Genomic DNA, 144,179 nt, shown 5'->3' on the forward strand with positions numbered 1-144,179 from the left:
TCAGAACCCAAATTTTGAAGCTAGACTGCCTCAATTCAAACCCTGCCTTAGCCCTTTACTAGCTATGTGAGCTTGGTCAAGTTACTTAACCTGTGTATGCCTTAAAATTATAACTACTTTTTATTCTTATGTCTATAAAATAATAACTATTGCACACAATTGTTTAGGGGATTAGATTAGTATTAACTATGTATGTAGAGCATTTAGAACTATATAAGAGTTATATAAGGTGCTATGTGAGTTAGCACATGTGCTGTATTCACCAGACCTACAGCCAGGCAGATGCAGACATAACTAATCCATGACAGAATTCTTTTTCACTGAATCTGGTTGGGGTCTTTATATCTTTCTCAATAAAGCACTCCATGTAGTTGCTTATTGGATAGCTCATCAAATGAAAACTGTTTCCACACCAAATGCAGATTTAGATAGCCACTATGGAAAAAAATATGAAGTATTCTTAAAAAATTTAAAATGCCCTGGTAGATTGGCTCAGTGGTAGAGCATCAGCCTGGCATGTGAATGTTCTAGGCTTGATTCCCAGTCAGGGCCCATAGAAGAAGCAACCATCAGCTTTTCCACCCCGCCTCTCTCTCTTTTCCTCTTTTCTCTCTCTCTTTCTTCTCCTCCCACAGCTATGGCTCTATTGGTTGGAGTGCAACGGCCCTAGGCACTGAGGATGGATGGCTCTGTGAAGACCTCCACCTCAGGCACTAAAATTAGCTCAGTTGCAAGCATAGTCCCAGATGGGCAGAGCATTTGCCCAGGACAATGTTGCCAGGTGGATCTCAGTTGGGGCACATGCAGGAGTCTGTCTCCCTATCTCCCCTCCTTTCACATGGAAAAGAAGAAAAAATAATAATAAATTAAAAATGGAATTGCCTTATGACTCAACGATTCCACTCCTGGAACAAAATCTGAAGAAACCCAAAACACTTATTCAAAAGAATATATGCCCCCCTATGTTCATTGCAGCATTATTTACAATAGCCAAGATATGGAAGCAGCCCAAGTGCCCAACAATAAACAAATGGATTAAAAAAACCTTCCACTTAGGTCTCATTTGCTGGAATTAACCTCTTAGCAGTAAGGGAGGCTGAGAAAGAAGTGTCAGATGGAACTGCACACTATGACATTTTTGAGGGGCTTAGCCAGTGCCAACAACCATCTTCCTTTGGATTTCTTACTTTTTCAAAGAAATAAACTATCTAAATACTACTACAAAAAAAAAGTGGTGATACATATATATACTGCTCACAAAAATTAGGGGATCAGGGAACGTGTAGATACTCCAGTATTTTCAGACTTTTGTACAGTGCATTTTCACCAATGAAATAAGTTGCTTTTGCATCTCATTTGCATAATTGAACAATTATCTTTGACTTGTCGTTTGCTTTTCTGTTCTTGTTTAATAAAAAAATCAAATGCTTCTTTATTGCTTCATATGCATTTTGAAATACCCACTAATTTTTGTGAGTTTATAATATTAGCCATAAAAAAGAATGAAATCTATCTTACCAGGTGGTAGCACAGTGGATAGAGCATTGCCCTAGAATGCTGAAGACCTAGGTTCAAAACCCTGAGGTCACTGGTGGGCATGAGCTCACCAGCTTGAGCGCAGGGTCGTCAGCTTGAGCATGGGATCAGAGACATGACCCCATGGTCACTGGCTTGAGCCCAAAGGTTCCTGGCTTGAAGCCCAAGGTTGCTGGCTTGAGCAAGGGGTCACTGGCTCAGCTGGATCCACTCACTCAGTCAAGGCACATATGAGAAAGCAATCGATGAACAACTAAGGAGCTGCAACAAAGAATTGACGCTTCTCATCTCTCTCCCTCTTGTCTATCTGTCCCTTCCGGTCCCTCTCTGCCCACCTCCCCATCTTTCTCTCACTAAAAAAAAAAAAAAAGAAAAAAAAATCTTACCATTTGTGACAGCATGGATGAACCTAGAGGGTATCATGCTAAGTGAAATAAACCAGCAGAGAAAGGCAAGTGCCATATGATTTCAGTTGTATGTGGCATCTAATAAATGAAATGAACAAACAAAATTAAAACAGACTCGTAGATATCGAAGTCAGATGGATGGCTTCCAGAGGGGAGGGAATTTGGGGAACTGAGTGAAAAAGGTGAAAGGATTTAAGAGTACAAATTGGTGGTTACAAAATAGTCACAGGGATGTAAAGTACAGCAGAGGGAATATAGTCAATAATATTGTAATACATATGTATGGTGCCTGGTGGGTACTGGAAATATTGGGGGGGGGGACACGATGTAAGGTATATGATTCTATAACCACTATGTGAACACCTGAAACCAATACAAAATAATATTGAATGTAAAATGTAATTAAAATTTTTTTGTGTTTTTTTCCTGAAGTGAGAAGGGGGGTGCAGACAGACAGACTCCTGCATGTGCCTGACCAGGATCCACCCAGCATGCCCACCAGGGCGCAATGCTCTGCCCATCTGGCCCGTTGCTCCACTACAACTGAAGCCATTTTAGCGCATGAGGCAGTGGCCACAGAGCCATCTTCAGAACCTGGGCCAACTTTGCTCCCATGGAGCCTTGGCTGTGGGAGGGGAAGAGAAAGAGAGAAAGGAAATGGGGAAGGGTGGAGAAGCAGATGGGCATTTATCCTATGTGTTCTGGATGAGAGTTGAACCCAGGAATTCAACACACTGGGCCAACGCTTTACCACTGAGCCAACCAGCCAGGGCTATAATTGAAAAAAATTTTAAATTATCTCCATACCATATTACTGTATGTAAATTGAAATATGTGGATGTAAGCAGTAGAGAAAGTCAGTTCACTCACCCTAATGTTCTATACTAAACACTCCGCAAGAGTAAAGTGCATCCTGATTAAAGGCAAATGTTGCCATAAAAGGGACATTTGGCACCTGGGCCAAGCAGCTGTTGTGTGGACACAAATGTTTTCAGTTTTCCTAGAATACATACTCACACTCTGAGACAAACAGTCATGAAAATGCCCTTCTGCTTGTCCTCATTCTTCATTTGTTAGAGAACAAGAGTGGGTGCTGAGCCACAGACCACAGAGAAAGGTCAATCTCATAAAATACATCGCGGTCCTGCTGATGTGCTTGAAAGAGCACGCACACTTCAAAGCCAACCATGGGTGGAGACACATAGGTGAGCCACTTGAGAACATATATTTTGAGCTAAGAGCATTTTCTTTGAGGACCCTAGCCCTTGTGAGGTTAAGCCCACATAAAACAACAACAACAACAACAAAACTGCATTGAACCAACAAAACTGGAATCCACAGTGCAGGAGGCATATGGGTAACAGCTTGTTAATTTCCAACCAGCAACAACAACTGTTGAAGCGAAGGAACGAAAGGTGATGGTTTCACCCACACTCTCACTGACCTGAAATTCTCGACTTGCCCTGTCTCTCTCTAACACTCCTCTCTACATTTCTGACCCCGGCCCCTCTGCAAACATATTTTTTCTCACAAGGCTCAAATGAACAAGACTGTTCTTGGAAGATATGGGGAAGTTCCCATGGTGTATAAGGGAGTGGGCAGATCGTGACCCTGTGAAATCAGCAGATAATTCTGAAGCCTCACATTGACTTTTACTTCAACTGCCATTCTCTCCAACATTTAGAGGATTTGGTAATGAGTAGAAAAGTGGTTGATTTCACTCACCATTTCCTGTAGTTTCTTGTATTTTTGAAATGAAATGGCTTAGAGATCATCTGAAGTCCAGGAAACACAATAAAGGGTACGTTCCTAGACCAACAATGTAGTTGGTGACACTGCAGTTTCAAGCCCTAGGATTCCGAGGTCAAACTAGAGCTTGCCTCTCAGAGGCAAGGTTTTCTCACCTTTAAATGCAGATAAGTCAGACCCACCTCCCAGTGTTATTGTGAGGCTTAAATAAAGTAATATGTGTAAAATGTCTGATATAGATCCAGGTACAGAGTAGGCATTCAATAAATGGTAGCTTTTGTCATCATTGTATCATCATTATCATCATCACTGACAATTATTCAAACAAGGCAACCTGCCAATTATCACTGTCATTTATATGACCAAAACATTTAGAAAGATCCCAGAGAAAATAAATGTCTAAATGAACGAGTGCATGGAGTCAAATATATGGTGTCATCTTACAAGGCATGAATAATTGGAAATGAGTTTGTTAAAATTATTAGAATACTTATTAACTGTAAGGAGAAATGAGGGAAACTTTAGGGATCATAGCAATGCTCTAAAATTGCATCATAGTTGCAAAACTTTATATATTTAATAAAATTGCTGATTCATGCATTGATGAGTGGATTTTATGGCATGTTAATTATACATTAATAAAGATGCTCCATGAACAGGATCTGAAAGGGAATTATTTTGTACACAGCATAAAAAGACAAAAGAACTATGAAACTATTGAACAGTAGATTCACAGACGTGGAAGATAGCCTGACCAGGCGGTGGTGCAGTGGACACAGCGTCAGACTGGGATGTGGAGGACCCAGGTTTGAAACCCTAAGGTCGCTGGCTTCAGTGCAGCTCATCTGGTTTGAGCAAGGTTCACCAGCTAGAGCTCAAGGTCACTGGCTTGAGCAAGGGGTCACTTGGTCTGTTGTAGCCCGCCCCTCCCCCCCGTCAAGGCACATATGAGAAAGCAATCAATGAACAATTAAGGTGCCACAAGAAAGAGTTGATGCTTCTCATCTCTCTCCCTTCCTGTCTCTCTGTCCCTATCTGTCCCTCTCTCTGTCTCTGTCACACACACACACACACACACACACACACACACACACACACAGGAAGATAGAGTAAGAGGCTCTAAGATGCATTCAACTGGAGTCCTAGAAAAAGAAGAGAAACAGGATAGGCCGAGGCAACTTAAAAAGGTCTGAGAATTTTGCAGTATTGATAAAAAAAAACACCAAGCCATAAATTCAAGAAAGTCTAAAGAATCACAAATAAAGATAAATAGAAATTCAAGCTTAAACATAGCATAGTGAAACTACAAAGATCAAAGAAAATGTTAGAAGCAATAAAGAAAAAAGAATAGATAACTATTTTCAAAAGAACAGACTGAGCTCACTTCTCAGCAACACCAGTGGGAACCAGAAGAGTGGAAAGAGCCGTGCTGAAAAACCTAATTGCCGTCCTTGAGTTCCATATACAGTGAAAATACTTCTCAATGAGAGTACATACATTTATTATTTATTTTTATTGGAGAAAGAGAGACAGAGAGAAAGAAGCATTCATTTGTTGTTCCGCTTAATTGTACATTCTTCGGTTACTTCCCATCTGTGCCCTGACTGGGGATCGAACCTGCAACCTTGGTGTTAGAAGATAACACTCTAACCAATTAGGCTAATTTGCCAGGGCTACTGGTGAAATAATTTAGGCAACAAACCTAAGATTTGCCACCTGATTTTATTCAGTAGAATAAAATTCTTTTTCCATTCTTAACAATCACTGAAACTTTACATTTCTTCTCTGTGTTAGACTTTGAATATTCAGGGATTAATTAGGTGCAGTCCCTAACTTCAAGAGGCCCAAAATTAAGACAAGGGTTATTACATTTAGCAAGGATACCCAGTTCAGGTTCAATTTCAGACAATAAATGTTTAGAAGCTGTACGGCCCAAATATTGCGTGGGACATTTACTGGGTGTCTTATTTTATCTGGCAACCCATGTCTATACAAGGGGAGAAATATCAGAGACATAGTTGGAAATTGTCAGTGGGTAGGTGACAGCCACATCCCAGGGATGAGATGAGACAGACAAGAGCTTAATGAAAGATAACAATAGGCCCTGGCCGGTTGGCTCAGTGGTAGAGCGTCGGCCTGGCGTGTGGAAGTCCTGGGTTCGATTCCCGGCCAGGGCACACAAGAGAAGCGCCCATCTGCTTCTCCACCCCTCTCCCTCTCCTTCCTCTCTGTCTCTCTCTTCCCCTCCCGCAGCCAAGGCTCCATTGGAGCAAAGATGGCCCGGGCGCTGGGGATGGCTCCTTGGCCTCTGCCCCAGGCGCTAGAATGGCTCTGGTTGCAACAGAGTGACGCCCCAGATGGGCAGAGCATCGCCCCCTGGTGGGCATGCCGGGTGGATCCTGGTCCAGCGCATGTGGGAGTCTGTCTGACTGCCTCCCCGTTTCCAGCTTCAGAAAAATACAAAAAAAAAAGAAAGAAGACAATAAAGGACCAGGACCAGACCGGAAGTTTGTCTTTTAAAAGGGTGATGGAGGAAAACTGAGAGATGAGGAAGGGCAGGCACAGAGGCGAGTTCCAAGAAGGAGGGAGGAGGGTCCCCATCGCACAAAGAAGTTTCATTTGTTCAGTGAGTATTGAGTGTCTGCTACTGTTTCAGGTAATAATTGAAAAGAGTGCTCAGAAATGGACACTTTGGAGGTAATTTATTGCAGTGTTTTAAAGTTTTTAGAGACCCAATCTCAGGACTCCAGTGAAGACCAGGTCACCTGCTACAACACAGAGGGTCTTGAGATTTTTCTATAATGGGTTAAATTGTATACTAGCAAATTTATATGTTGAAGCCATAACTGTAACCCTACTACTTCAGAAAGTGAGCTTATTTGAAAATAAGGTCATTGTAGATATCATAAGTCAAAATGAGGTCATACTGAAATAAGGTAGGCTTCTGATCCAGTATGACGAGGTTCTTGCATAAATACACACGTTAGACACAGATACGTGCGCTGAGGAAGTACACCATGTGAAGAAGGCAAAAACCTATAAGCCAAAGAATGCCCTAGATTACAGAAAACCATTTAGAAAATAGGAGATGCAAAAGAGACTCTCTCACAACCCTCAGAAGGCACCAGCTCTGCCAACGCCCTGATCTCGGACTTCTGGCCTCCAGAACTGTGAGACGATAAATCTGTTTCTAAGCTACCCAGTTTGTGGTCTTCACTATGGCTGCCGCCAACTGCCACACTTTCCTTCACAAAAATTAACTCAGAGGAAGGCTGCCCAGCTGGTGCTTCCTGAGAGCCCAGCTGGCCCCAAGACCTCTCCTGGGGGGCATCTGGAGACACTGGCCCCGATGGCCCTCTCCCGGGGTCAAGGGGACGGCTCAGTCTTCTTGAAGTTTCTGGGCCTCTAGCCCAGGGACCTTTGACACCTGCCCCACCTGAATAAGGAAGAGAATTTCTGCCACTTTCCCCTTCTCTCCGCCCTTGCCCATGCACCCAAGTCCGCCTTTACTTCTCCTTCTTCCCACAGAGCACCTGCGCGGGCCTCGATAAGGCTGCCCAGAGAACCTTCCTACTTCCCCTTTCCCTTCTCCCCAAAGCCTCACCCTAAAAACGAAGCTGCCTTCCTAGTCCCACTATGGGGGGAAAGCTGTGTTTTCCTCTATTTCCTGTCTTTTTCTGGACCCATTTCCTCCCAGATGGTTTTCCCGTCCTCCATGCTGATGGAATGTTTAATTATTCACTAGAAGTGTATTAATTAACTAGGATGAGGCACTGAGCTAGTGGCCTCAGGAGTGTCTGTGGTGGAGAACACCTGTGCCTCAAGAAACTTGAAACTTGGTAATCATTTGAAGGTGACAGGTAAGTCTGTCTTTAGACTAGCTCCAGTTGATTTATCTGGATTTCATGAAGGTTTTGATTTCTAAGGCACCTGGGTTCCCTGGGACAGAGTGCTATGAGAGAGGAGGGAGGCCCGCCAGGACGAGGGGGTGGAGATGCCAGTGGGGGAAGGAAGACCAGGCATTCGCCATCCTGAAGACTCAGGCCTGGATTCGGATTCTGCCTCCATGGATTACTAAGTGACCTTGAGCAAGTCGTAATCTCTAATAACAGCAGGGCAATTTAACCTCTGGGTTTCTGGATAATTAAATATTTTAACAAGTAAATGAGACCAATGATTCTAGAACATATAGGTATTTTATGTTGATTGATGTTTAAGTCTGGATGTAATGGGGTGAGGAGGAGATAAGACCAGAACCCAAATAATGACAGCACGAGGCAGAATAGATGGTCAGAGCAGTTAATATATGGAGTACCATGGGAACTCAGAGACAACTTCCGAGTGGTCTACAAAGGGGGGGGGGGGGCTGTTGGGAGAGAACAGACACTAGGAAGTCTAAGGACAGAATCAGAAGAGTGGGACATATTCACGGGAGATCCAGTGGTAATGGTTGGGAGAGAACAGACACTAGGAAGTCTAAGGACAGAATCAGAAGAGTGGGACATATTCACGGGAGATCCAGTGGTAATGGGAAAAAAGCCCAGAAGGAAGGCTGGGACTAGAGCCTTAAATCTCTAGGATTTTAATAAAATACAGAAATCTCTATAATGGAGTCAAGTTTCATAGCAAACTAGTACAATGATACGGCATTTAAGAGAAAAAAAAAAAGCAAAATTTTGACTGTGTAATTCTTTGCAGGGTAACAACTGAGTTATGCTGGCATCTTCCTCCTTCCCAATAAGACTAATTAGCCATGACAAAGTTACCATTTTTAGCCTGACCAGGTGGTGGTGCAGTGGAGAGAGCATCGGCCTGGGACGCAGAGGACCCAGGTTCAAAACCCTGAGTTCGCCAGCTTGAGCAAGGGGTCACTTGCTCTGCTGTAGCTTCCCCACCTTCAAGGCACATATGAGAAAACAATCAATGAACAACTAACTAAGGGTCCGCAACAAAGAATTGATGCTTCTCATCCCTTCCTGTCTGTCCCAACCTGTCCCTCTCTCACGCAAAAATATAAAAATAAAATAAAATAAATTTACCGTTTTAGAGCACTATTAATGTATTAGGCATACAAAGAGGGGTGGTCTTGACAGATTTATATCAGTATATCAAAGTAGACAAAGATACTACTCTCATGGGAACTGAGATTGGAAAAGCTCATTTCCTCAGCGTCACACAGCAGCAAGTGGCAGACACAGTGCTGGCAAAAAAAACATGGAACCCAGTTTGAGCCTGGACACCAAGCACTCGATACTACACTTGGCTATTAGAGGTCGAGCCAGTAAACTGTAGACTAGTAACACCGAGGCCTTTGACTGCTTCTTACTCAAGATTTCACACACGGAAAAGTCCAAATGGCATTGAAAACATTCAGAAATGACTTGCTTCGCAGACCATTAGCATTCATTCCTGTCTGAAATAATGAAAATCTCCTGACTGAAATGTGGGTTCATTTTTCACTGATGATTGATGTGTTCCTGGCCACACAATTCCCTGATTTTAAAACGATTCCTTGGCATGACAGGTCACCTTTGACCCACCCCTTTCCTTTCGGGAGATACTGCGGCAGGTGTGGATACCACATCAATAAAGGAAATCAAGACTGATGGTGCACTGTGCGCCTAACACATCCTTAATAAGATCACCTGGCTCAGGATGGTCCTGTTCCAGGCTGGAAGAATCGGAGGGCTTTGTGTAAGACCCGCTGGTCCGGACAGCACCTCCCGATCACAAAGGATGCTCCAGCTATAAGACAGCACCAAACTAAAAAGCTCAAGTCACCTCCCTCCAAGCAAGTGACAGAACTTCACTCAGTTCTAGAAGCAAGTAAATGTAAGGATTGAAAAAGCAGAGCATGAACATCTCCAGATGAACTAACTTCTCTTCAAAACCTGAGCCAACAAGAATACAAACCACTTAGGAAATTCCTCCCGTCAACCCTGAGAATTACTTGACTGTACACGTTTTTAGACAATCTCTTGTACTGTATTAGATGGAACCACATAAAACTGCTGCTATTTGACCATTGTTTTGCCCACAAAAAGTCATTCCACAGGAGTCAACCTAATAATAATCATTGTAATGTGTAGAATTCTCAGAATATTTTCTGTATTTATTTTTCAATTTAAATGGAGACAATGAATTGTTAGGATAAGAAAATACAGCTCTGGCCGATGGTGCAGTTGATAAGAGTGTCGTCCTGGAGTGTCAAGGTCACCAGATTGATACTGAGGGCATCAGCTTGACCCTGAGGTCTCTGATTTGAGCCCTGGTCAGGACATGCAGCATGAGAAGCAATCAATGGGTGAACAACTAAGTGGAATGAGCTGATGCTTCTTTCTCTTTCTCTCCTCCACCCTCTCTCCCTTTCTCTCTCTCTCTCGCAAAAAAAAAGAAAGAAAAAAAAGGAATACAGGTACAGCATATATTAAATTCTTAATAAATGTTTGTTGTATTTTTTAAAGTATTTTATTTATCTATTTTAGAGAGAAAGGGAGGGAGAAAAAAAAGAACATCAATCTGTTTCCACATGTGCCCTTACTGGGTTTGATCCCCAGTAACTTCTATTCTTTGGGATGATGTTCTATTGAGCTATATGACCAGGGCTGAATTTTCAATTATGTAAATCCTAGTGATATGAGTTTTGAAGAGATTTTATGAACACTAGGTACAGAATCTCCTGATGTCAAGGTGAATGCTCCTTACCACTTTAATGTTTAGTTTTACAAAGCTTGAAATAACAAAAACAATCCATTTGATTTATATATTTACATTTTTATTAGAATTCTTCAGAACTGTCAACAATTGGACAACATAGGAAAAAAACACATGGAACATCAACATCCTTTAAACTTGCACTGCTTACATATGTACACATAAAGTTACTGTATATATAAAAAATATTTTGAAGGGCTCATGGGCTCAGGGATATTCAAAAGACATTATTGCTACATTTCAATATTTACAAAAAAAAAGCCACAAAATAATTTCAAACATTAAAGCCACTGCAAAGAAACATTTGATGTAAAAAAAAAATTATAAAAATATAAACTTTCAAGAATATCCATGACAAAACTCTCAGTGAAGTGCCCCAGAAGTACCTAGACATCTACAGTTAACAACCACTTCTCTTACCCTAATCAGAGTCAAACGAAACTCAAAGGAAATTGTCAAAGTATGGCAAACAGCAACAACCTCTTATGTTGACAACAAAACCCCTCAAAACCTGTTACCTTTGGAAAGGTGCGAGAGCAAAGAACTCCAGTGCAAACGATTACTTCCAGATAAATGGCCACAGTTCTCTACGTGTCATCTAAGGGACCGAGGAGGGGAAAACTGTGGAGGCAGCATACCTGAATCTTGCAAGACCACACGCAAACCTTGCCATGTACCACATGGACCTCTTAAAGTCAGGCAGTGATGAAAAAGTAAGTAAACTCTTAATAATATTCAGGCTACAACCTAAAGGGTAAAAACATAAATACGTCTCAGTGGGAGAGTAGCATTTATAAGGTGTAAAGGAACGAGTACAGTATGCTGAGTATAAATAACAGAGTACCTTAAGTGCAGATGAATTGCAAATAAATAGGTACTTAGGCACTCTGCTTCCTATATGCCGCTACACAAGCTCTTGGTAAGCTTCTCAGGACGGCGGGGTGAAGGAAGTGACGAGCAGTATGGACAAGGAAAGCCAAGCTACTTCTTGGGTACTGAAGGACCATCTTGGGCTCAGAGCAAGAATACCCCTCAAAAGATATGTCTACAAGCATCCACGCGCACGCACGCACGCACACACACTTAGATAGATACTGGCCCGGCATCCAGGACATGCCTGCAAAAGGAGGCTGAATCTAAATTTTATTTCCTGCTACAGAAGCATCCAAACGAAGACAGCACTGTTTCCTCACTCCTGCCGGAGTCATGCAGTAAATCGTTCTCAAAGGGCATCAACTCTGTCGAGCACAATGCCATTCTGAAGCTAGTAGGCTTGTTCTGGAGAATCTACAGAGCAAGGGCATCGGCTACAAGAGATTTTTGTTAAGATTGTGCTTAACAATTAAGTTTATTTCTTTCTTTTTAAAAAAAAAAGCACTAATTGTGTCCTTCCAACTCACCTGGCTCTTTCTATTCCTACAAACAGCAGACTTGAGCCAGAGGTACATCCAGAAACGACCCCTCGTGGGTGTCCCCCTCCGATAGAGGAACGCGGACACTTGCAGGACGGGTATATACAGACGCAGGCCGCGAGGCCCTCCCTCCGGCTCAGCTCGCGGACAGCAGACTCTGCTCAGGAAGCAGGTCAGTAGCACAAAGGCTCACACTCAGCAGCAAGTCTTTATTCATGCTCAGGGGGCATTTTTTGCATGGTCTACGTCTCATTCCCAGCATGAAATGGAAGATTTTTTTTAAGCCCAGATATTCATAGACTTCTGACCTTTGTCCTAATAATGCTGTTTTCCACATCGAGGGCTTAAGGTTTCAGCTTCTAATTGTGCTGCACCATCATATCATTATGGATGGGTTACGAGGGCCGAAGGTGGCTACTGCTAGTTGTTCAAACAAACTATCAACCGTATTTTTCAAACAGAAATTAGAGAAGGCTCAGAGAAGGCTCAGAAAAGGACTCAAGGTGTCGAAAGCCCATCCCACCCTCTCTTTCTCCAACTTAGAATTCTTTTGGTTAATGGGAGCTGCTCTGCTACTGGGAATATATGCAGTTTGAACCCTGGCAAGGGGATGGGGGGGCTGATGACAAAAATCATCGGCCACTAAAGTGTGCTCATAAAGACAGGATTACGGTGGGGTGTCCATTCTCCTGAGTAGGATGCAAGTCGAACAGAAGAGTTGTAGAAAGCAGAAGAATGGGGACCACGGTGCCGGGGAGACCCCGCCACGCGTTCCGCCTCAGACGTCTTCGTGAACAAGCAGAGGCTGGGTGGACGAGGCGCTGCTGCCCACAGAATTGATCCGCACAGAGTGGTCCACCACGATGTTCTCCTGGTTGGGGCTCCAGTTTGCTAAGTTGGAATAAATCTGAGGAAGACAAGTCCGCAGTCAATATGCAAGTCCCCACAAGGAACACAGTGATGAAGGGGCAAGTTTGCAGCTTCAGAATTGCAACTAATGTGAGGTTCTTACACGGAGAGAGTTTACAGACGTTCACAGCCCCAAAGCAGATCATTAGTAACAAAGAAAATGCAAGTTTTGTTCTACTCCTTCATTTTCCCCAAGGCCTGATTATGCAGGAAGTGATGGCAAAAAAAATGAGCTTTTCTGCTGGGACAGGCATTATCTAACCTACCTAAAAGGTTTATAGATGAAGGCAGCTAACTACAACCCAGCAGGTGATGTAATCTGTGGAGAAATTGGTGCCCCTTCTAGGGTCTTCCACTGAGACTCAAGCACTTGGGTAGAAAACGCTTGTTTACCGTATTTCCCCATGTATAAGATGCACCTTAATTTTAGGGCCTGAAATTTGACACACACAAAAAATTACATAAAGTTATTGAACTCAAGTTTTATTCATCTACAATGATGAGTGCTAAAACAAATGCAAAAAAGCAGGAAATACAGTAAAAAAATCTATAACCACTGTATAAGATGCACCCAGTTTTTAGACACCAAATTTTTCGAAACAGTGTGTCTTATACATGGGGGAATACAGTACACTGAAATATCCTTTGACACCCCAAAGAACAAGCTTCAACCCAGAAGCACCAGGGAGGCACTCAGGAAAGGACAGACAGTGCCAAGCACTCAGTCCAGAACAAAATCAGCTTACAACAACCCGAGTCAAAGGAAGGGTCATTATCTTCCTTAAAAGCAGAAGAAATAATTGATTTGGGTTTTGAAATCCTCCCTCCCCAAATGACTAGGAGGGATCTCCCAACTTCAAACAACTCTTCATTCTGCATGGCTTCTGGGCAGGACAGCTCTCTGCCATTTTCTGGCTATGCTTGTTTGAGCAGAAGGCTTATTTCCCGGCAGTAACAAGCTATCTTTTCTCTGCTTCTATTCTAGTTCATATGACCCCAACCCTCCAAAGGCTGACCGGCCCTGACATGTGATAGAGAGAGCCACGCAGACCCCATGACCCGCATTTGGGGTGGGGGAGGAAACAGGGCAAATCCTTAGGAAAACCTCTACTGCCACACTTCCGAGTGGAAAGCCCTCCCCTCTCATTCCCTCCTCATCTCACAGCCTTCTTTGGCTCCGAAGAGGGGAGAGCAGGAAGAATTTGTCTCCTTTGCTTTACTTTCCTACCCCAAGTCCAATTTACAGCCTAAGCCAAGGTGAGAAGGGATTTGGAGAGGAGTCCTCACCCCCCCAGAGCCTGAGAAAGAGGACAAACCAGGGCCCAGGGTTTCAGTCCTGGGCCCAGCCAGAGCGTACTCACATGGTTGCTGCTCTCTGAAATCTGCTTCTCAATCAGCTGAACGATCTGCTTGAATGTTGGCCTTTTTAGGGGATCGGCATCCCAGCAAGTCTTCATGATGTCATACCTGCAAAACGAGGGCCACTGACCATCACTCCTCAACGCCCTTCCCCTGTGTCCAGGTGCATGCCATGCAATTTCAAAACGAATTCCACGGCTGGACACACTGAATGGCACTCTACGTATGAAATGCTGCCCAAACTGCCTGTATTTCAGGACCAGAGACTATAAAAATAAGCTCCAGAAATGACATCTGATCAAGGGGTCCCAAACAGGAACTAAGTGACATTTCAAACTGGCCTACTTGAAAACCCTCAACATCTGGGTTTCTGTCTTTAAAAATAAAAATAAAAGGGGAAACGTTCATCTGAAGGAAAGCATCTTGGCCCTTACATTTCAGCAGGTGCGTGCTCAGGGCTCAGCATTCGGAAACCTTCCTTGATCATCTTGTAGAACTTCGAATCGACTGGCATTCCCGGGTAGGGGCTGCTTCCTGAGGCACAAAGAGTGTGCAAATCAGAGGGAAGCAGGACATTGAGGAAAACCTTAAGAAGATGCTCTGAGCCTATGAAGGTGCCTTTGGCAAGGATCGTCTTACCTAAAGAGAACAGCTCCCACAGGAAAATCCCATAGGACCAGACATCACTTTCAAATGTGTACACACAGTTGAAAATGCTTTCGGGGGCCATCCACTTCACCGGGAGCCGAGCCTGTAAGGGAAGCACAGCAGACTCAGCAATGGTAATTAAGAAGTTCCAAAAATTGAATAGGGAATATTCATATAGATGCTGCCCCTGCTGGAGGGCGGGGGGGATGAGAACTGACCACCCTCTCACGAAAGCCTTTTATCTGTATGACTTCAGATGAGCCCCAACCACCTCCGAAATAGGAGGCTCCCAGGTATACCGTCCCTATTTTCAAGATGGGAACACTGAGTCACTTCGGCCCAGCACAGTGGTTAAGGCCACAGGCATCACTGACTATGCCACTGGCTCTGAGAGACAGACTCGTTACTTACCACTGAACCTGTTTCCCCCTTTTGTCTAAATTCTACAAACACGGCTCCCCACAATAAGGACTGCATGTCCCAGCTCCTCTGCATCGAGGTATAGTCATGTGACTCCGTTTTGGCCAGTAAGTTACGAGTGTTGTCTGGAAGCTTTAGGAAAACCTCTTTAAAGAGGGTTGGCCTGTGCCCTTTGCCCTGTTTTGGTCCTTTCCTCCATCCTGCTTTCTGGATTGGTGTGTAGCTAATAGTGGCCATCTTGGACCATGAAGATTAGGGCTGCACCCAGGGACAGCAAAAAATCCAGGGAGAGCAGAAAGGTTTGGTCCCCGAGTGCTTCGTGGAGCCTCTGTAACAGGCCTGGCCTGCTACTCCTATACTTCTTTTTTTTTTCTTCTGGGTTTTCTATCATATGTAACCCAAATGATCCCTAATTAATACATTGGGAAAGTCACTTACAAATCTGTAATTAAGCCTCTGTATCTTCTGTGAAACAAAAACAATACTTTCAATCTCCTAAGTTGCTTTGTGGGTTAAAGGAGATAATGGGACTCCACATGCTTAGCACAGTCCTGCCCGACTCGTTCATACCTGAAAAACGGTCTCGCTTGAGCAAGCAGTCAACAGACAGTGGTTTCCGATGGTTATGACTACTCCAAGGAGGTGACTGGCAGATCGAAGGCTTAAATTCTACAGCTGAATTTCAAACCCTGAACCCTTTTCTGCTAAAACTTGAGTCAAACTTTCCATAACTATTCCTCTTAATCTACCATAGAAAACTAAACCCATCCTTCTCTTAATCCATTTAGGACTGAAAACTAAGATGACAATTTTTTTTCCAGTCTTAAGAGTTATTTTAAGTCCATAAGGGGGAAAAAAAAATCCTCTCAATATTCCCTCTGCCCCCAAAATGTTGTGGTGAAGTTCCTATAGGGGCTCTTAACCTGAAATCTATAGGTGTCTTGAATTCAAGTGCCTGTGAATTTAGAAGGGAAGAAATTGTATTTTTGTTTACACTAACTTCTAAATGAAGTTCAGTTATTTCCTTAAATTATGAATGGAGGCAATAAGGCACAGCAGTCCGAGCAGTGCGTGTGGCTGTCACCAACAGTAATCCCAGAACTCTTCATCAGGGTACAGTGTTCACATGCATCACCACTTTGAAATGACGGTAGTTTTTACACTCACAGCTATCATATGTTATTCTGTGTAACAAAGTACATGTATTGTCATATCACAAATTTACGTTTTAACATTTTGATAACTGTATTTCAATTTAACTGCTTTTATTTTGTTATTGTACTTATTTGGTGCATTTGAAACAGTGTTAGGACAAAAGATCCATCAGGTTTGCCAGACGAAGAAAGGGACTATGGCATAAAAATGACTAAAAACCCAGGAAAAATGGAGAGACTGACCCAGGGAAACGGATACAACAAGGAAATCACAGATGACAGGGATGTAAATTTTGGGGAATTAACATGCTATATGAGTTTCCTTTCTCTTAACTTGTCCATAGATTTTTCTTACTCAGTAGCCTGGTGAAAGTGGCATCTGTGATTGGTTGGTTCAACTTAACTTGAGCTGGAGTCCACAATATGGAAGGAAGCCTGGGAGGAACTAACCTATTCTTGTTAATTCCAACTAAGGTCACTAAATAATAACAAGCTATTAAGAAACTGCAGCATGACCACTGTCATGATTATTTATGAATATTTCAAATAAGACAGCTATAAGAAGTCAGAATAATAAGTGCCATATAAGTACTAGCCACAATGTGCCTGGCTCTATGCTAAGCACTTTATATACACATAGCTGGTTTAATCCTCGTAACAACTTTGAGACAGCTGACAGCATTATTCCCAAGAGAAGAAAAAGCAACACCCAGAAGTGTTGGATAAGTCTTGCCAAATACTACACAGCCACTAAATGATGAAGCCAGACTGGAACCTGGTGAATGACTACTTCTTCCTCTGGTCACTATTCAGAGGCCTAGACAGAGAACCACCTTACATCCTTCCTTCCAACATCGCACCAGGATGGCGAGAACATGCTTTTACTAATGCTCCTAATGATGAAATCTAGCCTCAGAGGAGGTTTATTAGAAATACACCCTTTGATTAGGAGGTAAACTTGGCAATGCTTCTACAAACCTAAGTCAAATACAACCAACCCACAGAGATGCCACAGTGATGAAGGACAAAATATTACCTTATCAGAGGGGACATACATAGCTACTTCCATGAATAAATCTGGACTATAGAAACAGGCCTGGGAAAATAGATGTAGCCGAATATATCTACAGGATCACCTGCCTTCTTCCCGTACCAATGAGATCTGCTCTGGAAATCGTGGACTATGGTTTCAGTCTCACCAACTCATATTATCTCAGACAAACATCACTAGAATACACTGCGACTCTTAAAATAACAAAACACTGCATTCTAATGCCAAGGGTTTATGATACAATGAAATAAAGCTCTTTGAAATAAAATCACTATATTCTATAAACCAATTATAACTCAGCAGCCTATTTAAGAAGCTCTCGATTAGTTGTAAGATCCAACATTCTCTATACCTAATTCTGGACATTACCTTAGATTTTAATCTTTTTCACATGGCATGTCAATTTCAAAATAAAATTCTCCTGCTGTGACCTTCAGGTCCATGTTTGTTTCATGGGAGCAGAATCAAGTTCATTGCTATTCTCAGGCTATAATGAAAATTAAGGCTATTTCTGTTTCCTTCACATGCCCCATAATTACACAATTAGAATTAGGAATTCTATTATTGGAATATTAGTTGTAGTGATGTTCAGCATACCATGTAAATTTTGCTGAAGTACACTTCATTTGACTGCCAAAATGCATGATATCTCAAAGGTAGGATTGCATTCTAAAAATCATAACAACAACAACAACAAAAAAACTCCAATTCTTATAAAAACTTGAAACTAAAATCCGTCATTTGACTGTCAAGCAGAGAGCAGGTACTCACGTTTCCTTTGACCACATAATTAGAATCATTCTTGATGTCTCTGGCTAGACCAAAATCACATATCTTTGTGATTCGACCATGAGTAAGGAGGATATTTCTGGCTGCCAAGTCTCTGTGAATACACTAACAGGAGAGAGGGAGGAGAAAGCCATTTAAATTTTTAAAAAACTTCTAGAGAGTGAACACTATGTTTAATAATATAGTGTTGCTTATGTTACACAAATCTAATACTTTTGCTTTACATTTAAACTATTCAGTGCACCAAAAATCAGTATCTAAATTATGCCTTGAATGATGCTCAAAATTTGTGTTTCACGTCATTAGAACCTTAATTACTATAATCACTTTCCAAAACCAACTTGAATAAATGCTTTCTTGGGACTAATTTAATTCACAGGAAAATACGTTAAATAGTTGTGCCGTTTTTTACACTGAAAACTCATTCTGCATGGTTCTCTGTGAATGTCCTTTTATAGAGTTCCTAAAATGTCTTTGCAACTCCAATTGACATCTCTCTAGGACACAGGAAAGAGGCTCTTTATTTCAGCCATCCTATATCCTCTCTTAGTTTGGTAATTGTTTGGAAATGTCACTAATGACACATAAGAGTTGATTCTGTGACCTTATCCTTTTCTGACCATCCCACTTCTCAAGGAATTCCGCTCACCCTTCCAAAGACCATGTTCCTGGTTTTGGTTCCATCATTCTCTCCTGATCCCCATCCTTCTCCCAAATGCTTATTATTCTCTCTCATCCCTGTTCCTGCAACACTTTATAAACCACACATGCAATATTAGCAGTCTAACTTCAACAAAACTCAGGCTATGCCTCAGCAAGCACTGCGGCTACAGGACAGACCTCTTCCTCTTGCTGATAAAATAATTACCTCTTTTCTAAGGACAGCTTCCAAATCTTAAAAGCCAAAAGGTTTAAATGAATTCACTGCATATAAAAACATTCATCGAAAGCTCATTTAGACAGGATTGCACTTTAAAGCTTATAAATGAGAACAGGGATTCCAAAAAGACAGCAGTTGGAACATAAAGAAACTAAGTTTCCTCTGTTTTTGGTTACCCGCACTTCAAAATGACACTCTGCATTCTAACTATGGCTCTAAAGTGCTTCATTCTAGATAAAAGGACCCTCCTGAAAAAGAATCACTGCCACTTACATTCTTTGAGGCCAGGAAAGCCATGCCCTTTGCCACCTGGTAAGAGAAGCTCAACAAGTCTTCCAGGTCCAGGGCCAACTCGTCATCTTCCATGATGGCAGGAGTCACATCTCTTTCTATGTACGAGCCTGCCGAGAGAAGGATTTTCTCAGCAATTAAAACCTTAACAGCGAGGAAGACAAAAGACAGTGACCACACCGCCATCAGAGGCTGGTAACGAATGACTGATGTGAACGTGCAGGCCCAAGACCTCTCCAGGGTTGAGGACAAGTAGATGTTGAATCACAAAGGAATATTCACAATCCTGGGCTAGGTTTAGTTACAAAATCTTTAGGGGAGAAGGATGGTGGATTAATACAAAAATCTCAGATTTTTTTGATATACAAAATATATATTTGATATATTTTGCTGTCAAATATATACTTGATATGCATATATTTTCATAGATGCAATAAGATGCTCAGATACAGTAACCCTAAACACCCTCTTCACTGCCACTGGCCGCTACTTGGCACTGCGATGGACCCTACCGGAAACGAGACCCGGTCACTAGGAGGAGCGGTGTTCTACTCCATAGTGGTCTGATAAGTCCCCCGTAAATGAAGTTGATTTCACTCCTTGACAGATACCCACCTATTCTTGCTGATCTCCTTTTGTCTGCCTTGGTTGGTACAACATAAGAAACTCCAGGTTTCATGTCCATGTACTCATTCGTACTATCACTACTGGGAGAGGAAAAACATCCATCAAATCATGATTGAATAAAATGGGAAATGAGGGGAGCACCCAGGGTCTACCGCCCCACCCCTTTTTACATAATAGGTTGATTTTATTAAAAAAAAATACATTACCAAGTTTGATAAAGAAAATTTTGTTCAATAAGAGATATATATTTTTTTAACACTCAACATTAGGGTCCAATCCCCAGGAACTAGATGGCTTGTTTTTGTGTTCAATCATAGATGGGACTTAGGTTAGAAATTTCCCATCTCTTGACATGAGAGATTTAATGGGAAACAGAGCCAACAAGCATGATCCCACATTATTTCAAACTCTAAATTAGTCCCAAGAGACAAGAAAAAAGAGACAAAAAACCAGAGTTTCTGAGATGTGTTATGGGGGAGAAGACAGAGATCATTAACATATAGCGACTGATGGAAGAAGGTTTAAAAAAAAAACAAGTTTGGTTCAGATAAACACCAATAATTTGGATGATTTTCTGAACCATCTGGACCTCTTGAATCTGCAACATTTGGCTGGAGAGCCTTCAAGATTTCTAGTACTTCCTGCCTGTGATTAGCATAGAAACACCATGACAACTCTCTCTTTCAGAGTGTGCGGATGGTTCCAATCCCATATGGGATCCCAAAGCACAAAGAACACCACCACACAGGACCGAACGATTTAGGCCATTATTTCAGAAACTTAAAAATATATACGTGAGACCCAGGCTTTAGAAAGAAGGCAGAGTGGCTCATTTATTCACATATGAGCATATGCTCTGGAGAAACTAACAAAAGGTGGTCGGTATTATGTTTTGCTACTGCTTGACAGGACTCCAGTTTATAGGATAAAGACAAATTAACTAAAAAGCTTCACTTGGGGTTTAAAACTTTAGTCAGAGATATAGAAAAAAGGGGGGGGCTTTAAAGGGGTCACTGCCCATCAGTAACATTTACTGAGGTCTCCGTAAGGGCCTGGAGTTAAGAGATTAGAAGACAAAGTCTTGCCATCTCAAAATGTTGGGGATACGGTGAATAAGAAGGAGAGGAGAAATCCACCACACAACTGCAGGAACATAAAAGGCTGGGCATGAGAAGGATGTTTTCTGTTGGGCTGAGTGAACCTAGGAAATCTTTAATGGTGGATCTGAACAACACATGGACAAAGGAGGCAAGGCCGGGCAAAGAGGGGTGCCATTCTGGTTGTGAGCCATACTAACTCTCCTCAAGGAGAACTTGCAACTCCTTATACATCATTTAAATTCAGAAGGTTATCACAATGATGAAAGAGATGAAAATAAGGCACAGAATTTCTTTAAATGTGCTACAGTAGTTGTGCCTTTTTATAGCATAATGAGTCATTTTAAAAAAGGGATGGTACATAGAAATAACTTAGAGGTAGACAGTGAGAAACCTACACGCAGGGTTATGTTCAGAGCTTTCTGCCATTCTATTCAAGGTTTTAAAGGAATGTACTGCGACAACTTGACAAGCTTCTGCGTTTTCCGTATAAACAGTGTCTCACTGTGAAGATGCACCGAGTAGCGAGCTCCACAGTATAAATGGAATGACATGCAAGAATAGGACCATGATAAGAGAAACAGGTATAGAGTTCATTCAGCCGAACAGAACAAAAGCTTAGGAAAAAACTTAGGATGCATTAAAAAAAATACTAGCAAAAATCTAAGTTTAATACTACCTGAGTCTTTAAAAACGTTATTTGAACTTTGTAAACTGTTAATCACATTTAAATGATTTAATAATTCTGATTTTGCACCTCCAAGTAGCTCAGTTCATTTTTTTTAAAGAATCAGCCTTGATTGCAAACCCTTATGACCCCAGAACTGCCTGTCAACAGCTGACTATTTATGTAAATCAATCTTACCATGAAGACTCCTTTGAATGCAGAAGGTTCTTATAAAGTGCCGCTTCTGCGTGATCTTCCTGCTTTGAGCAAATAAATGAATCGCGTTTTCTCCTCAAAAAATTCAAAAGATCACCATAGCAACAGTATTCTGTAATGACCAGGGTGGGCCCTACAAGCATATAAAAAAAAGGTAAGAAAAAGTTGAGATACAGAGACAAACGCTGCCTCCCATAAAAACACCCCAGGGTGATCAGGGCCAGTAACATTCAGTTTCAACAGAGGAACATGCTGAGTGTCAACACAATCCTATCTATTAACACTGCTTATCAAAAAGCAGCATCACATATGTAAAACTAAATGAGCAAAAGTCCATTTTTTACCTAAATTTCTGAGTGGTTAGGGGCGGGGTTGTCTGCTGGCTATACTCTCATCAAAGTTCCTACATGAACCCTTTGATGCCCTTCTGCTGACACAGAGGGCTCGTGCCCCCCTGGGAACATTATTATGGAAATGATGGCACATACTGCAGTGTAATAGGAAAGCCAGACGCACGGAAAAGCCAGCTGAGACCCATGAGAAAATGGGTGCAAACCTGAAATGACAGGTCATCACTTGAGCACTAAGTCGAACATTTCTGTGGTGTTGTGAATGCCTAAAACTGCAGCTCCGAAAGTTAACAGGCAACTAATTAACTCGGGCAGAAATTTCTCATGCACAATTCATGATGTGGGGAAGCAACGTTTACGGGGACTGTTTTAAGAAATTATATAAAGTTGTCAACTTGACCATGGTGCTCTCCAGATCTCAAGGAACAGCTCTTTCCACACAGCTTTGTTCTTTTATACCAAAATGAAATTCCTGATGGGAGGCTCAACTGATGCTTCCGAATTGGAAATTTATTTTTAACAAAAGCGAAGTGTTTGCCTCATTTGGTGTATATTGAGAGAGCTGGTAGGCTTAAAGGCCTATTTTAAATTACGGTATGCAAATGAACATTAACCCTTTTATGACTAAATATGATCCAGAAAAATCTAAAGCCTGAGAAATAAAAAGAAAAGCTTTCTAGATGCAATGAGACGTTCTTGAGTTATTTAAGAGGTCAATGTTGTTGATGAGACACACAGGACGGTAACTAAGGTATGTCCTGGGCTGTCCCACCCCATGATGATAAAATATACATTCTTCAGTACAGTAATTTGTGGTGGTTGGTGGGGGAGGGGGGGAGAGATCCAGCAAGAAGTAACAATAACCTGGGTAAAAATCTTGCAAGGAACTTATAATCAAGCACAATCAAAATCATATCAAAATCACCCCCTTCTGATCATTTGACAGATGATAAACGGTGAGTTGGTCATGGCTTTACCTCCAACGGTGCACGCGCCGAGAAGATTTACAATATTCATGTGATTACCGAGGTAGCTCAAGACTTTGAGTTCAGACATTAGGGCTTCCCGTTCTGTTAAATGGGCACTCGCTAAAATTAAAAACATTGTCTTTTAGCAAAATAATAATAATAATAATAATAATAATAATAATTTCTTTTCTTTTGGGGGCAAACTGATGTTGAACACATGAGGAGCCCGAAGAAACTTACGTTTGAGCATCTTGACAGCAACAGTCATGGCCGCATCCGACTTAATTAAGCCGTAAGCTGTGGCCTCGACAACCTTCCCAAAGGCGCCAGCCCCCAAGGTTTTCCCTGCAGAAAGGAAGACGAGGGAGTGAGTGGTGGTGGTGGTGGGACCCAAGGACCATTGGGTAAGTTTCACATCAACAAAGGAATTAAGGACAAAAGGGTACACTTCCCTATAATGTGCTTTATGCCTAATCTATCAAAGATGGTGACAGAAAACACTTATTGTTACAGGTGGAATAAAACAAAGGAAGCTACTGGGCTTCTCTAAAGTCACTGTTATATGTACACAGAAAGGTTCCTTGGAAAGCCCCCATTTCATACTGACCAAAACTCAGCCTGTTTCTGGGAAACTCCCATTTGTGATCATACGGAAGCTGCGTTGGGTCTATGTACACATAATTGTTTCCATTTATCTCCTCAACAACCTTCCACTGTACTTCATACATGGGTTTCTGGTGGGCGGAGAAAGGAAAAGATATATTATCTTTTAATGATCAATGTTTCGATCATTAGAGCACTCAGGGCAGAGAACAAATAAATGGTTACCTGTAAGTATTTGTAGGTAAGAATCATCACAATAACGCACATCATACCGGCTGCAATCACAAAACCGATCAGCAAAGGCGTGAACAGCGTGTGGGAATGGATTTGTTCTAAAATGAAAGAGGAACGGGAATCACAACCTTCCAGTGGGATTGGGTCTTCCCCCAACGCTCCTACCCCGAACCCCTCACCTCCCCTACAGCCCACGGCCAGATTCAAAGCCATGCACATCTCAGCTGCTTGCCTGGATTACTGCCTCACTCTTGTGATTCCAGGGAATCTTTTAAAATAACTTTGAACTAATTACTGTGGAAGAGAGCTTGAGAAGTCTATGGCACAAAAAATAATTTTATGCCAGTTGTCAACACAAAGGAACATCTGAATGAACTTCGTACTTCAAACGAACTCCTGCCTTTGACAACTTTTAAGAAATTTCCCTTATGGATAGTTTCTATTTTCTTCTTTACGCTTCCTGGTATTTTCCAAATTTTCAACATTGTGCACAAAGCTCTTCTACAACCGAGAAAAACATTTTAAAAGTGTTCTTTTTATTGCCCCCTCAGAAAAAAAAATCTATGATGAAGAACAATGTAAGATTCTTCCCCTCATTACTCAAACACTGAAAATACACCACTTTTGGCACTCATCTTTGCCAACTCAGGAAAACAAAAACTGGTCCTTAAGAATGTAGGTGCTCAGTTTCTTTGTCTTCTAATGTCATGCCAATTCATCAATGTGTCCACAAGGATCATTTAACTTCTGTTAGGAGGGCTAGTCACTCATGAATCAAGTTTTAAAGATGTTGAAGAAATAGCTCACTAACATGACTTCATAAAAGGCAATGTTAACTTTCTGATCTAGTGTGTTATTTTAAAGTAACTTTTTAAATGGAATTAAATTTTTTTTTCAAGATTTTATTTATTTATTTTACAGTGGGGGTAGATCAAGAAGTGTCAACTCATAGTTGCTTCACTCTAGTTGTTCATTGGTTGCTTCTCGTATGTGCCTTGATTAGGCAAGCCTAGGGTCTCAAACTGATGACCTCAGCATTTCAGGTTGATGCTTTATCCACTGAGCCATCACAGGCCAGACTGGAATTTAAATTTTTAAATGACCCTAATTCTGGTTCTGTTTGGAAGTAAGGTAAATATAGCCCCCTATTTTCCTTCTGTATCCCTTTTTAATAAAAACAATCAGAAACACACAATTCATTATATATGCAAAACACGTCCATGCACACACACATACAAACATATATGTAAAGTATATATAGTACATGGTTACATTTTATTAACAGCAGTACAGAATGGAACTTAGTGAGTTGGATGACAGTACAGTGCAATGTAGATATTAGTAGATATTACCAGATATGACATGGCCAGTGATGGAATAGACTTAAAATCATGACTGATATGGTAGCAGAGCCTAAACATGCCCTTAAATTGGATTAAAAAGAAATATACCTTTGCTGTTACCTTTAAGTGCAAAGTTAAAAAAGGCAGAATTCTCGCCCACATCGTTGTAAGCCCTACACTCAACCGTGCCGTTGTGCTTGAGTGCACTGTAAGCGATGGAACTTTGAACCACTAGCTTTCCAAATGGTGACACAGAGGAGTTTTGTATCTGCACATCCACTGGCCCAACGGGAACGGAGCATCTAGGGGGAAGCAAACAATAGCTCAGACTTATTCCAGAAAAATTCATCATTCAGACACCCTGGGTTTGGCACTCTATTCAAACCAAGTGAGAGGACCATAATTGGAAATCTCCTTTTACAGCCGAGAGTGACAACGAATGAGCATTTTACGGTGCAGGAAAAGCACGGTGGAAGAGAAGACGGAGATGAGGCTCTGGAGCAAGGTGCAGGTTTGAATCCTGACTCAAACACCTGTTCTATTGATTTCTGACAAGCTACTTCAAATCCGTAAGACACTTCCTACAGCTATAAAATTGAGATGGTAAGATACACCTTGGAGCAGGGGGTCCCTAAACTTTTTACACAGGGGACCAGTTCACTGTCCCTCAGACCACTGAAGGGCTGGACTATAAAAAATACTATGAACAAATCCCTATGCACACTGCACATATCTTATTTTAAAGTAAAAAAACAAAACGGGAATACAATATTTAAAATAAAGAACAAGTAAATTTAAATCAACAAACTGACCAGTATTTCAATGGGAACTATGCTCCTCTCACTGACCACCAATGAAAGAGGTGCCCCTTCGGGAAGTGCGGCGGGGGCCGGATAAATGGTCTCAGGGGGCCGCATGAGGCCCGCAGGCTGTAGTTTGGGGACCCCTGCCTTGAAGAGTCAAATGGTTAGAAATGACTTAAATATCCTTAAATAAACTAACAGTGAAAAGATCTACAAAGAGTTGAAAAGGAAAAATATGGAGGAAGAAAGCATCGTCTCAACAAGGATGACCACAGCCAATTCCCTAATCCTCAACAGTGAGGACCCCACACCTGGAGTTTCTATGGAGGGAGGGGTACAGGTGGTCCCACCAGGTTGCATGTAGAGCCAGACCCTAATGACTGTATTTCAATTATCCCTCCCTGCCCCATCCCATATGCCTACCAGTTATCTGTTCCTTATTTTGCTTTATTTGCCTCCTTAGCACTAACATCTGCCCACGTCGGTTGTTTATTTCCTCCTTTGTCCATCTCCCCCCCCATCAGAATACGCACTCACAAAGCGGGGACTCAGGTGTGTTTTGTTCACCAGACCAGTATCTGGCCTACAGCTGGCGCTACACAAATATTTGTTGAACGGCTCACTGTAATTACGGGGGTTGCTTCTGCTGTGGGCAGACTTTCCAGGGGTCTTAAACCATCCTTATTATTCCCCAAAGAAAGCGTTCCACTAACACTCGGCTGAAAACAACAATCCTATGTAACCTCTTCCAACTTGTTGGGATAAAAAGGTCTATGCAATGAAAAATAAAATTTCTACTATTATCCTGACTATTCAATTGTGATGTTACACTGGGCTTTTAAAGACTGAGCACAAAATACCATTTGATGGATAAAAAAGGCAATGCTGACCCCATTTTCATCTTCAGGTAATACGAAAGGACAATTTAAGGCTTAAGTGTGGGTTCGCAGGGAGAGGAAGCACAAGGCCAGATGTGCTCCGTCAGGGGCTGGGCACCTAATGGAGGAGAAAACCATTTTCAAACACGTAGCTTACAAACACCATACGCGTGTTGCAACCACACGATCATTATTTTTTGGTAACTTGGCAATTAACTTCAGAGGCAATTTTTTTTCCATGATAACTGCAGCCACATTTCCCTCACGCATTACCTCCTGTGTATAGAATGGAAATCTGATTACTCTGTCCTGGAAAATTGCTTTATCTACCTGCGGGCTAGAAATTGCATGATAAATCCGAAAAGATCACCACCAAAATAGAGAAGTAAGTCATTCAGTAATCATTTCTCAGCAAACAAAATTAATGTCTACCAAGGAAAATAGAGCAATTATGTCCTCTCAAAAGCCACATGGACAGAAAAAAAGATAATCATCAAAACAAAGCTTTTTTTTTGGGGGGGGGGGATCTGAAAACATAGCTGAAATCCAGCTGAACGGCAGACCCTCCCTTGTGCATGGTAAGTGGCAACCAAAATAATCATCTTACCTCTGTTCAGCTCCTGGACAGAAATACCAATCGATGGTGGGCTCTGGGAACCCTGCCGCCACGCACTGGAGCATGCCGTCCGCCAGCCTCTCGCGGGTCAAGATCTCTGGTTTCGCTGTGGGGAGAGAGAAGTTGCCATGCGTCAGGCTGCTGGAGAACCTCGCCGAGACTCTGTCCTCAGAACCTTCTCGAGGCTGAAGAAGACCCCGAGGGAACACGCCATTCAGGGGGAGAATCTGAGCAGAGTGGAAGGTGCAGGGAGCAGGGAGGGAGACGTGAGGGTCAGGCCACACTGCAGTTAAAGCTGCCCGGTCCCACCACGGGCTGCGCGCCCCCTGCAGCGGTGGGGGTCTCCCTGAGCTCCTGTTCTGGGGATGGCTGCAGCAGAGGGCACAGGGCCACAGGGAGTGGGAGTCTGAAAGATGGCTTCTAATAAAGACACTAGCATTCCTCATTATTTTAAAGGTGGAAATTCTGTTAAAAGAATTTCTGACATCAGGATTTTAAGTTTTTGTGGGGACTGGAATGGATGAATACAGGAAAAGAGAAGCCACCTCCTCTCTCAAAAATCCCCCTTTTTGGGAGTGGGATGTGAAGAGGTGGACAGAGAAATAGCTAAATCACCTTATTCACAGAAAACCCAAAACATAAGAGCAAAATATGATATGGGCTTTTAACTCCAAATTTTTATTTCAAATGCAAACTACAGACAGAAAGTTACGGGAGGAAACCAGCACATACATATATATAAACCTGAGTACAATCATCAAAAAAAGTAAATGATATCAGCAGGAATGCTCTAATTTGACATTTCTGGGTAACTATAATAATCAACGGATATTCAATCAAGCACTGCAAATTCTTCAGATTATTTCTAAAGTGGAAGGGAAGAAACTTATGTTCAGTTATTCTACTAGTAATATGTTTGAAAGAGTTTAACCCTTTGAGAACTAAGCTGAACTGTAAACATCTGACGGCAGGGGTCGGTGATGTGCTGCCCCGGTCCCCGGCACAGCACTGAGCGCCCGGCCTGAGTGCAGAACTCAGGAGGCCACGTGTGTGCACAGACCTGCACACCGGCTCTGACACTCACGAGTTCTGGGCACTCCATCAAGTCTCCTTATGGGTAAAACAGGACTAACAAGAGTACCCATTTCACAGGGATGTTGTGACACTTAAATGACATGAAACACAGAAATGATTCACAGAAACGAATGACAATCTAAGCAATTTGCAGAAATGAAATACTTATTAGTAATTTAATTATTCTTTTCTGTTCAGAGTGCCCTCCCTCCTTGGTTAAATGGAGTTTGCTCCCAATTAAGTCCACTCTATTTGCCACTCTAAATAAATATTCTCTTCCATGATCTAAAAATTGTTTTAAGATAATGTCCAAACTGTGTATGTGCTTTAATCTGATCAACTGGGAATCTGACATCAATTACACTACAACAACAGGAACACTGTATGTGGTGAGAAGGAAAGACTGACAGATCAGAAGCTTAGGAAGTTTATTTCCTCGAAAGGAAGGTAACGCTGATAAACGACATCCTTGTAGAACAACCTCTCAGCACCTCAACTCCTTGCAGGCAAAAAGAGCTTGGCAGGGATCAGAGTGTCCACATGCATGGCACACCCACCTGTCACTCAACCTGGCCCTGCTGATGGGCTGGCCATTTGGCGAATACCCACAAGAGAGTGACACTCCAAAGCAATCTCAAGGTAGGGGCATCCTTGAGAGTTTGGACCCAATGCCAGCTTTCACAAATAGAGCAAGAAAATGAGCCATGGTCTTGCGAAAGCATCCATCTGGCAAGCTTCATTTAATTATCGTGGGCAACTGTGTGGTCGGACTGGAAAGTAGGACACAACACACAAAGTGGAACTTTAGGAGAGTGTTATTTGCTAGGGACCGAAGGCGCCATACGGTCGGTCTCTCTGGACTCAATTCTAGCGCTACATCCTTTTCTAAGCCATTCCCAACTCCCCAAAGACAAGGAGGTCGCCCCCTCCATCCCATTCCCGCAGCCCCTCAGATCACCTGACACTCAGACAATATCCTGGGCCTGCCTCCTCCCCCCAGACTGCATGCTCTCAGGGCAGGAACTGCATCGTACTGGTTGTACCTTGACCCCCAGCAGAGTCTGACCCGTGGTGGACACACAGCAAGCGCTGTTGAATGAGTCAGTTTCCCCCCAAAGGAACAAGTCTGTCAGATTCCAAAGGAATTTGATTAGAGTCGCACGAAAGGACCTGTAAGAACAGCCTAGTGGCAACTTTCTTGCGTAGGGGCACTATTTCCACTATTTTTGCAAAGGTAAGAAACCCCCACATATACTTGGACGTGAGAATTTTTTTACTGCTGAGATTAATGTTGAGAGGGGAGGATCCACACCACACAGACAGCAAAGGTAACTAGATGGCTCAAATGGGAATAAGTTCCAAACAGAGATTTCCTCTGGCCAACATTCCTCCTGTCACTCATCGTTCATCAGGCCACATGATGACTTTTAGTGGAATTGACTCAACGGGGGAAAAAGGCGCTGAAAGGATACCTTATGTCAACAACTGGTATCTCCGGGGAATAGGGTTCTGAACAGTTTCTATTTTATTCTTTTGTTTTAAAAAAAATTGTAAAAAAATTTTGTTTACAATAAACATGTAGCTAATAATGAACCTATAAAACATTTTTTAATTAAAAAATTTGGAACGGCTCAAAATTACATAATCACATTTAGCTTTGGTTAAGAGTGCTCCCTGGTCCAAGCCTTCCAGCGTGACACCTGGCGGTAGTTACAAACCGCCAGGGCTGGCCTACTTGCTCCCGTGTATTGGCTCATGAGGCAGATTCTTCAGCTGTTATCCCAGTCCTAACCTGAAGCTAACAGAGCAGCTTTTGTCCTCTTGGGCCTCCGATCAACCAAGCTCAAAGGTCCTCAAACTTCAGTGGGCATTAAAAGCCTTAAGAAGTTAAAATGCAGATTCCTGGGCCCTACCCACATAGATTCAGTACATTGAGGCTCTGACCTAGCAATGTGCTTTTTGAAAGTAGTACCTACAAGGAACCCTTGATCTGGCTGGGACTAGGGTGGGGCAAGAAAAGCACTTAGGATGTGGAGTTAAAGAAGGTACTCACCCTCTTGGGATCCTGCAAGTACAGGGTTGACACCTCGAGAAAGCACCTCTCCTTAAATTTTGTACTCTTAAGTATCCGTCTGGCCTCATCCTAATCCTAGCCCTGTCTCCAATACATTGGTGATGAGAGAACTCATTCTGAAAAGGCTAAGTTCCATGATTACAGTCTGGGCTGTACATGACAAGTTGCACTGTGAAAATGTTTAATGCATAAAGCATAAGCTAGGTATAAATCTGATTCCTAAAAATAAAAATCTGGCCTCATCTGCATTTTGAAAGTGTCTCAAAGCACTGTGTAAGGTATTAAATATACTACATTTCACTTTTAAAGATACATAACCCTCTGCAATTCTCCAGGTTAAATCTGAGCTATGGTTTCTTACATATTCTACAAATCAGCAGGATACCAAAGGAACTTTCCCTAATTCTTCCCACGTTGGAGGTTTAGATAAGCCTAAGAGGTGTATAAGTTATGTGTTTCCTGTGGAGCTAAAAATAGCCCCCCTTCTCCTTTCAAAGCACGGGGGACCTGAGTCATTCTAGTGTCTCCAAAAACACTGAGTAGCTTGTAGGCAGATTTCAGAGTGCTTATAATTTCTACTGAGAATTTATTGCTCACACCACTAAAAATTCTAACCATTCGCTGACTTACGCCACACACTAACTCTCCAAATAATAGAAGATTAAACAAAAAGGAATCATAAAGATGTTATGAATTTCTTTTGTCCAGGCATAACTGACTTATAACATTATATTAGTTTCAGGTATACAACATAACAATCTGGTATCTGTATATGATGCAAAATTACCACCACACTAAATCTAGTTAACATACAGTTATGGGAAAATTTTTTTTTCATGTGATGAGGACTTCTAAGATCTGCTTTGTTAGCAACTTTCGGATATGCAATACAGTATGAACTAGAGTCACCATAATGTACACGACATCCCACGACTTACACATATTTTATTATAACTGGAAGTTTGTACCTCCTAACATCCCCTTCATCCATGCCCACCCTCATTACTCCTCCTCCCCCTGGCAATCACCAGTCTGTTCTCTGCACCTGAGTTCATTTTTTTTTAATTCCACATGTAGGTGAGATCATATGATATTTGTCTTTCTCTGACTTATTTCACTTAGAATAATGTCCATCCACATTGCCGCAAATGGCTGAATAATATTCCACTGTATGTATACACCACAATCTCGTTATCCATTCATCCATCAATGGACACTTTGGTTGTTTCTGGGATGAATTTGTCTTTCTGTGTAGGTCTGCTGGTATTCTTTCTACAGCCATGTTTTGTAGCAATTTGTCACTCTCCTGGTTTGGGTCCGAGTCAAACCTACATCCCTGATGTAACACCATTATAACAGAGAAACTACAATCAGCTAAAACAAGAGCATGGAAACAACTCAGTTTAACTTTCACCTATAAAATGAGTATTATAACAGACAGTTTGAAAATATATTTGTTTTATACATTCTTAAAGATAGCTAGAAATGGGCATATGGACACTTTAACAGAAGTTTAACAAACAAAACAAAACTTCAACTAAGGTCTGTATATCTAGCTATCTTGAACAGTGTCAATCATTTAAAAAAATCATTCACTCCTAAGGAAGCGATGTTTTAGAGTAGTGTTAAACAAACTTTTCATGTAAAGGGTGAGAAAGTAAATATTTTAGGCTCTGTGGGCCATAGGGTCTCTCTTCCAAATAATTCTGCCATTGTACCACAAATGCAGCTGTACACACGTGAACATATATGTACATCACACGTGAACATATATGTACGTCTATGTTGTCTATGTTCCAATAAAATGTTACTTAGGGACACTGAAATTTTAATTTTATTTTCATGTCTAATAGAATTCTTCTGGTTATTTTAGAACCATTCAAAAAAAAAATCCTTAGCTTATGGGACATTCAAAAACAGGCTACAAGCTGAATCTGGCCTAAATTTGATAATTCTGGTTCTAAACAGCCATTAGAAAGGCTTCCCAATTTCAAGATCAAGTTACAGCAAACAAGAAAAGGAATGAAAGTGCCTGGAGAGGGCCTTCCTCAGCCAGAATGGCTGTGCAGGAGCCCCGCAGCCGTGCGTCGCGGACCCGGGGAGAGGGCATGTGTACACGCAGCACAGTGCAACTCTAAAAACAGCGTCTTCATCTCGTCACACATTTCAGAAGTAGAGGAGAAGGGTTATTGACACAGTCGCCATGGAAAAATTATGTACCTATTCTTAGATTTACTTAAATTTCCACTAAATAATAGGTGACCCTGTATACATTTGTAAATGAAGGAGGCTAATTTGATATAAAAACACATGTGGCTCAAATGGGAAAAAAAAAATTCTATAAAGAAGTTCCAAAAGGGACTACTTACGTTTTTCAGAAAAGTACGTTTCAAGTTCAAAGTCAATTCTAGCATAAATTTACATGTTTACATACCTACACCCATTTCTCCTGCTTTTCCACCATATATGTATATAGAAAAAAGGCCAGATCATAACAACAAAGGATCTAATAATTCATACAGGGTACCTTGTTTTCTAACAGGGTCTGAACTCTGTTTTTATTTTCTCTTCCTGAACTTGAAATGAGGTGGTTTTTTTCCTTAAATTGCTTGGGAATTACGAGTGTCATTTTTGATATGACAGTTTAATATCTCCTTCTTATGAAGAGGATCTCTGTGGATGCAAGAATTACTATTGACATTTAAGTTGGGAGAGAAGGGGATATCATGGCAAAAAGCAGAATTTACATAGACCCCACCCCCAAATTAGCAACACACCCTACTAGATCAATTTTCCTAGGACTCATAAAAAGAAAAATAATGACCCTAACACTTGAGGGGTCCGAGACAGAGGGGGGATGAGACTCTTTAGTTCAGAGACACATTTTCTACGTTTTTTAAGAACAGAGGAGAATAAAATTCTGCTTTTTGCCATGATATCCCCTTCCCTCCCAACTTAAATGTCGACGGTAATCCTTGCATCCACAGAGATCCTCTTCAAAAGAAGAAGATATTAAAGTGTCATATCAAAAACAACACTCGTAATTCCCAAACAATTTAAGGAAAAAAACTCATTTCAAGTTCAGGAAGAGAAAATAAAAACACAGTTCAGACACTGACAGTTATCGCCAATGAACACGCAAAAATATTAATGTAGAAAGCCAAGCAGCTATTTTTACCCAGATGAACTACCACACTACAAAGATCTGAAAATGAGTCTTTAATTTAGAGCTGTCCAGAGAGCCAGCATAGTGCACCTTCCACCACGACAAAGGATGAAGACACAGCAGGAGGAGAGGTCATGACGTGATAACCTTATCGACCTCCAGGCACTCAGGCAAGGTCGCTCATTTGAGATTCAACAAGATCATTATAAACTTTAATCATCAGATGGGTTTCTTTTTCAAACTCAGTCACATCATTTCAGAGTCCCACCTCACATTGCACAATGTCTCAAAATTGCATCAGACATGGGTTAAAGAAATCATAAACTACCCATGCAATGAGATACCGATATGATGATGAGTATATCATCACAGAGAAAGCAGCTCAAAACATTTCTTGATCAGCACCAAAACACAAGGTTACAATGAAATAAAACCTCAATTTGTAAAAAAAAAAATTTTCCAATGGTCTAGAAAAATATATAGTAAATAGGGATATTTTTAAACTGACTTGATTATTTTTTCTTATTTTCTAGTTCTCTATCCTTCACATAACAATTTTATAATACATCATAAAATTGCCTTAATTTAAAAACACAAGTACACAAATGTTTGCACAAACCAAGCTACATTCCATTTACTATGGTAGCCTTATAGCAAATTCTCAAAGTCAAGTAAATAAATCAAAGAGGAGTTCTACTTAGCATTCACTTTATTTTTAACGTTTAACAATTCCAGCCTGACGGGGAGGTGGCGCAGTGGATAGAGCATACAACTGGGATGTGGAGGACCCAGGTTCGAGACCCTGAGGTCGCCAGCTTGAGTGCGGGCTCACCTAGTTTGAGCAAAGCTAATCAGCTTGGGCCCAAGGTCGCTGGCTCGAGCAAGGGCGTTACTTGGTCTGCTGCAGCCCCATGGTCAAAGCACATAAGAGAAAGCAATCAATGAACAACTAAGGTGTTGCAGCGAAAAACTGATAATTGATGCTTCTCATCTCTCTCTGTTCCTGTCTGTCCCTATCTAGTCCTCTCTGACTCTCTCTCTGTCACTGTAAAATAAAAAAATAAAAAAAGAATTCCAATAATATAGGAGTTGATCTAATAGAATCCACCTAGTGGGGGTGGGGGACACCAAAGCATCAAAGCCTCTCAAGCAAAACTCAGTAGATAAATTTATTAGCAGTAAGTCTTAAAACTTTTAGCTTCTAATACAAGTATGGTTTGGACATCTCAATGTTTGGAAGGTCCTATAACCTTTAAAAAATGAAAAGAGATAAACTTTTTAATTTGATGTTGTTCCATTTGTTTATCTTTTCTCTCATTTTATTTGCCTGAGGAGATGTATCAAATATATTGCTACAATCCGGGCTCATCCTGCTTAAGCACGAGCTCACCAGCTTGGGGTCTCTGGCTTGAACGTGGGATCATAGACATGACCCCATGGTCACTGGCTTGAGTCCAAAGGTCGCTGGCTTGAAGCCCAAGGACACTGGCTTGAGCAAGGGGTCACTTGCTCTGATGTAGCCCCCCAGTCAAGGGACATATGAGAGAGCAATCAATGAACAGCTAAGGTGCCTCAATGAAGAATTGATGCTTCTCATCTCTCTCCCTTCCTGTCTGTCCCTATCTGTTCCTCTCTCTGTCTCTGTCTCTCTCTCTCTCTCTGTCTCTGTCACACACAAAAAAGGGGAAAAAAACCTTCAAAAAATATTGCTACAAGAAATGTCTAAGATTTTCCTTCTAGGCTTTTGATAGGTTTCATGTCTAATATTTAAGTCTTTAGTCCATTTTGAGTTTATTCTTGTGTATGATATAAGAAGGTGGTCTAGTTTCATTTTTTTCTTTTTTGCACATATCTGTCCAACATTCCCAACACCATTTAAACAGAATGTCCTTACCCCATGCTATGCTCTTGCCTTGTTCGTCAAATATTAATTGACTATATAAGCGAAGGTTGATTTCTGGGTTCTCTATTCTGTTCCATTGATTTATATGTCTGTTTTTATGTCAATACCATGCTGTTTTTGTTACTATGGCCTTGTAGTATAGTTAGATAACAGGCAGCATGATTACTCTTTGTTTTTCTTTCCCAAGATTGCTGTGGCTATTCAGGGTCTCCTGCGGTTCCATATATATTTTTGGAATATTTGTTCTAGTTCTGTGAAATACATCATTGGTATCTTGATAGGAATTACACTGATAGATTGCTTTGGGTAATATGGACATTTTAATGATGTTAATTCTTCCTATCCATGAACACTGTATACACTTCTACTTGTTTGATCTTCAATTTCTTTCTTCAGTGTCTTACAATTTCTGAGTATAGTTCTTTTACATGGCTTGGAGGAGTGGACACACAATACAGTGCACAGAGATATGCTGTAATATTGGGTACCCAAAACATGTATAATTGTTAACTAGTGTCATCCTGATAAATTCAATTAAAAATATAAATAAATAAGTAAATATAAAGGGCTAAGAGGTTAAGAGGTAGGAAACATTTCCACCTGTCAAAAAGGCAAACGTCTAGTAACTTCGCTCCCATTTAATGAGAATCTGGAAAGGCACAGTCCCATAGCCCCATAAGCAAGCAGTCCTTAAAGGCACGCCCACCATTATTTTATGCTGGGAAAAGTGTCACCAGTCTATTATCTAAAAGACCCTAACACTTCTCAATACCTAAACTATGTCACAAGCTATCCATGCTTACAAAAACTGAAAAAGATTTCTGACCACAAAATGTAAAGGGCCAAATGCAAAAACCAAGGTGCTGAGCACCAAGACCAAGGTGCTGAGTGCACAGACCAAGATGGCGACAGGGCAGAGTGTGCAAACAGAACCGTGTGCAAAAGGGATGAGTGCTACGGAAGAATAATTACACATGCCTAAAAGAATTTAATCACTCCATGCCACAGCACATAAAGGAATCCACAGAAGATTCCTTTCCAGTCAAAGAGAAGGTGCCAATAGAGCATGAGCTTACCCTTTTTCATTCCTTGATCAAAAAATAAGTTTCTGCTCTGCTTTACTGAACTCAGTCCTGTTCTATTGCTGTCATTAGCTCTGGGCAGAAGGACCTTGGTTTGGGTTCCTGACCTGGAAGGATCAGTAACAAAAGGTCCCTGAGACCTCCAGCCAGGTGCGTGACCCAGATGGCTGGCTGGCAGGCAGTCCAAAGCCATCCATCTACACGGCCAGTTTGACAGGTCTGCCCTCACCTTTGCCAGATGGCGGGCTGGACGTGTGCTTTATTTGCAGGGTGTTACACTTACAGTGGCTGCTCCCTACAAGGAGGGGAGTTTAGCCACCCATAACTGAAATTAACTCTGACCAAAAATACAAACAAGGCAGCCCAGGTTTTGCAAATGCGGTCAAAGGGAAGCTTTCTCATCAAGAGGCCTCATTCTGGGTGATTTATTACTTTGATTTGGGTATACTGGATGATCTATAAATAATCGCTCACACCAGCCAGGATGTTAATTATATAATGCAGTGATTTAGAAATAATATGTTATTTAGCATTTCCTTAAACTGTTTCAACCCCCTGTTAACACTCTGCCATAAACAAGAGTGAAATCAGTGACTTTTGAGAGTTAATTTGATGCAGTTCAGCAGTCATTTGGATATTCAGTCTAGTTTAACATTTCCTGTGTTCTATGTGAGCCCAACAATGGGAGGAGTGCCCTTAAGTTCTCTATACCTTACTTGTCCTGCCTGTCCCACCGCCTGCGTTAGACAGCCATCTCATTCTACTGGAGGGTTCCTCATTAAAGGACAGAACTTTACGACTGGAGAGAGATCTATTTATACTCTAAATATAGCCTCAATATCATTTGCCAAAAATGTTAAATTCGTAATACATTTCCAGAAATGCTACCAGATCAAAACCTCACTGAGCGCTCACCCCATACCTGTTAAAATGTCTACTATCTAAAAGACAAGAGATAAATAACAAATGCTGGCAAGGATGTGGAGAAAAGGGAACACTTGTACACTAATGATAGGAATGTAAATTGGTACAGCCACTATGGAAAACAGTATGGACACTCCTTAAGAAATTAAAAATAGCACTGCCATATGATCCCACAATGCCTCATGTGGGTATATATCCCAAAGAAACAAAACCATTATCTAAAGAAATATCTCCATTCCTGTGTTCAAGGCAGCATTATTCACAATAGCCAGGGTATGAAAACAACCGGTGTCCATCAATGAATAAATGGATCAATAAAATGTATATATACACAATGGAATATTTTTCAGCCTTAAGAGGAGAAAATCCTGTCTTTTGTGACAACATGAATGAAACTGGAGGATGTTATGCTAATTGAAATAAGCCAGATGGAGAAAAATACATACTGCATGGTAGCTCTTATATGTGGGATCTTAAAAAAGAAAAAAATGTTGAACTCATAGAAACAGAGCAGAAAAGTAGTTGCCATGGAATGGGGGTGGGGGCAATAGGGAGAGGTTGGCAAAAGGGATACGAAAGCTCACTTCCCAGATAGATGCCTGAGGCCTGAGCATCTAATGCATAATTGGTGCCTATAGATGATAACACTGTGATGCATAATTGAGGTTTGCTAAAACAGCAGAACTTAAATGTATTCACCAAAACACAACACAGCAAAATGAGACTAAGTGGGTCAATATGTGAGGGGCTGGCTGCGTTCCTCAGCTTGATGGGGGGATCTTTCCACAACGCAGTATACACAGATCAAATCATTATGCTATATACTTTAAAATTTTGTCAATTATACATCAATGGGGCTGAAAAAAAAAAGCCTACTAGATTTTCTTAAATTATTCCAGAGGTTTAAAAACAATTGTTTTATCATATCAATTATAACTTCTTTCCACAATTGCATAAATTATTTCATGGGATATTTGAACTATAGTACAAAACTCATCCAAGAAATTTTGGGTGGAGAGGGGGAAAAAACCAAGTGGATAAATTAGGGTTAAAATACACATTTGGCTTTTTATTTGTACCTGGATCTGGTAATAAACCTTATTGTATAACATTTAATTTAACCAAAGAAACCATAGATTTCTAAATAAGTATCACAAGCTATCTACAGAATCTTGGTGGTGAGTTGGGGATAGTTTCTAAAGTTTTTAGAACTCTATTTTTCTCCCAATTTTAATCTGTAAGAAAAACAAATGGCCATTTTCATCAAAGGATATCAACCTTTTTTAGAACTAAGAAATTGATTGCTGTATGTATCTTCAATAGCAATGCAAGAGTAATTATAGTAATGTGAGTTCAACGCAAGGAATCATAGATTTGTTTTGTTTTTTAATGAGAACTGTAAGTTTCCACTGGAAGTTCTACTTAAAAAATGACAAATTTGTTATAATTCTTTACCATTATAAACCATCTTTAATGTCACGGAGCCAGCTCAACCCCACGTAAATTACAACTTGGTCAGAGAGGGGAGTGACAATATTAATATTTCAAGCCTTACATGTTACATATTTGTCCCTTAACTCAAGCTGACAATATGATTTTTTTTAAGTTTCATGAAAGTATTAACCAAAAATTCAGTCTCTCTCAATATACTCAAATGTACATGTGAGTTTCAAAACAAATGGATTTTTCAACCATCAAGCATTTAACCATTCAAAATCAAAGATTTTCAGTAGCGTTTCTCAAAGCTGAATTCATTAAGCAATTATGCATCAATATCACTGATAAAAGTAGACTGAATTTCTGCACTAATACTATACATTTATTATTCTGATTTTTATTAACTCTAATTTTTATAGAGTATAATTTCTTTCATTCTTGGGGCTAAGCTTCCGAACAGAATAAACCATAGAGTAGATCCACAGACGCTAAAATGTGTCGAAATGGACACCATGGCTCCAATTTTAGCTTTTGTGTTTAAATTTTAACATTAAAAATAAAAAATAAAAAGCTTGCCTGACCAGGCAGTGGCGTAGTGGATAGTGCATCAGGCTGGGATGCTGTGGACCCAGGTTCAAAACCTAAGGTTGCTGGCTTGAGCACGGGCTCATTCAGTTTGAGTGGGGGCTCACCAGCTTGAGCGTGAGATCATAGACATGACCATATGGTTGCTGGTTTAAACCCAAAGGTCATTGGCTTGAAGCCCAAGGTCGCTGGCTTGAGCCCAAGGTCACTGGCTTCAGCAAGAGGTCACTGGCTCAGCTGGAGCCCCCTGGTCAAGGCACATATGAGAAAGCAATCAATGAACAACTTAGGTGCCACAACGAACAATTGATGCTTCTCATCTCTCCCCCTTCCTGTCTGTCTGTCCCTGTCTATCCCTCTCCACCCCTCTTTCTCTCTCTTGCTAAAAAAGAAATAAACTCATGCCCCATAATAGTATATATAACTAGGTGATTTTTAGCTAACTATAACTGTGAAGTACAACTGGAATATATTTCACAAGGGGCAAATGTTTTAAGTTTCACATAAAAATGCTACCTCTATCATAGCATTTGGAGATCAAGAAATCTGATGTGTTTGGCAAGGAAGTGAACTAAATGCCTTTAGTCAGCTTAGTGTTTGTAATAAACTGACATCAACCTAGACTTCCTGAAGAGCTTAACCTAGGAGGGTAGAGAACCATTACCCTCAATTGTTCACCGAGTGCCATGAATCAGAAGCTCAGTAAAAGCTGGGGGCGTGTCTGCAGTCCAGGCCCCAGAAGACACAGAAGGCCTCCTGCAAGAACGGGAATTCCAAGAAAGAGTCATTTGGAAAGGTTGTTGCCATTTCTTATCGAGTTTCAACAGGCGAGTTCACCAGCAGAAATGATGAATACTGATCCTGCTGGATGGCAAATTAGCCAGGTAAGTAAATGGTACAATTTCATCAACCAGAGAAAAGTCACGGTGCCTCTGTAGGCGGCTTTCTAAGGTCCATGACTCGCAACCAACTGGCAGACCGCCCATTGGGCAAATAGAAATATGAAAAGGGAAAAGAAGCACAGCTTAAGGCCTCCTGGGCCTTGAAGCCAGGGAGAGATCTAAATGGCACTTAATTTTATAAAATTCCCAAGTACTGAGCTTCTCAAAGTGAGGTCTGTGGAGTAGGCCACGTCCGAGATCTGCTGTTCCCAGTCTACAGTAGGTAAGTGCACTGATCTATTATTAGTCTACAGCAGTACAGGCTGAGACTAAGCATTTCTAAGGAGCGATTTGACAGTCATTTTTTTTATCTGTTGAATTTATTAATAAAAAAATGTTGTATTTTGTATATCTCTATTCTTTTTTACTTCACTTTTCTAGTCTAGTAACTGATCCTTATTCTATTTTATAAGAAGTATTGATCCAGAATGAATTGGGAATTTAAAAAAAAAAAAAGAGGCCCTTTATCATGGCTAGTTGAGAAGCATTTCACTAAAGCACCCAAAATAAACTTTTCTGTGGATAGTATGCATATTAGGATTGCAAGGACACTGATTTTCCTGTGATCGGCTCTTCAATTATTTGAATATTACGATTTTTCAGAAGCAGGTAATTGTGCCCATGTGGGCACTACACTGAGGTGCTCTGATTAACATCTGAATTAATTTAGAGATTTGAAATGTGGGCTAATAATCAAAACTGTTCCAAGGAACTGAGGTGTTAATTAACACGATTTCCTTGGAAAAGGAAAGCTCTGGGATAAAATGAGTTTGGGGTACACGCCCCAGCCCTCGGGCCTGCCTGCAAATTTCTAATACACTTCAGCATATTAGGGATTCCAAGAAGGCCTGTAATTAAGAAAAGTATTTAAGTACACAGATGTGATTGTCTTTATCTAAACACATATTTTGTTCAGAAAACACAGTTTTAGAAGTATGGGTATAGCCCAGACTCCAGATCAGCCATCAGAAATATCCCAAGGATTACTTACCAGGTGTCTGTTGTCTTCATTTGTACACGGACCATGCTACCCAGCCCCCACACCCTTGAGTTCCAGAATCAATGAGATAATGACCTCATACAGCTCCCTGAGGGCACGGAACTGGCTCCCATCCGACAGCCCAACACTTAGTGCTCCGCAGTTACTACATTGTTCTCTAGGGAATGTTCCAGGTTGTCTCATCACCCCGCAAACCCGGAAGGCTTGTTTTGGGGGCCAGTCCCTTAGGATGCCACGTCTTCAGAGGCCTCCCATCGCTGGTCCCCTGGGATGGTGTGGCAGGCACTTGGAAATGTAGATAAGCCCCAGAGGGAGCCAGGAGGAAGCCCTGCACTTGGGGAAAAACCCCAACCTTTGCCTCAACCTCTAAGCAGAGACTTTCCCCCTGCTGGGGGTGCAGGCCACAGCATGGCAAGATTCAGTTCCAGTTCCCATGCCCACATCAGGCACCCACTCTAACCCACCTACTCCTCTCTCTCCCTCAGAGGACCCACGTGGTACTCAGTGGGGACCCACTGAGCTGGATCAATCCTGCATCATCTCAGCTGGAGAACAAGCTCAACATAAAAAACGCCACAATCCCCAAATAGAAAGCACCACAACAAAGAAATCACGTCAGCCCAGCTCCTATTCAACCTCTACTTCCCCAATTCGTCAATCAACAGTAATATATTTTTCCTCAAAGAACTGTTATTTTTTATTTCTACGGCTCCTCTGTTTTCTTCAAAGTTAGCACCCAGAATTTGAGCGACATCTACAGGGTCCCGTGGTCAGTGAAATGTAGGACAAGGAATTGGGTTTTGAATACATTCCCCCAACCACCAAACCACAGGGTCTTTGTTAAGGTCAAAATTATCATGAAACATTATTTATAGAGTACACAATGAGCTCAGGTCTGCAGCTGTTACAAACTTGAGCCACAACTTGAAATAACAAAAAGGTGAAAAGATAAAGGGCCATTGGTTTTACTCACTGTTCACGTAAACATTAAATGTCACAGAAGAATCGACATCAGAATTGGACACTAGAAACGTGTATGTGCCTCCTTCAGTCCCTTTCAATCTGGTTAGGTGAAGTTCACTTACGTATCTACAAAGAAAGGACAGTGATCAGTCACCTGGGGACTGCCTATCTTGAGTACATGTCTTTCTCCGTTTCTATCTGGAAATACACGTCTGTTTAGGGAAAACACGGCTCACCTAATTCAGTATTAACAAGATCCACGTTAACAAATGCACACAAATATTTAATTTGGGACACATGCCTACTGTGTGAGAGTAGAGGGGAAAAGGCCGTCTCCACAGAACAGCTACGTCGCAGAGACTGCACCCTCTCTGACCTCCGGAGCCGTCCTCATGGCCACATTCTCACCAGCATCCTGCACGGGCCTGCCCTGCTTTGCTCTAACAGCACTGACCTGGAAAAGCCCCGGCCTGGCAGGCTGTCTCCACGCAGACACTCAGGGCCCTCGCGGCAAGGTCAGCGCTGTTGCCCTCACCTTCCTTCTTACAACACCGCAGTCTCTTGGTGTCCCTCCTACTCCACTACTTCTTCTGAGGGTCCTTTACAGTACTTTCTATTCAAGCTTCCGTTTTAGTGCAGGGCTGCCACATATGGCTGTGCAGACTGAATACGTATGACTGTTGGGGGAGTTACTGACATGGGCTCCAGTGTGGAAGGGGCGCCCTGGACCCACAAGAGCTACACAACCGCCTGGACATACACAGTGGTGTGTTCAGATTCTACTCACGCTGCACATGCTCTCTGGGCAATCCACTCTCGCACTGAACTGCTTGCTGTTTGCTCATTTTCGAACCCTTGCCTTCAGTTGAGGCTTCTGTGGCCCATGCCTCCTTTACAGAGCTGTTTTTCTGCCTGTCCCCCCTGCCTGGGTGCAGCTAAGACCCACACCTGCAACCTTCTCCGAGGACTGTCCTTTGGGTACTTAGAAGCACTTGGAAGTTGACCGTATTTCAGGTCAGCCAATGAGTGACTGACTATGGGGAGGGACGAACGCCCAGCTCCAGAGCACGCTGGGGTCAGACTGTCTCGCCTCCACCTCGCCCACATCCTCTCCTTCCCCCTCCCCACCCTGCTGCCCCACTCCCTGGCAGCTCTCTCTCTCCCTTAATGAAGCCCTTCCCTGAGAACCCTGCCTTAGGCTCTGCTCCTAGGGAAGCAGATCTAGGATACTTCCTACCTGGACATCGCTGACTGCCGTGGTCAACCTCAAATTCAACAAGCCCCAAGTCCTTACCCGCCCTCTTCTCCTTGAATGGGATCGCCTCTCACCATCTGACCTGGCTGGTGAAGCCAAAGTCCTAGGGGGCACCTTCAGCTCCTCCCTCTCTCCTACCCTCTCAATCACTATGTTAAGGAGGTGGCCTGGAAGCTTCCCAAACCCATCCTCTTCCCTCCAACCCATAGGCCTTGGTCCAGGGCGGCCTCACCTCTCACCTACCTGCCCTCACCTCTCACCCACCTTCTGACAACAGCCAATAGCTCCTGACTTATCTCTTATTGACCCTTTGATCTGGGTCCAATCACTTAACTCAGTTTCCTCTTCTACAGAAATGAGGGAAATAAGAGTGCCCTACTTGTAGGGTGTGTGAGGACTAAACTTACTGAGTTAATATATGAAAGGTGTTACTACTGCTTCTATATTTGTTAAAAATATTTTGAGGCTCAAATGAGAGGTCTGATGTAAAAGAATTCAGGTTCATTGCCTGGCCCAAAGCTACTCAATGATTCTTAGTTTCTTAGAGTTTAAAAAAAAAAAATGATTAAAGGCACCAACTTTCCTCTTTCTCCGAAGCGAGTTATCTAATGTGCCCTCAGTACATGAAAGTCACTGCTTTGAAGTATCCTCAGAACTCGAGAAAAGAACTATCCTCTATTTTACAAATGGCAAAACTGAGGCACAGATTTTTTTCTGTGCACTCTAAGCACACAGCAAATGAAATATTGGGATGAAGACCGCAGGAAGCAGTCCCCACTTCCTTTGCCAGGGGTCCTCTCATCCTATCACGGTCACAGAAATAGGGTGGTAAGCGCGGTGGGAGAAGAGGGGGCGCGTGTAATCCCCAGAGCCAGTCTCTTTTCTCACCTGATATTACTTTCATTCTCAGACTTGGGATAATTTTCCCATTTGTCAGTGAAGGTTTTGTTCATATAGATCCACTGCTGCTGTTCAGGTTTCGGGTACGCCTCGTATTCAACAACCAGATCGACGTTTTCGCCATCATTTACAAATACCGTAGTATTCGCCACAGGGAGGATGTTAATGAATCCTTTATCTAATCGTGAACAGAATAAAACAGAAAGAAGCCATTATCCGCACCGACCCAACAAAAAAATACAACTTCATCTTTGGATTACGAAGATAACTGACATTCAGTATGAACTGGCGATAACAAGTAAAAGGATTTAAACTAGCCATTTGACATTTATTTTGCTCTTGTAAAATCACTGTCATAAAGCGATTCTTGAAACACTTGAAATGTTTATTCATCCATCACTATCTCTTCAGCAACTTTCTGACTTAAGGTCTGACTGCCTTTTCTCCTTCCCACAGCCTTGGGACTCAGGGGCTGTTTCTCAGGAGAGGAAGTGCAGAAAGAGGTAAAGTGGGGTACATCTGAAGGGAAGTGGCAGAGCCCCAACTCAAAACCAGGCCAGGCCACCCCAAAGCCCTGTTCTCTCTGCTACTCCATGCTGTACCCGAATCCTACTCTACTCCGAGCCCCTAGAGAAATCCCTCTTCCTTCTATCTCTTCCTGTTCTTGCCCCGTCCCAACCCACTCCTGAAACAATATGAAACCAGATTCAGGTTTCTTAGCCACAAGTCTTTCCAGTTATACAGTTATATTCTTGGAAATTGATGAATGGATTTTAAAAAATCTGATTACATACAACAATATGCTCAAAACATCCTTACTAATTGCTTTCTGGAGCTGAAGCTGATATATCAACATACTCCCTAATCAACTTAGCAAATTAGCACTTACTGAGTTTAATATTTTAAAAGCATAGCCTTCTATTCAAATTAATAAATGGTTCCCAATCACGTTTAGGGACAGAGTAGCACTCTTTCTCTGTGCTGACTCCGTAATTGCAACTAAAGTGTCTTTTTCATGTTCAGTCCGGCAAGATCCTTTCAATTACAACATGGGCAGAAATACCAAAATTATATGAGATTATTGTGGGACAGATCCCAGACCTCTAACATTGCTACATAAATTACTGAAGAAATATGTGGGGAAAGGACAGAAATGAAAACAAATATGGCATCATTTTATTATTGCCCGTGATTAAGAATTTCTCCACCCAACAAGTACTTCATCTAAATCAAGCACTAAGAGTAGGGTTGCATTAAAAAAATAAGAAAACAGATTAAAATCAAACAATACACAAAAGACCAAAAAAATGTGTAAATGAAGTAATTTTAAAATCATTATTATTTTCCATAAATCAAAAACATCAAATGTTTCATTACACTCTGTTCTCTTTAAGTAGATGCTTGGAAAATACATATTTAGTGAGATTTCTAGAGTAGGGAAGAGAAGCTAAACCAATGTGTATACCAGACATGGTGGGGTTAGGGGCACAGGTCACCATGTTCCAATTGATGTTCTGTAGAACCAGTGACCCATGTCCCTGTGACCCACCTTCCTGAAAGTTCATGCTATAGCCTCTAAGGATGGGTGGGCTAGGGTAGGAAGGAGAAGCCCAGTTCACACACACCCCCACCACTACAAATGAGCTCAAGCCATGAGTGGTAAAACAATAAACCAAAAGGCTAAGGAACCCCACCAAAAGACTCAGAAAAATACTTTAAGCTCTAAGCATTTGCAATCATCAATTGAGAAATTCTAAATCCATTTCCAAACTTAAGTCATTTAGCAAGGACTAGAATTTTTGAAAAAGCTCAACTTATGCTTCATTTGTTTGGTGGTAGGGAGGGGAGGGTGAGTAACACAGAGAATAAAAGGTTCTCTATTAAACAGGTAGAATTTGCTTTTGTGTCTAGCTAGAAGAAGCTACAAATGATCATTTTCATTCATTCATTTATTCATTCATTCATTCATTCATTCATTCATTCATTCATCGATGCTAATAAAAATGTCTAAGAATCTGTTTAATGTTTCATTTGCATAAAAAGGAAACTAGTAATTTCTACTTTCACTACTGCCATTTATACATTCCCATAGAGATATTTACCTACTACTTCCAAGGTTGTTGTGACATTTGCTGATCCAAAAGTATTATTGGCATAACACATGAACACTCCAGAATCATTAACTCTCGCTGAGCTGATAGTCAGTCTTTCCTGCCGTACAAAATTGAAGTCACCCTGATGCCAGCTATTACTCTTTACCTGTGCTCTAGTATGCTGGTTTCAGAAGGAGAAAAAAAAAATCAAAGATTACCATAAAATTTATATTCAGGATCTTTCCTAGATAAATTAAAAATAGCAACAATTAGCTTCTCCATATTAGCATTCATTATACACTACTTAGGTAAGAATAATAAAGCATCACGACAAGACTGTCATTGGAACTCTTCATATTACAGAATTATATTGAAAGATAGTCATTATTAATGATTGGGGAAAACATGAAAATTCATTTCTTAATAAGCAGAGCATACATAATTCCAAATCCTCTGCAGTGCTAAATATTTTTAACAGTGCCAAATTTTAAGTTACTAGATAAGAAATATTGCGGAACACTGATGTTTTACAATGAGTCAGCATACTTACATCGATTATTTCCTGTTATATATTTCGGTCTATTCTACAGTCCAGTGATCGAAAGAAACATTGCTAATAATAATCACGATCCATTTTATTAACATGTATATTATTTTCATGAATAAAAAGAGAGTCTTAATGTCTACAACTAACTTGGAAATTCACCCTATAGTTTTTACCAAGCAGAATTTTGGCAACTCTTAAAGGGAATTCCAAGGTATATAACACACATAAAACCAAGCCCCAAATTATTTAAGCATGAGCTGCAGAGAAAAGGTTGTGAATTTACCCTTGTAATATCACCATCCTACTCTACTATTTGTCTGAAGACAAGACATAGAGAGATTTCTTATATGGAAAAGTCAAAAGAAAAAAGTATAATAAAAACCATAGCCATTCTCTAAAAAGATTAAAAGGAATAGCACGTAACTTTCCGTCTTTTTCAAATTTTCTGAAATATGACACATTTCTATTACAATGAAAAAAAAAAACTAAAAAATGAAAGTAAACAAGAGCTGATACTGACATGGAATGAGATCAAGGGTGATTTGCTGGCCAGGCGGTGGTGAACCTATTAGCATTAGACTCTTCTGACAGTCCCGTAAATCAGAGCAACCCTCTGGAAAGCAACTTGGCAGCATGTTCATACCCCTGATCCCCCCAGCAAATTTATCTCAAGGAAATAACTCAACAAAAAAACAAAAGCTCTAAGATGTTTACTGCAGTGAAAACTCAGATGAACTAAATGTATATACCAGATAACAAAAATTATGAATAGGTGAAAACAGGAAAAGGTTTATATTACTTAAAAAAACATAAATTGAGTGTAACTTAAAACTGCAACCATGTGATAATACATATGCTGCACGGGGACAGAAAGAAGAAGACTAGGAAAACAATGCGGGCAATATAGCATCTGTAAGGACTAGCCACATGAGACTCCTGTGCAATGGAAACAACAAAGAGTTCAAACTGAGTGGTGTCTAAAACCTAGAGTATGTTCCAAATATTGAAGACTTAATATGAAAATATAATGTAAACTATCCCATTAATAATTTTATGTTAATTACATGATAAAGTAATATTTTCAATATATTGAGTGAAATAAAATATATTATTAAAATCAATTTTACTTTTTTTTACTCTTTGTATTGTACCTGCTAGGAGACATAAAATTGCTCAGGGGACTCGCGCGGTATATCCATTGCCCAGCACTACTACTATATACAATGTGGGATTATATCTATTTTTCTTTCTTACGTTATTAGAGTTTTGGAAACCTATACATTAAAATAAGCACGCATAAAAGCTGACTGCCAAAGTTGAAAGCTTTGAAATAAAATGAGAAGCCTTCTTTTTGTTAACTAATTGTGAGATTCTGGACAAGTCAAGGGGACCTCTAGTCTTTTGTTTCTAAACGAGAATGAGGGAACAAAGGTCTATAAAGGCCTCTGCAGTTAGATACGCTATGTAGATTTTAAAATACTCCCTTCTAAGAGAGTCTTCTCATAATTAATCGGCAGACATCTGCCATTTCACTGCATAAGATCAAGTGTTAAGAAGATGCAGTTGCGAGGTGAAGTGACATCCTCTCTAGCCTTTCCCAGTTCATTATGTCACAGACTTCTCCTCTGTGAAGGCAGATGACAAAGGGCAGATAACATACCACATTCTAGATTTCGGGTATCCTCCTTTATAGTTCTTGAAAGAGCCCAAGAGTCTACAATGGGGAGCTAAACAGAGACACTGATCATGTCGGTACCAGAAGAAATAGAATGGTCATAAATGATGCAATATCAACACCTAAACCCAAAGACCATAATTTAGGATACTGTCAAAGATTATAATCAAAAGCAGGTCAAAACACAAGGGTTTATAAGATTTACAAAAGCTAAGCAAGATTCACAAGTTGTTATGGGAATGCAGCATAATCAAGTGTCAAAATAACCTGGAGATGTTCTCTCTGAACATATGTATCCTGATTTATCAATGTCACCCCATTAAAATTAATTAAAAAAAAGAAAAACAATACATTTTTTAAAAAATGATTAAAAAAAAGATTCACAAGTGTTGAACAAACTCCAGAGTCGCTAACATTTGAAAACAAAACAATTGTAAAAGCTAAAAGTTTAACCTAAATTTCACTGAGTTAAACTTACTCTCAACAGTCAGAATCAAATACAGTACTATGGATTTTTAAGATAATTTGAGAGTGCTAACAGTGCTAAGTATTCCAAATTAAGTCAAAGGATATCAATAAAAGATTTGTAGATGAACCTTGGCACCGAGCCATGAGCCCCATCTGCAAGTCGCACATTACATATTGCTTGCACGTGATCTGGTTTTCCTTAACCCTTGGAGGGGCACACTGGGATTTCCCCAAAGAGCTCCCAACACTGACAGCTTATCTACCAGTGCCGGTGGATTAATTGGGAATGGCATGCAGGGCTCCTGGGAAAAATAGTTTAGAACAAAACTGCCTGGGGCAATTTAATTTCTCATCTCAAAAAGGCTAATTTTTAAGTTACACTGAAGCTCAAATACACACACAGACTAAACTGTTCTCTCATCTGAAATCAAGAATTATAGAAAGCCAATTAATACAGGACTGTGTTGTGTTAGGTTAGTCAAAAATCCATACATATGCTACCGTTTTTTATTAAATTATACAGTATAGAAACTAACACCCATTTCTCTGAGCCATTGGTTTGAAAGGACAAGTCCACAGGACAATCTATTCTCCTAGTCAATGGCAGGCTTCATTTAGTAAGGTATCATCCATCACAGGTCTACATGAATACCATCATCATGCTTTGTATTATGCTAATCACCATGGTTACTTGTTTAAGCAAAGAATTCTTTTAAAAGGCATGAAATTGCCATTGTTGAATATAGGGCATGAAGAGGAAGAAGAGAAATTGGAAGAGAAAAATATAGCACTTCTCTTTCCCAATCTAATGCATACATGTGTACTAAAGAAAACCACTGTGACAGCTCATTAACTAGACGGTCAAGATTACTCAAGCAAAAACTAGTGAAAACTCAGTGAATGAAAACTGTAAACAAAATATTTTAAAGACCCTGCTATTAATATGAGTATTTAGAGAGAAAAAAACCCTCAAATACAACTGGCTAAAATTTAATTTTAAGATATGCCTAATATAGTAATCTGACATCCAGACGTTCAATATACATTTGTTAAATGAATGAGAACTTAAACATGTACAAATGTTTCAGATCAAAGATAACCGTCTTATTAATCTCAACTAAAACAAATAGAAAACTAAAAAATTAGCAACTTGATCTCAGGTAACCAGCCTCAAAGGAGGAAATCACATCCATACAAAAAAAAAAAAAAAAAAAAAAAAAAAACCCCCATCTCTCAAATGGAGAATCCACTCTGTGGGGGCGGAAATAGCTTCCTGGTTAATCGCTTTTTATTCTTTCTAAATAGGGAAGAAAAAAAATTGGCAACTCTTCCCAATATTTTAAATAATCTAGCCAGAATAGTATCAATAATAGCTTTAAAAATCAAGGTATTTATACAGTTAATCATTAGTTGTTGTTTTTTATTTCCCTATTAACGTCATTCAAAGAAACAGCATGAAGTAATAACATAATTCTGAAGTTCTTTCTTAGATTTTCTAAAACAAATTTACAAAATGGCATTGGCTTGTTACCAATAATGAGTGCACACATCCACATACGGCGTTATGAAAGGGGAAATATGCATCTCCACCTCAGACAGACACACCAGCTGAGCCATCCCCCAGGACAATTAATAGACTTTTTTTTTAAATGTGAAAATCGTCCACATAAAGAGAAGGGCATATTGAGAAAAATGAAGGGAACAACCCGCTCACCTGGCTGTTTTCCTTTATCCACATTGAGTCCACGGAACTGGACACATCATTTATCAAGCATATTGCTGTAAACTCTTCCCCTTCCCTAAGAAGGTAGCTTGCTTTGGACACAGACACAACCGGTACAGCTCTAATGGCTAGAATAAAAAAGAAACACAGGCCTCAAATAATCTGTGCTATCAGAGCATTGCCCTCTTAATTTACCATTTTTCCTCAAATGCACACACAGCTGATTTGGGCATCTTTCAAGTAAAATATAAAGTGTGGTACTAACTGGTATGTATTACTTGCATATCTCAAGATATCAGCAATTAAATCATGCATCCTTCAAGTAAATTCATTAATATTGAGTGAAAAATACAGGAATGTCTACTCTGAGATTATAATGCTCCAGGACAATGTTATTTGGAAAGAGGCAGAAGCCCTGACATAGTGAAGCAGCTTTAATCTTCCTCTCACACAACCTTGATGGTTTTATAAAGACCTGACCTACAACTAATTACAGGGGGGGTCCTTCGGTTACCACACAGTTCCATTCCTATGACTGATGTAACCCAAATTTTGGTGTAGGTCAAAACACACCCTAGCCTAACACAAAGGAAACACCTGCGCTTTTAACAGTCCAAAACGGTGTAGGTAAGCGCACTGGGGGACGCCAACTCCCTCACTCATACACTGCATTACTGTGTAGTCTTCCGCTGCGTGCAAACCAACTAGTTCACCCGGGTAGTCCAGGAGTATGATGCTAACAGCACAAGCCGAAACACTCATGTCTCCATTTCTTTAAGCTTTTCTGGGAATGAGCGTTGTACACTTGAAATGTCCTGTGTTGAGACTACCATAACCCAAGGATCCCCTGTATATTCTTTTAGCCAAACAGGCTTCTTTCCCATGTGTTATAAAAATGTTATCTTGCTTATTTCTAAAAACCCTGTGTCTTAAATCATCAAAATTTCCTTAATTCCAGTGCACATATTTCTTCAAAAGCCTTTTCCAACCGGTGTTGAATAAGATGTTTTGTGAGATGCAAAATCTAGACATATTCCTGCTACCAAAATATTTAACAGAATGCCACAACAGTGGTAAAGTCCACAGTCAGTTGGTACCTTCCTCCTTGGATTATGAATAGTCTGAGAATGCATTAAAATTAAATAACTGAAGAGCTGAAGGGAAAGTAAACTCATATATATCAATAACAAATCAAGGAGTGAATAATTTGTATGCTAATCTTTTCAAACAGTGTAACTAGAGCTTCCCAATGGATTTCTCTTGGAAGGAACGCTTCATGCATTTGTGAAACTCTGTCCTAACGTCAATAGGTTTAATGGCTGTCCCCAGCCCAGTCTAAATTTCAATCTACGGTAGACACATGCAGCGGAAGGTAGTCATGCATTGGTCGTATGGGGTATGGACCAGGAGATACAGAATTCACAAGCAGCTGACATTATTTTGAAGATGAGGACACTGAAGAGCCAGCTGCTTGACTGGCTATGCTAAGATGGACCACTAAGAAGAGAGAAGTCTTCTGGGGGCCAACAGATGCTCCAAGTCCCAGAGGAAAGTCCTCAAGGCACATACCTGCCCGCACTTTCAGGGTGAACTTCTTGGACAGCACCGACGCGCCGTCCTTGTCCGCAGAGCAGTGCAGGCAGAGCTTGTGGTACTCGCGCTTCACGTTCCTGATGGTGATGCCGGCCTTGGGGTCGGCGACGGTCGTCAGGTCCTTGGGAAGGGGTTTCCCCTCGCACCCCGTCAGGGAGTAATTGGCCACTTCCGGGTCAGTCAGAGGACAGCGGACCAGTGTATCATTGCCTTCTTTCCCGTACAAGGGAAGGACCACAAGGAAAAGTTTTGCAGGATCTGTAGCAAATCAAAAATTAGCGGTTTGAATGGCTGGCCACAGACACTGAAGACACTTTTAAAAGAAAATGCTACCTTTCATGACAGCAATTCCCAGTGAATCAAATGGCTGATGACTCTTTTCTTTGCAGGAAAAGTGCAATTTTCCCAAGTAATACTAACAAGTAAGCGTTAATGTTTATTAAACTGTTCCCATGTGTCGGGCACTAAGCTTGGACCATTGCATACTTTATATACTTTATTTAATTCTCAAATACCCCTGGTATGATAAGAACTACTGTTCTTCCCATTCTAGAGAGGAAGAAACTGAAGTCTCAAAAAAGTGAGACTTCCCTAAAATGTCACAGCCTAGAAATGGTTGGGCAGAAATCAAACCCAGCTCTGACTAGCACCAAAATCTGTGCACTCAAAACTGAGACTATTTTATGACAACCACCACTCTTTTTCTGCAACAGGTAAAACTTCAAGGAGCATGGGCCAAGAATAAGCTGTCTGGTGACACCTACTAGGGTCAGGCAAAGGTGCTCTTGCTCTCACCCCTCCGGGCGGGCCCTTGCCGACGGCCCAGGCTCCAGGGTCTTTCAGCTCCTGAAGAGAATCTAGAACACTCTAGCAGGGCACCCAGTACAAAGACACATGTGGGCCTCACTCCATTCAAATTCCTTAAAAGTTATGTTTAACTATAACTTCTGGAAATCAAATAATTTCAGATGCACAAGGGGATTTTGGGAACTTCAGGAATTCCATGGCAAATACGGTACTCTATCATCGAACCAGAACCCTTGTGAGTGACAGGGGGTACGATTCATGGTGACGCCACGAGGGCAGGAGTGGTCTGGGAAAGCCTCAGGCAGACTGGGGCCCCGTATCAGCAGACAAACCTCATTCTGCATGCACAATATGCCGCCACCCTTTACTGTGTTCAGATAATACAGATACGTGGTTGGGCCAACAGATGACATTTAATTTAATTGTTTTATAGCTATCCTTTCCATCTGGAAATTAGAATGTGCCACAAAAATCTATATAATTTAAATATACTCCTTGCCATTTAATTTTGACCCATTTTGTAAGTTTTCCAAAATGAATTATGTCACTCTCAGCCTTACATTTATTCTGCGAATAAACTCCTGCGTGATGGGTGAACATGGCTCCGAGGCCAGAGTGGGTTCTTTTCCCATCTACTCTCTCAGTGGCTGCAGTCTAACCTCTGCAACAATACCTTGAGTTCCTTCGTTGCTGCAAACCTGGATTCTGTATCAGTAATAAGGAAGTATAGTTCTAAGTGATTGAGGATGACTTTCCTTATAAAGAAAACGTGTGAGTTCTGTGAGACTGACTTAACTAATTCAGCAGTTTTCCACACTTCGTCAGTTGTCCAGCCCATCCTACCAATAAGCAGAATGCTACTTATCACCACGTGGAAAAGACAGAGTACCTGTCACAGCACAGCACACGGGCTGTTGGCTCAAAGGTTAAGGAACCACACCCAGAGGCCGAGCTGTGGCCTCCTGCTGTGTCTTTCTCTTCAGCTCCCCAACTAGGGAAAAACAGGACATCAGTGAAGAAGAGGCAGAGTCAATTTCACAGCTGCCCTTCTCGCCAACTCGGGCTTAACCTTCTGAACTCTGCAAAAGCTAGAATGTGCACAATTCTGTTACCCTAATAACAATTAAGCAAAGGAGACAGGGCAGGTGATCTTATCAAATGTTGCAGGGAGGAACTGAGACTCTTGAGGATGCTCAGGTCTACAATTTGGGATAAGTTTATTCATTATTCTTCCACAATACCTTGGACGAGGCCCCCTTCTCAGGCTTGTTTCAATGACAGCCCCAGTCCAGGTACAAGCCGTGGACTAGACGCGGGCCCTGAGCTTCTCTTTCTGACTCGGCTGTGTCTCTTAAGCTTCCAGCTCTTATATTAACAAAAAAGGTACTCCTCTTCCACCCCCACCCCCAACATAATTCCTCTACACAAAGATATTAAAAGCACAAACATAGATGAATCACTGAATCCATCACAGGAAATGAGTTACAGAAATCCAACTATCACATTTTTCTTTTGTGTCTAAGAGGTCACAAACATTTTAAATGAACCAACTGACAACTATTAAGAAGCTAGGAAGGACAAGGGGTGCTTTGCTGACTGAGTTATTTTTCTGAGTTTACTCCCTAAAAGTGGGTCAGTTCTTTTGAAGTGCTGGTCTGCGTAGGCCTTTGGAGGCCTTTAGTTCCCTGAAGCGTTTTTTACTAAGTGGGAGTATCTGAGATGGCAAGGTATTAGAATGCAACCTTCCCAAAGGGCCTAATTTATTCTCAGGGTTTACCCAGAGCCCCAGGACGAATGGGCTAACCATATTGTAATTTCATTAGGGAGAGAGTGTCACAGCCTTGCAGACCTTCAGCTGGAATCATGCCCAAAGCCACTATGTATCAAAAGAGGGAGAAACTAACAAAGAAAAATTTGTTTTAGGCTTTCTAGACCCAGCCAGTACTACTCTGGCCATAGCTTAGTCATCCATAATTAAGAACAGGATATTAAGTTCTCTGAAGCACAGCATCAAAGAAAGCTGGACACTTACCTCTCACAAACACATAAATGGAACTGCTGAGGCCACCCTCATTGGTGCACGTATAATTGCCTGTATTGGTGGCCTCCGCTTTCTCTGTGACCCATTCATTGTGCCTTTTCTCACTCTCTAGACCCAGGGTCTTGAAAGTCCATTTGACAAATCCTGGATCAGAGCATAACAGCCTAATCTCGTCGCCAGCACTGACTATTAACTCTGGTTTTGCTGGATGGATGGATGGTGGAGACAGCTCCCCTGGACTCACAGATGGTTGAGCAGAGCCTGCCAAGAAAAATGAGAATCGTGTTGAGTCTGATCTTTTTCCTTGGCGAAATAAAGCATCTCTTCCAATATTGATTTCCATCTTCTGTGTACTCTACAATAAAAATAGGACAACGCTGCTCTGCTATTTATAGTCAGAAAGAGTTCTGTTTAAAGTCCCTTAAGTTCATCTAGAAAATTAAGTTATTTTCTGCAATTAATCCTGAGGGTCACACTTGGTGTGCAAGCCAAGACTTGCTGGACGTCCGGGCCTTCTCTAGGTTAAACTTACAGCGGGGTCAAAATTCCTTTCCGAACACGCTGACACCCGGAGTAAAAACAACAAAATCTCACACTATAAAAACAAATACTATTGGCCTGTCACTCTTTTGGCAAAATGCATATGATGATGACATAGCTTGGGTTTTTCTTAAAGCTTTTTGAATTCAGTGATTTCTATGAAGTCCTCCTTCTATGGCAATACTCATCAAAAGGAGTATTCTTTATGAGTTTCAGAGAATAAAGCAGAAAATAAAAATCAAGATCAGACCACAAGGTATTTCATGGCAAATGATGGCTTGCAGTCTGATCCACCTAATACCTGGATAGGTTTCCTATGGTAGGAAAATAGTTTAAAGATGGAAACTTCAGGCCCTGGCCGGTTGGCTCAGCAGTAGAGCGTCGGCCTGGCGTGCGGGGGACCCGGGTTCGATTCCCGGCCAGGGCACATAGGAGAAGCGCCCATTTGCTTCTCCACACACACACCCCTCCTTCCTCTCTGTCTCTCTCTTCCCCTCCCGCAGCCGAGGCTCCATTGGAGCAAAGATGGCCCGGGCGCTGGGGATGGCTCCTTGGCCTCTGCCCCAGGCGCTAGAGTGGCTCTGGCAGAGCGATTCCCCAGAGGGGCAGAGCATTGCCCCCTGGTGGGCAGAGCATCGCCCCTACTGGGCGTGCCAGGTGGATCCCGGTCGGGCGCATGCATGCGGGAGTCTGTCTGTCTCTCCCCGTTTCCAGCTTCAGGAAAAAAAAAAAAAAAGATGGAAACTTCAGACTGTGAATATAAAAACTTGAGCTTTGGAAAATTCACAGCAGCCAATGCACTCATTCATTCATGCATCTGGGGCATAAAAGCAAACATCTGTTCATTAATTATGACTGTATGATTTGCAGAAGCGTTGTCCCAGGTACTGGAAGAAAGTCCATGGAACTGTGACATGTAGTCTCTATGTGTAAGCCTCACTCCAAAGCTTCAACACACTGCTCAAGTGTCAGAATAAGTGACACATAGCTACAAGACATAGGTTTGGACTGAAGAAAAAATTAAGAGATGTGCTGCTGGCCTTTGATGATATCAAGAAGAGGCGGATGAGAACACAGCTTGAGAAAAGGGTTGGTTTCCGTAGAGCCATACAAAGACCAGCCTGGATGGAAATGGGGCTCCCCGTGGACATCACGTAAGGTTTAAGACTGAGCAGGCTAAGTGGGAGGGAGCCTGATCATCCAGCCCGGAATACCTCTGGTATAGATCCGTTCACAGAGACCACGTAGAGTCACCACCGGTCTCCCAGTAGACAAATGACATGCAGACTGAGATACCAGAGATCAGCTAGATTCAGGGAGATCAGTAAAAGGCTCTGGTCCTCGGGGAGGCAAAGCAGTAAGTACTTACATATAAGGATTTGGGAGTAAAGAGGAAGATAAAATATACTGTCAGTGGAAAAACAGATGAATAATTATAGGTTATAGTACAGTGAAAAATACAAAAGGTTGAGTCCTGGATGACCAGGATGACGGAGAAAAGAAAAAGTCCCCGGAGTGAGGTGGGCTGGTGCAAGAGGAAAATAAAACTCTAAGGAGATGGGGGGGGGGGGCTTTCAATCCCTTCTGTAGGTTCACAGAGAAAGTGCCTCATGTGCAGAGTGTATGTACCCCCTCCACACACATACAGGGCTGGAGACAAGAACGGACCAGAGTTCTGAGTAAGGAGTAAAAGTCACCCAAGCCAGGTAGAGAGGGGACTGGTGGGAGGCAAAGGCAGCGAGAAGATGCCATACCAAGAAACTCAGCAAGGTCAGGGTGGCTGGGGCAGGGAGATGGAGCCACACAGGGACTGGGGCAGGAGAGGCAAGGGACCTGCTCCCAGGTGCTACCTGGGCGGTAGATGGACTTCTCGCCTTACGTCCTAAACTTCATTCAGATGGTGGAGGTAGAGCAATCGTGTGTGAAGTTAAAAGACTGGGATCAGAAAATCAAGAGAAAGAGTCTGCTGAAAAAAGAGAAGCACACTGAGTATACATCTTGGATGGCTCTTCCAGCTAAGAAGGTAGAGGAAAAAGTCAAGAGAGACAAAAAGAAAAAAAAAAAAAGACCACCAGAATGAAAGGGGAAAAGCTAAAGACACAAAGAAGGCAACAACAGTTCAGAGGTTTCAAAGGGAAGGGGGGTGGGTTCTAGGGCAGATGCTGGACAAGATCAAAGGGAACGAACAGCAACAGCAGTCCCCAAAGCTGGTTAGAAAGAGACACAGGAAATCCAAGGGTACAATTTCAGTTGAGTGGGATTTTCTGTTTGCTCCAAGGTTAAAGGCTGCAAGCACAACCCTCTCCTTGTAGAGCTATAGCAAGAGAAGGCAAAGAAACAGATCTTTTGTCGACGGTTAAACCTGAAAGAAAACCAAAGACCCGCTGACATCTGAAGATAAAAGGGAGAATCCGTGGAGAGAGACGGACTGAATATGCTCTAAGAAGCCAATGTCATCCCCTGCAGGTGTGTACACATGACTCGTCTCAATTCCAGTTTGTCATCCAGATTTCATCCAGGTGCTCTGCAACCTGGCATAATCAATTGCATCTCCATGACGTCATGCAATATACACCCCAGCTCAGAAGACACTCAGCAGCCTTGATTCGTAGAAGATAACAGTAAGGTCAATTATAATCATCAAGTGTTACTAATCACCAATAACATGAGAAGTGCTATAGATGAGATTATCTGTGCCCAGTAGGCTCAGCGTCTAAATGGAACAGCCAGGATATGGAAATGAAGTGGTTGGGGTTATTTTCAGTCATACAGAGTATTAAAATAATGAAAACGAGGACAGCAATAAATAGAGACGCTATTATCTCAATTATGTATCCTCTTTAAAATGGCAGTAGTTCCAAGTAGTGATGTTGACAGGAAATTCAATCCAAAAATTCTTAAAGAATCGGTATCGCAAGCAATGAACGTCAATCAATTCAGTTTTCTCATGACTGGATCTTAAGGACATATGGAGATGTTGCAATCCAGGCAAATAAATATTTCCAACTTCTGGAAACCTACCATGCCAATGTAGGCAAGGCCTGGCTGTGTGACCTAAGGTCACTCAACCTCTTTCTGTCCAAGTTTCCACATCTGAAAAATGATGATAAAAAAACCTTCCATCTCATGGGAGTCCTTATGAGAGTCAAATGCAATAAATACGTGCAGGGAGCCTAACAGAGGACTGAGCGGTTTTTAATAAATGCTGGCTCTTATAGAAAAGCAGGAGGCATACTAGGTAAGAGTATACTTGGCTCTTGAATGAAGACTGTCTAGATCTGCATCCTGCTCTGCCACTTCCTGAGCATGCGATCCTTAGGCAAGCTACTCCTCAATTCTGCCTCAGTTTCCTCATCCGAAAAGTAGGGGCAATCATAGCACCTATTTTCATAAGACTGTTATGTAAAGCACTCAGAACTGTGCTTGGACACATAGAAAACATAATATTTAATACAATTATTCTAAAAACAGAACCTCTTAACACTCCTCCAATCCGTCCTGACTGTGCATGGTTCTGTTCTTTCCCAAATGGATTCCTGCCTGACTCCTCCTTTCCTTGGGAGCAACTCCTTCCTTCAAACTCTCCACCACACATCCTTTCGAATCCTCTCCTAGAAGGTCTCCATGCCTCCAGCCTCTGTCCACCCACCCCAACTTATCCTACTTCATAACCTCACCCCCAGTCTCAAAAACTCTAAGAGAGACAGCAGCTAACACTGACCTCAGGTATAACTTACAAAGCACTTTCAGGGGGTTCATCTCTCTCTGTTCCCCCTGGAGCCAACCTGCCTCTCCGACAAGAGAGGCTGGCTGCCTAAGGATCCCGCAGACAATCTCACTCCCTGACACGCTCATTTTTCTGCCCGTGCCCCAGGCAGCAGCTCCCCTCCCTGTCGTGTGGGAAGCCCTTTCACGGAGGTTGTTCACTCACCACTCCAGGTCATGACTGCCTGTCCTCACTAAGTCCTACCAACATGTCCAGCTATCAACCACATGGTTCACACTGAGACAGTCCCCTCCCTGTCGTGTGGGAAGCCCCGTCATCAGGGAGGTTGTTCACTCACCATTCCAGGTCATGACTGCCTATCCTCACTAAGTCCTACCAACATGTCCAGCCTATCAACCACAGGGTTCACACTGAGCCAGTCGTGGTCTCCACCTACAGCTGACCTTCCTACCTACTCCAAGGTCTTAAAGCCCTCAGAGTAGGACTTATAAATTGTAATCTCCCCCCTGGCATAGTCATAAAAACACTCCCTGCAACCCCTGAACATATTTAAAAGATGAAAGAGAGGCGGGGTTCCTAAACACCCAGCCCCTATAACAGCTGTCAAGGGTCCAATGACCTGTCCCCAAAAGAGGACAGATGTCAATTCTGCTTCCTCATTAAGAAAAGGGACTGGCTGAATTCACCCACTAAACTAAGATGGATACCTACAATAGATGAGCCTTCAAATTTGAGATCGCTAGTTTATGCTTTACTACTAGGATTTTAAAAAATAAATTTTAAAAATCATTACCACTGGGAGCATTCAAGATGGTATTTTCTAAACTATTTATAAGTTCAACTCTCGAACTCACACTATTAAAATAAAACATATTCGAGAGGGACTGTATTATTTATTCTTTTTTCCCATACTACTTTGAATGTCGTTATAATGTTCTCACAATAAAAAAAGATTATGGAGATTCATGTTAAAAGGTGTGTGTACACATATACCTACCTTTCTACCTTTATTATATTTAAAATTCAATATCAATAAGGTATTCCAGCTGAGTTCTGAAATTACACATTTTGAAACATGTCTAGTACACAGTTAAGTTCTCAACAGATGTTTGTTGAATTGGGTTTTACTTCCATCCAGACTCTCTGCATTAGAAAGTGTACTTCCCGCCTGACCAGGCGGTGGCACAGTGGATAGAGTATCGGCCTGGAATGCAGAGGACCCAGGTTCGAATCCCTAAGGTTGCTGGTTTGAGCATGGGATCATAGATATGACCCCAAGGTTGCTGGCTTGAGCAAGGGGTCACTCACTTTGCTGGGAACCCCCAGTCAAGGCACACATGAGAAAGCAATCAATGAATAACTAAGGTGCTGCAACAAATAATTAATGCTTCTCATCTCTCTCCTTGTCTGCCCATCTGTTCCTATCTGTCCCTCTCTCTGTTTCTCTTGCTAAAAAAAAAAAAAATTACTTTCCTAATTATGTTTGCCTAAATCTAATGTTAAAAGTGTTTTAAAGTATTTTCTGTTCCCTAAACACATGTTAATTAATGAGCAAAAATAAAAACAAACAAACCCCACCATTTTGTGGATCCACTACTCTAGTCAACGATGGCTCTGAGTTAGGAACTCCAGGAACTATTCAGCAAACATTTATTCAGAAACTTGCTAACTGCTGAACCTAGCAGACAGACCTTGTAATCAAAGAGCAAAAATAAGGGAGGAAGGGGCACTTGTGAACAGTCAACAATGTAAGATTTTAACAAGGTATCAATACATATGGCAACATACCTCCAGACGCTTTTTTACGAGTATAAAATTCAACCATACCCAAAGAATGGAAAGCAGGAACACACACAAACATTTTTGCACACCCATGTTTATAGCAGCATTATTCACAATAGTCAGAAGGTAGAAACAACCCAAGTGTCCATTGACAGATGAATGGATAAATTAAACAAGGTATATCCACACACCAAAATATTATTCAGCCATAAAAAGGAATTAAATTCTGACATATGCTACACATGGATAAACTTTGAAAACATTATGCTAAGTGAAATAAGCCAGACACACAAGGACAAATATTGTATGATTCCACATATATAAAATACCCAGAATAGGCAAATTCACAGAAACAGACTACTGTCAATTAAATGTGAGTAAAACATTAAGGATTGTGGGAGGGCCTCCAATTTACAAACATGGAATTCTGCATTCCGACTGCTTCACAAGCACTACAGTTATGGAAACTGAAATTAGAAATTGCAGACCGTGCATTCTGGGTGTGGTGCCTGGTGCAGACAGCAGCTCGGAACTCCCCTGAGAAGGCTCATCAGTCAACCCAAACTCCAAGTCAACCCAAACTCAAAGAAAAGGTTTTGCTTCTCCATCAAAAAAAAAAAAAAAAAAATGCAGCCATCTGTCTTTTCTTATGTGGAAATAAAATATTCAAAGTCTACCTGTGTTGTTGTTTTTTTTGTGATCTGTCGATTATAAGACCAATTGAGAGTCCAGACTGGGCTTCTAAATGTAGAAGGTTCTCAGACCTGTGGAAGCGGGTGTGACCTGCTTGAGCACGGGTGGGCCCGGATCACCCTCAGGAGTGGCTGGACCATGTCAACCGTTCCTGCCGGCCAGTCTCAACAACTCCCCTAAGGTCTTCACCCTTTCCACAAATGTCTAAAGCTGCAAAGACTGATTTACAGCTGAGGTTAAAAGTAAGGAAGTCATCGCAAAACCTTTTGTCCTCTGGACACAAATATAAGGAATCAAGTAAAATAATGGTGGGAAGGAAAACCCCTGGAGAGAGGCCTCCTCCAGTTTAGGGGAAGTAAGGCAGGAACTGTGGCCACAGCAGCGCTGAAAACTCCACTGCAGTTCAACTACCCTTTGGTTCGTGTACTGTTTAACCACAATTTGTAATAAAAAAGCTAATGATTTGTATATCCTAGTGTTTCTGACATACTTTTCTATCCCCATAGGAACAAACTCGATAAAAAGCAAGATGGAAGGATCCAAGTAATTGCCCACAACACCCATGAGGCTTTGAAACAAGGAGATGATACTGGAAATAGAATAAAGCTGGGGGAGGGGGATTATGAGCTCAAGTCCTAAAAAAACGCTCTTGTCCAGTGGCAGGGAGACTAAATCCACTCTATCACACACACACACCGAAGGAAGCCATGCAAGAGAGAACCCTGAAATAGTCCCCTTTCCACGGCGCTGAGGCCGTGCACCGTAACCAGTTAAGTCCGCGGTTTCAGCACGATTCTACTGCGGTAGTGCACTAACTAGATGCTGACGGGAAACTCAGCTTTGCGTAGGGGGCAAATCCAATGCAAATGAAATAAAAATATTGAAAGGTGACGAAAATGTCCCCAGGACTCAAAGGACTCAGCCAGTATACTCTGCCTGAAAGGACCATAATGAGACAGGGGGAGCTGCCGTGAAAGCTGAGCCAGGAAGATTTTGTGTGTTTGCATGTGTGCCATTTGCATGTGTAATCAAGGAAGGGAGAGGCACAGGCAAAGTTCTCTGAGTGAGCCGGTGTCCAGGGATTCAGGAAAAGTTCATACTATAAGGGCCTCCCCCGCCCCACCCCTAAACTGTGAGCTCTCAGAATGCAAAGCAAAGTCTCTATCCATCTCAAGCCTCAAAGCCTCGCAGGCACCAGGAATACGGAATGTGCTCAGCAAGAGCACCGGGAAGGAGTGAATGCATATGGGAAATGCGCGGGGGACAGGATAGGCCATCACCCCACGGAGCATGCTTCTCTGATCTCCGGCATTTTTAACTCGCGTGCTTGAAGGTCAATTTCACCAGGTGACAAATAATTTTAAACATTCTTTTATATTATATAGCATAAAATAAAAAGTAAAATCAAATGCATTTTCCAGGGGAAAAAAACCATGAGCTATTAAAGAACTTGAATATATCTTAGAACTACATATGCCCGAATATACCACCCAAATCCCAACTAGCTCCAACCTTGAAAAGCGCCTCCTTGGACAAGTTTGAAAATAGTCCTAAATGAATCACATGAACCTGGATTCATAATTCTGTTATTTCCAGAGAACTCTGGGTAAGGGAGAGTTCAGATGTATCTTTAACCTTGCAATACAGAGATTAAAGTACTTATCTGGAAAGAACTCATTATTAAAATCTACTCAAGATTTAGACATGAAGCAAATAATAAGTAATTGACATTATTTCCCCACTGTATTTTAATTTTGTCTTCCACCGCAACACTCCCATGTTGGGGCCTGAAAAAAACAATCCCTCAGTACAATGCAAACTTGTATTTAGCCTTTAAAAAGGGAAGAAATAGACTATCTGCATGCCAGGTTTTGAAAGTGCATTAGGTGCAAGATATTTAGTGATTATACAGAACTTTCAATATTTGAGACAGTTTCCGGTTTCAAGCAATAGCAATATACCATTGTAAAATGATCCGCCTTTTGAAAGTTGATTTTAAAAAAATCACAGTAACAAAGATTTCACTGCAGAACAATACTTGAAAAATCAGCTCCTTAAGCACATTTCAATGCTGGTCTAAAGTTATGAACTAACTGAAAGAAGGGAAGCAAAAGACAGAAATAAAAGCTGGAGCATTAGTCATTAGCGGCAAAGAGAGACGGCTCAGTAACAAAGCAAGCGCTTTTGAAACATGTCTTCATTGACAGAACGGTAACTGACCTCCTACCATTTGGCCTGGGTGGAGCTGGGGCCCCCAGCCTCATGGGAAAGAAAGTAACATAGATAATTACCACACAACCGAAGCAAGCACAGGCAAAAAGGGAAATGTAGGTGGTAGGCAAGAAGAGGGGTCAGAAAGGATTCCACAGCTCAAATTAGAAAATGTGTATGCAAAGCCTGACCTGTGGTGGCGCATGGACAGAATGTTGACCTGGAATACTGACGTCACCAATTCGGAAACCCTGGGCTTGCCCGGTCAAGGCACACACGGGAGTTGATGCTTCCTGCACTTCCCCCCTTTCACTCTCTCTCTCCCCTCTAAAATAAATGGATGGATGGATGGATGGATGGATGGATGGATGGATGGATGGATGGATGGGAAAAGAAAATGTGTATGACCTGGCCAAGCTTTGGGGCAGAGAGAGAGAAAGGTCGATCAGATGGGAGGACCACCGGAGCAAATACACAGCACTAGGAAGATGCATGCTGAGCAGTCACAGTACCATTCATAACCGTTACAGCACAGAGGAAGGAGGGACAGAGAGCAGGACCACTGTAGCACCTCCTCTGTCACAGTAAGGGGGTGCACCCGTCTGATGGGGATCTACTAATGTATGTTTTGGGGAGCCCTCTGGCTGAAAACTAGAGAAAGGACAGCTAGGTCAACTAGACCCAGACAAGAGCGGATGATAGCATAAGCCAGACGTGGTGGAGACTGAGAGGGGAGATGGTGAATAAGAGATTTCGGAATGGCCTGGGTCTGGGTAGCCAGGGAGCAAGAGGAAGGAGAAGAGACATCCCTGTTTTTGGTTTATGTGATGGGAAGATGGATGCCAACAGATTGGAGGAAGAAAACAAATTTAGAGCCACTTGGACTAGCGGATGGCAACTGGAAGGTCCTGGAAACTGCTGGGTGGGGTGGAGGGGAGGTCACGGCCACAGTCATACCCACAGAGGGCAGGTATGGGGGTGCCCATGGAGTCACAGGAGGTGGGGGGAGTGGAGAGTACTAAGGATGAAGGGGCAGAGAAGGAAAAGACAGGGCCCAAGGCAGTTGGAGTAAAGATGGCAACTACTGAGAGCCATGCAATTCCAGACTAGACAGTGCAGAGGGCCTTCCAGATGGACTGTGGCATCTCTGAGACCTGGCTGCAGGCCGGGGGCAGAAAGTGTTCAGCACACAGGAGGACTGGTCCCTGGCAGTATGAGGATGGAAAGAGTCACTCATTTGCCTCGCTGGCTGCACGCTGGACTCACCAAGCACAGAGGAATCTCTGACGGCACTGCAGCCACGGATGCGGGAGAGGAGGAGACTGACTGCCCATACTGCTGGGGGACATGAAGCTTGGGGCCCGCTGTGGGGGAAGGATGGGGGGCTCTCGGAGTCAGCGAGCAGGGAAGGCGGTGGCTAACGGCAGAGTGGAGGACATGGGTGGTGCTCGGATGAAGAGCTGGGGGTGAACATCCAGAGGCAGAGAGCCAGGGAGAACACTAAAGAAAGGAATGGGAGGTAGGGAGAGAGAGAGAAGTGACTAGCAGGGAAGATTTGCTAGGCAGGCCTGCCGGAGGCTCCCAGGGGCTGATGAATGTGGCCCCGGTGCATCACCCCACTTGGGCTCAAAGGCACCAAAGGCAGGGCAGAATACCATTCCTAAGGCACCCTTTCTCTGGTACCTACTCTTTTCAGAAAGATATCAATGGTACAAAGGAGCCGGTGCAACCACATTTCCCACTGACACCTGAGGAAGAGTGGTTTACCAGGCAGGCTCTCTGGTGCCAGGAAGGGATGCCTCACAGCAAATAGGGTCCCCCTTCTCAGGGGGAGGCAGGGTCAGGCTGCACCGCCCCCACCCCACTTTCTTGCCTGCTCACCTTTCTTTGGGTTTTCAGCCCGGGTGGATTCACCTGTGGTTTGGGCCCTTCCTGCCTCTGCTACCGAGTGGTTTCCTCCTGGGGGCCAGGTCAGCCCCCTCTACTTTCTGCCTTAACCACATGGACAAACCCAATGCTAATAAATCACCTGTGCTGCTCACACCCTTCCTGCAGCGTTTGCATTTTCTGCTTTCTGGCAGTTACTATGATCCCTGGGCGAATCATGGAGACCTTGTGCTTTACTACAGAGCGTTCCCCCACTCAGATTCCTCAACATTGCCCAGCTGGGAGACTGACTTGTCGTTGAACCCTCCCCTTCTTCCTCCCTCTGGTTCCTAATTCACAAGCATGCCATCTGGTGGCAAGAGAAGACGCCCTCAGGCTGCTTCGCCTTTGAAAACGTACACCCAAGATCAAGGGGATGTTAAAACTTCTACCTGCTTGTACGGAAACTTACTAAGAAGGACCAGAGAGCAAAGCTTCAAGCTTCCAATAAATGTCTTTCAAAGATGTGACATCTGTCAAAGCTTTTCTCAGGATGGAGGAGAAAAAAAACTAGTGATCATTTGGTGTCTGCTAAGATATTTAATAGGTGTTCATTTAAGATGAAATGTCTAGGCCTGACCTGTGGTGGCGCAGTGGATAAAGCTTCGGCCTGGAAATGCTGAGGTCGCCGGTTCGAAACTCTGGGCTTGCCTAGTCAAGGCACATATGGGAGTTGATGCTTCCAGCTCCTCCCTTCTCTCTCTCTCTCTCTCTCTCTCTCTCTCTCTCTCTCTCCCTCTCCTCTCTAAAAAAAAAAATGAATAAAAAAAAAGATGAAATGTCTAACTGCATGTTTCTGCTCTCAAGCAGTTAGTAGAGGATGTAAACGAGGAAATGTAATGACAGGAACCCACAGAAGTTTGGATTCTAAATCTCAGGCAAGTCACTTGGGTTCTCTAGGCCTTAGTTTCCCCTTCTGGAAAACTACAGAAAGGCCACTGAAATCCATCAAAAGCTTAGAGATTCTAAGAGCTGTAATTAAACACTTGGGCCATAAAAGGGTCAAGATAAAGCCCCTTAAAAAGATCCAGTGGCTGGACATTAAAGGTACTCAAGTATTTGTGGCACAAATGAACAGCAGTGATTCTTTTCTGATATAAATAACTAATCACCTCTTTGTTTTTAAACTACTGTTTGAACAGCGAATTAAAATGAGGACCTAAACGTGGAAATTTGACCCCTGGCTCTTACACCTTATGAAGTAAACAACTGTGGAGATACATGCATCATTCAACACAGAAAGGACCCCTCTCAGTGTATTAATTTGCAAAATTTCTCCTAGATATGCACACATCATCAGAAATAAAGGTTTTCATGGGGTACTTAATATATTTCCTACTCACTCATCCTAAGAAAAATACAACCTCTTGTTTAAGGAAGCAGGACTTCCCCTTTTGATCTCAGCCAAAGATATGAACAGACAGGAAACCTTTCTCCGCCATTATGAAGTTAGTCTTTGGGGAGTCAGATAAGGTCTGGGACTTGACAAGCACAATATATTAGGATCCATCCCTGCAGCAAAGAGGAACTCTCTCATTTCCAGTGGGTTTTTCCCAATAGCCCAGAGCAGCTCTTGTTGTAAATATGGAGAGTTCCAGGTTCTGAGTTCTGGAAAGCACTGACGGAACCCCTGCACCAGATAAAAAACACTAAGGATTAAATCCAATAAAACACCAGAAGAAGAACTCACCATCTGTGAAGTTTGTTTTGGGTGCAGGTGGGGAAGCTCTCGACTCCTTTCAACACTGACTTCCTCAACTTAGTTACAGAAGGGCCAAAGAACACAGTAAAAAGGCACGATGAGGATGGCCCAGGTCAGCAACGCTAGCCAGAGGCCAGCTTTCCCACGACACCCACCCAGTTCCCAGGGACGGCTGTGCACGTGCATTTCTCACCTCCAAGCAGACCCTCCTGGCTGCATGCTGGAGACGAGGGCTGTAGCCGGATCCTCACACGGTTTTGCCAAAGGACCTGTCAGGTGTAAACTGTCTTCATTCTGGCCTTGTCTCGGACCTGTGCAGCAGAGCAGCAGTCCCATCCCAACCAATCACCCTACCATTTCCTCCTACCAGGAAACTGAGAATTCCTCAAAATGTCAATTCCCAGGCTCAGGAGGAAAACTGAGGTTGTGCTCGCAGGAAATGAGGTTGTGCTCGCGGCAAACGAAAACTTTTAAGGAGTAAAAATATGTGACTCCACAAGCTCTAGTTCTAATTCTACAGCCTCTCATTCTAATGACATCAGATGAAACACCAATAAAGTTAAGGGCTGGCGGTGGGTCAAGATGCACACACACAAGTATAAATATATACCAACTGGGCATTACATTGTTTTCATGTGGTAAAATATACATAACATAAAGTCTACCATTTTAACCTTTTTAATTGTACAGCTGAGTGGCATTAAGTACATTCACAATGTTGTGATGTTGTGCAACCGTCACCTCTACCCACCTCCAGAACTTCATCATCCCACCGTGAAACTGACCACTCACAGCTCCCCGTTACACCACCACCACCCCTGCCCCGGCAACCACCACTGACTTTCTGTCTCTACGATTTTGTCTATTCTAGGGCTCTCGTATAAGTGGAACTACATACAATTGTTGTCCTTCTGTGTCTCGCTTATTTCACTCAGAATACAATCTCCAAGGCTCACCCGTAGCAAGCACCAGAATTTCCTTTTTAAAGCTGAATAATATTCCATTATGTGTATAAACCACATTCTTTGTTTACCCATTCATTCTGCCACCAAAATAGCCTGAAGCAATTTTTCAAACCCTGACTTCAGCTGTGATCAAAGGGCCTCTCTGATTTCTAGCTCAGAAAAATGCGAGGGAGTATACTTGGCTTAAATAGATATTTAAGCTAATTCTCACCATAATGGGTAAATCAATACATTTTCCTTGTAGATCCACTCTAAATCTTGCTTTTAATGGACCTGTCAGATAAGGGAAATTGCACTTTCCCCTCCGTTCCATACAGAGAGCAGACAGAACGTGCGTGCTTTTCTTCCCTTCTGCTTCCACTTTCAAAATGTCATTTTATAGCCACGAGGGTGGGTTACACCAAAGGAAGTAAAATCAAAAGTATTAATAATAATTTTTTTAAAAGAATTTTATCTGAGGCAGTTGCCAGGGAAAAGGTAACTAGCCTTGCTAACTGCCTCGCAGGAAGATTTGAAAGAGCAGTGGCAGAATGGAGTAGCTGCAGTTCTGGGGAACAGGAGGCCGCAAAGCCCCTTCTCCTCCCCTCTTTTCACAGAACCGGGAGAAACACACAGGGAACCCCTCTGCAGCGCCTTTGTGTCACCTTGCCACAGAAGAGGTTCCTTTTTCTAGGTGCTAGAAGACAGCCAATTTCCAGGAAAACAGTGGCTGAGTTTTCGGTCTGAGTTGTATTTAAAGGACTAGGACTAAGATTGAGGGGAAGAGCAGGAAGCTCAGGGTCCTTCCCAGGAGGTAGTCCCACCCAAGAGGCAGGAGAGCCACACCTGGGCGAAGGACAGAAGAAGGAACTCATTCTGGTTGGCCTCCATGTTCTCACAAAATACCCAGCCAAGTCTCCTTGGGACGAGTGTTCAGGGTCATGTTAGCAACTTAACTCTCAAAATGGTTCAGAAAAAAATAATATGTATATACAAAGTAAATGTGGCGAAATGTTAACAACCACTGAGTCTAGGTGAAAGGTATCCTGGAGTTCTCTGTCCTCCTCTTGCAACTTTTGTAACTTTATTTAGCAGTATTTGAACATCCAGAGGCAAGCTCAGAGACTGCAGATGATGGTGCAGCTCAAGTAACAGGAATACAGAAAAAAAAGTAGGGGGTTTGGAGCCAGACAACCATGGGTTCCCATCTAAGCTGTGTGAGGCTTTGGGAACTTACTTACCTCTCCAAGCCTCAGTTTTGACATCTATAAACTGGGGGTAAAATATTTCAGAATTCACACATCACTTTCACTTCTAAATCCTTTATGTAGCTTGCATACAATAAATGGTCATCATGACTACTGCTATAATTACCATCCGTGCTGGAGAGCAACAGAGGTGGGTAAGAGGAAAGTATTAGCCACGCTGGGGCCCAGCATGGGCAGGAAGGCAGGAGGGTGGAAGGGGAATGTGGAATGCAATGAAGTTATAAGGGAAAATGTCATCTATTAAAGATAAATAAAATAAAGAATATAAACACCAAAACATAAAAATTATACCCATTCATGCTATCAACAACTCCCAGCCAGCTTAGTATAACTCCCAGTCAGGTTACAACTATTCTGACATCCAGTGAGAAATTGTGTTTATGACTTTACTTTCAACACTTACTGTGTTTATTACATCCACTTTCTCTAACAGGAGCTTACAATAGGTGTAAAAGACTATGTTGAACCTCAACTGTGAAACAAACAAACAAAACCCTACATCAACCAATTTAACAAATCAGTCAACAGATGATCAGTTCCTCTCTTAAAAGCAAGATTCCCATAAATATATCAGCATCTTTACCTTCCATCTTTAAAAAAAAAAAATTGAGCCCTCCCTCTCAATATATCTATTTTTATAAATTATACATGCGTGTGCTATTGGCAATCTTTCTATTGAATATGAGCAAAGCTTACACTGTCTTCTTTGAGACAAATGCCCCACACCTTGAAGCTGCTGCCTCTGGAAGGCTAACCCTTGCTTTCACCTTCTAGAGTAGGAATGAAAAGCTCTAGCTTTATCCAGGCCGACACAGACTGACTAAAATAAGGCCAAGAAGTGCATCTGTTCTTCCACGAGACTTGGAAGTGGGTGGGAAGAATGTGATGCACCACAGTCACCTCTGTGAGCAAAGCAGGCAACTCTTCTTGGAGGCCCTAAGGTGTAGGGGACAACAATCATTTCCCTGAAAACTTCCCAGGTGACAACTTGACCACACATTACCATGCGCTGTGAACACTGACAGGATCATTTCTCTCCTTTCTCGTATCCTTAGAATAATAATACTCAGGAACTTTTCTGGGGTGTCCCGGAGGCCAGACCCCAAATTGGAACCAAGTTACGAGATTTTGCTGCCACGATGCAAGGGACTGGCCTTTACAGTGGTACTGCTCCCATAAATAAAACTCATTAGGTGACACCTCTATCAAAATTGCATAGATTAACCAGCCCTATAATTTAGGGATAAAGAGGGGGCTGCCCCCACCAACATTCATTCATTCATCTAAAAATATTTTCTGAATGCTTGCTGTGTGTGTGCTGGGCCCTCGGGCTGCAATGCACAAGACCAGGTCTCTCCCCCATGTGGAATTTAGATTTAGCTCCACCTTTGAGAAATAAACTAATAATTATACAATTACATAATTAGAATGTGTGAAGTACAAAGAAGTGCATTGTACAAGGAGAGCTGACCTGACCTACCCTGGGGGGTGGAAAGGAAACATAAGGCAACATAGAAGCTGGGATCAGCCAGAAGTGCACTAGGAGACCAGAGGGGAACATGGTGCCCCCGGCAGTGCTGGCCGGAGCAGGACACCTTTAACGAATAAGAAAGCAGAGAGCAAAAGGTAAGGCGGGAACTGAGTGCAAAACTGGGATCAAAAGGAAACACTGCAGGCCTTGAATTGGCTCTGCATGCACAAATTTTTTTCAGAGCACTGGGTTTTAATCAGAGGGAGTCTCAATCCTATTTGTCCTTTCTAGATACCACCTCGAGAGGGGCCTTCCTGTCCCCTCTCCCATGCACACACACGTTTTCCGCAGGCCTCTTGCAGCCTCTGCCGAGGCTCTGTCCCACGGCACTGCAATGGTCTGTTTTCCTGTCTGGACTAACTGAAACTCTATCTTACCGGCGCAACAGAAAGAGAACTGAGAGCGGCACCCCCGTCTGACATTCAAGAGACCACAGAAGCTTTAACTTTTCAGCTATCACACAAGCCACTGCTGTGACACAGCCCAGTAGTTCATACAGACCAGTGGTTCTCAAACTGTAGCATGGCCCAGAGTCACCTAAGGAGCTTGTGAAAATGAACTGCTGGGTCCTGCTCCACAATTTCCAAGTTCAGTAGCTCCGGGGTGGGGAGGGAGAGTGCATTTCTGACAAGTCCCGGGTGCTGCTGCTGCTGCTGCTGCTGGTAGTCCAAGCCCCCACCCCACCCCCAGCTCCAGGAACTCCCTCCCATCCCCCAGGACAGGCAGCTGCCAGAAGAAACCCATGGAATTAGTGCAGCAAAAAAAAAAATTTTTTTAACCAGTATCTCTGTCTTGGAACTCAAAGCAAACCTGCAAAAACAGACTGTCTTGAGTGAGCAAATCTGCCTGGCTTTTACACCTAGAAATGGGCCTCGCACTGGGTCCCCCTGACAAGCTTTGGCAGCCACTCGGGCACAGATTTCTCAAATCCCCAAGCTTTAGAAGTGGGAAATGTTGCAGAATTCACCAGTCACAGCAACAGGACTCCAGAATAGTGACACTGGGTGGCAAAGACAACTTCTGTAGCACATCAGACCTCAATCTGGTATACCATGTACATCTCTGAGAGCCCAGAGCCCACCTCCACAACCCATGCTAATTGACTGAGGGTCTCTGAGTCGCATCTGCAGTGGGTGAGACCCAGAGAAAATGGCACCGGCTTCTACCTAGACTGGAAGTGCACGCAGTCCTAACAAATACCAGCCATTTCTTGGTGAGTAGTCCCATACCATTCACCAATTTCCTAAACTGCTAATCAGATCACTGCAGCAACAGTTAATTCTGCAGCCATTCTACATTTGAATAAACAAAATAAAAAATAATTAGACCAAAACAATCACATCGGTCTAAAAGCACACTAATGGACAAAATTAGTTTATTCAAATTTGCTGCAACACTCATCAAAACACTTGTTGGTCAATTTGCTTAATGAACGTTCACTTTTCCCTTAATTTTTCTTGGGTGACATTCACTTAGAGCAATACATTAAGCCTTCTACCCTTCTGCAAAGAATTCCTAATGGCCAGCCCCATGTTTGAGATGATGTCTTCTCAATCTCTTTATAGGAAACAAGAGGGAATGTCAGAAAACAACCTTGCTGAAAGTTTTATTTCTTCCTTATATGGCTCTAGAATAATGGCTATTCCTCCAAGAAGGTGGGAAAGAGACCTATTCTAAAATAGTAATCTTTTAGTATGTAATTTAAATCAATGGCCAACTGGAGGAAACTCAAGTTGGAGGAATAAAAATTTAGTATTTTTGGAAATCTAAATTAATATTATGTCAAGCCCTGGCAGCACTTTTTTTCAAATCACTATAATTAGAGATATGCAAATTTTTCACTGGGAAGAAAAACAAGCCGAAAGGAAAAAATGCACGTAATTAAGTAATGATCTTATCTTTATTATATGGTATTAAAAGTATAAACGAGGTTTAAAGCTTTTAAACGATAATAGCATTACTTCCTTCAGAACTCAAGGAATATCATACCAAACAAACCATAGCAAAAATCTATACTTTTTACACACTTTCTTCAGAAACAATTGCTTGGGTATGAGCTTCCTGGTACTCAGATCATCACAACCATTACATTTTGTCATAAATAACCAGCTTAGAAAGCTAATGCTGCTCAGGCCACAGAGTGGTCATTTCTGGTTTTCAGATAGTTACAACCACTAACTTTTCTCTCTACAACACCTTTTTAATAACTTATTTTGAAAGAAAATTATTTTTAAAGGCAGCTACCAGTGATTTACTGTTGCAAGGCTTTGCTACTCTGGTCCCCAGTGGTAGACTCAGAGGTTACCAAGTCTGATGTTAAAAAGTTCATAGAGACTCTGGCAAGATGGTGGTGGCAAGCATAATAACTGAACCTCCGCACCCCTCCCCCACCCCAACCATATGAGACAAATAGAGCAGAAGCCAACAGGACAACATCTGCAACAAAAGTAGGTGATCCGGCATGCCCGTGAAACCTATGAGGAGGTAGGAGCAGGTTACCAACAGTTTCATGAATTGCCATTAAGTACTTGCCGTAGTACTCAGAGGGCAACTCTGAGAACACCCACATAAACTGGCAGAGGGCCTGGCAGGCGCCTATATTACTAGTGAGTGCAGAGGGGATTTTGACCCATGTATGTCTAATATGCTGCAATGCTCTGGGGTAGGGGAGCTTTGATCCCTATGAACTAACAAACTAGGACTGCCCCATACTGAGGAGAGACTGCTGGGAATGAATCTAAGGTGAGCAAAATAGAGGCAAAGGGAAGGGTCAGATCAATTAGGGGAGGGGAGTATGGGGACAAAAAAAAGGAGATCTTAGGACACAGAAAAGTAAAGCCCACATTTCACTGCTTCATGCACACAATGTTGGTGGGTACTGCGGAACTGCAAAGCTAGAAAAGCTATACGTCCTGGCCCTACTACAAATATAGGAAAACTCACAGCAAACAACAGAATAGAAATCACAGTTGAATTACACAGTTTTTTAAAGAAAAAAAAAGTAGAATAACATCCCTAATATAAACAAATAAAATCATGCCAGAAAGACACAAAACAAATAAAAACTCTAACCTAATAACTAAAAGAAATTAAATGAATAAAAGAGGTTACAATGGACAGCATGAGTTGAAATTTTAAAAGCTCAGAAACGAGTTGAATGGAGAAAATAAAGATTTGGAAATGAAGATAAAGAACTAAAAAAAGAATTAGAAAACAAAAATGTCATTTTAGAAATGAAGGGTAAATAAAAACAAAACAAGGGAAAACAAAAGGAATAGTATATTACAAGAACTAGAAAATATAAAGGAGGAAATTTTTTAAAATTCCAACAAATTATTAAAATAAGACATTAAAAGGATTTGAGAGAAAGTGATTGATACAGAAGATAGGCAAAGAAGATCTAACATACACATAATGGGAGTTCCTAAAGCTATTAGTAAAAATAGAATAGCAAAAGCTATACTGCAAGAAAACTTGACTAGAAAAGAACACTTAAAATTGCATATCGAACTGGCATAACATGTCACTGGAAAAAAACCAACCCAGTTCAACCAACACGATAAAAACTACTGGACTTCAAAGAATAAAGGTAAAGCATATTCCTTTGGGCATCTGGGCAAACATACCAAGTTAAATGTGAAGAAAAGAAAGTTAGATTGTCAGCTGACTTTGACAACACTTCATGGCAAAAGCCAACACAGTAAAATATTAAAGATACTTAAGCAAAGAAAAGATGGGCCAAGGATTTGGTTATCAGCCAACCTGACTTTTAAGTGTAAAGGCTATAAACAATTTGTTGTAAACATATAATTCAGAACATAGTTCCCATTAGTATATACTTCCTGAGGCATCTATTTTAAGAAATAACTCAGCCCCCAAAGAGCAACCCCTTAAAAGTATCAGGATAAAGGTAACCATGAGAACAAAAATACAAATCTAAGTACCCAAAGGTATATGAAAAAAAAGAGGGGAGAATAGATTAATAAAACACACCATCTATTCAGTAGTCATGTTTTTAAAAAATCATGAGGAATCTAAAAAATATAAAACAACAAACAAAACAAAACAGAAAAAGACCCATAGAGAATAAACTGATGGTTGCCAAAGGGGAGAGAGGTGGAGAATGAGTAAAAACAAACTAAGAGTTAACTGTATGTTATGTGAATAATGTTTTTTTATCAAACATGAATCGGATCAAAACTCTAAATCACTAATTTATAGGAAATACGAAGAACAGAGAAATGCAAACTGCAGAATTCAGATTAAAAAACTACACAGGACAAAGAGTTTCTTCAACAAAAACAGGGAAATAGAACGTACAAATCTAAAATGACTTAAAGGCCATATCAACCAATAGCAATATGTGGATCTTTTTTTGGTGTCTACCAAATAATTATATATTTGTATATTTATTTTAATAGGGAAAATGTAAATGCTGACAATGACCCTGTGGAGTTACACTGACTTGGAAGGGTGGGACACCAGTATAATAGTTATTTTAGGGATGGGAGTCTTTGTATTTTACAGCTACATACTGAAAATATTTACAGATAAAACTCCATAATGCTTGAGATATGCCTCAAATAATGAGAAGGTGAAGCGGGCAGAAGTAAAGCATAAACATTTGCTGTTGATCCAACTGGTGAAGCCGATGATGAGCACATAAGGTTTTGTTCTCTGTGTGTGCAATGTTCCCATAATTAATATATGTATTAATTACATATACAGATTCCTCTATCCTGAAACAAAATTGCTGGTAACAGGTTTTCAAACAACCTAGGCAACAGACTAGAAGTGATAGGCCCCGAACATTTTTTTTTTTTTACCATTCCCTAGTCTCAACTGCTAGCAAACTTAAACAGGGCCTACTTAAATTTAGGCCCTGAAAGTCTCACCCAAAACAACAGGTGCTAACCGATGATGATGATGATGATGATGCTAGATGAAACATTTCTCTGGCTTAGGAACACTCGTCACTTTAAAGGCACTGATGGCATTACTTACTTTGTGTGTACCTAAAGCTGGTAGTTTCACCAAATCATTAACTGACATCCTACCAAGCAGCTGAGGAATCCTCCTCAATGCCTTCCACCAAAGCTGTGGCCAGGAGGGACACCATCTTGCCCTTAACTCAAGAGGTACGGCACCCCTTTCGGTCCCTAGGCGGGGTTTACATCGGGTTCCTTCCTAACAGAGTCAAAGGCAGCAAGAGTCGGATTCGATGCTCAACAACTGACCTTCCCAGTCCTGAGTCATTCAACAGTGTCAATTCTCATTTGGGGGAGTCAGTCCTCTATCTGAAACTGGAGAGCGTATCATTCACAGGCCCCACAAAGGCCACCCTAAGGCTAACATGTAAAAGTTAGAAGAAGTCAACCTAATGTCTCCTCACCAAGGCCAACTAATGACAGGCAAGTTGAAAGGTGATGTGCAGGATGACTGGGGGTGGCTAAGTGACACTCCGTCAGAGACACAAGTGCTATTGGTGGAACAGTTATGATTAAAACCAAAGATGGTCAAGCCTGACCTGTGGTGGCGCAGTGGATAAAGCGTCGACCTGGAAATGCTGAGGTTGCCGGTTCGAAACCCTGAGCTTGCCTGGTCAAGGCACATATGGGAGTTGATGCTTCCAGCACCTCCCCCCTGTCTCTCTCTCCTCTCTCTCTGTCTCTCTCTCCCCCCCTCCTCTCTAAAAATGAATAAATAAAATAAAATAAAAATTAAAAAACAAAAAAAAAAAAACCAAAGATGGTCATATATTAACAGGAAAAAGATGAAACAATTTAAAAACGAGGTGAGAACCTCCAGTCCTTGGAGACATACTGAAGAGCATTCACCTGGACCCCTGAAGCGTGTCTCAGCTGTGAAAAAGCATTTGGTATACTCTGAGAAAAAATGATTCCAAACAAACCACTTTGGCCCATTAAAGGCTCCGTGAAGTCCTGAAAGTGAAGACACCTGCCTGTGTCCCCTGGTGTTGCACACACTTATTCAACCCCCTCCTGTGAGCCCTCCATCACAGCACCTGCTCTCGAGGCTCGGACTCTGAACTCACCAAGGCTGGAGCACTGAGGAGCGGAACAGCGGGAGGCGCCCAGGCTTTGAAAGGGCAGGACTGGTGGCAGACAGGACTCAAGTGACACACATCTCAAAAAGCTCCTGCTGCGTCCCTGCCCACTCTCTCTTTCCCTGTTCTCCTGGTTTGCCCTCTCTGGCCCCTTCCTTCCCCATCTTGAACCCAGTCTCTCCTGACCCTGAGAAACCTTGCCTTTCTCTGCTCCCTTCCTTAATTAACCATAATACGGAACTGAAATAAAGCTAAATTAAGCTGCTCTCTCTGAGACCCCAGACTTTTTTTTTTTTCCTTCTGGGCTGCCTGTGGGCCTGGGCTTGTGAGAGAAAAAGAATTCACTAAAACATAAGCCTCAAGAGGACAGGATTTTTATCTGGTGTGCTCACTGCTATACCTCCCCGAGCCCCAACCTTGATGCTGTGACAATTATTTGTGAATGCACCTATGAGTTCCTGGTACAGGGTCAGTTTAAAAGATACTAGAAGGGAGCAGCAGACGAAGCTGTCAATCTTAAGCACTATGGTCAGTCGTATGGCCGAGCGGCTGTTTCAGGCCTCTCGTGGGGACAGAGACACCGAGGGAGCCCTGCCTCAGACCTGCCCCACCGGATGGCAGGCCACCCCTAGCCCTTCCACATCCACGACCTTGGCCACATCCACGACCTTGGCCAGCCTCTCTTTGGGAGGCAATCATACTGAAACTAAGGTGATCGTTCTGAATAACAGTCCCTGAAAATGCTGGAATGTAAATCAGACTACACATTCAGATCTACTAAAAAAATGCATAAATCCTTCTACATATGTAAGTTTATTTTAGAGTGGGGTGGGAGTGGTTCTTTTTTATGAAATGCATCCAATTTAGTTGAACTAAAAAGTTGTCTATTTCCCTGCAGTAAATATACTGACTCCACTAAAATTAGTAGAAAAACATTTAAACACCCCAATTAACCATTTTCAGGTGGCTAGTCTAACGACATTTTTGGATTAAGAATCCTGGTTTAATTTCATGACAAAAAAAGCCTAAAGACTAGCACCTGTGGTTTTACTAGACCATTTCTTAAAATAAGAATCTTCCCAGAGTACGTACTTGACATCAGTGATTTAAAAAGAAATCTACATTGTGAAAATCAGTGAAAACATTTAAAACATTTTACAAACTAAAAAACTATTATCACTTAAAAAGTATCCATAGTCTCTCCAAATAGAATAATCCTCAATTTTTTTTTAAACATTTAAGTCTTGTTTTCTTAAAAACATGTACTAGCCGCCTCACCAGGTGGTGGCGCAGTGGATAAGGCATCGGCCTGGGATGCAGAGGGCCCAGGCTGGAAACCCCAAATTCGCTGGCTTGAGCGTGGGCTCATCCCGCTTGAGCACAGCATCAGCTTGAGCATGGGATCACAGACATGACCCCATGGTCACTGGCTTAAGTCCAAAGGTTGCTGGCTTGAGCAAGTGGTCACTGGCTCAACTGGAGCCTCCCCCCACCAGCAAGGTACATATGAGAAAGCAATCAATTAACAACTAAGGCTCCAAAACAAAGAATTGATGCTTCTCATCTCTCTCCCTTCCTGTATTTTTTTTCTCTCTCTCTCTCTCAAAAAAAAAAAAAAAAATGTACTAGCCAAATAACAAATATCCAATACCACCTCCACATATCACAATTTTAAAATAGCCAGTTTTCCCCAGAGGCCAAATCTACATTAGATTCCTATCTATACATACTTCCTGCCAATAAAAAGAGACACCAAATAATTTACGAAGTTCTTTGTGATAAAGTCTCCATTGTTCTACCTCTGCTAAGTAACTCCTGTGCTTAGGGGGTCTACAAAGGCTATTATATGTAAATTACTGGCAGCCCTGGGTTGTTTGGAAGTTTTAACACCCTCTGAACAATTGCAGCTGGATGGTTCACCGTACTAAAAAAAAATCTTTAAAAGATACAAGAAAAGGAGTAAGGGTTTCTGCTCTTCTCACTTCCTTTATTTTACATTTTCCCCCTTGGTCAAGAACAAGGCTTTCCTTGTCCAGTGTCATCACTCACACCTTTTCCTTAAATGACAGACTCACACAAACAGCCTCTTCACAGTGAGCAGTAACCAGCGCCCCTTCTAATGCAAGACTGAGGAGCCCAGGGCAGAATCTCAAAATGTCCCATGCCACGCTGACCCTGTATGACGGCTTGGGAGTTTTGTGGCTGGCTTGGTGTTTTTAATTTTTTGTTTTGTTTTTAACAAATGAAGTTCAACAGACTGCTACATACCCAGCTTATCATTTAAGTAAATATTTAAAATCTATTAATAGGCAGAATCAAAGATCATCTATTTATTGCCACTATCAGATGTTGAGTCTATGAAACCTGTTAATCCTGGCTGGGGGTGAAGAGGTAGACAGGTCGGGCACTGACTTAAAAGCAACACAAAGTACATACTCTCGTATCAGCTCTGGATTTGAGTTGTACATTTAATATATGCAAAACATGCAAAAGTGGGATCTGTGCTTTCCCACTTTTTCAAAATTATTTCTGAGTAAGCAACTAATTGACCACATTGCACTTACTCAAATCTCATCACATATGGCATTATAGGAAATACTGCAATTAGTAAGGAATATAAATGTAAGTTCCCTAAAAAATTATCCCATCTCATCTCCACTAGTCTCCACAGGGATTCTTTCCAGTCTCTTTTGGCTAACTGTAACCTTCTGCTTGTGCTGTTGACACCTTGATCAATTCCTGCCCCATCCCTCAAGATTTAACTCGGGTCCCAGATCTTCCTTTGAATCAGCCATTCAACTTGAGAAGTGATGTCCACTCCTCCAAGCCAACAGTAATAATGTCTCCTAGCTTCTGGACCAGGACTGTTATTTAAATCTTAATGCGTTAGCATCTCCCCAGCACTTATCTTCCCACGGGTCCTAGACTCCTTAAAGGCAGGCATCATGTCTCATATTTCATCCTACATTTCAACACGACAAACAAAATGGTGTCAACAAGCAGAAGCTGTGGGAATTGCCATTTCATTCCTACCACCTTCCCCTCCTGGACTGCTGGCTGATCTCATATATGCCATTGAACCATGACCATGAAATGACCCAAAGGGGAAGGGGGCAGGTGGGAAGGGAAGTCAAGGTGGTGGGTAAGCCACACAGTGAACAATCCAGCCCTAAGTAATCAAGGGAAAAAGACTTCATGCTTACAGGCCTTTTGGCCTCCACACAGCATGGCTAGCTCTAAAAATAATCAGTCAGTTGGGTGATCACAGAATACAATCAGTTTTAGGTTAGGGTTAATTATGATAGATTATGGATTTCTCCAGACCTTGAACTTCCTTTTGTTTTTCTTATTTTGGTACTCAGCTTAAGTTATCACATTGCACAGTTCATTCTGTAGTTAGACACCACCTCCAGCCCCAAAGATCAATAACCAATTTATAGGCTGTGGGTTCTTTATTGGCTATTTTCCATACAGCCAAAAATTGTGAGAGTAGTGAGTCATGTTAGAGTCTCCCATTATGAGAAACAGTCTATCCCACACCAAAGGCATCAACCCAACCGAGGGGGAAGAACCTGACCATCTCAAAATGAAAATTATTAGGCTTTCCTCACACCTGCAGTGAAGACCCTGTAACTAGCGCTGGTAATGCAGTGAAGTCTTTTTAACCCTTCCAATCAAAGAATTTTTCTTAAAGAGAAAAAAAATCTCTATTTCCTTCCAGGACAATTTAAACTCTTCCCATTCTTCACTCACATACTACAAATACAGTGTGTCCGTAAAGTCATGGTGCACTTTTGACCGGTCACAGGAAAGCAACAAAAGACGATAGAAATGTGAAATCTACACCAAATAAAAGGAAAACTCTCCCAGTTTCATACCTATTCACGCACAGTTCGATGTGGGCTCACGCACAGATAGCTCCTTAGGTAGCTATCCCATATAGCCTCTACAGACTCGTCACTGACAGATGGCCTACCAGAATGGGGTTTCTCCACCAAACTGCCGGTTTCCTTCAACTGCTTATCCCACCGCGTAATGTTATTCCTATGTGGTGGCGCTTCGTTATAAACGCGCTGATATTCACGTTGCACTTTGGTCAAAGATTCAAATTTAGCGAGCCACAGAACACACTAAACTTTCCTCTGTACCGTCCACATCTTGACTGGCATGGCCGTGGGCTGCTCCACTGTATACATGGCACATGTGCACATGCTGCCACATCATTCTACAGAAACTGAGAGGGTTTTCCTTTTATTTGGTGCAGATTTCATATTTCTATCGTCTTTTGTTGCTTTCCTGTGACCGGTCAAAAGTGCACCATGACTTTACGAACACACTGTATTTGAAGACTGTCATTCACTAAAGCTTCCTTCACTTTATCTTCTCCAGGCTTAATAATTCCAATTTCTTTAAGTTGTCTGCAATGAGCCTATTTCCCACAGCTTTATTCAACTCTGTCCTCTTCTATGTCCAGCATATCCACTGTGTTCTCTGAGAAAGACCAATAAACTTATACTTTGAAAATGGCCTAATCCAGAGACTACAGGGTTATCTTTGTGCATGTATTTCCTTTTCATGAAAATTTACTTTTTATCATATGACTGTTACACAACACCATTCTCTTGTTTTGTTTTTACTTATTTTATTCTTTAACACAAAATTTTTTATAATCCCCAAATCCTACTATAATATATAGAACCATGTTCTATGACCTTTGGGGTTTAGTTTTGTTCTTGACACAGACTTGACCCTAAGAATTTCATGTGTGTCTACCATCTGTGGAATTCAGTTTCAAGTAAATGCGGCCTGTAAATAATCAATGAACACACACAGCAGAGTCCAACACCGTATCCGCCACCCCCACCACCACCAAACGGGCTGTTCCTCCTCTCGGCTTTATTCCCATCAATCCCACAGTACCACCAGTTCTCCCAGTTACCCTCACTCACAATAACCCCAATTCCCCTTCCCCTCGATTTCTGCCTGACGCATCCAATATGGCTGTACATTTGCCAACTGAACTAAGGCTGCCAGCCACGTGTATCTTGCTCCTCTTAAGGGCTGTGCCTTCTTTCCAGAGCCCGCAACCTAACGCCCAAGCCCTCACCCCCCCACACATCATCCCAAGAGCCTAATCACCTCTGTGCCCAGCTCCCCACCAACATACAGCTCTTAGCCATGAGATTCACCATCCTAAGAGGCCCCTCAGAAACTCTCCCTTAGGTATTTGTACGTCCGCGTTCATAGCATTATTTACAATAACCAAAAGGCAGAAGCAACTCAAATGTCTGCTAATGGATGAATGGATAAAATGTGTTATATACATACAACTTATGCTACAACATGGATGAACCTTGAGGATATTATGTAGTCAGCAATTTTCAATCTATTTCATCTCATGGCACACATGACCTAATCACTAAAATTTTGTTGACACATTGAAAAATATTTTTTGCCTTATCTGACACACACAAAAATAATAGGTATATTTCTGATTCATTCACATGGATGGCTATTGTTGTGTTGGCTGTTGTCATTCTTTTTTACTTAGCAATCTAAGGGAAAAGAGGTCAGTGCCCCTGACTAGTCAGGTAGTGCCTGTGTTAAAAACCCTTGCGGCACACCAGCTGAAAATCGCTGTGCTAAGTGAAATAAGTTGGTCACAAAGACAAATACTGGATGAGTCCATTTATACAAGGTCCCTAGTGTATTCCAGTTCACAGAGACAGAAAGTAAAATGATGGTTGCCTGGGGGTGGGGGAGGGGTGAATAAAGAGTTAGCTTTTAATGGGTACAGCGTTTCAGTTTTGCAAGCTGAAGTGCTCTGCAGATTAGTTGCACAATAATGAGAATGTACTTAAACACTATTGAACAGTACACACCTAAAACTGATTAAGATGGTGAATTTTATATTATGTATATTTACTGTTATGTGTATTTAAACACACATCCCTTCCTTAGTCTACCCAGTTTTCAGAACAAGTTTTCATTCTGCTTTGAGAACAAGTTGCACAGTGGGCTTAACTGGGTGGAATGATGGAGCGAGCAGCCTGGCCTAGGAAGCCCGGGACAGGCCACTACTGAGTCACCTCCACCCGAGCTTCACTTCAAAGCAAGGCTCAGAATCTGGACCAAACAACACTTAAATGCTCCTTCAGGCTAAATCAAAGAGTCTATCTACCTTTCCAGCCTCTTCCCCTCCAACTCACAGCAATGGAAAGATTTAGACAAGCCTCAAATAAGATCTTACTGTCTGCTCCGTTTCTGTAGCTTTTTCCAATTGAAGCCCTCTACCCTCTCTCCTTTAAGGTATAGAAATTGATTTCGAATGTTTCCTCCCAGGTGGACACTTTTACTGACTCCTGATCTTTATCACACACCTACCAAGACAGAAACTTCTTCTCCTTTGAAATGTTGCCCAAGCACTTTACTCTTTTTAAGACACCAATTCTATGGTGGCTGTGTTCTTTTACCTGTCCCACCCCCACCCCGTGTCCGTGCCTGGAGTCCCAGCAAGAGCCAAGGCACAGAGCCTGATATACCTTTGTTAAGCTGAATCTCAAATGTTTACTTAGCATTTATTGCGCTCCAAGTGCTGTGGCCAGTGCTGGAGAAGAGGGCAGATGTTAAGCCAATGTTTACTGAGCACCAATGAGTGTCCAGCCTGGGGCACTAGACAAGTCCCGCTTGGTCCTTCACATGTAAGGAAGGCCGTCTCAGAAAAGCTCCTGATCTCATGGCGCCTTCACGCCACTTCTCAAGGTAAGGGGCTTCGTGAAACCTGAGCTACACTTCCTTCTTCACCTGGAGAAAATGGCCATTCACAGACCTTTCCCTGCCTAACCTTTTACCCAGTAATCTGTAGCCCCTGGAAAGCAGGTTAAATAATGTTACCTAAAAAGTCAGGAAGAGAACGGATCATTATCACTAACTATTGCCTTAAAAAAAAAATCTAGACATTAAATGTATATATTTCACATCTTAGCACCAAAACATACTTCTAGATAATCTAGTTTTAAGCCATTTCCTTCTTTTTTTATATAAAAGATAAAGCTGAAAGAGGAACATAAAATCAGCCTGACAGTGGAGTGCCACACCCTCCCTTCGAGGGACGCTGGGCTAAGCAGGCTCTGCGTAAAACTTAGTCACTGCTTTCAGCAGCCCTCTGCCATCACGATGCCCATTTGACAGATGAGGAGATGAAGCTGAATGAGAGCTGGAGGGGTCCTGCCCAGATCACACACTTGGCAAGTGGAGGAACTGGGTAAAAACCCAGGTCATCAATTCCAGAGCGCAAGCTTTTAACTCTAATGCCAAAGGCCTAAATATCAATTTAACAGACTTCAAACTCCGCGAGCATGTTGAAACCTAGCTGTCAGGAAAGGTGCGCATTGGAGGAGAGCTAACAAAGGAGTGTCACGACCAACATGTAAACGTGAAGGCTCAAGCATACGATGAACAGAAAAATTACCAGTATCAGTGTTTTCACTGGAGAAATCTGGTTCCCCCTCACTCCAAGATCTGTTCCATCTCTAAAACTAGTGATTCCCAACTGTTATCTCAAAAGCTGTAAAAAACTCAAGACAAAAATTAATTTTGTTCCATTTTAAAAGCTGTCAAGTTAGTACTTACTGGTACCTGCGTACAAGGATTATAAAGAGAAACAGTCAAATTCTACATGCTTGCAGAGTTTATTCATATGTTAGCAGTCGATCCTATCCTACACCCTGTACCAAGCATCTTTATTGAGAATCTCTTCCTAATCTTTAGGGCAATTATATTAGCGTAGGCATTATTCTCATTTTAGGGATAATAGTAATTCCTATTTTATAGATCTTTATGGCTGACACATCTTGAGCCTGCCAGGCAACAAACACCCTTATAAAAACTTTAAAATGTAGCATGTATTTCTGGCACAGAAAGGTTAAGTAACTTTCCCAAAGTCACACAGCTAAAAGTAGGATGAAAAAGTGAAGCTCAGCAAAGTTAAGCTACTTGTTCCAAGGCCACCAAGCTGTCAGGTGTGGAGCCAGCAGGCCAATTCAAGACCCTCTCACTACACAGGCCCTTGCTCATTCTACTAGGTATCTGCATGGTACCACCTGCCCTTACCAAGGCCCAAGCTAAAAAGTCTTAAGGTCTAGGGCTGGCAGCAGTGAGTGATATTGCCTAGAGCAGCGGTTCTCAACCTGTGGGTCGCGACCCTGGCCAGGGTCGACGACCAAAACACAGGGGTCACCTAAAGCCATCGGAAAGTACATATTTATTGTACAATACATTATTTCCCATGGCTTTAGGCGACCCCTGTGTTTTGGTTGCGACCCACAGGTTGAGAACCGCTGGCCTAGAGCAACCTAAAGAGCATAGATTCTATCTAAAGGAACAGAGTTTTAAATTCTTCAAGTGATCTGGATATAAATTTTTCGTATTTTTTAATTCATTTTTTTAGAGGAGAGAGAAAGAAAGGGGTGGTGGAGGGAAGAACAGGAAGCATCAACTCCCATATGTGCCTTGACCAGGCAAGCCCACAGTTTCGAACCGGTGACCTCAGCATTCCACGTCAACACTTTATCCACTGCACCACCACAGGTCAAGAATCCATATTTTTAAACTGTGTCTATTTTCTAAAAAGCTTCACGTGGCCCAAATAAAACATTGAGTCTAAAGTCAAAAGATGGGTTGTCTCATGTCCGCAATGACAGAAATCAGAGGGGCTAACCCAGACTTACTCAAAAGTCCCCTTAACTTTCAACAAAGATTTACCCTGCATTAGATTTTTTTACCTGTGGTAACCCCCCCTGTAGGCCCCTCCCCAACCCAGATCTGTAGCCATGAAAAAAATATATCCAAGTTACTGAAATTGCGTATGAAATTTTGCATATTTACTATTTCTTCAAATGCCTTTTGACCCCTTTTTGTAAGTTACCACATATGAATGCAAATAAAAACAAAAGTGCTTCCCACTTATTAGACTGTCAACTCTTAAGACTAAATTCATCTTGGAGAAAATTCGCTGCCTTTGAGCGTCCCTGCACGGCAGTCCAGCTTCAAGAATCTCACTTAGGACACTGTGGCTCATTTCCTGGTGTCCTTCATTAATCGGCTGGGGGAAGACTTGAGGAAATGAGTCAAAATCCTATGGGCAGCACCTAGCGGCCGTCAACAACAGCAGCAAAATCCATCACCACCACATCTGTACAGAAACGTGCTCCAAGGGAAGCCCGCAATATACCTGGCAGGTTCCTGAACAGATGGGGGGGGGGCTATGAGTAGTAACCTGTACTTACATCTCTTTGTGTTCATTCAGCATGATGATTTTCTCAAGTATGCCACAAGCTTATAACGCTAAAGCCATTTTTATTTTTTGGAGTGGGGGATGGAAAAGTTTTTCAACTGACCATCACTTTAGCGCCTGCTTATTGTCATTTGAGGGACTAACCTCAGGCTTCACTGCTGATTTTGGGAACGAACTTCTCCGCAGCCAGTTCCTCCAGTTGTGAAGGGTAGGGATGGTAATAGTACTGCCTCTGGCGCTTGTTGAAAGGACTGGCGATGTCAGGTACAAGCCTCAGCACAGGGCTGGGCACACAGTTTCCAATTAAAGAGCAACAACTACGTACAGTATAAACTTAGTAATGTGAAATTTCAGGCACTACAGAAAATGTGTATTAATAATGGCACAGCATACATGATTTATAAAATCCTAAGAATAAATGTGTGGATGACTGGGGTTAATGGCTTTTTTGGGATTCCTTTCAAAATCCATCATATGATTTCCAGCAGGAATCATCCAGAATGTGCACAGCTGCTGAGGATGACTCGAGTCTCACACCTGCAGGAACCAGGGGAAGGTCCCTACTTCTTGCAGGTTCATCCTGCTGAGGACAGGGAGGTACACTTGGGGGAGGGGATGGGATGAAGGCCCCTGCAGAGCTGGCACCTCCTAGCCCTCAAAGTGAAACTGTCAGTGAGCACATGTGGACCGAGGAGAGGGCAGCAATGTCCCGGGTTAGCCAGGGTAGACAACTAAGTTACCACCACCTGGTCCCTGCAGCCAGCCAGGAGAGGCAGAGGAATTTCAAGGAGGCAAAAAGGAATCAGGGAAAGAATTCAGGAAAGGCGTGGAGTCTACACTCAGAACACGGAAAGAAGAATTTCAGACCCAAAGGATCCTTCAGTATGTACATAGATGCCTCACTGTCCTCCTGAGGAAACTGGGCTCCCCAAAATTTAAGCAACCTGCCCAACGGCACACAGCAAATAAGTCGCTGAGAAAAGAAAACCAGAGCAGCAAAATGCTTTGTCACTACACCATACCTCCCCCGTCAAGCCAGACGTTAATATTCCTTTTGCCAAAAATCAATTGAATGGAGCAGGTTAATTATAAGGAAGAAGGAAACAATTAATTCATTTCATTTTTTAAAAGGGAACTATTCTGCGTGGCTTGTCTTACTAGGGTCCGATTCACATATTGTAACTGAAATTTAAAATGCCAAAGCAGAAAGATGTGAGGATCAAACGTATCATTTGAAGCTTAGGTGGTCAAATCTGTCAGGGAATCTGAGCACTCACTCCTAATCTCTCCGACGTCACAAGGGTCCAGATGCAAGGCCTCTCTTCCCCCACAGGAAAGCCCACACAATGCCTTCGAGACCGGGAAGCCGGAGGCTGCATCTTGAGACTTAATGAGAAAACTGAGCAGTAGTCCATAGAGTCCCACAACAGTTCACAGCGATGCTCACTTTCTCTCCCTACATCATCCAAGTAGCCTTAAAGGTTTAAAAAAAAAAAGAGCTGGGAGAAAGCGGGGCTTCAGAGGTTGGCAGGGCGACCTGCACTGGCTCACGCACCAGCGACACCCAGAAAGAAGGGGCAGGAATCTGCCCCAGAGCTTCCAAGAGCCTGCAAATCCTCCTCCTCCACCTTAACACCCAAGTTCCAGCAAAGATATAACCGGATTTTCACTACAGTTTTAAGATCCAAGATTTGCAGAAAGTTCCACTGTATCTCCCACTACTCGCCCAACCACCCACCTCGGGCAGCCCTTAAGTATAGATACCTTGCGGGAGGGGATGTTGCAAATCGCAAAATTTCCAAACAAAACGGACCTGCGATTACAGGTCTCAGACACTGATTCCAAGGGTTTGCAGAGACCCCTAGCCTGGCCGGGCAATCTGGCAGGGCAGGGGAGGCAGCTGGGGTCAGGGACCTCAGTGTCCCAGCGTACTGTCCGCGCCTCCCCTGAGGGTAGGCGGCCAGCACAGCCTCCTGCCGCTCCGAGGCGCGCAGCAGGAAAGGAACTGCACCGCAGCAGAAGGGGGCGAGCCTCTGGCACGGGATTTACAAAAGCAAAAAGTCTGCAACCTAGCGGCTGCTTTTCCACACGCCCTGTCCAAGTTGTCCCTAAACAGCCACCTCCACGTTCGCGGGTCCAGCCCCAGAGACGCACGACGCGCGCTCCCAGTGCAAAAGCCTAACCAGAGGACCCGCGGGAACACCGCGGGGTGTCCACCAGTGACGCCGCGAGCAGAGACGGTAGCGGGTCGGTCTCCAGCTCTGGGGCACAAAGAGCTCCAGCGGTCGGAAAACAGGAGCCGCAGACCAAAGAAAAGGCTCAACAACTTTGCCCTCAGCGCGGCTGAGAACCTGCGGGCCGGTCCTCCCGTGCGCTGGTCACACACGCGCAACTTTTAACAAAAGGAAGCCCCGGCTGCGCCTCGCACGGCGGATATAACGCGCTGGGTGCGAACCCCAGAGCCGCCCGCTTCTGCCCTTGCGCACCCCCTCGGCACAAAAGCAGACCCAAACTTGCACCCTGCGCCCTCAAACCGCACCTCATTCACGCTTAAACCCCTTAGCTGCCCTCGTTCCCGGGAGACCCCAGCTAAGCGCCCCCAGCACCAGTGGTAGGCGGTTCCTCGCGCAGGTGAGCGAGGATGGGCGCAAGAGAGTTCCAGGGACGCCTCGAAGCTTTTCGGAGGCTGAAACGCACGGATACTGGGGGCCAGCAGCCACCTCTCCCGACACAGCCCAGCGAGTTGGAGCCCTTGCGGGGCACAGGCAGCGGAGGGGGGCGCGGCCCCGGTGCCTGCCGCGCTCTCCCACCTGTCTGGAGGCCGAACAGGAGGAGCAGGACGCAGAGAAAATCCCAGGCGCCGCGAGCGCCTCTCATCGCGGTGGCTGCACAGGAATCGGAGGTCCGTTCCACGTTCCAGCTCTCGCCCAAGTGCACCAAGCGCGGCAAAGCCGAGCCCCCAGAGCCGCGAGCGCGGAGGAGCAGCCCCTCCTCCCAGCGCCCTCCCCCTGCGCGCCGGCCACGCCCCTTCTCAGCGCCCCTCCTCGCCTGCCCTTCCTGCGTCCCTTCCTCCCGCCTAGATCTCGCTCCCTCGCGTCCGCGTCTGGTCCCTGCTCTTTCGACCTGTTTAATCCCCGGGGGCTGACCCCGGGGTGGCGGAGGGTGGCGGAGGGAAGAGAAGGGCACGCCGGTATTTGCAGCCCGCTCCCAACCCCGGAGCCCCCTCTCTCTACCTCTCCTCCTCTGTTGATGTGCTTGAGCTGCCAGAGGCGGTTCCCGGACAAGGGTGGTGTTGCCCGCCCGCCTTGTGAAACTGGGCACCGCGCTCACATTTGGACACAGGCCCGCCACCTGGGAGGTGCTCCCCAGACAATAAAGGTCGGCAGCCCGGGTCTCGAGCATGCTCCCGAGGGAGGAGGTTGTATGCTGCTTTTGGTGGAGGTGGTGCGGGGACAAGATTGGCGGGGGCAGGGGATGGAACTGAGCCCCGATATTCTTCTCCATTCCTGTTAGTCGAGGGGAACAAGAGTGACACCTGGCAACGCAGTGAAAGGCTGAGCCGGAGTGTAGGTAATTCTTTATGCTGTTTTTCCACCTGCTCTTTAACCTGTAGGAACACAGTTGGTTTCTATTGGTCTGAGTAGCCTCCGCCCAACAAGCTCCATGCAGAGACTTTTTTGGAGACAAGCTTTTAAGTAGGAAGGGGTGCCTTGTGAAGTTTTCTCCGGGAACCTGAGCTTTTAAACCATTTGCACCGAAGTCATTGTCCTGAGCCATTTTTTTATTTTTCTCCTTCCCATACAGTTTTTCGGTGAGGGGATCCCGGGGTTCCTCTTAGCTGTCCTAGCCTGTACCAGGAGCAAAATAATGGTAAAATGATTATTTTCAAGTGACAACAATATCTGTATAGGGTTTTATAGTTCCTTTTTACGCTGAATCTTATTTCATGCTCATAATAGCAGCTTTGTGAAGTAAATAGAGCAGATACGATTCTTATTTTAGTTACAAAAGTAGCCTAATATCACACAACTAATATAGGGGAGACCCAGTCATTTTATTTTATCGTTTTAATTTTATTGATTGATTTTAGAAAGGGGGGCATCTCTTCCTGTATGTGCCTGGACTGGGGGTCCAACCGCCAACCTTTGAGCATCAGGACGTTGCTCGAACCAACCAAACAATCTAACCAACTTAGCTATCTGGCCAGGGCAAGACACAGTCATTTCAAGGCTGACTCCAGGTATGAAGGAACTTTACCGATGCATTCTAATGAACACGTGAAACACCCTTCCAGAAAGTTTAAGAATGGAAAATAAATGGGAAGTGCCATCACAAAAAGCAATAAAATAATTTAGATATATCTAGACTCTTCTCTAAGGTAGCACCCAAAATTTATAACTAACCAGCACTCATTTTATTTAATATTGAAAGCTCTCCTGTTTGATGTTGGTAGGACCTAAGTTGGTTTAAGCAAACTGATTTTTAAAGTGAATCACTTAAAAATTCTCACGACTTGGCCCTGCCCGGTTGGCTCAGCGGTAGAGCGTCCGCCTGGCGTGTGGGGGACCCAGGTTCGATTCCTGGCCAGGGCACATAGGAGAAGCGTCCATTTGCTTCTCCACCACCCCCCCCCTCCTTCCTCTCTGTTCCTCTCTGTCTCTCTCTTCCTCTTCCGCAGCCAAGGCTCCATTGGAGCAAAGATGGCCCGGGCGCTGGGGATGGCTCCTTGGCCTCTGCCCCAGGCGCTAGAGTGGCTCTGGTTGCGGCAGAGCGACGCCCCGGAGGGGCAGAGCATCGCCCCCTGGTGGGCAGAGCGTCGCCCCTGGTGGGCGTGCCGGGTGGATCCCGGTCCGCATGCAGGAATCTGTCTGACTGTCTCTCCCCGTTTCCAGCTTCAGAAAAATACAAAATAATAATAATAATAATAAAGAAAAAAAATATCTGCTAGCAGGGCTCAGGTGCAGCCAGTACACCAAGTTGGCCATATCCGTTGGTAATATATTAAAACCCTTGTGTAGTGATTGGAAAAATGCCACTCTCCTAAATACCAAAGTGCCCCTTACTCCAACTTCTTTTTTGAGATACCTCAAATCTTCCCAAATCCATAGAAGTTTAGTGCCAGGCACATCCGAGAGCCTCCAGTCCCTGTGCCCTTAGGGTTATTAACTATTTTTAATAATAGCCCTTGCCAGCTATGTACTAAAAGGAGGCATCTAGAAGGTACTATGAGTGAACTGCTATGGAATGACATATTTTAAATCGTGTCCAACAGAAACATTTACAATGATGGAAGTGTTTATGGCTCAGGCAGAGTGTGGGACCAGTTCTATACTCTGTTTTGTGCTAGCCCTGGATCCTTTCATGAATTGTACCTTATATTTTTTTATTTTCATGATTATTTTAATTATTTTTTTATTGATTGATTTTACAGATACAGAGAGAGGAAGGGATTGCATTAATTTTCAATTGCAACTTATAGAAATCCAGTTCAAACTGACATAAGGAAACAAATAAAAAATCAAAAGTATATTGGTTCTTATGACTGGAAAATCCAGGGCTGATAGTGTTTCAGACTTTCCCAGATTCAAGACCTCAGAGTCACCAGGACTTGAAGGTGGTGGTGGTGGTGGTGGTGGTGTGTGTGTGTACACACATGCATTTTTCTCCATCTCTGTACTTTCCCTGATGGCTTCCCTGTACTTGTATACACTCAGGCAATTCTAGGCTTACAGCTCATTAGTACCAATGTAAGCAAAGCTTTTCTGCCCCCATGAACATGTCCTATAAAAATACTGACTTGGATTAAGTCTCATGCCTATCTGGAACAGTTACTGAAGCCATATGGTTTATGTTGATTGGCCAAGTCTGGGTCACACACCAACCTCTGGAGCCAGGATTAGGGTCTACTTCATCCACATCATGAGGCCATTCTTAATGGCGATGGATGTGTGTCCCCCCCAAATTGAGGTATTCTCACCAGAAGAAGGCGGAATGATGTCACACAAATAGAACGAGAGATTTTACTCTAGTTTGACACAGCCTACATTTCTAACTACTTTTTAACAATATTTCTGATTGTAAAAGTAAAGATGCTTATTGTAGGAAATTTAGGAAATACCAGAAAATGATAAAGAACAAAACAAAATGAAATCACACAAGATATAATTACTGAAGAATTCATCTTGGTTATGTTTCTTTCAAATCTTTTTTCCTGCTTATTCTATGGAGTTTTTTTATTTTTATTTTTTTTTTAATTTTTTGTGACAGAGACAGAGAGAGACAGAGAGAGGGACAGTTGGAGACAGACAGACAGGAAGGAAGAGAGATTAGAAGCATCAATTCTTTGTTGCGGCACCTTAGTTGTTCATTGATTGCTTTCTCATATGTGCCTTGACCGGGGGACTACAGCAGACTGAATGATCCCTTACTCAGCCAGTGACCTTGGGCTCAAACTGGTGAGCCTTGCTCAAACCAGATGAGCCCACACTCAAGTTGGCAACCTCGGGGCGTTGAACCTGGGTCCTCCGTGTCCCAGTCCGATGCTCTATCCACTGCACCACCACCTGGTCATGCAGGAGTTTTTTTTGTTGTTGTTGTTTTACAAAGACAGAGAGAGAGTCAGAGAGAGGGATAGATAGGGACAGACAGGAATGGAGAGAGATGAGAAGCATCAATCATTCATTAGTTTTTCATTGTGACACCTTAGTTGTTCATTGATTGCTTTCTCATATGTGCCTTGACTGTGGGGCTACAGCAGACTGAGTAACCCCTTGCTCAAGCCAGCGACCTCGGGTCCAAGCTGGTGAGCTTTGCTCAAACCACGCTCAAACTGGCAACCTCAGGGTCTTGAACCTGGTCCTCCACATCCCAGTCTGACGCTCTATGCACTGCGCCACTGCCTGGTCAGGCAGGAGTTACTTTTCTTTATATAATTTAAGATTCTATAATATTTGCTAGTTTTCTATCCAGATTTTTTATTAAGTATAACATAAGCATTGTCCCAAACTTTAAAAATTCTTTGGAAACATAACATATAATGGCAGTATAATAATATCTAGTTGTATGTACCTATTCTGGATGTTTAATCGTTTTCTCTATTATTTTTCCGGGGTTTTTTCTACATAAATTACTTGATGATAAACATTTTAGCGCATAAGATGTTCCTGCCTCTGATTATTTAGGATAGATTTCTAGAGGTGAAATTATTACACCAAAGGTATAAATAATCCTTTTCAAGTTTGCTACTTACTAGTCCTTTTTTCCCCCCAGTAACCATTTGTAAGTGTTTCATCTATAAAGTGGGAGAAGATAATAGACTCTATACCAACAATGACAACCTCACAGCTCGTGAGATTGAAAGAAGATGATGTATGCTCTTAGTGCAAGCTTTCATTCAGTATTTATTGAACTTCTATGTGCCAGATGTACTATACGAAGTTCAGGGAATGCAAAGTTAGACAAAATTCAGATGCTGCCCTCATGGGATTTGCAGAGAAAAAAGAGAGACACACAGGGGGATGGTCAAAAATTACATTATTGCCCTGGCCGGTTGGCTCAGTGGTAGAGCATCGGCCTGGCGTGCAGAGGTCCTGGGTTCGATTCCCGGCCAGGGCACACAGGAGAAGTGCCCATCTGCTTCTCCACCCCTCCCCCTCTCCTTCCTCTCTGTCTCTCTCTTCTCCTCCCACAGCGGGGCTCCATTGGAGCAAAGATGGCCCGGGCACTGGGGATGGCTCCTTGGCCTCTGCCCCAGGCGCTAGAGTGGCTCTGGTCGTGACAGAGCGATGCCCCGGAGGGGCAGAGCATCGCCCCCTGGTGGGCAGAGCATCGCCCCCTGGTGGGCGTGCTGGGTGGATCCCGGTCGGGCGCATGCGGGAGTCTGTCTGTCTATCCCTGTTTCCAGCTTCAGATAAATAAAAAAAAAATTAAAAAAAAAACTTTAAAAAATAAAAAAAATAAATTACATTATTATACCTACTGTAAGAGAGCTCCATGCACAGGGTAATGTTTGAACCCAAAGGGGCACCTGAGTCATTGTACAGTGATTTCATGAAGCTCCCCAAAGAGGTGGCAATTTGATTATGAAGGGTCAAGGGGAAAGTAAGGCGAAGCAGGGAGGAGAAGGTTCAAGGGTAGGAAGCACTTATGCAAAGGGCAAGAGGTCTGAAAAGCCTGATACATAGAAAGGACCACAGTAGAGTGGAATAGGTAGGGAAACAGGGCCTGCCGGATGGATGGGGGAGAGTTCAGACCACCGAGATAAACAAGCACTTCACCTCCTGAGCTATGAAGAGTCACTAGGGGACTTTGGGCTGGAGCCAGATGTGATAAGATTTACATTTTGGAAAGATAGTGGAGTAGTTCAGTGAAGGATGAGTTGAAAGGGGCCAAAACTTGATGCAGGCCCTGGCCAGTTGGCTCAGTGGTAGAGCATCAGCTGGGCATGTGGAAGTCCCAGGTTCAGTTCTGGCCAGGGCACACAGGAGAAGCGTCCATCTGCTTCTCCACCTTTCCCCCTCTCCTTTCTCTCTATCTCTCTCTTCCCCTCCCACAGCCAAGGCTCCATTGGAGCAAAGTTGGCCTGGGCACTGAGGATGGCTCCATGGCCTCTGCCTCAGGCGCTAGTGTGGTGCCGGTTGCAATGAAACAATGCCCCAGATGGGCAGAGCATCGCCCCCTAGTGGGCATGCCAAGTAGACCCCAGTTGGGCCCATGCGGGAGTCTGTCCCTCTACCTCCCTGCTTCTCACATCAGGAAAAAAACAAAAACAAAAAAAAAAGAAGAAAGAAAACAACAAAGAAAAAAAACACCTTGATGCAGGAAGAAAATAGGAAGAAGACAAATGTAATGATCCACGGAGAATGTGAATGGAATTAAATCCATAGAGGAGAGAGTGGCAAGGGGATGAATAGGAGATGCTAAGGAGGCCTTGCTCACTAACAGTACTGAGGAAGGTGAGTGGGAAGAGGGACTCAAGGTGGTGCCCCAATTTCTGGTGTCATGTGCATCCCTTCAGCAAGACATGTGACTAGGTTGGAGATGGAAGGTGAAGGATACAGATTGAGGTGCTATTTGGTTCTGAGGTGCTCATGAACTTCTCCAAAGCTAGACATGCAGACCTAGAGCCCTGCACAGGGTCAGGCACCAGGGAGGTGGCTGTAGCCAAGGATTTAGATGAGGTCACCCCTGAGAGAGTACACCACGGGGAAAGCAGACGGCTGATCAGCACCTAGGGAGACATCCTCATTTAAGGGACAAAAAGAGCCCACAAAAGATCCTGATAAGTCAGGGTCAGAAAGGTGAATGAAACCCAAGAGGGCTGTGGCAAAAGGAGATTTTCAGGAAAATCGAAGTCTTCCCTTGTATCCTAAGGAGGTCAAATAAGATAAGGACAGAAATACATTGATAGGAGTTTGTGATCTTAATGAGAACTGACAACACCTAGCCAGTTTTAAATACCTTGTATACATTAACTCATTATAACTCAACCTAGCAGGCTCTCTCAGTCTCCCCATTTTACAGTTGAGGAAACTGAGGCATAAGGAAGTTAGGTAACTTGAACAAATTTGCATTAGGACTCGAACCCTTGGTAAGCTGAATGCCTAGCCCCTGTGTTCAATGACTGTAATAATTCACTTCCCTAGTTAACCTAGAGCTCTTCGGTAAGTAAACAACACATTCACACCTAGACTCACACACGCAGACACACACACACACACAGTTTGTGGACCCAGAATTTGGGCTGCCGGGTGTTGAGCAATACCTTAGAGGTGAAGAGGTAAATACAAGAATTTATTGCTCGATAAATTTTCAAGAAAGAAGGGGATGGGGCAAGAGATCAAGGGGAGCCTGGGCGCGCTGGGCAGTTTGCAGTGAAAGCACCAGAAGGGAGCTTGGAAGATCCGGCTGGTGGTGGAGGATGACTGAAAAGGGGAGGTGGAAACACAATCAAAAGCCAAGATGGTGGAATGAACAGTAGAAAACAGCAGGGATAGTCCAGAGAGAAATGAAGGAAGTATACAGGGTTCATTTAAAAACCCTAGTCATAGGTAATAACAAGTGTTGGGGAGGCTGTGGAGAAAAAGGAAGCCTCATACACTGTTGGTGGGAATGTAAAGTAGTACAATCATTATGGGAGAAAGTATGGTGGTTCCTCAAAAAATTAAGAATAGAGCCTGACCGGGCGTTGGCGCAGTGGATGGAGCGTCGGACTGAGATGCGGAGGACCCGGGTTCAGGACCCTGGGGTCGCCAGCTTGAGTGCGGGCTCGTCTGGTTTGAGGGAAGGCCCACCAGCTTGAGCCCAGGGTTGCTGGCTCCAGCAGGGGGTTACTCGGTCTGCTGAAGGCCCGCGATCAGGGCACATGGGGGGGGGGGCAATCAATGAACAACTAAGGTGTTGCAACGTGCAATGAAAAACTGATGATTGATGCTTCTTATCTCTCTTCGTTCCTGTCTGTCTGTCCCTTTCTCTGACTCACTCTCTGTCTCTGTAAAAAATAAATAAATAAAAATTAAAAAAAAATTAAGAATAGAACTGCCATATGACCCAGTAATCCCTCTACTGGGTATATACCCACAAAACTCAAAAACACTGGTACATAAAGACACATGCAACTCCATGTTCATTGCCGCATTGTTCACAGTGGCCAAGACATGGAAACAACCAAAAAGCCCTTCAATAGAAGACTGGATAAAGAAGATGTGGTACATATATACTATGGAATACTACTCAGCCATAAGAAATGATGACATCGGATCATTTACAACAACGTGGATGGACCTTGATAATATTATAATGAGTGAAATAAGTAAATCAGAAAAAACTAAAACTGTATGATTCCATACATAGGTGGGACACAAAATTGAGACTCATGGACATAGATAAGAATGCAGTAGTTACCAGGGGGAGGGGAAGGAAAGGGAGGGAGGGAGTGGTGGGAGGGGAGGGGCATAAAGAAAACCAAATGAAGGGTGACAGAGGACAATTTGACTTTGGGTGATGGGTATACAACATAAGCGAATGTCAAGATGATCTAGACATGTTTTCTCTAAATCTATGTGCTCTAGCTGACCAATGTCACTCTGTTAAAATTAGTGGTCTAAATAAAACTATAAAAAAAATAAAAACCCTAGTCATGTGTGTGTGTAATAAGACACTAAATGATTACTTTGTCATAATAATCAACAGCCATTCCTGAGAAATTCCCATGCCTGAGGCTCTGTACAAAAATAATAAATAAATAACAACTTGATAGGGTCTCTTATCTAAATCCATGCTGCTTCCGGGAATTAGGAGGAATTCTAACCTTCAGAGTCACATTGGTATTCCATAAATTCTTCCAGCACAGGGTTGACATCTCTTAAATCATATATCTTTCATTGCCTTATATCAGAATTATTTGTAACCCTGTCATAGCCTCTCCACTAAATATTCCATTCTTTGAAGATACTTGTGCTGTAATTCAGCTGCAGGGCTTGCCCCAAACAAAGCCATGCACACAGTAGGCACTGCATATCTGCACAATGGAGTGCATCTGGTTGCTTTTTCCTATGATTTTTATTTTATCAGGATTTGTTTTGGCTCCAAGAAATCCAACTTCTTTTTTTCCTTTTTTAAAAAAATTATTATTGCCATAAATTTGTATAATCCAAATCTGTCTTAATCTCTTACTGAATGTCATGACCCTTTTTATGTTTTCCTTAGAATCTGATAGAGAAGTCACGTGGCAGGAGTAAGAAAAACTTGCTTTAAGATTAAAAGTATTAAATGATTGAGTAAATACAAGGAGCAAATATATTTAACACAAAAAGAGTACAAATAAATCAGGTCTCCTGATTGGTGGAGGGAGAGAGTAGAATTGTTTAATCTTGCAATTCTCAAAATTTGCAACTAAATGAGTTCAGATTATGGACCTGCCCCTTATTTTTGATTGATAGAAACTGTTACCACAGTGTGAAGGATAACAATATGAAAATGGCCTTAATTACACCAGTGCTTGTAACATAAACAATTCCCAGCAACAGAAGTGGCTCTAGTCATAGCTCGTCCACAGGCCTGCAGCGGTTAAACTGATTGTGGAGATGGACATATATAGGGGCAGGGCTGGGGTGGTTGGTGGAATTGGGAGTTGGGGGCAGGGGGAGGGTAAGTGGGAGAGGCAAAGATAAATGGGGTGAGGTTGACTTCCAAACATGTTTTTTTTTAAAACATGCCTGATGTTTTGAATTGGGTATAAGTAGAGTGATCATATAATTTATCATCCAAACTGGGACACTTTGGGGAGTAGAAGTGGACAACAGGCATAAACCAAGCAATGTAGGATGAATGGTTATACTGAGCACGGAGATTATAGCAACCTCATCAGTTAGGAATCAGATCTCTTGTATACCGTAGGCCCTTTAGGAAAGAAATGCCTTGAACATGTGGCTGCTGGGAGTGAGTCCTTCTGACCTCACCTTAGAAGAGTGTGTGAGCAGAGAGAGAGGGAGAGGGAGAGAGTATGGGTGTAAAAACACTTGCTTGTTGATTGTAATCAACAATTAAAGTGAATTAATTTTAATTGAATAATACATTTTAAAAATCCTGGCTAAAATTATCATTGCCATCATCATCATCTGTAATTATTGTTATTATTATGTATTACTATGAGTGGCATAATAACCAGAACTACTCACCTTTCTACTATGAAGTGCCTTTAAGGCTTATTAAGGGGTCATAACCATGTCAGGATATCATAATAATAGCTAATGTTTATTGAGGAAGTATGATGTTTCATGTGATGATCTAAGTGTTTGCCTATATTATCTCATTTCTTCAAACAACTCTTTGAGATCTGCCAATTATTAGCCCCACCCCGCAGATAGATAAGCAGAGGAAGCCACTGGGAGGTCAAGTGACTTACTAAGATCACTGAGTAGTTAGTGGTGGAGGTAGGCTTAGAGCCCCGGCACCCAGGGAGTGAATGTCTACGCTGTACTACTTCCCTCTGCACCACAGTGCATTTTTTTCACTTTAATAGTAGGTTTTCAATTTCATACATGACCATTCAGAACCCAAGGGTGGGAATTGTTTTTTCTCCATCCCTGTGTCCTCCACAGTGTCTCGCACTTAAAAGTTCAAAACTTGCTTGCTGCAAACCAACTATTAACTAGAAGGTGTGACAAGTGGAGCAAATTGAACTCTGACAGGCTATTGGGTGATATTAAGCAATACTATTATTGTGAGGTACAGTAGTAGTTTGTGCTAATGTTAAAAATAGAGTCCTTATAGTTCAGAGATATATTCAGTGTTAACGATGAAATGTATGATGCCAGAGATTCCCTTCAAAATTATCCAGAGCGGGTTAGGAAGTAGGGAGTGGGTGGGAATATAGATGAAGCCAGACTGGCCCAGTGGTTGATGATTGTTGAGGTTGGCTGGTGGTGGGACGTGAGGTTCCATTATACTATTGTAGAAGTTTAACTCTCTCCACAATAGCTATTTTTTCAAAAATTGTTTACAGTATTTAACCAAATGGGGAAAACCATGGGAATGCCTGAAGGCAATGGAGAGCAAAATCTACATCCCCGCATGCTCCTCAGCAAGCTTGAACCTTGCCCAAGTCCCTTAAAGGCTCTGGCCCCTTCTTCTTCTTCTCTTAAAATAAGAAGTTAGCCCTTGACAATCTCTGAGGTTCCAGCCAGTTCTAAAAATTCTTGATTCTCTGATTTGGGGACAATTGTTGAAGGAAAAGAAAATCATGAACTCTTTGCCTTGGTGGCCAGAAAGAGATACCAAAAGCTTTCACACTTCTTTAACCCTCTCTAAGCATTACAGTTCTTGCCTTCATTCCTTTCTCTCCCCAGCTATGTGACCTTGGGAAGGCTGTTTAAATCTGCACCTCAGTTTCCTCATTGATAAAATGGGACAAGAATAGGGTCACAACCACCTCATAGGACTGTGATGAAAATTACATGAGTTAATATATGTCAAGTGCTAAAAACAGTGCCTGACATATTGTAAGCACCGAATAAATGATAAATGTTTTACTATCTTAATTTTATAGCTATTAAAATTGTGGTTCAGTGAGGAGAAGTGATTTAGCCAAAGTCTATCAGCTTTAATGAACAATGGAACAGACATTTACAGGCAAGTTTTCTGACTATATATCAGCGCTGCTTCCACTGAAAGCATTATTATGAAAAATAGTGATTATGAAAAATTACGCTAGACAACAATCTAGAAAGATTAGGTACTGTCCTAAGACTCCCAGCAGTCATCAGAAACTGAGCTAACATTTGTTGTTAACACAGAAACTTAGTCTGAGTTGTAGACTGTTGCCTCTGGGTCTTGGAGCCAGCTAGCCTCTCTCCCAGACAGCGTGGAGCCCAGCACAGAACAGTCTGAGATTGCTGGGTGGCTGGAAGGTAAATTACATGAGGCAGCAAGAGCCAGCCCAGCACTGCGACAAGGCTGGCGGCTGCTTTTGTTTGCACACTGAATAGCTTCTTAACCTTGCACACTGCATCCCTTAGAAAAAACTGGGCCTTCTGGGCAGTCCGACCCCAAACGACCAGTTTATTTTTCAAACGTTAGCATAGTGTGAGTAATTTTTCCAGCAGCTCTGTTATCTGCTGTCTCTCCGCTTCTTTGGAGCATTAATCTATCGTCTCAAGATTATTACTTTTTTTAAATAATCCTTTTCGAGACATTATGTGTCAAAAAAAGAAAATTTATCTCTGTGTTCAGAGAATTCAAAGATAAATTGTTAATGAAACAGAGGAAGTCACAGAATAATGTGTGGAGAATGACTCTAGTCGTGTTATATAAATATTAGGTGGAATTATACAAAGGTGCTGATAATTTGACTGTTTTGACCAACAACAACAGCAATTATACACGGTTCCACTGAATATACAGCTATATATCTGTGAAAGGATACACAACCAACCGTTCACGGTTCATCCTAGGCAAGAGGGTAGACTTGGGGAAGCAGAGCGTAGAGTTCACTTCTTTCTCTTTTTCTTTCTGCACACGTTGAACTTTTATTCAACTATGTTCGTGTATTGCTTTTATAATTTAAAAAATTTAAAAAATAAGTGGCTATTTCTCAAATTTAGCTTTGTCAAATATTTTCTGAAATGCACTTAGAAATGAATAAATATTTATGTCAAATTAAACATTCCTCTTTGGCATACATTAGGACTACACACTTCAGATGTCACAAATTTCTTCCAGTTTCCCCCTTGATTAAATTTTGTTTATTTCTCCCCAGTGTGACATTATTTACTTAGGAAAGGAGGGAGGTGTGGTGGGCATAATTTTCTTTTCACTTGTTTTTAAATGGAGGCAACATTTCTAACCCCTGAAGACTGAGTTATAGGCTCTACTATGTACTTTAATTGGTGTGACTGCTGACCTTCTATGTCTTAGTACTTGTCACTCTATACAGTCATGCCTGCATAATGACGTTCCAGTCAACATTGGACTGTGATCCCAGAAGATTCTCCTGGAGCTGAAAAGTCCCTACCACCTAGTGACATCATAGCACAACACATTACTCACATGTTTGAGGTGATGCAGAGTCAACAAACCTACTGTGCTATCAGTCATCTGAAGGTGCACACGTTCAGTTATGTGCAGTACATGACACTTGATAATAAAGGACTATGTTACCAGTTTACACATTTACTATACCATACTTTTTATCATTACTCTTTCTACTTATACAAAAAAAAGTTTGCTGTAACATAGCCTGCCTGTGTTAAGCCAGCAGCGGCCTCTGACATCTCAGGTTTTTTCCGTTTCTTGATTGCATCACTTTCTCTTGTGCTTGCATTAATCTCGTGTTGTTTTGTACAGTAGCATACTGCATAGGTTTGTAGACTAGGAGCAGTAGGCTGTACCATACAGCCTAGGTGTGCATGAGGCTATATCACCTAGATTTTTGTCAGTACACTCCATGATGTTCACACAATGACAAGATCACCTAACGATGTATTTCTTAGAATATATCCCTGTCATTAAGCAGCACATGGCTGTATTGAAATCACCCACTTACGTGCCTGTGTCTCCCAGCCTTCTCTGCCTTCCTCCCCCACAAGCAACTAGAAAACGACCACCAGGCATGCTCCTGAAGCCCTCCCTAGCATAGTATAATAGGAGCTTCTCAACATTCGCTAAATGAATGAAAGCTTACATACATGGGGTGGGCCATGTCTTTTTTACAAACTGTCCATTTTTATCTTAAAGAAAAGACATGCCATGGGTATAGCCATGGCAATGCAGAGCGTTAAAGAATTACTCATGTAATGATTCAAGGACAAAGAGCTAAAAGCAAGTCAGAAATTTCTCTATGTTTTGTTCAAAGCCCACTAACACTTCAACATGTATTAAATGTTAATAAGCAGCTATCTGGGTCAGTGGGTTAAGTAATAGCAATGGCGGGAGGTGAGAGGTGAGGAAATACACAGAAATTACTTTCAGAGACAGCGTGGCTCACGAGAGCGCAACTTGGATAATAGCATGCGAGCTATTTAACCATGGTATCTTTTCCCCTTTTTTCATACAGCAGGCTTGGTAAAGTGACAACATTCTCTTTACTGCAGAGCCTGGCAAAATTTGGAAAATATCAGGAAGGATTCAAGGGTTGGGTCATCTTCCTCTTAGTGACAGAAGAAAAAAAAATCATGACATTTAACAAAACTGTTAGGAGCTGATTGGACAAACTGTTTCTTGTCCTTTCCTGCTCCTCACGTTTGACCATTTGTCTGCACATTCTTATGAAGGCCAATAAAGAAACAAAGAGAATTTACAAGCACAAAGTTTCTGCTCCTTAACAGCAATTCAAAATAATAATAATAATAATAATAATAATAATAATAAAAGCTAACATTTAGAGCATCTACTATGTGTCAACTATCTTACTAAGATTATTGGTTGAGGGAATGGAGCTGTTTTGCCCCTTAGGGGATATTTGGCAATGCCTGAAGATATTTTTAATTGTCACCACCTACAGAGAGGTGAGCATAAAAAGGTGATACTGGCATTTGGCAGATGGAGACCAGGGAGCTGTTACCCATCCTACAGAGCTCAGAGCAGATCCCCTGGAGCAAAGAATGAGCCAGCCAAAAATACCAATGGTGCCAAGATCGATGAACCCACCTTTCAATGAATTATCTCAGTTAACATTCAAAAAACGCCAAGGAGACCATCTCTATTTTACAGATGAGGAAACTGGGGTATGGAAAGGTGAGGTAGCTTGCTGTAGCCACACAGCTAGTAAGCAGCAGAACAGCTTTCCAGCCCAAGCCAGTCTGACTCTGGGGGTCTTAACCTTGACTATGGTGTGCTGGTGGGAAAGGAGCGATGACCTCGGATTAGCTGTGGATGTTATGGTTTCATAGCAGCAAACTGCTGCCGTAGGTCCTCCAGCATCCATCATCGGCACTCTGGAGGGCCTTGGAGGCAGGTGAGTTCACTCAAAATGTGAACTCAGCCTGTACTTACTGCTCTTTGCCATCTTAACAGCTAAAACACCGTGAGATTGTGTTATTTCTATTAAGATGAGATTGAGTTATAATTAGTAAAAATAATATTTAATAGATGTATTAAATATTTTGTGAATAGTTCTCCAAAACAGTCAAGGTATTAGAAAAATAACAAAATATTAAGTTAAGCCTTTCCTCATTTCATGGACTTTTTCTTCAACCATACATATCAATGGGCAGAATGTGTCCCAAGTTATGTGAAATTCATGAAACAGGTTTATATTTTTTATCAGCTGTTATTTTCGATATTTTACAAGAACCAAACATTTAAGTCTCTACCAGTACAGTGCAATAATACTTGACACAGCAATAAGATATTTCACAGGGTTGTAATTGTATTTTACACATAAGGGCTGCCTTTTCCCTTTAAAATCTAAAGGCCTGCCATTGATAGACTTTTGAAAACCATCTATTTTTCAAGAGACCAAAAGAGGTTCCATATATAATGGACCAATCAGTGTAAAGCATACTAGAAATATTAGTATGTGTGTTATATTTTTCTCTTTCTCAGTGGGTCTGCTTCTTTTTCATTTCTACATCGGATTTCTTGTTTATTGGCTTCTTATCACATTTGACTTGATAATTTCCATCCCATCTGTCTTACGACACTCTCAGCTCTCTGTAGCAAAAGAGAACAGAGATATTGAGGGTTATTCAGACCCCCAAACTATCTGAAACATTAACCTCCCAGCTTCAATGCCCAGACTTCATAGCACTGCCCCAATGTTTCTGTAAAACACTTAGAATTCAGTGAAAGAGGAAAAGAGGAGGGAGAGGAAAAGGCCCAGGAATGTCATAAAGAAGAGAAGAAATCCTTTCACTGGGGAACAAAATTTTAGTTGCATCCACAAAAACACTTGTTCTTACCTAATTCGAGTGTGCTGATCTCAAATCTAATGTTAGTTTTTCACTGTAAGCTAGAGTTTTTTGCAATTCAAGATTTCAGGTTTTTATCTTATTGTAAAATTTTCAAAATTTAGTTTGACATACTGAAGTAGAATGTCATCATCTTTGTGAAAATATAATAATTTATATAATGCAGTAAATACACTAATACACTAAAAGATATGATTGCATAAAAAATTGTCTACAATTTCAAAATAGAACATATTAAAACACTTATTTTAATCATAAAATTTGTGCAAAACTTATTTAAATTCTATTCAGGCAAAAATTTGCATTTGTAGCTCTTGTGTTTGTGTACTTCTTGTGGACAATCTCATTTGATGCTTCAGCAGTAGTCTGTTCATCACTAACAGCTCCAAGATTTTCGGGAAACATATCAAGGTGACTGTTCAGGAAGTGAATCTTAACGCTCATGTTACATCCAATGTTGTGGAAAGCCAACAGCATCCTTTGAACCAGAAGTTCATAGTTTTCTGCTTTTTTGTTGCCAAGGAAGTTCTTTGTAACTGCCACAAAAGACTGCCATGCTGCTTTCTCCTCCTTATTCATCTTCCTGGCAAATTCTTCGTCACGTATGAGGGTTTGAATTTGAGGTCCATCGAATACACCTGCTTTTATCTTCTCAAAAGACAAGGCAGGAAAAGCAGAAATAATATGTTGAAAGCATTCACTTTCTCTATTCAAAGCATGAACAAATTGCTTCATTAAATCAAGTTTTATGTGAAGTGGGGGAAAAATTATCCTGTCTCGATTAACTACAGGTTATTCACAATATTTTGCATCCCTACTTCCAGAGCTTCACGTTTCGGTCACTCCTTCTGTGTCCAGTGTTTCTCCCAAGCTCAGCTGTCCCGCAAACATAGAAAGCAAGGATACTTCGTGAAACTTCTCTGTTGTTCTAGCAGGAAATTTACCATTTTAAGATCCACACAAATGATCTAGTTATGCTCCTCATACTTCAGAAAGTAGAGGACAATTTTTATGTCATTATAATCTTCTTACAGATGAGTTGAATAACCAATTGGAACCACTGCACAAACATTACCGTTGTGTAGGAGAACACATTTCAGACTCCATTTAGAGCTGTCAAGAAATAGCTGCCATTCTGTTGGACTGTAAGTGGTAACACCTAGCTGGCTGAGAAGACTACTGATATCATGACAGTAAACAAAGTGTTTGTCTTAGGAAAAAAGTCCACAAAAATTTGTTCACGCTTCCTGAAATGGAATACTTTAGCTGACTGGTGAAGTACATTCTCTCTTGAAGCCTGGAGGCTAATAACTCAGCTGCTTTCTTTGATAGGCCCAAATCTCTTACAAAGTCATTCGATTCGGGTTAGCTAAACTGCTGAGGGGTTAATGACTACTTGGCATCAGAAGAAGACCCTTCAGATTCTACAACCATTTCCTCATGCATCTTATAAAAATGCACTTGATCACCATGTTCACTTTCTTCATCCTTAGAAGAAATAAAACCATTAAAAACTGGAACCGGGAGTGTCTCAGGGTGTGGGATAGGTCATATTGCTGAAGGAATATTAGGATATGCAATCATATGCTGTTTTTTCTTGCTGGTGCCCTTTGTATGGATCAGACAGAAATGTCAGTCACTGCTGCGGTCCTTAGGTTCACTCCAAACCATGGGAATACCAAAAGGCATTCCTTTGTATTTTCCTTTTGTCTAGTCATGAAGCATTTCCTTACAATTATGACACACAATATGAGGAGCCCAATTCTTGTCTTGATCGCCAAGGGGAACTTGAAAATAGGCAATATATGCACGTGTCACAAATGATGAAATATTGCGCCTTTGACGTTGAAGTGTTTAACAGCCACATATATAACAGAAGGTGTCAGGACTATTCTTACATTTACACCTACTCAAAGAAGCCATTATTCAATCTTAAAACAAAGTAAGAGGGTGTTTTTATCAGATAATAGTTTTTTACATTTAAAAACAACTACAATTATGTAAAAGTAATGTTTGTAAAACATTAATTGCCTGTGGTTATGTTCAATTCAAGAGTCGTTGCCCTTTAACTCCAATTTAAAAACCAATGCATGCCATTAATTGTAACAAAAAGAAATTTAAATTGCATAAAAACTAGCGCATGCACCAAAAAATGGATTTCAGATTTGGAATCAGCGATGCAGAAATATATAGAAACAGTTCTAAAACCTCATGCAACAGAAAAAAAAAAATTTCCCCGGTGAATTGAACTGTGCTTATCTTTTTATTTATACTACTTTTTAGTGAAAGAGTATATTAGAATAAAATAATATATATGTTCTTTAAGAAAATAACTCAATTTAGTAGGGTGGCTGTTATTCAAACCTAGCATTAAATGAACATTAAACCACACCACTGAACAAAGTACAAGCTAATAGATATTTTATCTTTTAGTTTTAAAGCTGAAGAGGATAAAACAACAAACCCAAGTTAAAAACTTCAAAATAAATCTGACTCTTCCCCACACTACCTCTCAAATCCTTGCTGCACACCGCAGAGAGAATGATTTTTCTAAAATAGAATTATGAAAATCCTATGTCTATTTCAAAAAGTTTTCACCATTACCCCAAAATAATATTTTTATGCCTTCACATGACCTTCTTGATTTGGCGATAGTTTAGCTTTGTAGTCTTATTTCTTGCTAATTCTCACTCCATTTTATTTCTCTCTCCACTCAAGAAGCTTCAACTGCAGTCAGAGCAAACTAAAATGCTCCTTCTCATTTCTCCGCCCAACTCAAACTCTTCTTCTAGACTCAACCTATGTGACGCCCACCTCTCTTTCCCATAGCATAGTGTTCATTTCTCAATAGTAGAAACATCCAATGGGTATTTTTGTCACTTGCATAGGTACCTGTAACATATGCTAGCTTCTGGGCTCAAATTTTATCCATCTTTTGTAACAGAATCAGGTCCATCACTGGGGTCCAAGAAATGTTTCATTGGAATTACATGATAGGTTTTGACACCAATTTACCTTGGGAAGTTGAGATTCACATCTGCCCTGGCCACTCTTTACATTTGACGTACTTTGAAGAGATTTAGGTAGAAGTGGTGTGAAAAGCATATCCTGAATAGGTCAGTCCCGCTGATAACTGAGATCTGATTAATTCATAAACAGGTTTGTATCAGTTTATTAGACTTTCCCAAGTTCTTCGATGCCAACCGTCCCACCGTAGGCCAAAGATACTTCTGAAAAAGCTGAAAGACTTTTTCCCCACTTTTGTTTTCCCAAAAAAGCCACTTCCTTGCAGTCATACAGTAATTATTATATTGGTACCAGGAGTCAGTGACATATAATTTTCATTATCATTTGCAAAAGCCTGGCAATTTTGCAAAGTCTTCATTCTTGGTGGAACTGCACATAACCAGTGCTACAAACAGTCCACCTGAAGAAGACCCACTTGGGTAGATCAAATGTAGGAATTTGTAAACATAGCAACTTGAGTTTGTAGGATCCTTGCCGGAGCAGCAGCCACCACATTCCTTCGGGGTCCTTCTCTTTCGCTTCCTCCTTAAAGACTCCCTAGGCTTTGAGAAAGGGACAGCAGAAATTGCTTTCCTGACTCCAAAATTAAAAAGGAATGATTCAACCACTGAGGTGCCAGACAGGTACAGGCCTGATTAAAGGACCCACCCCTAGGATGCAGCCAAGAGGATCAAGAGATTTTAATATTGAAAATGACCTTGGGAGCCCTGCCCTCTCCCGGCTGGTGGGTGAGAAATGTGGCTACTGTTGGAATATAAGAGCTCATGGCCCTTTTTAAGAGACACAAATCCTACTCTACCCAGGCTGGGTAAGGATGAGGGAACCGCTGTTGTCCTCAATTTAAAATTTTCCAAGATAAGCTGAAAATCTAGATGGGGGGGATGAATCTCCCCATTGGGAAACTAATTGAAATTAATTTTCAAACATCAGGTAGCTCCACGTGAAATCGATACGTAGGCTGGATGTGGCCTGAGGCTGCCAGTTTGGGATCCTCACTAAGGATGGCCATGAAGCCCACCCCCTTTATTTTACAGATGGCGATACTGCAGGTGACATTGATTTCTCACAACTGGGTGTCAGCAAAAAGATGACTAGCACCCAAATCCCCTGATTGCCAATTTCCTCATAATCATTCACCTTGGGTCAGGCAATAAGGAGGTAAGCACCAAAGTACCCGGTTCAGAACATAGCTTCCCCGGGCGCACTCGAGTTGGAAGGACATCAGGATGTCAGGTCCATTTCAGGTCCCTTGAGTGTCTCTCAAATGCTCTAGAACTAGACTGGTACTCCTTGATATGGTGATCATCAGAAACACATGAGACACCTTACAAACTATAATAAATTTCCCGGTTCTAGCCTGAAACTAAGCAACCCAAAGCTCCAAGGACATGTCTATTTTTAATAAGCCCCATCTGAGATTCTTGATGATTCTAAAACACAACTTCTCTAGCTGGGGAAGTCGATGTGGACCAGACCAGGAATTCTGGATTAATCCCAGTCCAAGGCTGCAGTCCCTGCACGTGGTGCAGAGCTACTCTTCCAGTGAGTGAGACATGTTAATGTTTTCCACGTTTTAAAGAGTGTTCTTGCCTGACTTGTAGTGAAGCAGTGGATAAAGCATCAACCTGGAACACTGAGGTTGCTGGTTCAAAACCCAGACTTGCCCGGTCAAGGCACATATGGGAAGCAATTAATATGAGTTGATGCTTCCTGTTCCTATAGCTCTCTCTCTCTCTCTCTCTCTCTCTCTTTCTCTCTTTCTCTCTTTCCTGTCTCTAAAATCAACAAATAAAATCTTTTTAAAAATTATTTTTTTTTAATTTCCTAGATTCTTGTTTTCTCAACTTTTAGGTGAAAAAAGAATAAGAGCCCTGGCCGGTTGGCTCAGCGGTAGAGCGTCGGCCTAGCGTGCGGAGGACCCGGGTTCGATTCCCGGCCAGGGCACATAGGAGAAGCGCCCATTTGCTTCTCCACCCCTCTGCCGCGCTTTCCTCTCTGTCTCTCTCTTCCCCTCCTGCAGCCAAGGCTCCATTGGAGCAAAGATGGCCCGGGCGCTGGGCATGGCTCTGTGGCCTCTGCCTCAGGCGCTAGAGTGGCTCTGGTCGCAATATGGCGACGCCCAGGATGGGCAGAGCATCGCCCCCTGGGGGGCAGAGCACCGCCCCTGGTGGGCGTGCCGGGTGGATCCCGGTCGGGCGCATGCGGGAGTCTGTCTGACTGTCTCTCCCTGTTTCCAGCTTCAGAAAAATGAAGAAAAAAAAAAAAAAAGAATAAGAAAGACTAGCTCTGTTGTGGTAAAACTACTGGTTTTCAGTAGTACCGCTGGGATTGAGATATTTTTATTCAGGTGTGAACCTGAACAGCTGCAATGAACTACTTAATTAAATCACAAATGATAAATTCCTTATAAATTATACTTAAAATTTTATAATTTTAATAGTTCTTATTTTTTTTTACTATAATCTGTTAACATTTAAGTGGAAGCTATGAATTAGATTTCAAAACAAATGAGTAATTTTAGACTACGACATCCGTTTTTATAACATGGCAGTTTATTTTAAGGGACAATTAGTAGCACTTCCCAAAATATATCTAATTGCCAGGCTAAATCAAACTCGGCAGTACTTGGATGTTTCTACCCACGTTAGGCCTAAGTTTTTTTCACAGTGACCAAAACAGTAAGGGAAGAGAGGCAAAAAATAAAATGCTAAATACAAAATGCTTTATAATAAACTTAATTATTATCCTGAAATCAGCACAGATTTATGTAGACCAATAACTCCTTTTTAGATCTCATGAATCTTTTGTTATTTTGACCCTTATTGTGGACATGGCCAAAGTATTTCCTGACCAAATGTAACTGGAAGCTCTTTATATCAAACTCAGACAGTTGATTACATTGTTTGGGGCTTAACTTGTTTACAAATGCCCAGATTAAACTCAGATTTCATTGGTGTTGATGAGGTTCACTCGTCACCAGTCAATAGAATAAGCACTTAGTCGTGTCAGGCAGCTGTTTGCCAACCTTCAAGGCATATGGCCCAGGAACAGATTAAATAATGCCCCCCTCCTCTTCTTTAGAAGTTAGGGATATAGTGCCCTTGACTAATTTTTATGAGCTTAGTTAGCTTGGTCCTAAGAGAAAGAAATCAGTTTAGCTTCTCACTCCATGCCCAGAATTTAACAACACAGAAAATATCAAGGGTAAATAATTCTTATTCTAGCCACTGCCTACTGCACCCCTTACAGAGAGCTTTGAACAACTCTCTGAAGGGCTAATCAGGCCTAACTCTATTTCAATCTTGCACAAATATTCCCTGTGTTGGTTCTTAATTTCTGATGGGTTTTCTGATGCAATTCTGTATTTATCTAGTTTAAACAGCCCCAACTTTTTCTTTGAGGACGACTGTGTGGGAAAGGATTTTTGTGTCAACACAGACTGTTAGAAAAAACAGACAGAGAGGACATGGACCTCCAAAAGAGACAGCTGCTCCCCAGCTTTGGCCCACTGTGCCATGTGGCAGAGGACCCGGTGTGGCTAGTTCTGCTGGCTTTGCAAGAAAAGTTGGTGTCGGGATTTTTAGATGAAATCTCAACTTTTAAACATAGGCAACTGATTTAAAAAATACTACCTAGGTCAAACAATACACTTCTGTGGGACACTTCTAGCTAATATACTAACAGTAGGTAAAAATCTGTATTATAAGAACCACGGCTCTGTGGGTTTAGTCTTTAGTGCTAAATCATTTAGAAATTTCATCTTGGATAGCTTTTATCTAACAGCAGTACGCATATACTGCCTACTATGTGCCAGGCACATAGAGATACTGGAGATACAGCAGTGAATAAAGCAGACAAAGTGTTGCTTACATTCTAGCATATTCCTGAAATTCACAAAGGTTGAAACAAGAACACATGAGGAACTGGGGGATGGAAACAATCTCAAATTTATAACCAGATGATTTTAACAGAAACTTTAGCAGGTCCTATAGCATTTAATGAAATAAAAACTTTAAAAGCAGACTGCTTCATGAAATATGCAGCCATGTTTAAACCCCACTAAAAGAATAAAGTGTTTCTCCTTAACAGATATTTGTTGAGTCCCCACTTTATGCAGAGTGACTTGCTAGAGAGAAAGGACACAACGGTGAGCAAAAAACTATAATTTTATCTCATTTGCATTCAAGTGGAAGAAGCAGAAAATAAATCAGAAAAAAATAAAAATAAATTGTGGCAAATGTTATGTAAAGACTAAAACAGAGACTAATGACCAGAATGAGAAACCTAGATTAAATAGGGTAGCCAAGGAACTTCTGCCTGAGGAAGTGACATTTATTTAAGGCAAGGTCTAAAGAATGAAAAGAGAATCATTTGAAAGAAGGGGAGAGGGCGGAGGGAAGGTTTCTAAATAGAGGAAATAGCATGTGCAAAGGTCCTGAGACCTGAAGAGCTTATTTATGAAATTGAAGTCTAGTGGGCAAGAGGACAGTTGGTTGAGTCTGAAAAGACAAGTAGGTGCATGGGTCCACAGTAAAAACTTTGGGTAGTAAAGACTTAGATTTACCTTAAGTACAAGGTAAGTTGCGACAGTTTTAGTTAGGGGAGTGATGTGATCTCCTTCACACTTTTGAAAATAGTCCTCACTATTGTGTGTGTACAAAAAACACACTGCAGTCAGGCAAGCACTGACACGGAGAGATCAATTAGTGTAATGGTTGACTGTCCAAGGATAGTGGCATTGGACATGGAGGAAGCGCATAGATTTCGGATCTGTTTTATCTAGGGGGATTGCCCTCCAGTCCCAGGCTTTCTCTGTTTGCATATTCTACTTATTCTTTTCTTTCTGGGAAATAAAAACAAGGTTAAAGTCAAGTAGGCCCTCTGATATAAAAAGTCAGTGTAGGAAACTCATGGTCCATTCTGGCCTAGTAATAACATTTCTATAAACTGACTTTCATTGACTTTAAGTCCACAAAGATAAAGATCAAGGGCATGATCCTGTCTGCTAAGTATCTGCCTTAATGCCAAAAACTTGGGTCACTAGGAGTTCTTTGGATTCTGAAAGATATGAACAGCATGATTGTCCTTCTTATCAAAATACTTGGCATGTTTATCACTCACTTGCTAAAAAACAAAACAAGATGTGACACCATTGTTGCAGAAGAAACTTTATGGTAACACTTCACCAAATAAAACTCATGAGCAGTTAGTCTTTTTTTTTTTAATAAATTTTTATTAATGGTAATGGGATGACATTAATAAATCAGGGTACATCTATTCAAAGAAAACATGTCTAGGTTATTTTGTCATCAAATTATGTTGCAAACCCCTTGCCCAAAGTCAGATTGTCCTCCGTCACCCTCTATCTAGTTCTCTGTGCCCCTCCCCCTCCCCCTAACTCTCTCCCTCCCTCCCTCCCATGTCCTCCCTCCCCCCCCCACCCTTGGTAACCACCACACTCTTGTCCATGTCTCTTAGTCTCATTTTTATGTTCCACCAATGTATGGAATCATGTAGTTCTTGTTTTTTTCTGATTTGCTTATTTCACTCCTTATAATGTTATCAAGATCCCACCATTTTGCTGTAAATGATCTGATGTCATCATTTCTTATGGCTGAGTAGTATTCCATAGTGTATATGTGCCACATCTTCTTTATCCAGTCTTCTATTGAAGGGCTTTTTGGTTGTTTCCATGTCTTGGCCACTGTGAACAGTGCGAGCAGTTAGTCTTAGAGAAAGTTTGAGTCCAACAAACTCACTTGCTCTGTGTCTTGATATTCCTGCGGTTTATTTATTTATTTTTTTACTCCATGTGTTAGAAACCTAGGGACGCCAGCCTGGGCTCAGTGGGGCAGTGCCCTCGACAAACTGGGCTTGATAATCAAGCACATTTGAAAAGGAAAATCAAAATAAATACTTCATGTTTTTTCAAGTGGATACAGAGGTTGGAGCAAGGAGAGGAGAGCAGAGAAGGGGGCAAGAGCTGTCTGTGTGCAGCCAGGCTGTCTGCAAGGAGGGCATTCTCTTAAACCCAATCTCTCTGGCTCCCAATCCAAACAGTGTGCTCCCCGCTCTATTCTGATCAGTCACACCTTCTGCAACCCTCTCCAGCATGGGTAGGCAGTGGGGAGACAGAAAATTGGAAAGCCACTAATACATGAGAAAGTGCCAGATTTGTGAGGGTGGGGCTGTTTCAGGTTTCTCAAGTTTTAACTTTCCAGTCGAAAAAAGAATTGAGAAAAGGTCACATAATGTGTAGAGTTCAGTCTACCTTATCACATCTTACTTTACCTTGAAGGGAGGCCCGGGAGCCTCAGAGAACACCCATTCTCTTAGTTGATCTCTAGAATCATTTCTCCTAAACCTCTTTTCTCCATCCAATCCCACCTCAATCTAAAGAAAACATCACCCCCTTTGACGACCTTGTTACGATTGTCAATGATTGAACACTAAATCCAGGGGATGGGTGCTAGTGAAGAGTTAACCTAGTAACAGATGACACTGAGGGTTTGTAGCCAACTCCAGAAATGCAGTCCCATGTACCACGTATTCTGAGCTTCTTGGGAAACCTCTGAGGTCCGATTCAAGGGCTTTTCCCTTAATGGTGCCTTTGCGGATATGTTGTAGTATCAGAATGATAATAGAAAACACATATGGCGCCTACTCTACATCAGGCAGTGTACTAGAGGTTTGTTTCATTTAGTTCTCACAATGACCCTGCGAGGTCATCCAGCTAGTGGCATGGAGTCTCGCTGAGGCAGCTTAGTTCTGGGATTGTGCTGCTAACACCCCTCCTACCACCCCCTAAGGCCCAATCCCTCCCCTGACCCTTGCCTTTACTGATATGCCTTAAATCATGGTAAGTGTTCTTATAGGATTTTTCCTTCTCTTCCAGTTCACATGTTAAACATTTGGATTTGGGTCAAAATGATTAAAACAGAAAAGGGATTGTGAGACTAGTATGAACTACAAAATCTAACAGGTTTGAGACTCACTAGATGTCAGGTACTGTGTTAAGAATACTACACTGCCTATCTGTCACTGACTATCCATTTAAGCCTTAGAACATTTTTTTTTAAGTAATAGAGAGAGAGAAAGACTGAGAGATAAGAAGCATCAACTCGTAGTTGTGGCACTTTAATTGTTGACTGATTACTTTGTCATATGCCAGGACAAGGGGGCTCCAGCCATGCCAGTGACCTCTTACTTAAGCCAGCGACCTTGGGCTCAAGCCAGTGACCTTGGGTTCAAGCCAGCGACCTTGGTCTTTAAACCAGTAACCTTTTGGCTCAAGCCAGTGACCATGGGATCAATGATCCCATGCTCAAGCTGGTGAGCCTGTACTCAAGTTAGTGATCTCAGGGTTTCAAACCTGGGGCCATAACATCCCAGGTCAATACTCTATACACAGTGCCACCATAGGTCAGGCAATGCCTTACAATAATTTTGAGAGAAATACTATTACTCTCTAATTTAGAGATGAGGAAGCTGAGACACAGAGAGGTTAAGTGACATCCTCAGATCATACAATAGAAAGAAATAGAACTAAGATTTGAATAGAATCCATCTTACCTGCTTAGGAGCACAAGCTCTGAGCCTCTGAGCCAATGAGCTACACAGCTGGCTAGGACTCTCCCCTTCTGCTTTCTCTCTGGTCTTCACTCAATAAGGCAAGAGGGTTGCTTGGCTGCTGTAATGGATGCCACGGTGCACTCACTGGATGCCTGCGGCAGGTCTGGGGCATACATCCCCCAGCTGATAGAAGTCCTTTCCAGGGATACCCTTGGTGAGAGAGAGCCACCTTGGCCAACATCATGCCCCTCTCCAGGGCAACCCACATGCACCAACAAGATACAGAGATATAAAAGCTCAGCCCCTCGCCTGACCAGGTGGTGGCACAGTGGATAGAGCATATAGCTGGGATATGAAGGACTCAGGTTCAAAACTCCAAGGTAGCCAGCTTGAGTGTGAGATCAGAGACATGAACCCATAGTTGCTGGCTTGAGCCCAAACGTTGCTGGCTTGAAGCCCAAGGTCGCTGGCTTGAGCAAGGGGTCAGTCACTCTGCTGTAGCCCCCTGGTCAAGGCACATATGAGAAAGCAATCAATGAACAACTAAGGTGCTGCAACAAAGAATTGATGCTTCTTATCTCTCTCCCTTCCTGTCTGTCTGTCCCTTGCTCTGATTCTCTCTCTGTCTCTGTCAAAAAAAAAAAAAAAAAGCGTTCAGCCCCTCATCCTAACTTGGGTCAATGCAGAGCTTCCCATTGGGTAGGTTGAGGCCTTTGTGGCATCTTCATTGCAGTCACCTGCTCCCTCTCCCAATCCTGCTTCCCACATACCGCACAGGTGTTGATCCTAAGACCACTCCCCAGTAAACTTCCTGCATGCAAATCTCAGTTGCAAAGTCAGCTTGCCTGCCACCACTGCCAGGCATCCCAGCACCCTCTCCCAACCCTAACTTAGGGGTTCTCAAACTTTTTGAAGTTGGGGTGCATTTAAAATCCTGCAAGTAATTGTAGGCGCACTATATACAAATTTCTGAGAAATATGTTATAAGAATTAAGTCAAATATTAAAGAAAAAAATATAAAGTCCAAGCATGCTTTTATGGTAATTAAACAAAATAAATACAACAAAATTAAATTTATTCTGACATTAAAAAACATTTTTATGTTACATTTTTTTGAGTTACGTTTTTTAGAAATCATAAAAAAGAGGGGTTAAAAAAGAAAAAAATGACAAAAAAGTTATCTTTTTATATATATATAGATAGATACATTCTTAGTAAGATTTAGTAAATTCGGGCAGGTCCCGGTGCAGATGTGTTAAGTTTTTTCATTCTTGTGTTTATGAGAAACATGAGCCTGATATGTCCTAGCGATTTCTTCAATGTTTGGGCATCTATATATTTGTAAGACAAATTCTCGTTTCCTTGTCAATACATTGAAGAATTCCTCTCTTTTTACTCTTAATTGTGTTAAGGGTAGAAAATCTTAATTCACATAAATAGGATGTTGAAAATTATAGTAAAACATTCAAAGCTTTTTTAGATATTGCCACATATTCTTCTTTTATAGAAATCCAGAAGGCTTCAAGAGACAATTCCTTATGTTTAATCATCAATCCAAAACCCCCACCATACATATCATTTCAACTTTACACCAAAGGATAGAAGAAACTTGCCTCCAGTCTTTCCAGGAAACATGGGGGGTAGTGTAAATAATCCAGCACCACAGCTTAACAGCCTTTTGCAACCTAATCAGGCAAGTGAGGTGGAGGGTTGGGCAGACTGTCAACTTACAGCCAATTCCCCACACCTCTGTCCCCCAAAAATCTAAATTCCAAAAACCTTGTTGGTTTTTTGGTTTCCAACAGGCACATATTTCTCTGGAATACCATAGGGCGCACCTGGAAATCTTCTAGGGCACACCGGTGTGCCCTGGCGCACACTTTGAGAACCACTGCCTTAACCACACCATGCCTATTCATTCTGTGCAAGAGGAGGGGGAGAGGAACTGACATTTACTGTGCCCTTACACCATAGTAAGTATGGACATCTTCTGTACATTACCTAATGAGCACTCATCTTACATCGATTAACATGGTGAGCCTTCACATCTTACAGAGATGACTCCTCTGGGCCCTAAAGGAATCATGTACAATAATATTGCTACTTCCATTTTACATGTGCAGATGTCAAGGCTTAGGGAAAAGTGAGTTGCTTGAAGCTACAAAGTTAGTAAGGAGATAAAACAAATTTCTGGGTACCAAAGTTTAGGTAATCTGGTAGGTTGAATAATGGCCTGCCCTAAAGATGTCTATATTCTAGTCTCCAGATACTTTGAATATGTTATCCTACATAGCAAAAAGGACTTTGCAGATGTGACTAAATTAAGAATCTTGACATAGGAATATATCCTAGCTTATCCAGATGGGCCTAGTGTAATCACAAGAGGTCTTTTAAGAGGTCAGCAGGAGGGTCAAAGACAGAAGGAGAGGTGAAAATAGAAGCAGAGAAGCAGAAATAGGAGTAATCTAAAACCAAGAGCCAAGAAACATGGGTGGTGGTGGGGTGCTTCTCGATGATGGAAAAGCAAGAAAAGGAGTTCTCCCCTGGAGACTCCAGACGAAGGCTGGCCTGCCAACCCATTTACATTGCAGACCTCCAGAGCCGTAGATAATCTGTATTGTATAATATTAAACCATTGTTTGTGGTAATTTGTCATAGCAGTAATAAGAAATAACATAGGGAGGCTCTTTCCCATCTAGGCATGTGATCCTCTTGCTTATTCCCACATGAAGTCTGCTCTTTCTGCCATTTTGGGACCATCATAGGTATAATGAAGGCTCTTCCTCTGACTGACTAGCCTGCCTTTAGTGAAGTGGGCCAGGTGTTGATCCGTATGTGTATACCAGGCCCAGCCAGGATGGACAGGCTCTTAGGGGGAGAAACTACTATTATGACCTTTTTTTTTTTAAAGCAGAACCCTACTGTGTTTCCCTTTGGAAGAAAGTTGGTCTCCTTAAACTTGCAGCTGCTTGTTTTCTTGTTTTGTTTTTTTTTTAAGCAAGCAAGCAAGTGAGAGAGAGAGAGACAGACAGGGAAGACAGATAGGAAGGGAGAAAAGAGAGAGATGAGAAGCATCAACTGATTGCGGTACCTTAGTTGTTCATTGATTGCTTTCTCATACATGCCTTGACTGAGGGACTCCAGCCAAGCCAGTGACTCCTTGCTCAAGCCAGGGGCCCTGGGCTTCAAGCCAGCGACCTTTGGTCCAAAGCCAGCGACCACGGGGTCATGTCTATGATCCTGCACACTCAAGCCAGCAATCTCAGGGTTTTGAACCTGGGTCCTCAGTGTCCCAGGTCAACGCTCTATCCATTGCGCCACCATCTGGTCAAGCTTGCTTTGCTGCTTATTACTTTGTTCCCCTTCGTCTGTCTCTGAGATCAAGGACAGGCTCTTCGAGAAATCTAAAGCAACTTGAAAAGAAAATCAGGGACAGATATAGCATCATTCTTCTTTAAGATCAAAGCTTTTCTTCACTGCTAAGAATTAATTGAGTATTGACTTTTTTAGGTTTAGGGTGGGGGTGGGAAGAGAAGCAGTCCTGGCTGCTGGAATGGAAAGCAGCATTTATTGAGTCTCTACTCGGTATTAACACGATCCCGGTTGACCAAGAAAATCAAGGCACTTACTGAGGATTGGCTAAAAAGTGGCAGATGTAGGCTGCACACCCACACTTCTCCCATCCCAAGGCCCATGGGCTCTTCCTTTATAGGCTGCCCTTACTCTAAGATGAATTTTAAGAAAGATAGAATTGTGGCTTCTCTCCCTTTTACAATATCACCTCCAAATTCACAAAATGCAATGCCAATTTGTACTTAAAAACAACATATTTCTACCTTTTACTCTTGATGAATACTCCGAGGCCCCTCACTACCACATCTCTAGACCCCACATCAGTTCTCACTCTCTTTGGAATCACAACACCATTCTCTTGCCAAGTGGTTTTACCTCCTGATAATGTCACTAACTCCTCTGGATTCAAGTGTCCCAGGGCTCCTGAATGAAGTTCCAAACCTGTGTAGCATTCCTGTCTCTTTTCAAATTCCTAAAACTTTGATGTTTGTTACCTTCTTGTTCCTGAAGCTGCAATGATTGTTCTCCAGACTCTTACTACAAAATGCGGACATGTTAAAGTGCAGAATTATAGAGCTGGCAGGGTCACTGGAGAATGCCTATTTACGGATGAAGAAAGTGAGGCCCAAGATCACAGTTTATTGGCCAAGTCTACTCCTTAAATCAAGGTCATGCTGCTCTACACTTTTAGTCATTGACTGGGCTGTTTACTGTCATTACCAATTTCAACTTCATAGGGTTGGTGTGAAAGTTAAATGGTTTAATATGTATAATTATATAGAGTAATTATTCAACAAGTGTTATTCATCATTATGTCATCCATCATTATGTCATTCATTATGACTGACAATTTTTTTTTTTTTTTTTTTTTTTAGTGAGAGTAGGGGAGATAAAGAGACAGATTCTTGCATGTGCCCCAACTGGGATCCATCCCACAGTCACCATCTGGGGCTGAGGTGGAGTCTCTACTGAGCCATCTTCACCACCTGGGGCCAATGTGCTTAAACTTATTGAGCCATGGCTGCAAGAGGGAAAAAGAGAGAGAGAAGGGGGAGGGGGAGGGTGGAGAAGCAGACAGTCACTTCTCCTGTGTGTCTCGAGTGGGAATCAAACCTGGGACTTTCACACTCCCAGTGGACACTCTACCGCTGAGCCAACCAGCCAGGGCCTGAAGATTTTAATTAAACAGAATTACCAAAATTTTCTGCTGTGGTTTGAAAGACTTCCAGACATAGGCGGGAATTATGGCAGAGTGGGTGAGAGCAACCATAAGAATGAATCATCAGGTCCATGCCCTAGTTCTGGCTCTTTCTGGCTGCAAGGCTGGGAAATTATTTAACTTCTTTGTGCCTTAGTATCCTCAGGTCGACAATGGAAAAAATAAAAGTATTGATTGGTAATGGTTGCTGGGAAATTTAAATAAGATAATCTGAGCTAAGTACCTAGTACATAAGGGCTTAATATTTGTTAGCTCTTATTATTATATAAGATATTATTATATGTTGCTATATATATTATTATATATACAAGGGGGGCAGAAGTAGGTTTACAGTTGTGAATACACAAAACAAGAGTTTATTTTTATATTATTTATTGTATTATTTCCATACTGTAAACCTACTTTTACCAATCCCTGTATTATTATAGAACTAATTTAGACTTTTCTCTGTTGTTTCTAGTCCAGTCATTTAGTAAGTCATGCAGAAGAATTACTTATTATAAATAAAGCATTGTATTTACAAAATGATTTGTAATCACTGCATTACTTAACTAATTAATATGTATTACTCAAAATATCTCTGGGAAGTTATCTGTATTTATGAAAAGTCTTAGAAACTCAAGGACAAACAGGAAGTTGATGGCAGAATTAAGGAAGAAATTTTTATTCATCTGTTACTTAACTCTCTGAAAATGATTCTTTTCTATTCCTGATAATTTATAGCCATCAAAAACAAACATAGTGCTTGTTTAGCTGGGTACCAATGGGTGACTTGAATGCACACCTACTTTGAGGGAGTCAATCCTGCTTACATCTCTGCTAAGAAGAAATGTGGCTCAGGGGGAAATTGAGGGCACAAGGTGGGTGGGCTGCTTGGATCTGGGGCTTGTGGGTAAGGTGGAGAACAGAGAAGTTAGGTTAATGAACACAAGATTCTGAAAAGACCTTTAAAAAGAGAAAAAAAGAGTAACTTCTAGGGATAAAGTCAAAGAGAGAACATGATTTTTAAGAAAAGCTATGGCTATCTGGAGAAACACAGCATCAGTTAAAAATTATAAATTGTATGTCCTGAGCTGTCCTTGTGTTCATGGCCCATGCCTTTCCAAGGACAGAATCACCTGGCAGGAGAATCAGCCACAAGCGGGTTCTGGAGGCTCATGCCACCCACCAAGGAGAACAAAGGAAGCCCTGGTCTAACCCAGGAGCTGCACCAAGAACCAGCCCCACCCTCACCCACCTGTGTCCAGAGTGACTCCAGGGAGATCTCCCAACAATCTGGCCACAGGCAGTAACTCCACCTCATTACAGCTGAATGGGTCACTTCACAGGCAAATACAACTGATAGGAATCTGTCAGAGTCAATTTTACATCCTTAAATCACTGCTCACCTTTCCAGACTGATGAGCCCATTTCCCCTACTAAATACTTCACGTGCAAATGGGTGGCTAAAGCTTCCTTTACATAACAGCTTAGAAACAGCCTGCAACAAAACAAAATAAAAGCAAAACAGCTGGTTGTAAATCAAACTGTATGTGACAGAGTGTTTGCATGCCCGTATGTGCAAACTGAGTCGTTGAAAATACAATAGCCGAGTTTGCCGCTTCAAAGACTCCCTACTTGGGATAACAAAATTAGGTTCAGTTTTTGTTTCTTTGTTTATGAATTTTTGCCTCTCATTTGTTGAACTAAAACACACCTTTATTGTGCAAATACTTTACTTGGAGAAATAAAAAATAATGCTAACAGAAACAGTGAAAAAGTATTGCCAGACAATAATATTGATTTGGTAACTGTCCTCCTTTTTTCACCTCTGACCTAAAAAATGAGGCCCAGTGGTAAAAGGCACCTAAGAGACTTTGTTATAAAACAGGTTTATTTACATAACACAGCAGAGTTTCAGGAAACTCATTCCAAGGCCACCCTTCCATTCCAACTAAAGCAAGGAGTTTGGAAGGGTGTGGAGGGCCCAGTGACTTTATAGAAAAATGCCAAAGACCTGACTACAAACAGCTCTCCTGTATGACTTGCAGGCTTTGTGTACAATTTGGCCTCATCTCTTTCCCCACATTTTAAAAATTGCTCCTTACCAGCTGAATAGAATTCAAGTTCTATACATAAAATATTACCCCTCTTTTATCACGCTACCACACATTGTTTCCAAGACTGTGGGCTCCTCCCGGTGTGATGACATAAGAATGTGCCCATTGTCTATGAAATCAACCCACCAACCCACACTCCAGCCCTGCACAAGGATAGCTGGCCATGCCCGATCCTGAAAGTCAACAACCGAGCATTTCTTTCAGGCAGAAAACAGACGGGAAGGCACCATGTTCTCCCACTATCTGAGGTTTCACTTTCCATGGTTTCTGTTACCCACAGTCAACTGCTAGCAGAAAATATTAAATGAAAAATTCCAGAAATACTCATCAGTTTTAGATTGCACACTGCTTCGAGTCGTAGAATGAAATCTTGCACCATTCTGCCCTGTCCTGTCCAGGGTGTGACTCATCCCTCTGTCTGGTGTATCCACACTGATATGCTCCTTGCTCATCAGTCACCGAGCCTTCTCCTTTGTCAGATCAACTATTATGGTATTGTAGTGCTTGTATTCAAGTAACCCTACTTTACTTAGTAATGGCTCGAAAGTGCAAGAGTAGTGATGCTGGTAATTCAAATATGCCAAAGAGAAGCTGTGAAGTCCTTCCTCTATTTGAAAAGGTACGCATGTATAAGGGAAGAAACATGAAATATACAAGGTTTGGTTCTATCAGCAGTTTCAGACCCGCAGGGGGTCTTGGTTGGAATGTATCCCCCTCAGAGAAGGGGAAATATTGTATTCTAAATGTCAAGGGCCTCTATTATGAATAGCCATGTGTCCCCATTTTAAATTTGAAAGGCATCAGCAAAGAGCATCCTGGCATATCTTAATGGTTGCCAAGGGATGAAGGGTGATTATACAGATGCTAGAACCCAGCTGTTCCCCAGCTACACTGAGGTCAGAACAAGACAGAACATTTTAGATTAGTAAGGGGAAAGGCAGGTAGTTTAGATACAAGAATAGAAAATATTTAGAAACTAGCAACCTTCACAGAAAAGGTGTTCAATATATACCAGATCTAATGCATGAATGAATAAATGAATGGGTTGTAGACTCCTCTGTCTTAGATGTATTCGGTTCATTCCAAATATATCTTAGAGATGAACAACGTTATCTTGATGAGTAGCTATACCCATTAGTTCTTTAAATCCCTAAGATATTAGTCCCACGGACATTTCATTTAGGGTCTCCTCTGTGCCAGACACTGAGAATTCCTCCAAGGAACTTCAGTCTAGTGGAAGAAAACGAGTCTTACTGACTAGGGAGACAGTTATGAGGGAAAGCTACATAGACTTTTTAATGCAGAATATGAAATTCTGCTTCCAATTCAACCTATAAATTGAATACCTGCATTTATTGAGACTTTTAAGTTAATTGGTTCAGTCATCAAATATTTATTGAAGGCTTACTGTATTCTAGGAACATCCTAGACAGAAGAGATACAGTATTACATACAATAGACAATCCCTGACTCCTAGGGGAACACAACAGAAAATAATGTGAGGAGAAATAAAGCAAGAGAAGGTACATAGAAAGAGACATAATGAGATGCTGATTTATACTAAGGGCTAATCAGGAGCAGCCAGTCCATTTCAGAAGGTGACATTTGAACAGGCAAGACATTAGAGAAAAGAGCAAGCCATATGGCTGTATAGGAGCAAAGCATTCTGGGTAAGGAAACAGCAATTGCAAAGGCCCTGAGGTTGGAATGAACTTAGAGAGTTCCAAGTATGGCAAGGAAGCCAATGCTAATGGAACAGAGTGAGTAGAGGGAGAGGGGAAGAAGAAGTCAAAGACATAGCAGGGCTAGATCTTTTAGCACCTTTTATCTGAGCAAGACAAGAAACCATTGGAGAGATTCCAGCAGAGGACTGACATGATGTTGTTACCAGACAGGGAACCTGGCACTCTGGGTCTGCCTAGGCCCAGCAGGTAATGTGTGGGTTCTTTACTTTGCGCTGAAAACTTTTCACAACACAAATCCAGGTGGTTTTGAGACAAATTTATTAAACCTGGGCACAGTGCAACAAGGAAGGGCCTAGAAAAGAAGCAACAGGAGAGCGTAGGCAAGGCTGCTTCGGCTCCTTGGGAAGGCGGAGGAAAGGGGGCCTTGGAGACAGGATTGCAGCATCAGCCCTGGATGAGCTGCCGCTGCCCACCACTCCCCTGGGTGCCAGTCTCATGCGGACCCTTAGAGTTTAGGAGATACATGCTTGTGGGAAAAGAAGAGGGAAAGGGGGAAGGGAAAGGTGCTGGCCGTCCCCAGAGAGGGAAAGCACAGGGGTCCTTCCTTTATTTTGAGGGTTCTTTTTAGGGCTTTTAACGACTGGGAGTTTAGAAGAGGATTTCAATAGAATACTCATCAGTTTTCCCAGGTACATTCCCCTAGGGTATGGTCTCCCTGGCCAGCCCCAGAGCAGTGGGCCATTAGTCATTGTTGCTGGACTTGGCTGGGCCTGGAACTGCAATTCAGCAGAGGCCTAGATGTTATTTCTAAGGAGGTGACACTCTGCATCTGGCTGTGAATTGCTCAGCCCAGTATATTCTGTCTCAGTTTCCCCATTTTACCTGCAAAGTAATTTTCCTAGCTTTTTCCTACCCTGTCCCATTATGGCTGACGCTTTATTTAAACAGATGATTCCGGCTGCTGTGTGGACAATTAACTGTAGGGGGCAAGGATGGTGGTGGGGAAAATGGTCAGGAGGTTACTGTGACAGTACAGGTGAGAGGTGATGGCGCCCTGGATTTGGCATGGTAGGAGCAGAGGTGGTAAGAAGTGGTTGAGTTTTGGATATGTTTTGATGGTAGAGTTGACTGAATTTTTTGTGGATTGGATATAGAGGATGAATGAAAAAAAAAAAAGAGAGAGGGATAATTCCAAATTTGGGGGCCTAACCAACTAGAAGAATGAAAGTGCTACTTCCCCAGATGGGGAAGGTTACGGCTCCGGAGGAAGGGAAGTAGGGGTTCTATTTTGGGCAAGTTAAGTGCATGGGGCCCATTGGACAACCAGGTAGAAACGTCAAGTGAGCAGTGCTCAGCGTGACCTGGAATTCAAGTGAAGACAAGGATGGCAATATGCAATTGGGAGCCATAAGCATTTGGATACTGTTTAAAGCTGTTGGGATGGCTAGAAAGTGAGTGTAACTGGAGAAAAAAAGTGGTCTGGGGCCTGGCCCTGGGGCCCCTTCAGCATCTGAACATCAAGAAGAGAGTTGATTCTCCTGGTTCGGAAAAGCGAAGTAGCGATAATACAAGGCTTAACTCAGAAAGGAACAGTATTGCACTGGTCACAACAATCTAACTGCTAAATATTGATTTAACTCCAAATTGCCTTATATCAACTATATTAAAAGAAAGAAAGAAGAAAGAATAGGTACGTGTGGAGGTGTCAAAGTGACACAAGATTATCTTCCACAGTAAGAACATAATAAATACCTAAAAATTATATATAAATAGCAGTATAAAGTTGACATATAGAAACAAGAAAGTACATAGCAGGAGAAATAAATGAAAGTGGCTTCCTTTGAGAAATAGGGGGGTGGAGAAGGAAAGAATGGAGAAGGGACTATTCTTTCATTCTCACTTTAGACTTCAGTGGATGAAGGGGTAAGCAAAATGTGGCATAACCACACAATAGAATAGTATTCAGCCTAAAAAAGAATATAATATTAATACCCACTGCAAGAAGAATGAGCCTTGATATATAAATGTTGAATAACTATATTGTACACTTGACCCTCTTATAATAGTGTCTGTCAACTACACTTTAGTAGAAAATTAAAAAAGAAAAATGAGCCTTGAAAACATGATGCTAAGTAAAAGAAGCCAGTCACAAAGGCACATATTGTATAATTCCATTTATAGAAAATGTCCAGATTAGGCAAATCCACAGCTAGGAAATAGATGAATGGTTGTCAGAGGATCGGAGGGTGAGGAAATGTGAGTGACTGACAGCAGGTACAGAGTCTGTTCCTCGGAGGGTGAAAATATTCTGGAAGTAGTGCTGATGGTTGTACAACCTTGTGAATCCACTAAAAACTACTGAGTTGTACACTTTGAAAAGATGAATATTATGGTATGTGGGTTATAAGTCTATTTTAAATAGCATACACTATTTGAAATGCTAAATTATACTAAAATATTAACTTAATAAAAATTAGAATCAATAAAAAATACTATTAGACTTAAAACCCCGAATCACCTTTGAAATAGGTAAGAAATCCCTCTAATTTAAACCTCACTCTAAGATTCCCGTTATTATTTTTTTTTTGGCCTTTAAAATTTTTATTTTTTCATTTTAGCTTTACTTTCAGTATTATTTTGTATTTGTTTCAGATGTTCAGCATAATGGTTAAATCATATGTACTTTTCATAGTGTCCACCCAGTATTTCCAAATACATAGTTTTTGCAATATTTTTGACTATATTCCCGATGCTGTCCTTTACATCCCTGTGACTGTTTTGTAACTGCTAATTTGTGCTTCTTAATCCCTTCAGTACACAAACCAGGAGCCATGACTGGCCTCAGGCAGTGGCAGTTAAGTCATGAAAACAGGAGGTTAAGGCAGATGGCATCTACATCATTTCTACCTTCCAGATCTCACACAGGGGAATCAAACTGGTGGACAGGTCCTGCTATGTAATATGTAGGACCCAGTCATTTGTTCAAAAAGAAAGAAAAAAGGGCCGTTAAAGGTACTAAAATATAAAGCTTTTCCTTTTCCCTTTCTTTCTCTTGACGTATGGTGTTTTTTAAGTTTGCTATTTAATATCTTTCTCAGAAAGAAAAAATTAAAAATTTAAATTATTAGCATGAGTGTTACCATTTTATATTGTGCAATTCCAGTTTCAAATACAAATATAACAGCATTTAATTTGCATGTAGAATCACCAAAATCACACGATTTGTGTTTCGAAGCTTGTACATGCATATGTATTTTGTTCCTATCAGAACAATGAAGATGCTGCACACAACTAACTCAGCTGTTTTTATTTCACTTTTTGATATGCCTACATCCCACTAAAATTCTGTGCCTTCAGCTCACTGGTGAGTAAGAAAGGACAGGAAAGAAAAACTTTGGGTTGCCCTAACTTTCCCTTTCCTTCCGCGCCCGGCTAATGGCAGGGAAGTAAAAAATAAGCTAGTAAGAAAAGATATGATAAGGATACCTGGTGCTTCCTGTTTCTTAGGATGCCTTTACCCTCCGTGTTCCAAGGAAGTTCTGTTTCAAGTGGCAAGTGTGGCCTCCCGGGGCTGAGAGCAGCCCTGCTCATTCAGTTGTGTATGTCAGACACTTACTATGTGCTGGTTTGAGTTTCCTTGAATTCCCATACATTGTAGGTCCACCAGGTTCTGTACTTAGCAGCAAGAAACAGCAAGGGCACCCATATTCTGTGTATCTCCTCTGTTCATACACATGCACCATCATTCCATTGGCCTTCACTTGTAAAACATAAATTGACAGCTAAAATCGTTTTGGATTTCAAGACCATGACAGCAGAGCATTAAACCAAACATGGCACCCTTCTGAGCCAGGGGATAGGCAACTGCACCAGTTGCATACTCAGAAACCGGCCCTGTTAGTGAAATCCAATTACCATTCAGAACCCCAACTTCAAGGTGAGGGAGAATGTTGTTTCATGCTTTCTGACTCTGCAGTGCACGTATATACTAGGAGGCAACAGAAATGGATTCTGGGGATGCTGAGGTCCCAGGTTGGAAACCCCAAGGTTGCCAACTTGAGCGCAGGCTTACCAGCTCAAGTGCAGGGTCACTGGCTTGAGCGTAGGATCATCAACATGATTCCATGGTCGCTGGTTTGAACCTAAAGGTTGCTGGCTTGAAGCCCAAGGTCGCTATCTTGAGCCCAAGGTCGCTGGCTTGAGCAAGGGGTCACTGGCTTGGCTGGAACCCCCCATACCCTATCAAGGCATGTATGAGAAGCAATCAATGAACAACTAAAAGTGATGCAACTACAAGTTGTCTTTCTTTTTCTTTCTCTCAAAAACAAACAAACAAAAAAACCAAAAAGAGCGAGAGAGAGAGAGAGAGAGAGAGAGTAAAAAATGAATTTTGAGTGCCAACTTGAGGGTCTGAGACCCTCATGTCCCTCCTCCTTTTAGGTCTTCTCTTATCTACTCCTTTTACAAAAGACATGTTCATTATCCTACTGTCTTAATAAATCGTGTTCCTTTCCTCCTTCCTACTGCACTCTGAAAAATATCTGCATTTGTGCTACCTGTCACCATTCAGCCAAATAAATAGAGACAAGAATTGAATCTTTATGGACACTTTATTCAGATGGCCAGAAATATAAGCGGGGGGTTCTGTACCCAAAAACTATCTTAACACCTCATCTCAGCCAACCTTTTTTATAAGGGGAAGAAAGGGATAGGTAAGGGGTTTGGAATTTTTAGGAAGAAGTCAGATAAAAGTTGCAGTCCAGGGATTCACCTGCTGATCAGTAATTCTTTATCTGCGTCCTTTTCAACAGGTGTTCTGTCCTTGGAGTAGCAGGGCTTAGATATCATCTTGTTTGAGCATCTGCTGGGCCTGGGGCACGAGGTGGATTACTTGCAACCTCATGAAGTCACGTAGATCCATTTATGTATCCAGCTCCTGGAACAAAGCTTTTTTACTTGTGTTAATCGTTAGTCCTGTTGATTATAACTAAAAGCTACTATTACTAAAGCTAAATTTCTAATTTTTGAGTTCCCCCTATCACTACTATTTTGCTTATAATTTTCCTCTTTGACAAGCTAACTACAGTGATACCTCGGTTTTTGTCGATAATCCGTCTGAAAACAATTGGCGAAATCCAAAACTGAGGCAATTATTTCCATACGAATCTATGTAAATCCAATTAATTTGTTCTAGACACTCCAAAATACATACTAAAAACACATTTTATAGAGAATAAATGTAGTGTTTAATATTAAAAACAACTATAAAATGAATATAAAAGGCTAATGTAAAGAATAAATGGACCTTTAACATGGCATTTACCTTTCTGAAGACTTCTTGGCGTATGGAAGACGGCGAGGAGGGAGAGGTGCGGATACTGTATACGCAGTGATCACTTACATGTAATTGTAGTATTAGCGCTCGCAATCAATAAAAAAAAGCAGAAAACCACTGGAAAGCAATGGAATTGTGGGGTGATGCCCACATAATGAGAAATAACACCACACTGAGCAGGAGAACGCATGGGTTGCCCTTTGTTTTCACAAAAATAGCAGCAAGTTCACGTGGGCATACTAACAAAATCCAAGGCAACCAACAAAAACCAAAACAAATATTTTGCGGAAAAAATCGGCGAAAACCCAAACTGACAATAACCGAAGTAAATGAAAACCGAGGCATTACTGTACTACCACCACCACTGCCACCCTCCCCCCCCCCCAATCCCAGTTTAAAAAAAAAATGTGTCTTCACTTCTCGGTTCAAGTTACACCTTCTTTGCAAAGCCTTTGACAAGCCACCTCACACTGAAGTGGATGCCCTGCGAGCTCTTTAAGCACTTCTCTGACCCAGGTTCCAGGCACTTGATCATTTGGACTTGGTTTTGTTGCTTTCTGCTTTTACTGTATTGATTTTGTCTCTTCAACTTGATTATGATCTTTGACTCCAAGAAATGTCTTCCATTTCTTTGGTGTTCTTCACAGCCCCTAGGACTGCTGTGTCCTTAGTGTTCTCTGAATGAATGAAAGAGTAAGTGTTAATTAATAAGTGTGTAAATGAATAAATGAACCCACAGGATGAAAGTCTAAAAATCCTAGGTGAGTTTATGGCTTTTCTGTACTGAATATTTTATGAGCTGTGAATATACCTCTTCTGGACTCAGTTTTTTCAGTTATTAAATTGGGACATTTTGGGTATCACCTCACTTTGTCCAGGACAAATTGCATTATTAGCAAAGTCTTAGAACCTCTTGGATGAAAAGGACTGGAGTAGTATAACAATTTTACCATATCCTTTCTTTTTCTCTCAATCCTCACTAGGATGAATGAGAACATAAAAATAACATTTAAAGTATTTATTTATTTATTTTTAATTTTATTTAGAAAATTAAATTTAACAGGGTGACATTGATCAATAAGAGTACATAGGTTTCAGAGAAACATTTCTATAGCATTTGAACTGTTTATTATGTTGTATACCCATCACCCAGTCAAATAATTTTCCATCACCTTATATTTGTCCCTCTTTACACCCTTCCCTCCACCCCTCCCTCACATCCCCTTCCCCCCTGGTAACCACTTCACTTTTATCTATGTCCATAAGTCTCAATTTTATATCCTGCCTATGTGTGAAATCATACAGTCAGTTCTTAGCTTTCTCTGATTTAAAGTATTTTTATTAAATCATTGCTATATTATTAATGCAAAAAATAATCACTGATACTACAAGTGCAAAAATCGTTACTCTGATGTATATCTTGGAAAAATAATAATATACCTCAAGTTCCTATTTCACCAGTTTAACTGACTTTTTTTCTGTGCATAATCCAGTTTTCCAAGACTATGTCCAGCATTGCACCTTAAGAACTGACCCAAACACAACATAAGTACAAGTTTAGACACTACCAGTAGCTTGAAAATTGCAAAAGAAAAACAAACCCAAAAAACTGAGTTTGTAGATAAATTGTCTTTCTATTAACTTTCAAGGAAAGATAGATGGCTCTCTGAAATGGCCCTGCTCAAGTGTGACACTTTGACGGCATGTCTGAGTCAGCCGTCCTCCCCCCCCCCCCCCGCCAGCCCCCAAACAGAACACTGTCACTCTGTAAACAATGCCAATTCATCCCTGAAATGAATCCCCCTGGAAGGGTCCTAACATGAATGTAGGTAGGAAATTACATACTTTTGGGGGGCCAGATATTCCAGTGGAGTTGACAGGTGTAATTTTAATTTATAATTAAGGGACATTGGGGCTCCAAGAGGTTAACTGACTTGCCTTAGTCAGGGGTCGGGAACCTTTTTGTCTGAGAGAGCCATGATCGCCACATATTTTAGAATGTAATTCCATGAGAGCCATACAACGACCTGTGTACGTTACACATTATCCAATAAAAATTTGCTGTTGTCCCGGAGGACAGCTGTGATTGGCTCCAGCCACCCACAACCATGAACATGAGCGGTAGGAAATGAATGGATTGTAATACATAAGAATGTTTTATATTTTTAACATTATTTTTTTTAATTTTATTTTTTTAATGGGGTAACATCAATAAATCAGGATACATATATTCAAAGATAACAAGTCCAAGTTATCTTGTCGTTCAATTATGTTGCATACCCACCACCCAAAGTCAGATTGTCCTCTGTCACCTTCTATCTTGTTTTCTTTGTGCCCCTCCCCACCCCCTATCCCTCTCTCATTCCCCCCTCCCCCCTGTAACCACCACACTCTTATCAATGTCTCTTAGTTTCACTATTATGTCCCACCTACGTATGGAATAATACAGTTCCTGTTTTTTTCTGATTTACTTATTTCGCTTCGTATCATAACATTATTTTTTTATTAAAGATTTGTCTGTGAGTCAGATGCAGCCATCAAAAGAGCCCCATCTGGCTCGCGAGCCATAGGTTCCCAACTCCTGCCTTAGGTCATACAGCTAGGAAGTGAAAGAGTTTGAACCCAAAACTTCTGTCTGTTATACTAACAGAATTTCCAGTATTCAGCACTTATCTTTCATTCACAAAATAGAGGGGAAGGAGAGGGGTCTATTGGAACCTATAACGATTTGGAGAAGAACTCTAAATTTACTATCGTCACTTATTAGTTTTGATTCTAAGTGCAACCCAGCCTACCAGAAACACTAGAAAGTGAAAAAGACAAAAGACACCCATGAACCCAATTGTCATTTCTGTTTTAGCCACCCAGTTTACAGATGGAGAGGCTAATGTTCTTAAATCCCCATGCTTCATACGTTTATGGGAAGATGACAGTCAAAGGATCTGCTCACCAAAATGTCTTTCTTCTCTTTCCCTGTTTCACAGCTAACTTCATTTGCCATCATCTCATGTGGTCATGTAACTGAGTTCTACCCAATGGGAATAGAGCAGAAGTGATGAGTGGTATTCCTATTCTAGCTCATAAGTGAAGCTCCATGTGTCCTACTCCATCCCGCTAACTGATACGGAGATTGCTGAGCAGCCTTGGAAACTGTCTGCTGAAGGTGGAGTACCTGCCATCAGCCTAGGTTCCTGAACAACTGAAGAGTCCCCCTATTCCTACTCCCTGGAACTGGAACCATTCTGGACTGTCATGTGAGCAACGACTAGCTTCTGTTGTGTTGAGCCATAACCTTTTTGGGTATATTTATTATTGCAATCTATCTTATCCTAACTAACAGGTCTGAAGAGTCCCTTCTTCCACACCCAGGCAATGCCCAAGTGCTATGGTCTTGTTTCTAAGTACAGTGCTTATGCACAACTGTAGGCTGCAAACAGACGGTAGGTGGAGGTGGGGTGAGAAAGAGGAGGGCAGCATCTCATAATTTGGGTTTATTCATCATATTTCACACATTTCAGAGTAACTGCTGGGTGCCTCACCATTCATGGATTCATGTTTCTGCCCCAACTGTGCCACTAACCAGCCATTAATTTCCTCTTCTGGCCAAGGAAGAAATTGAAGAATAAGATGGCCATGTTCTATTAAAAGTTGAGTCTAAATCCCAGTGTCAGAATTAAAGCTAATCTGAGAAGATAGTACGATTTTGTGGGCTGATAGTCATCTTGAATTCTCTGGGTTGACAGTTATCCACCCTCATTTATTGGAACTCATGCTGGACTTGTTAGGTATTTTGTATGTCATCCTTTTTTTTGTCAAAAATCAAATTTAAAACTTTCTCAAGCTCCCTACTATAGTCAGATGATGTAAAAGATTATTAAGTAAAACCAGGGTGTTCCTAAATTTGAATCTGAGGAAAACTAGTTCTGAGATGTTAGTAGTCATTATAAGAAAAAAAAAAGAATTCTAGGACAAATAAGTATGGGAATTTCTGGGTACAGATATAGCCCAGTTGGACGGACAACCTCATCCATACCATCTTCAACTCCACACCACCTTAACTCCATGCCTAGTGGCGTTGGAGTCATCATTTCCCACAAGAAATTTCAATTCCATGCAGCCATTTCATGATGTTATTATTATTTTTTTTTTAGTCTTTGCTGAATTTTTTTTTTTAGGGAAAAATAAACAAGATTTATTCACCATACTCATAGCTAGCTACTTAAATATCCTCATTACATATACTTCTTTTCTAAGATCTCTTCTCTGTCCTTTCCTTATATATATCTAGCTTTTTCTTCATTGTCCAGAAAATTTTCATGTTGGCCCCAAATGTTGGCATACTGCATTCAGTAAAACAAAAGTCCCGTAGTTAAGTGGTCCCACTCTCTGTAGAGGACATTTGAGACCATCTGCTAATTTTAAAGCAGGTCCCTCACAGACTCCACCCCACCCCAATCCTTAGTACATTATTAAAGTAGTCTTTCCAACTACCCATCATGTTTTTCAAGAGAGAAGTTATGTTAAAATGCATTTTTTATTATTTGACAAGTTTCTTTACTACAAGACTTCTCAGAGCCTTTAACACACTAATTTCTAATACAAATCTTTAGTGAATATATATGTGTGTGTGTGTGTGAATATATATATATATATATATATATATATATATATATATAATGCAGTGCTTCCAAAGGTTATTTAACCATGGGGAATACATTTAGAGAAATCTTGGGTATAAGTTAAGCTTCTTTGCTTTTTTTTTTTTCCTTCTTTAGGGGGAGGAGGAGAGAGATGAGAAGCATCAACTTATAGTTGTTTCACTTTAGTTGTTTATTGATCACTTCTCATAGATGCCTTGAGGGGATGGAGGATGGGATCTAACCAAACCAGTGACCCCTGGCACAAGCCAGCAACCTTGGGTTCAAGCCAGTGACCTGAGCTTCAAGCCAGAGATGTTGGATTCAAGCCAGTGACCTTGGGCTTCAAGCCAACAACCTTTGGGCGTAAGGCAGGGGCCATCGAAATGATCCCACACTCAAGCTGGTGACCTTATGCTCCAGCTGGCAAGCCCGTGCACCAGCAAGTGATCTCGGGGTTTCAAATGGGGGCCTTCAGCACCCTGGGCCAACACTCAGTCCATTGCACCACTACTGGTCAGGCACGCTTCTCTACTTGAAGCAGGACAGAAACAGAGGTGCTCCCATCCCTGTACCTGCTTCCCGTTTTTGCCGCAGAATCCTACAGGCCTGGTTTTCCACCATGGCTTTCTTGAGAAGCCCTCCCTGGTTCCTGGTTCTGTGGGCTGTTCTGTGGAGCTAGAGAAAGTCAACCAGGCTTACTGATAGATTCAGTGCATTTGGTCAATCTAATCCCAGCTTCGTTTTAGGCTGTTCATCATTACTTTTATCCAGCCTGGGTTGATCGAACTGTTTTGTTTTGTTTTTTGAATCCCAAATTGGGCATATAGTCTGACAAGTATCAGTGTTAATATGAATGTGCTTATGCAAGGTAATATTGATATCAGAGAATATTGAAGTTCGGGCTGTGCCAGAAAATCTGGGGTGTGTGGTTGCTGTGGTCATGGTCCCTGTGGAAGCCATGCTCCACCTTTTCCGTCTCCTCCACCCTCAGCACTTTTCCTTCTCTCATTTCAGAAGCTACATTTTATCTACTTTGATTAGGATCAGTCAAACTTTAGTCCCTGGATTTTCCTTCTTCTACATCACAATCTACCAGTGTCTTCCAGCTGTGTGCTTCTTTCCCCTGTTTCAGGAGAAGCAACATCCTTACCCCTTTCCAGGGCTGGACTTCTCATCTGGGATTCTGACATTCTTTCTTTTCTCTAGGACCTGGGGGCTTTGTCACTTACCGGCATGCCCTGTCCCTTTTTGCACCACCAGCCTGTCCTCTTCCACTTACAGTCACTGTCTTAATCAGCTCAGACCGTTACAAAATACCATAGACTAGGGAACTTAAATACCAGACATTTATTTCTCACAGTGGGAAAGCTGAGAAGTCCAAGATCAAGGAGCCAGCTAATTTGATGTCTGGTGAGAGCTCTCTTCCTGGCTCACAGGTGGTCATCTTCTTGCTGTGTCCTCAGGTGGTGAAAAAGAGACATCTCTCTTGTGTGTCTTTTTTTTTCTTTTCCCCTTTTGTATTTTTCTGAAGTTGGAAACGGGGAGGCAGTCAGACAGACTCTCGCATGCGCCCGACCGGGATCCACCCGGCATGCCCACCAGGGGGTGATGCTCTGCCCATCTGGGGCGTTGCTCTGCTGCAACCAGGGCCATTCTAGCGCCTGAGGCAGAGGACATGGAGCCATCCTCAGCGCCCGGGTCATCTTTGCTCCAATGGAGCCTTGGCTGCAGGAGGGGAAGAGAGAGACAGAGAGGAAGGAGAGGGGGAGGGGTGGAGAAGCAGATGGGCGCTTCTCCTGTGTGCCCTGGCCGGGAATCGAACCCGGGATTACTGCACGCCAGACTGACACTCTACCATTGAGCCAACCGGCCAGGGCCTCTTGTGTGTCTTCTTATGAGGACACTGATCCCATCATGGGGACTTTACCCTCATGACCTAATTACCCTGAAAAGTCCCAACTCCAAACACCATCACATTGAGGAGTTAGGTTTTCAACATGTAAATTGGGGAGTACAGATTCAGTCCATAGCAATCATAGTAAATCAGATTTTTTTTTCAGAGAGAAAGACAGGGAGAGATGAGAAGTATCAACTCATAGTCGCACCATTTTAGTTGCTCATTGATTACTTCTCATACATGACTTGATGGGGGAGCTCAAGCTGAGCCAGTGACCCCTTGCTCAGGCCAGTGGCCTTGGACTTAAGCCAGCAAACTTGGGCTCAAACTGGCGACCTTGGGCTTTAATCCAGTGACCTTTGGTCTCAAGCCAGCAACCATAGGGTCATATTGATGATCCCACACTCAAGCCAGCAACCCCACACTCAAGCTAGATGGGCCTGCGCTCAAGGTAGTGACCTCGGAGTTTTGAACCTGGGACCTCAGCATCCCAGATCTAAGTCTATCCACTGTGCCACTACTAGTCAGGCAATCAGATTTCTTAAAAACAAATTCTGAACACCAAACTTTTCTGTGGAATGATCTACATTGGCTGCCTCTTCTTTTCCATCTCACAGTCATTTCTCAGTCCATTTGCAATCTGTGTCAGTCCCTCTTCTTGTCTATCATGTGATCTTACAGTCACCAGAGCCTTCTGAATGCCAGATCCAGTTACTTCTATTAATGACAACTATTGGGCAGGTCAGTGTGTTACATGCTTACACGCACCATCTCATTTAATTTTCACAACTCCCTAAAGACAGGCTGGAGTTAATACTGAAAGGTATTAGCTCAGAGGTCGCACAAAGATCCCTGGGAGGAGGAAAGAAGTGTTAGCTGCTATGATTAACATACATAAATGGCTTAAAGTGCAGTTCTTCCACTTGTTAACAGATCTCTGTCATTGGATAACTCCATGTCTCAGTTTCCTCATTTGTCAAATTGTAATGATAAGAACTATCTAGCTCCTAAGGAGGCTGTGAGTAGCTAAAACAGTTGTCATATATGAAGCACACACACAAGGTCTAGCACATAGTAGGTGGTCAAAAAATACTGATTTCCCAACCCACTTCATTTTAATATCCCTGACCCATCCATGATTAGACAACATCATCAGCCTACCATTTAAAAGACACAGGTTTTTAACTATAGTAAGGGCAGACTCTTGGGACCTGGTTTGTCTGCAATCAAGCTGTGGCTGACTGGGTTTGTGTTTTCCGGCTTGGCCTCCTGAAGGCATTGTTCAGTTTCTTGCCATCCTGAAACAGGCGAACTAGCTCTTTCTGTAACTCAGTATTTTGATTAATTCTTACCTTTTTCTGACTTAATTTTTTTCTTCTGGTATAAATTAGAACAATTCCTTTAAGCTCTATATATTCCTGAAAAAGGGAGTTTTGTTTCCCCTGAGTGGCTCATCACAGACAGGTACATATATATCTTAAGGCAACATGTGTCTTTGGACCCTGACCATAGATTTTCCTGAAGAAGCCAAGCCTTTCCATTATTCCAAGTATTCTTAATCTTCCTCACTTTGAGGTTCTTTTGAGTTTTATGACTTGTTTTTCTTTAATGGGCTGTCTGAGTGTGCCCACATCCTTTTCCCAGGCCAGGCCCTATGTCCCAGCGCTGGGAAAGTGTCCCTGATTACTCTGGCCTTGTGCAGAAATCCCACTGGAGGTACAAATCTGGCCCACCAGGGGGTTTTGTTTGTAGTGCAATGTTCTAATTTGATTTTTTTGCTACTATTCTAAATGTGCAAGTTTCATGTGAAATAATAGACCTCACAGTGCCAAGTCCCTGTGCACTAACATCAACCATCGGCTGAAGCCAAGGCCCAGCTCTCCCCCAGCTGCTCTTCCTGCTCTTCTCCCAGCACTGAGGAGCAAGGTCTCACCCGGTTATGCCATTGTCCTTGGTAGGCTCCTGAGTCCACAACCCCTGCGCGGCCCCTACTAGGTTAGAGGTTTTCAAGCTGCGTGGATTTGCAGCCCCTGCCCAAAAGGAGCCTACGTTCAGGTCTTTGTGCTCCTCGCAGCCCTAGCAGCAGCATTCCTGGCCCCTCCTGGGCTTTCTGCAGGCCCTCTTGCCTTCTGCAAGTCCCCATCCGCCCTCACTGGCCCCATCCCCCACCAGAGCCATGCAGCTTACTGCAGTCCTAACCACCTCCAAAGTCCAGAAATGTTGCCCCACTTTAAGTGTCCCTCACCATTAGCTGGTCAAGCTAAAGGGTCTTGAAAACACCTTGCCTTTAGAAACACTCATGAAGGGAACTAACTGCCCAGAATAGGATTTTAATTTATTTTATATTTATTCAGCTCTGAATGCAGAAGCACCTGGATCAATAAAAACCAAGGCTTGGAGGGCTCTAGCAGAAACGCGTGTGCCCGGCAAAGCCCAGGAAAGCCCTCACAGAGGGAATGCTACACTTGCTCTTTGCTCTTTGCTAAACTGTTTGCCATGTTGTGAGATTAGGACGTGTGGAGAAAGCAGATAGAAGGAAATGGAGGATTCTAGAATGTTAGAAGGGACTTCAAACTTCATCTAATTCAACTCCCCCCAATTTACTTAGGAAACAGTTCACCTGACCCTGTTGGGGGTGTGTCTCCTCTAAATGAACATCAGAGTTGTACCCTTGTGAGCTTAAAGATCCGGCAGGGAGAAGGAGTGCTTTCGGCATTTGCAGCACCCTAGCTGGCTCTGTGCACGTGCTCTGGATGTTCCACTGGGCACGTGTGTGCGTCAGGTCTCCTGCGTGGGTGGGTGGAGGCTATGAAGGTGGGGTATGAAGGGTGCGTCACAAGGTATGCAGCGGTTGGAGTTTGTAAGAGAGTTTAAGTGGAAAGGCTTCATTTCCCAAGTAAAGGCTTCATTTCCTACTTGTAAGTGCAGTAAAGGGAACATGTGAATGAACGCATTCACGAAGTTAGGAATCCATTATATAAGTAGCCTCCTCTGGCTCATGAAGGCTCACTCACCTGACGCCACCACCAGAGAAAACAAACTAGGAGAGCCCTTTCGTTTTTCATTGCATAGGGAGTGTGTGTGCTTCGGGATCATAAGCTTTATGCAAATGGTCACGAGGCTGCCGTTAGTGCTATTTCTCCCGTCGTGCTACATGCTGGAAGTCTTGGCGTCTTGATCTCATTACACTGTGGATACTTGAAACCATCTATTTGAAAACTTACATTGTGTGGTCTCAGAAATTGCTGGCAGGAAAGACTGCCGCTGGAATAGCAATTTGCATGTTCTTCTGCCCTCCCGACCCAGGCTTTGAAGAGGGCCTGTGGGGATCGGCTGTTGGCTCCAGGTGGAGAACGGAGGGTCCTTAGCTGGTTCAATCAGCCTCTCATCCCCCTATTTCTGGACTCAGGTAGGCCAGCCCAATGGTCAGAAGTAGCGCTTTTCTCAAAAAACTCATTGGAGTAGGTCTTAGAATGTCTTAGTCTTACTTGGCACATCCGTCTGTCCCACGTAATGTCTCATCTTCAATCTCATCTGCAAGCCTTCCTTCTGGCCATCTTCCTCCGGCCCCTCCTCCCTACTCCCTCCAGGCAGAGACGGGTGCTTTCCTTTCTGTTTCCCCACACAGTCATAGTGAAAGCTTCTCAGTGGCCGTCCCTGTGCTGGGAGCTGGGCCCTCAGGCAGCGGGATGTGGCCCCTGCTCTCTGTGATTCACGTCTAGAAGAGACGGGCTGGTAAAGATGCCATTATAAATGGCAAGACCAGTGCAATCCTAGAAGAACACTGAGGAAACCCACAGGCGTACAAGAGGCAGTGAGTTAGGGTGGTTGGGGACGAGGCAGGATCAGGGACACCTGTCAGAGGCAATGTAGAGGCTGATTCGTGCAGAACAGATAGGAGTCCCCGGGCAGACAAAGAGGAGGTATATTCCAGATATAAAGAGCACACCAGTCTGTCAGTGCACGCTTCCTGGGCTCCTACTGTGCACCAGGCACTACTGTAGACTTGCTTTCATTGGAGCTTACATTCTAACAGAGAAAGACAATGTTGTAATTTTATTTAATAAATAACAATTTAAAACAATAATACGGAATACAACATGCAAATACCCCAAGGCATAGAATACACTGATGTGTTTGGAGAACTGCAGAGATCATGGCTGGAGTGTTCGACTCAGGGAAGGTGGGGCAATGGCAGGAAAGTGTTTTCTTACTTCTCACTGTACGTACAGCTGTTGCAGCTGACAGCTCATAAACACTTGTCCTTCTGAAACCTAAGGCTCCAGAAAACTGAAAGGATCTCAGCAGCTTTCTAACTTTGGAAAACTCCCTTGTTCATTTTACTTAAGCCCGATTCTGTGGTTCCGGTCTCAAACTCAGAGAGCAGAGGATAAGCTTGATGAGCTCTCCTGCAGCACCATTCCTCACAATTACTTCATGACCTGTGGTGGCGCAGTGGATAAAGCATCGATCTCACAATTACTTCGGTTCTTAGCCCTGCAGGAAGAAGACAGGTGCGACAGGGAATCTGTCTGAGTCTGGCTGCCCCAGTGTACCTTTTGTCCCTATTCCCTGTCTCAATGGGCACATGAATGTCTGGGATTTAGCACATCAGCTTTTAAGACTCCCAAGTTTCCTGTGTGCTCAAAGTGCAGGCGGGTCCTGACTTTTGCTCCATGTAGGTTATCAGGAGCAATGGGAAGATTTAAAACAGCAGAATCACAAGATCCTATTTGAAGAGCATGCTCTGATGGTAGAGCAGAGGAAGGACTAGGGCTGGGGCACAGTTGTTAGAGTCGAGCTGGGTGATGCATGGGAGGACACTCAGAAATGACACCTGCCCACGTGAAGTCAGCAGCAACAGAGCTGGCAAGAATGTGATAGATTTGAGAGCTCTTGGGAGGTCAAATCAGCAAGATCCATGAGTATCCAGATGCAAGGGCTAAGAAAAGAGAAGCATCTAAAATAATTTCTAAGTTTGATCTTGGGAGAATAAGTAGGGTGGTAATGCCATTAATTAAATCAAGAAATTAATGGGGAGGGCAGGTTTTGAAGGGAGGTCTCTTGGAAACACGTGAAATTTTAGGTTCCTATTAGGTATCCCATACAAATACCTGGAAGTCAAAGACACTAATGTTTCTGAACACTTCCATGTGTCAAGTGCCAGGCTGGGGGTCTCTTAAATATGTGTTCTCATTTAAAAACCTGAAAATCAACTATTCTTCAGCTTGTTTTACACATAAGAAAATAAGGACTCATGGATTTGAGTAATTTACCCAAGTTCACCAACTAGAAAGGCGAGGACGAGAAGCTCTAACCCAACTTTGTGTGATTCCATAATTCGGAGTTAATCAGTCTCCCTGAGAGCCATCAGTATGTAGATGATAGCTGTACTTTAGGGAGATTTTCTCTTCATCTGCTTTTGGCCGTTTTGAGGAAAAGCTCTTTCAAGCCAAGAATCAGGCTGTCTTCCCTTTGTCCTACTTAAGCAGCTGTAGAATAGGAATGGATGATCACAGGAAAACTTGAAAAGCTGTGGAAGCTTGTTTTCCCTACCTGGTTCTTGCTCCTTTCCCACCAGCGTCATCAGCTGATACACCCTCCTCCCTCCGTCTCTCTTGTCCTAAGGGAGTTGAGTGATCCATGCTAGCAGGTATTGAGCTCCTGCCCTGTGCACTCCTCACCAGCCTTTTTGCTCCCAGTGTTCAGTATTAGTTTCCTGGTGCTGCGGTAACAAACCACCACGGACTTGACTTAAACCAACAAAAATGCACTTTCCCTCCATCCTGGAGGCCAGTGATCTGAAATCTGGACACCTACATTGTGCTTTCTCTTAGCTTCTGGTGGCTGCTGGCAATCCTAGGCATCTCTTAGCTTATAGATAGGTCACTCCAATTTCTACCTTCATCTTTGTATGGCTCTCCTTTGTGTCTCTGTGCCTCAGATCTCCCCTTCCTCTTATTATTAGAGCAATGCCCGTTGTATTTAAGGCCCACCTTACATCCAGGACAATCTCATCTCTAGATTTTTAATTATATCTGCAAAGAATTTCATTCCAACTAAGGTCACATTCTGAGGTCTTGGGGGCCACATTTTAACCCACTATAGTTGTATAACAACTTTATGATGTAGGAAGATTCCTTGTTCTTTTTTTTATTTTCTTTCTATTTTGCAGGTGAGAAACTGAGGCACGGAAAAGATGAATGAGCTGCTCAAGGTGCCTGTAGAGGAAAGCAGAGCCGGGACACTAACCCAAGCAGACAGCCTCCTGGGGTCATGCTCCGACCACTTTGTTCTTCTACCCCCACACGCAAACCTGCTGGACTTGGGGAGAGTTTCCCTATCTCCTCTCCGCTGGCAAACGTGCATTTAAAGGGTGACTTTCAAGAGATGATGTCCTCCTTTTGTTGTCAAAGAGAGCTCAGGCGAGTGTGTCCTTCCAAATGGAAGGACAGGAGTGGATAGCAGGTCTTGGTGAAGGGGAAGTGGGAGGAGGCCTGGGGAGTTTGTGGCTCTTGTTAATTGCAGCAGGTGGATGAGCCATCAGTGTGCACCCCCGAATTGTGGAAGCCCCATCTAGATGAGAAAACGGAAGCCACAGATGGCCTGGGCTCAGTCTACAGGCTGCAAGGCTCTGTGTGCTGAGAGGTGAGCTTGACACCTCACAAATAAAGAGTGGGAGCCTGTTCCTCTTACGCTGAAGAAAGTCATTGGGCCTCATAAATAGCTCACCTTCCAGCCCCTAACATCTTCCTCTTGTGATGCTACTGAGCACACACCGAATGAGGAGCTCCTGTGCAGAATGCCACACAAGCACCAAGCAGCTCACACACACTCCTGACTCCTTGCACACACCTCAGCCCACCAGGAGGCTGAGCAGCCCGCTTGTATTGCACTTTGTGCACCGGTGTTACCACAGTGAACCAAACGAGAAGATCCTTACTCTCATCACCCATTTCCCAACCTCAGCAGCTGGAAGCCGAAAGCAATTCATCTTCCCATCTGAGACTCATCATTTTATTAAATTTCTACATGCCCTGGGTCTGAGCTCAGCAATAGTTTTTTAA

General features: G+C 42.3%; 1 protein-coding gene across 4 annotated transcripts; it reads right to left on the bottom strand.

Moving 5' to 3' along the window:
• Positions 1–10,445: 10,445 nt before the first annotated feature.
• On the bottom strand, positions 10,446–90,657 carry KIT (KIT proto-oncogene, receptor tyrosine kinase). Of its 4 annotated transcripts, none has more exons than XM_066280211.1 (21): positions 90,469–90,657; positions 55,964–56,233; positions 53,101–53,382; positions 51,523–51,659; positions 47,128–47,299; positions 45,014–45,203; positions 42,881–42,996; positions 27,713–27,827; positions 25,545–25,726; positions 24,073–24,179; positions 23,852–23,978; positions 23,485–23,589; positions 23,254–23,364; positions 21,909–22,059; positions 19,935–20,023; positions 19,302–19,429; positions 18,131–18,253; positions 14,726–14,837; positions 14,521–14,620; positions 14,089–14,194; positions 10,446–12,725 (listed from the first exon to the last, which is right to left on the bottom strand). In XM_066280211.1, exons 1-21 carry the CDS (start codon positions 90,533–90,535, stop codon positions 12,597–12,599), a joined length of 2,919 nt encoding a protein of 972 aa, XP_066136308.1. In that variant the 5' UTR covers positions 90,536–90,657; the 3' UTR covers positions 10,446–12,596. The 4 variants fall into 4 exon arrangements, with proteins under 4 accessions (XP_066136308.1, XP_066136306.1, XP_066136305.1 ...); XM_066280209.1 differs by having other exon boundaries at positions 25,533–25,726; XM_066280208.1 differs by having other exon boundaries at positions 19,935–20,026; positions 25,533–25,726.
• Positions 90,658–144,179: the final 53,522 nt, after the last annotated feature.

This window comes from Saccopteryx bilineata, chromosome 5, assembly GCF_036850765.1.
Source record: "Saccopteryx bilineata isolate mSacBil1 chromosome 5, mSacBil1_pri_phased_curated, whole genome shotgun sequence".
In the NCBI taxonomy this organism is placed as follows: domain Eukaryota; kingdom Metazoa; phylum Chordata; class Mammalia; order Chiroptera; family Emballonuridae; genus Saccopteryx; species Saccopteryx bilineata.

What these genes read in the sequence shown, in the direction of transcription:
- KIT (XM_066280208.1), bottom strand. Translation starts at nt 90,535, where the DNA reads ATGAGAGGCGCTCGCGGCGCCTGGGATTTTCTCTGCGTCCTGCTCCTC. An exon ending in CGGCGCGTGCACCGTTGGAG is followed by an intron (nt 22,060 to 23,253) that starts GTAAAGCCATGA and finishes ATATGCTTGTAG; the next exon opens with GGCCCACCCTGGTCATTACA. An exon ending in ATTATGTGGTCAAAGGAAAC is followed by an intron (nt 14,838 to 18,130) that starts GTGAGTACCTGC and finishes CTTCCCTTACAG; the next exon opens with GCTCGGCTCCCGGTGAAGTG.